The following is a 142,025-nucleotide window of genomic DNA, read 5'->3' as shown; positions in this document are numbered from 1 at the left end:
TAGCAGCTTTTGGCTTTGGGGATAGCTCAGGGAAGATGTTAATCCAGCTTCTAACTCTGGATTTGTGCTTAGTGCAGTCCTGCACTCAGGATGGCTTTTATCCCTGAGATCTGTGCCTGCTCAGGGGCTTTCGGTTATGATTCAACTTCCCTACCAAGACACTCAGCAGCAGTTCAGGAAGGCTTCACAGGCATTACAGGAGACCTTTATTGAGTTAAATACTCTGTATTTGATTATCTCATGAAACCCTATGTTGCTGGATGACAGGGAAGAGAGGAGATGTGCATAGGAGTCACTTTTGCCTTCAATTCTGAGCATCAGATATCCCAGCGGTCTCATAACTACACACAGTCCTGTGCTTCTGCCTTCCTTAGCTATCATTAGAAAGTAGCTGCCATCCTGTGCTGAGTTTAGAAACCTGAGGAAAGCAGATAAACACAAAGGGCTGCAGTGAGATGACTTCACCTGTGAGTTTTCCTCCTCACATTGTCTTCTTTCCATGCACCCAGAGATCCACGCAGGCTGCAACTGTAGCTGGTTTGCAGGCCAGTGGAAAGCCGTCCTTAAGTGCACAGCCAGAAGATAAAAGTTGTGTTGCTACTTGGATACCTGAAGTGTGAAGTACTCTCCAGTTAAAATGAGAAAAGGTTCCTCTTCTATGGAGCAGAGGGCAAACTGGGCTGTCTCTATCATTTGTGCAGACTAAGAAATAAGGACAGAGGGAAATGGGATCGTGGTTTCTGTCATGAAACCCTGGTCTAGCAACACTAAGATAAGAACCTGTAAATAAGTATTTTTCTCCTTGATGCAACAAAGATCTGAGCCATCTGAAATAAAAGTGAGCATCCAAGATGTTCTAATCTCATGTTAGAAATAAATATCTGCCCCTGAACTTCTGTCTGGAATTCAACTAGTTATACAAGGCATAACCTTGCTGATAACTAATATTGTTATAATGACTTAAACAAAGTTACTGATTACTTATCTGAAGTTTACACTGGCTTTCTTTTCATTCTAGTACATTAATAATTAAAGCTGTTCTGAAATAGCTTATTGCAGACTAACTTGTGTACTGTGTGGAGTGGTGTTCACGAAGCAAAATCATCCTTGTGCAGAAGCCAGCATCACACATTTGCCTTGCTCAAATTGTTCTCATCTGAAATAGTTCCCTGGGTAAACAGTTTCTACCTGACACCTTTTCCAGATTTCTCATGGGATCTTTCTTGTATAAGCTCTGTTCTTCATGAGAATATTGTAATATGTAAGGAAAAAAGGTCATGGGATTCCTCCACCCTATTTCTAAACTGTTCCAATGGAAGACCTCATTGGGTATTAAAAAAATAAATCCCTCAAAGTTCTTAGCAGTGGTGTTCAGTCTCTGCCTAAGGGATACAACTGTGCATGTGGAAAATAATACTGTTTTCAGAGCACTTCCAGAGAATTACTGTCCTTCTGGCTGAAGCTTCAGCTGTGTCTGGGAGTCATTTCTCCAGTGCAGTTCCAGCAGCCACTGCAGGCCAGCACGTGTAGGCAGAGGCTGGTGTGTCCCCTGGGCTCCCAAAGCAGGCCCAGGCTGTCACCCCCTGCCTGCAGCCAGGCAGGATGGGCTGCTGGGCATGGAGCTAGCAGGAAGCTGTGCAGAGCTGGCTGTGCAGGTGAAAGGCTGCTTAGTTCCACAGTATTTACACCATGAGGATCCCACGTAAGAATTTTAGTGCCTTTGGCAGGTAAAGCATGGACTTGTCCAGGGCAGCAGAACATGGAATTTACTTTGGAAATTAGAAAAGCACATTGACTGACATGCTCCTTCCTGCTTCCCCTCCATAGTTATTCTTGGTCAGAGCTGCTTGTTAAGGGTTGGGCTGTAACAGCATCTGCCCAGCCTGCTGCAGCCCTCGCAGCACCGGCCAGGGCTCACCCAGAGAGAGCACCCAGCCCACGGCTAGTCCCCTCCTGGAAGGGGCTTTACTCATAGTTCAAATTGCTTTTTTCTCGTTTTTTTTTTCCTTTGCCATTTTTTTCCTTCTTTTGCTCCTTGACAGCTGTTACTTGAGAACATTTGGGAGGAAATTGATACCAGCCTGGGAGAGGTTTAGTTGCAGTCAAGCCCAAGTTCTGTCCTCATGAGGAGACTTCTTCTCTGCACCTTTATTATGGAAGGGGAGGGGATATATCTCAAAGTTGGAAACATTTATGAAAGGAAATTTATTCTGCTCGTCTTGGACTCCTGGTCACCTACGACCCTGAGTAGAGCCCAGTGCAACAGAGCCATCATTCAGAGCCATACTGCAGAGGTGCTTCTGCAGCATAAGCAAGAACAAAGGAGCCAAACTTGTACTTGGGAACAGATCTGGACTTTCCCTTCACTTTGGAGACAGCCAAGTCTGCCAACTCAGGGCTCGAGGCATCAAGTACCATGGTGACACAGAGGCTGGACTGTGCTCAGGCACAGAGGAATGGAGCCAATCAGGAGCTACTCCATGTCATCCTGCTCCCAGTGGAAACATCCATTCTGTGTTGCTGTGGGGCATTAGTAAACAATAACAGTAAACACCTAAAATGCCCTTGGCCTGTCTAATACACCCGGTGCCCAGCCATGGAGCCAATGACCAGACTCATCCCCAGTGCATTCGAGATTTCTATTTTCCTCTTGGCTATTTTGACTCCTTCTGTCTATGGCTCTTGTGTGATTAACAGGCTTTCCTTTTTAATCAAGTTTCTGACCCAGTGATTCTCAATTATTTATTTGTGTCTTTCAGTCTTTCTTTGCTTGATACTTCTGTTCCTGTCAGGAAATTTTGCAACCTGTTGCATCATCCCTTTTGCCTGTTGATTGGCTTTGCTGCCTGCCCCGGTGCGGTGCTCTTGCAATAGCTGGGTAACAAGCAGCGTGCCGGCGTGTGGCAGGACTGGCTCTGCTTCCTGCTCTCTCACCTCCATGTCTGTCTCTCTGTTGACTGTAATACCCAGAGCAGGCAAAGGGACTTACAGACATTAATTACACTTGCCACAGCAATACTTGCCATGCACAGTACGTTTCTAGGCGGCTGTGAACAGCTCTAAACCCTGTTCTGCCAGCCCCAACAAACAGCATGCCAACACCACAAAGGTGCTGCTTCCCTCACTTCCATTTTTTCCTCCATGAGCTGTTTTTATCTAGCCCAGACTGTTGACAGCATGGGAACAGCAGAGCATACTTCAGTCTACAAACCACTTCCACCCATCCTAACAACATCCCGGAGGTGCATTTATTGCCTGTGCTCCTGACTGTACGCTCAGTGGTAATGGCCCTGGCAAAGTGCCTGCCTGTTGTTCCAAGGTTGTATAATAAATATTCCCTGCGTCAGGCGGAGCTGTTAAGCACATGCTTTACAATCACAGCCGCCTGCACCCTGCCTGCTTAATCTGGGCTGAAACAGAGGTGTTGGGAAAGGCTTGCTCTTCGGTTTGGGGTCTCTGATGGGAAGGGCTTAACTGCTGGGGACCAACTTTCAGCAGAGAGAGCAGAAGGGAGCACCCAGTGCTCAGGCTGATCTGCGCTGCTGCATTTAGAGGGGACACGTGTTTATAAACTGGGCAGCTCCCTGGCAGAAAACTCGATGGCTGGTTGCTGTTCTTCACGCCTGTCTGCAGGTGTTTAGGGGTACAGAACTTGCCAGTTCTTCTTTCAACCGACAAGGCATGATGAGCCTGTCTTAACAATGTGTGCATTTAGAACACAGAGGGAAATACTTCCTTCCATTAGGCGCAGTATTTTAATGAAAATACTGTGCAAATGAGTCATTAAGCAGCAGGGTGACACATTCACATTCCATTTCCTTGGAAGGCAGGTTTTAATTCCAGAGGAAGTCCCGTCCCATTGGCTTTGTTCTGCAGTTGTCCTTGGAAAGTGGAAAGGCGATTTATGGTGTTTGGAAACAGTATTTGGGGAAGTCTTCCTGGAAAGTTGGCCTGGGAGTCTGGGCTGAGCTTTGTGGAAGCGCAGATTGCTTGCTTGCTGTTGGTAGCAGTCTCTCTTTTGTATATGTGCAACTATGATAAGTAACACTGAAAATAGACTGAAATATCACATTACTTTCACTGAATCTACCACGCTAGTGTAGCCACCTGACAACCACATAGCAATACAGACACAGAGCAGCAGGCCCTACAGTCTTCCCAGTCCAGGGCCTGCTGGGCTGTGCTCATTCCTTCTGCCACGCCACAGATTTGTAGTTCCCCTGACAAGCCAAGGACATGATCAGAAAATACATCTGCCAGAAACCAGGTTGTTGAAGTAAGAAAGTGCCTGTGTAGTTGCCAGGTATTCCAGGCACTTAAAATGCTAATGGAATGCCTGAAAAATAGAATAATTCGTTATACTTCTTTTATATAGCAGTTAAGCTGGCAGGAGCCAGGAAGGCACGTAGCATTGCCCACACAGAAGGGAACAGGACATGTTCCTGAACCAAGTGGGGTTGGGAGGAATCTCCCATTTTTGACAGATGTGTAACTCCTGTTTATCTTCCTCCTCTAACTCCAGCCTGTGATTTGCCATGGGGCAGGTTTGTGCAAAGCCCAAGGCACGATCACTGCGTGACTGACGTGACTGAGCTGCGCAGGACACTTTACTGATCAGGCTGCGGTGATTCAGCGTCAGGCCTTGCCCATGTGCTGGCTGCAGCCCTGGGGCTGGGCCCTGTTACAGGGGTTACTGCTCATCCCTGCACACAGCTTGTGCTCTGTGGGGAGCTGCAGCCCTGCTCACCCATCACCCACTCGGAACTGGCAATGCTGTTGCACAGTTGATATCTAGCAAGCCACTGGCTATGTGAGGAAAAGAATTCAGGTCTCCTGCCTCTAAGTTGCAAAATCCCTGCCTGCTACATCACGTGCCTGATATAATACTTGATAGGACAAAGGGGCTTCTTACCAAAATGGAGTTCTGGTAGAGCGAGGGAGGGAAGAGGTATGTTCAGTGTGTGGATTTTACAGCCTGCGGCCCCCACAGAATGTCAGTCAGAACTATTTCCTACACTCTGCAGGAGCAGGGCAGCTCTTGCATCACGTGTGCTTCCGACCTTTGCCCATATAAAAGGTTTGAAGATCTTGCTGTAGCACCCCACAGTAAGCTGCACCAAGCCTGATGTACTACTGCAGGCCTGAAAAGCAAACCCATGGAGTCCTGCAGTAGCACATTCCCCACAAAAACGGCTGGATGCAGACAGTGTTGATGAATCAGTCATCAGATGCAGTATCAGGAAACTTTTATACAAGTTTTTAATACAAAAATTCAACAAAAATATATATAATCAGGCATTTTATGCAATGCATACATTCTTTATATCTGCAGGTACAGATAAATAACAGAAGGCAAAACCAAGTATTTTGCTTATCTTTGGCCATTAACCAATAATCACCCCCGAAGAGATATTACAGGGTTAAAGAATAATAAACTGAGTCTGTAAATGTCTCTGTTTACAGACAAAGTATCAGGCAAAAATACAGTAGTTACGATTTTTAGAAATGTAATGAGTATTTCTTTAACACTGCCCAATACTGAAATTTAACCTGGTTTGCTGCCACGGAACTGAAGGCCGCCTTAAGCTGACACACAGGCACCATTCCTGGCTTCACATCAGATATACCCCGACCTTTCCGTAACCCACATCCCCTCCTCATACAAGGCCCTACAAAGCCAAGCTCTCCATGAAGTAAACTAGCAAGAATTCCTCTCTGTGGATCAGGCTCTCGAACCCCAACCAACGTACACACATACAGAGAGCAGTTAGGCTTCCTTAAGTCACTATGTTTTCTAACTCAGTATCCCAGAAGAACAGCTATCCTTCCACTTTACAGCACAGATGCAGCTGACGGCTCTACCAAAGCAATATATATACATGATACACATTAAAAATCACCAAAGCAATTTTTAAAGGTACATCGATAATATGTAGCAGCTTATGTCTATATATGTACATGTTTTCACAGTTCTGTTTTAGAAAACTGAGAACACCAGAATACTTCTACTGTGTTTTCTATAAATAAAAATGTACCTGTCAGGCATTGTGACAAAATAGTATTTAGGTTATCACTTTAAATAGCTCTTGAAAACCTGTAGTTTTAAGCTTAAAGGCTGTAAAGTTTGAGGATTCTTTAAAGTGTTTAGCCAGTTTCAGCAGCTGGGCCACCTGCCAGTTTAAGTTTTCCACTCAAAACTGGTAACAAAGGAACTCCACCACTTTCGATGGGATTGGCAAGTTCTTGACTTGGTTGGTGGGCATCACTCTTCGAATTGCCATGCGACACAGGTGCTGGAGACTGGACACTTGCCTTGGAGTTGCCCAGAAGTACACACTGCCATCCTGTGTCCTGCACAAAACAAAAATACCACACAATTATCCCACCTGAATGATGCACCATCCCCGGAGGTGTTCAAGGCCAGGTTGGATGGGGCCTTGAGCAGCCTGGTCTAGTGAGAGGTGTCTCTGCCCACGGCAGGGTGTTGGAATTTGATCTCTTTAAGTCCCTTACAGCCCTGATGATTCTGTGATTTCAAAAGAGTACAAATTCTCACATACATTGCTAGTCAGGAGGAACACATTCTGGACTTCCTCTTGCTTAGTTCTAGCTGTTCTACACTCATTTACACTAGATTCCAGCTCTTCTTTCAGGCTGTAGCAGCACATCAAGCAGCTGGCTGATTATCTACACAACAGTCCTGAGCAGATCTTCCAACAGCTAGTGACCATATCACCAGGAACAGAAAAACCGCCCTTGATTATCTAATGGTCCTTTTCCAAACCACGTCTGTGGGTCTGTCTTGTTTATTCTCAGAGATAAGAAATTAGTTTATCAGCTTCTTGATTTTACTGTTATTCCAGGCACGTTTAAATAGCACCAGAAATAAAACCAGGTTAGAAGCATCAAGTTGAAGGCACAACTAAGGTTTCTAGAATACTCAGCTGCTGTTTTCAACCTTCTGGTGTTGCCTTAGTATTTAAAGGGGGTGGAGTGGGGGAAAAAGCCATATACTTGCCCTGCAGCTAGAACACTGCCATCCGTAGAAAAAGTACAGCAGAGCCCATTGTTCAGAGGTGCAACTTGGACAGGGTATTCTTCATCAATTCTCCAGAACCTCACCATTCTGAGGGGAGAACAAAGGAGCACATCATCAGTGTACACATGTAATTCTGTCTGATATTTTCTCTGCTGCTGCATGAGAAATTACTCTCAAGAGGAGTTCAGGAAATACTTATCAACATTTTAGTATGCACATAAGGTGTTTCTGATTTGGCCTGAAATGCTCTGATTCCTTCATTCCCGATAGATACCTTGATCTGTAGTTCCTCAGCCATTTTAAGTCTGGCAAGTTAATTAAAAAATCACCTTCAACAGCAAAAAGCAGTACTGTGAACTACAGATTTAGCCAGTCTTTCTCTGAGGCATCATACACACTAGGAAATCCCAACAAGGCTTGTCTTCAAAAAGCTAAGAGCCTTCTGTTGATGGTTTAACACCCTTGCTCTCATCTTTAGAAACCATCTTCATAATCTTAAAACACACTTCTCCGAAATATTACTTGCAGTGTTAGAAGTTGAATACAAGATCAGAGCAAACGTTTTCTTTGGACTCCACAGCTATACCAGACCTGCATTAACAACTCCACTTACATTTCCCACTGTTCACAGCCCCTCTTTTACTGTGTTCAGCTGTTACACACTGCAATTATCCAGACCATCTACTCTGCACACAAGTAATTATTTCTATATTCAGAAAGGACATGAACATACACCAGACAACTCATCTACTTTTACCAAGACCAACAGAAGTGATTTCTCAGGTTAAGAGGAAATAAAAAAGCTGATTTAATATTTAGAAGTTCAAGTCCTGTGGGAAGAATGAAGAGTCTGACATATCTCTCCTCATACTCACTTATCATCCGCAAGGCTCGCGATATGCAGTCCGTCGTGACTGAACGATACTGATTTGACCCATCGGTCGTTCGCACCTCCAGCAAATATTGGAGTAGGAGGGGGAAACAGATGCCTGGAGACAGAGAGACACTTAGCTAACCAAACAGTGTGGAAGGACAAGGGCAGTGTTTCCCTCAGCCATGCCTAGCAAAGCTGAGGAAGGAAAAACCCAGACTGAACACTCAATGATGACGTTAGGAGTGGCGACTGAACTACTGGATCTTTTGGAGTGCCGAACACTTCAGCACTGTTGAAGATGTTTGCTGATATTTTAATGGGTACTTTCTCAGCTGGAAGAGTAATCTCCTCTGCTCTGCCACTTTAGGATTTCCATCAGCCACTGCTCAGACTTTTCCCAAGTCTGGTCAACAGCTAAATAAACGAGCCTTTTAATTTTCAGTAGTCATCTTCACTATTGGACAAGTTTCTAGATTTGACTACTTACCCAAATTCCATGAGAATAACTCCAATATGTGGATCCCAGACATAGACTCGAGTATCGTAAGATGCAGTAGCCAGTAAAGCTCCATCAGGAGAAAACTCACAAGCTACAACATCATTGTGATGTCCTTCAAGTTTCCGTATCATCGAGTACTTATCCATATCCCAGAGAAAAACCTGCAATTAAACAAGCTGATGTTATAGCTCTGCTCAGAGATGCAACAAAGCATTTACTTTTTTTTTAAGTATAGCTGCTAGTCTTATTTAGGATTATATTAAAATCAGGCATTATGAATTACTACAATTAAGAAATAATGCTCAGTGTCATACTCAGATTAAATCAAGTTTTTTAAAAAAATAATTAAAGCAGACATGCAAGTTCTAACTCAAATTTGTTAAATGTTATTAACAAAATAAGCCAAAATATAAGATGAAGGCAACACAATTTAACCACATAGCTTACTGAAATTCATGTATTACAAAACTATTTTATTAAAATATGCAGAAATAAATAGGGTTAAACTCTACAGTCCCCTCTTTTCAGTAACTACCAAAATTTTAAGAAATATACAGACAGAAAATGTAAGGTTAACATATTGTTACTCCAGTGGCATCCCTTTGAGTTTAAGATCACTTGTTTACAATTGGCTTGGATCACCAACGTCAGCCTAGGAAGAGAAACAGATACTGCAAGCAAAAAGAATTTTCACAGCCAAAAGTCATGTCTTTGGCAAAACAACAGGGAACTCTAACCACATTATTAGAAAGAATTTATGCATTTTAAATCAAGTCAACAGTAAAAAAGACATTAATATTACAATTTACCAGGCTAAGTGTATATTGTATTATAAAAATTGATAAAATTTATAGTATTCTTGGATTTTACATGCAGTTTTAAATTACATATAATCAAAATAGAGACTGTGCAGAATTACTTAATAGGAACAATCTATGTACTACAGCATCATTTTACAGAAAATACAAGTCTTTAGCATAAAAAGTTATGTCCCTGAAAGAGCTCAGTAGGGTTCTTGATTTTTCCTTGACTCAGTTTTACTGCACAGATTAAATACTGATATCTTGCATAAATTTATGCTTGCCCAAAGCAAACACAGCCTCAGTGCCTCACACACTTCCTAATACTGATCCATTTTACAATCAGTTATTAATGCATTGACTGATTTCTCTAAGGAGACCCCAACATTCCATAAAACTGGAAGCTAAGTTTTAGGAGTCAGTGTGTTTCACTGCTGTGAAAATTATTAAAAAAAATATATAAATAAAAGAAAGAAAGAAAGCAGAAAGTGGACATCAACCAGCACCTGCGTACGTACAGTACACCCTGCAGTCGAATGCAAGGTTACTTCGTCCTATGGTAAAGTTCGCCCCCAGCCTGGTAGCCAGAGATGCCACTCTTTCTGCCCAGCTAACACCATTGTGCTCCTGTGTGAGTGGTGCCAGCTTAACCTCAATCACACCAATATTGCTGCCACCACCTGGGACAGGGAAAGCAAGAAGCTTATGGAAAACACACAGCCTCAAGATAATCAATGTATACATCCACATCTGCTCTATTTAAAGAAAAAACAAAACCCAGTCCTTGACTATTCTCTAACAAATCTGCACTGACAATTTAAAGTTTAAAATGCATTTAAGAGCTATCCATACAAAGTGGTATCCAACGCCTGCACTGTGCTTTTAGTCAGCATTGCTAGGCTTCACAGAACTGCCTACAGAGCCCCTGCAACTGCACTGAACATCCCTTGCTGTTTTATCCTAATTCCTCAGTGCCAAGAAAAGCAGCTGATGGCATACGTGCTTTACCTGCACTGCTTTCAGTTCTCTAGTAGGGCATTAGAGTGCAGATGAAAACAAAACGAGTATGCTGTTCTTCTTTCTAGATCTTTTAGACAAGTGCCATTTGCATTGGAAAACATGTAGAGACATTTTTGTTCAGCAGAGATACCATGACTGGCTCAGACTTTGAAAAGTCCTTTTCAGTGAGCAGAAAATAGAAAGGATAAAAATCAGTAACAAAATAGTTTTATGCATTAACTTAAGCATCTTTTAACGCTGGAAGCTTTAGTCTTCTTTGGTTTTAGACTACGAAGATGTGCAGAACTATTTCTCAAAGAACATTTACAGTTTCTTCAACTAAAAGCAGTGCAAGTTCAGTCCATAAATCAATGTCTCAATGCACCATTTGCTAGTTTCATTTCATGCACTTGTACATCATCATAAAGCATTATAAGTTCATGACACCGAGCACAAGCTTAATGTTACTGAGATTTACAGTGATTATGCACACAATTCATAGAATGAACGAACAAGAAACTCTGACACATACTGCTTTACTAGCTCCAACAGAACAGAGCAGAGCAGAGTCTGGAGAGAACGCACAGCCATACACCCAGTTGGGATGTCCTCTCAACACTTTCATCATATTTCCTAAAAAGACAATAAAAGACAAATGTTCCTGTGAGAATTGATTAAACATTACAAACTCAAATCAAAAAGCTTTTCCAAAGTAGTTCTTCCTCTATAAAATGTGACTCTGTTTTCTAGCATCTTGCACAGTCACTCTACATCAAACTCCTGTCATCCAACCTCTAAATTCCACGTCCCTGTTCAAACAAGTTAAAAGTGGTCATGAAGTCATCTAACCCAGCTTGTGCCTTTAGGGAACGCACAGATAAGGAGTTTCAAGAAAACACACACAGTGCCTAGGGAACAAAACTAATTCTTCAAGAAATGCTGACATAACCGAGCTCACAGCAGTAAAAGAGGAAGGTGTGTGCCTATTTCTCCCCCACATAGAACAGGTAAAAAACATACCATCATCTTTCAGGTCCCACACTCTCAGTGTTTTGTCTCTGGATGCAGACACTAGAATCAGGCTGCCATCTGGGGCAAAGGTTAAATCTCTAACAACTTCAGTATGGTCCATCAGGTTAAGGAGGAGTTTTCCTGTTACATGAAAACACAAAATCAAGGACTGGAATTTTATTCACATCAGATGATTTAGGGATACAAACACAGAATGCAACATTACAGCACGTAAAGCCAAAATTTCTTGGTGAAATAAAAATAAGCAGCATGTGTATCCTTTTGGACTCTGCTTTATCAAAAGGCAGTTTCCTGAAAAGCTAGTTAATCTATACCCATAACCCACATGCCTCAGAAATAAGGCAAGGCTGTTTTTTTGATACACATCTCTGTCACTATCTTGTAAATTTAAGGTGAGAACAAGTTATTCTAGTTTCTTTTTTTAAAGCTGAGTTCTTTCCCAATCTAGCAACTGTGCTAGCAGCTAAAGTGAGATTCCCTAATTTCAGATTAATTTTATTTTTGAACAATTATTTACTTTAACAAAAAAATAATTTAATAAAAAGGCTTTCATCAATGTAATCCGTCCCTGTATTCAAGAACAGAGAGCAGCTCCATGTCTTGAAAGTTTCCTTTGTTTGAACTATACTGAAACTTGATCCAGGGGAAGACTTCAGAGTAAGCAACCAATCTACACACAGTGAACCCCTTATTTTGCAGTGACAAGGCTTTGTCTTCCATCACTTAAATCTCAAAGTCTGTTCCTTCCTCTAGCAGTATCTGAACATATCCAGTTGCATTCATGGTTTTTTTTAGAATACTTAATTTGCATTCAAGGTTCAGTTCCAAATTAACATGCTGTAACCATTTAGCTGTGTATTAATGATGTCACCACTGCATAAAGTGACGAGGAAGCACCAACTCCCTCTCCCATACTCTACCTGTATACACATCCCATATCTTGATGCGCCCATTGTTCAAGCCTGTTGCAAGCAGAAGCTGGTCCTGCCCGAATTTGAAACGGTGCCATTCTATATTCACACAGCGGCTCTGCTTCTCTGGCACTGAAGACCCAAAAGCAAGACTCCAGACGATGTCACCACAGTCTATTATATGCTCACAGGGCTTATTTTTCTGACTGCTGTCACTGTTTTGCCTTGCAAGTCTTGTACTGATAGAATTTGCAACATTCTTTGTGCCATGCAACAAACTACAAAACAAAAGTTACAAGAAATTTGCATGAAATATCTTGAAAAAATAAAGAGGACAAGAAGGTCTTTTAGATGTACTGAGACCTGGGAGTTGCACTAACATACATTTTGGAAGCCCCAGTGATGCATTTTCACTTACAAATTACAAAACATTTTAAAAGCATTTACATTTCTAAGACTTTCTGCTAAATGACAAAGAATCACCCTGCAATTCCCCTGCATGTGTTAATACTGGGAAGAGATACTGGGGCCAGCACAGGAACATGAAACCAACTAAACCCACTGCCAGAAAGAGGAAGGAAAAAAAAGGGAGGCGGGATTTGTTGGGAGGGGAAATGTAACCAGCTACAAAGATGCAACCCCTGGTTACTAACTTCATTCAAGCACAACCTGCAAGTGAAAATAAAAGGTGTCTTCTGGAACTAGCTTGCATTCTAATGAGAGTGCTAAGGAAAGAGGTTTGCCTTCAAGTCAATTCCTAAAAGCTAACCCCAAATAGCTTTCCAGATCTGCCCAAGTCTTTAAATTCCCTTTTCACTCTGACTTCCTCTCTGAATCAATTCATAATCGCTCCTCTGTAGCCCTTGTGACGTGGCAAAACAGTTATTTCGCTCGCTGGCCGCAGAGGAAGAGATAAAACAATAGCTGTTACTTTAAAGAATGAGTTTTTTCCCAAAGACATCAAAGCCTAAAATGCCAATACATGTGTTCTAAGGTACTAAACTCCATCTCCTGTTTTGAAATTCTGAGGGTTTTCAGGTGAATCAAAAGCCATACAGTTTTGTCTTACAAGTTATTAAGGCACTGAGACCAGGGGACCAGCTTCACTATGCGATGCCCTTGTGACCAAGCGAAGTACGATCCATCGGGAGCAAACGCAACAGTCCAGTTTTCGCGTCCACACTTCTTGTCAAAAGGAGAAGTTGGGGCTAAGAGTTCTCCTACAGTGCGTGACCGTGCTGAAAACAAAACACAGAGGGAATTCCATTTGAAAAATAAAAAGCCAGCATATCTTAAAAGGCTACAAGGGAACCAGGAGATACGTTAATTACTTTGCTTCTGTTTCATGACATTTGAACCAGATGGGGAAAGAGGGCAAATTGCCACTATTATACCCATGGAAAGACTAAACCCCAGCCACACAGACACCGAGTCAGCTCAGTGTTAAGTGTCCTGGCCATCACCTGAGCGGCATCACACCTCGGTACCAAGCACAGAGCTCAACGAAATTAAAAACGCACCGAAACCAGCTATTAATGTAACGACAGCTTACGTGCTGCCGCTTGCCTCAACACCTGAGTGCTCAGCGCGCAAGGCGCTGCGGGGCCGCCCGGTAGCGCCGCGGCCAGGACGGACCGCGAAGGGAACCGTGCCGCCGACCTGCCGATTCTCGAGATCGCGCCCATCAACGGGAGGCGGCGGCCCCGGCCGGCAGCGGCCCCTGCGGGCAGCGCACGCTCGCTGGGTTACATCCCGCTCCGGGAGGGCCGAGGCGGTTCCCCTCCGCCAGCCGTGCAGTCGGAACAGAGGGAGAGGGGACGACACTCACGTCCTGGACAGCGTGCGGCCCCTACCCTGGCCCCAGCGGCTCCCGCGGCCCCAAGAGGCCGACGCGGAACCAGCTCCGTTCGCGGAGCCGCCGAGCCCGGCCACGGACGGCGCGAACCCCACCCACGCCCCGCAGAAGCCGCCTGGCCCGAGCCGAGCCAGCCCCGCGCCCCCGGCCGCGTCCGCTGCTCACCGATGAGCTTCTCGTTGACACTCGGAGGAAAGCTGGCCATCTACGGGGCCGCCCTTCAGACTGGCTCGGAACCTACAACGGAGCGAAACGAGCACCGCTGACGACAACGGGGACTGAGACAAAATGGCGGCGGCGGCGCGGGGTGTAGCGCGGGGCGGGGCCGCGCCCTCCCTCGCTCCGCCCGCGGGCTGGCGGCGCCGCTCCCCTCGGCCGGTCTCTCCGTGCTGCTCCCCACCGCTGATTTGGGCCCGGCCCTCGGCCGTGCTGGGGTCTCGCCCTGTTCTGCAGCCGTGCGCCCCTCCACTGCGCCGCAGCGCTCTGGCTCCCATAGCCGGCGGCGTGGCCCCGGCGCCTCTGCCCTTGCACCCGCGCTGGCCTCCGGGTTCCCCGACCCCACGGAGCTTGGCCCCGTCCGCCCCGCACCGCGCAGCCTTAGCAGCCGAGAGGCGGTCAAAGGCTGTGCTGTGAGGTACCCTCAGAGACATGGTTCGAACACAGCCCTGTCCTGGTGTGGCAGGGACACGGCCCGAGGCAAAGCGGCAGCAGGGTCCGGGCTGCGGTGCTGTCCTGTCGGGGCCTGTGGTTACAGCCCGTTTTCGCCACACCCTTCAATCCCATCTCAGACAAAAGATGGGCTGCATTTCACTGTACAAAGGGACTAAATCTCTACTAATGTGGGTGCCTCAGAACATGGGGGTTCGTGGTATAGAGGAGGACCACAGTGCGTCCCCCAATATTGCATCCAAAAGGCTTTTTACAGCCGCTGCTGCAGGGATGGGGCTGTGGCGATAAACTCTCGGATGGGATACGAAATGTTCTGGTGTTGCTTAAGTGTCGACCAGCAGCAGTTAGAATTCCTGCGGCTGGGAGTTAGATAGAACTTGTCTCCATTATCTTTTAAGCCAAGTTGTGACATTCTCAACGTCTGCTTGACCATGGGGCTACAAGGCAACACGTCAACAAACAAATATGCGGAAGCGTATGGGAGTGGGTTGTGGAATGTGCATCAGACCGTGATGTGTGAGCTTGATTCTGTCTTCCCTGTCCAGGGGCTGGAGAACTCTTGGGAGTTTCTTAGCCTTTGGTGTGTCTTTCTAAACCTGCACAGTTAACACATCCATATCCAGCAAGATCTGGTTTATAATGAAGTTGTAGAATTACTGGTAAAATTAATGGAGTTGTCCATAAAGGACTTGGAGAAAAAGACCCTGAGGCCACCTCATTGCCTGTGTGATTTGTATTACTGTCTGTGCATTCTCTCATCTCTTCCCCTTCATCTTCCTCTTTATCTTTTTGCTAAATTTGCTCTGCCCCCTTCTAAGACTTGGTGACTCTTCCTCACTCTTTCTTTGTGAATTCTTTGGAATTCAGAAAAGCATGCTGCAGGATAATTAACTGCAGATAATAACTCTAATTTCATTCTGAAGTAGTGGCCGGGCAGGTAGATACACTGAAATAGCTGTATTATCTCTACCAACATCCAGAAACTCCTTATGTAGGCAGTGCCAACAAAGTGCTTTTAAATCACCCAGTGAGACAGTGTCAAAGAAAGGACCAGGAAGAAGTTTTTAATTTTTTTTGTGGTCCAAACATTAGCATGGATTAGTGCTGGTTTGTATAAACTCTTAGCACATCATAGCACTAATTTGACACAGTACTTTCAGCAGTGTAATCTTGTTCCTGTGCCATCATTCCTCTGCTGCCTGCAGATGGAAAAACCCTATGCAGCTATCCTCACTTAATCCCTCAACAGCTTCTTCTAACAAGGCAGATTTGTAGCCAGTGAATATTGTGAAATGCTGCTTTGGAGTTACTCATAGGCTGTGAATGTTTGAACCAGGCCATCTCTTAGCTGAGACCACTCCCGAGGGTCTGAGCCTCACATACAGCCAGGGTGAGTGTGGGTTCTGCTAATGGGGGGCTGTTAGAGTGGGGAGAGTTACGCAGCTTTGTAGGAGTGTCACCACATTGCTGGGTTTCTTGCTAGTTGGGGTTGGGTTTTTTTAAGAAGCCAAGTGTTTGGCAATTTATCATTTCTCTAAGTCTCTGTATTTCTGTAAGTACTGTGCCAGTAATCGGTGTTTCTTCCTTGGTGTGCTTTCTGCTCATGAATACCATCGTTTTGATGACCAGAAGAGATGACTGGCTCATTTAGTCTGGTCTTTGTATAATGGAAGAATATAATTGAATCTATCTTAACAAACACTCAACAGGGAAGATTCCCACAGTCACACTGTTCAGCCTTTTCTTACACCAGAGTCCAAATGCTGATCTTGGATCTTCCCAGTCCACGTTTTTTGTTACAAAGGCAAATTGTGATGTGTAAGTTCCCAGGTTTTTGTAAGCTTACTAGGAATTGTTTGGTGTCACAGGCTGTCCTGGAGATGTGACTAGCATCTTCTCTTTTCAACCCTGGCTGGAAAGGCTGTTGTCTCATGTCCAAAGCCACAGTAGAAGAGGTAGAAAGCTGAATTCTGTCTGCAAGTTACCTACTCTGCCATTCTGGTTGGTGTAACCTATGTCTCTCAAACTCAATCAAAACTTGAGTGGATGAAGAATCCACACTTTCCTTTCTTGGTGCTCTTGTCATATTTATCTTCCTTGTAAGTGCACCAAACGGGATGATTTTTCAGATGGCTTTCCTGTGCTTCACTGATGAGGCATCGCTGTGGAATCAAGGGTGGCACCGGCTGCATGCCCCACGCAGTCACATGCTGCAGTGGCCTGCAAGGCTGCGCAAGTGACTCACGGCTGATTTATGTGTTTTCCACTGTCTTCCTTTAGGGATGCAGCTGCGAAACCTGCACAGTGCTGTTCAGCTGGGGAGCTAATAAACCTGGTGGCATCTTGCTCCATCAAGACTTTACACACTGCAATAAGCTTTCACATGTGAAAGGACTTTTGTAGTTTGCCTGTCTTGAAAGTACTTTCCAAGATCCAGGTTACAGAACTTTTCTCCTGGCTGCTGGAGCACCAGGAATCTGCTTATTTAACGTTGTTGTATTCTGACATGGCGAATCTAGTTATACCCATTCCATGTGTTTTTCCTTCCGTAATGACCTTCACGACTTAAGTCATTAGACTGAATTTAGTGGGTGTCCCAAGTAAGAGACTGTGCTGCTTTTACAGAAATCGATTTGGTTGCTGTTTTCTTGTTGCATCCCTTTGTAACACTGTGATATGAGCCTAGGTGTTTGCCTCCTGTGTTTCCTGTTGTCTTGCTACTTGTGAGACCCACAGCAGTGTGCTTGCTGTGCTTCACTTCCATCCCATGGCTTCCTGATGGTCTCCTGCCGCTGAGACGCTGTTCTGGTTTATGGGTCCCTGCACAGATCAGCAGTAAATTTCGATGGCAGTTTCTGTCCAAGTTCTGCTTATTGGGCTGTTCCCCATTCCGCTTGCACAGGACACCCCAACAAGGTTGGTTCTTCTGCTCAGGGAGCATCGAGGCTCTCAGTTTCTGCTCATTGGCATTGTACAGACAGACCTCTGGGAGTTCCATCGGCACAGTAAGTGTAAAATACGTAGCAAAGTACTAGAACCCTGCAAGTCGAGCCAAGCTTTGTCAGGTTCTGCCCTCCCTCTTCACAGCTGCCAGTCTGTAAAGCAATCCTGACAGAGGAGAGGTAAGGAACAGTGAAGGCCAGTCACACAAAGACCAGGGTACCTGATTGGTGCAACAGTGCATGCATCTTGGTGGTTTGGCTATCATTAAAAATTATGCTATTTATAGTTTACACTGTTAATAATTCACAAGTTCCTGTTTGTTTTGAGTAGCCTCTGTGGGACGGAGAAAGTTCAGCATGAGTCTGAGGAGGCAAAAGAGAAAGGTGAAAGGAAAAAGCTGAATGGGAGAAAGAGAGAGGTATTTTCCAAAGCACTGAGTTACATGCTCAGTACTTATTGAATTACTATGGGAATTGAGCTTAAAAATTCCTCTAGGCCAGACTAGCGGGTCAACAGACTTTCCAAGCAGTGATCAAATAGCACTAAGGCTCAGCAGAAGGAGAAGGTGGTCCAAGCGACAGCCCTACAAGTCACAGGGTTAAAATCTTGATCTGCAAACACCTCAGCCCTGTAGGAAGTTGTTAGGAGTGTGTACTTGTGCTCTCTCCAAACCTTGTGCACTAGACTCTGCAATTTCACACACTTGTACGTATTTTTGTAGAACTCTAAGCAGTCTTTGCCCCTCTCAATCTCTCTCTGCCCCCTTGCTGCAGCGTGTTGCTTGCTGTGAAAGGCTGCTGGACTGGCACAGTTAGGGCGTTACTTTGTTTCGTGTATGCAGTGTTATTTGTCTAGAAGGCCGACTTCAGCTGCTTAGCATGGGACTTCTGGCCCTGAAGAGTCTGGAATCTGAACCACCAAAGGCCAACAGTGGTTGGGAAGGGAAGCAGGGAGATGAGGCCACTTTCTCAGGGTCACCGTGGTGCAGGCAGGACCATGAGCTTCTCATTTCCCACAGGCACCTCACGAACGAGATGAACATGCTTTCCTTGTGATTCTGGGCTGTCACTTCTCTGTCCCCTTCTGCCCCACTGCTCTGTAGCTTATTCACCATGACTTATCAAAATTAGAATTAGTTTTCTGTAGATGGTCAGAAATGGATGCATGTCTAAGGAGTTAATCTGTAGAAGTCTCCTAATGCTGAGGAACAGTTGCACAGATGGAATATCAGAGATACACTACAGATATTTTTTTCTCTGCATTCTTTTGGTCTCTTTGGGATTTTATACTTTTTGGACCACAACTTTGGTATAATAAATATAGCAGATGGCTTAGTGTGTGGTGAGTTCAGAGCTTCTGTGATCAGTGCTGCCCTGGAATTAGGGAGACAGAGGTTTGGGTTTATTCCTCCTAGGATCAAAGCCATTCCTTTGTAAGTTAGCCCTGAGTATTGGACCATGCAAGGGAGCTGCTTTCAGAAACATCTGTGCCAAAGTTACAGGAGCTGTTATCACAAATGGCTGAAGGTCCTGCTGAGAGTTCTGAACTTGAATTCTTGAATTGTCCTCAACAAGGACAGTACAAAAAGGTCCCTGCACCAGAGAAAACAAGTCAACCTTGATTGAGTTCACCGAATCCTAATAATATATGGCAGTTATGGACCTCTGCCACACACGGCCAAGGTCCACATACATGGACCTCTGCCACACAGCTATTTCACGTCTTTAGAAACTCTTTTCATGTGTTCATTTTCAGCCTGTGTTTCCTCTGAACTGGGCTGCTGATCCCTTCAGCGTGTTCGAGGGTGTACAGGCTCCTTGCAGGAGGAGCACAGGGCTGGCAGGCGCAGGCACTCGGCCTGCAGTGTTCCCCTGGGATTTGAGGTTCTTTTCCACTGTGCAGAGAAAAATGTTACTGAGCTGTCTGTGTTCCTTTGGCTTCAGTTCCCTCACTCTGCTCTGTAATTACATCTGATTATTTGCAGTGTCTCGTTATAACCAGGGTTAAAATGTTCCAATTGGTTCATTAAAACCAGAGAGGACAGAGGGCTTTGTGGCCAAAGCACGGGAGGTAGGATCAGAAGCTCTGGCTTCTCTTCCTAACTTTGGTACCTGCTTCCTAGGCAAATGTTTATAAGTTGTTAAGCTCAGACTTAAACCAAACCTAAATACAAGCAGCTCAGTTCAGGAAAGGTAACAAAGTGCTCTGAGAGATGCCAGGTCTCACGAGAACTGCAAAATATTGCAGCTGAATACTGAATTGTTTTGTGGATTGGTTTATTTTCTGCCCTGTAGATTTAGAAGCCTTCTACATCCAAGTAAAATGTACCATGAGGGAATAGTATAAGTTGAGGCAGAGATGTTAAACAATGCAGATCAGGCCTGGTGACATACTGGCATCAGTGCAGGGTGAGGACGGGGATAGAGCCCTGCAGCAATCACTGTGTGCCATCTGACCGAGTGCAGAGATGCTCCTTGACACAGATTCCTGCCAGTGCTTGGCAGGGGCTGAGCCAAGGTCTCATCCTGGCTTTCTTCCTGTCGAAAGCACAAAAAAGAAATTCAGAGCTTCAGCGCAGGCCTGTTCTCTCTGCAGTCTCCTCCCTGCTCAAGGCAGCACAGGCAGGCGGCCCTGGAGCCGTTGGCAATGGTGCCTCCTGGCCCCCTTGCCTGTGCCAGCACAGCTGCAGGCTCTGGGCAGCCGTGGCCCAGCTCTTCTTTGGCTGTTGAGAGTGATACTTCCGTCCCCTCCATTTTTTGTTGGTTTTGCAAACTTGTGGCCTTTCTTTCCCTGAGATGCCAAATTCCGAATTTTCTGGTCTACAAGTCGTCCTGTCTGCCAGATTTAAAATTATCTTTCTTGGACTGCTTGTTCCTCTGTATTGCTTTTTGTTCCCTGCTCCAGATAAGTACAGCACAGTTAAATATTCCAGCCGGAGCCTGCTGGGGAGGAGAAGCTGGGGCAGAGGCCCCAGGCGGGCGAGGCAAGGCGACGAGGGGCAGAGCGGGTCTCTGCAGCCCTCACTTGTGCTCAGGGCCTGCTCTGAGGCAGGGATGTTCTCCTCCTGGCTCCTCAGCAGCAGCACCATCCCAAAGGGAAACACCCGGGAGTACTTGGCATGTTCCAGCTAGAAGAGCTGTACGTCCCAGTGGGTAACAAAGCAGAGTTCTGCCTTCACAAGTGCTAAGGGGACGTGTGCTCTCTCCTGCCTGGTGTGATCATCCATTACCCAAAAAGGGCTGAGACTGGAAAGCTGATGTGAGACCAGAGGAATGTCAAAGTAGTCAGATAGCAAGTCAGAATAAGGTCTATATCCTGGCTGACTCGAGTGTAACCAGCAACAAGCAGCAGGGAATATTCCGAATTACCCCAGACCCTCACACTTCTGTCTTAAATACGAAATAGCCACCTTTTTTTTTCTTTTAAAATACCTGATCAAAGGCAGAAACATACAGTGATTTATACTAACCTAAGATGTAGCTGTCAGTAAGAAACTGCTAACCATGTTTACAATAGGAAGACTATTTTTTGCTTGTTATGAAATCTGTGTGTTGGCATTGGACTGGCAGGGTTAAGCAAGCAGAGGGAAAATCAATGTATGCTGGGTATTGTTGTTAGTTTCAATAAATAGTAAGTTCAATTTATAGAAAGGCAAGTTGAGTTTAAAAGGAAAAATGAAAGGGACAGACTGCCTACATTCTGTAAAGCAGGGTGGTACATCAGTAAGAACAGAAAAAGCAGCATGTTGGGGAATTACAGCGTTGTGCCTGGCAGCTTCTGCCTGGAGACAGAGGAGGCTGCATTCCTGCTGCTGCCGAGTTGGGAAAGAGCAGGCTGGTTACAGATAAGGAGTGTTTGCTTACAGATCAGAAATGGGCCCGAGATGGTGTGGAGCCGAGCTTGAAGATATTTGGGTGGCTGGTGTCCAGGCCTGTCACTACAGGGAATATAGGCAGAGGGCTACAGGAAAGGTGGAGAATCTGAGAGGAATGGAGGTTTGTTGGAGCTGGAGTTGGACAAGATCATTTCATAAGATCTCCTCTTGTCCCCATTTTTGATGAGCTGTAAAACGTTGGAAATAAGGTACAAGGGTGAGGGGAGAAAACAGGGGCTCTGTGACTTGCAGTGCAGCCTTTCGTGGTGCACTGTGTGTGCCCCCTGTGCTCAGGGGAAGAGTGGCTGCGCTCCCTGAGCCCGACAGCTTGGAGGGAAGGACTTGCTCTCTGCTAATGCAATTGCAGGTTATTTGTGAGGTTCCTTCCGCAGCTCACTTCCTGAAGGCCTGGCACAGAAACACGTCCTGTAATTTGAGCACTGAAGAGTGGCTGGATGTAAGGACGTGCTCCATTGTTCCAGCAGCCTCTGCAGCACAGAGAGTAAAGCTGAGTGTTACCGTTAGTACTGAAAATACACAACTGGGATATAAGAAGTATCTTGTGCAGGCAGTGTGTACACAGGTATGGCTTCAGGTTTAACCAGGGTTTTCTGCTCTTTATTATTGTCTCCTGAAAGAGACCAGTGAGATTTCTGGTTACACAGTCATTGTGTCTCTCTCAGAGTCGCAGATTGTACAGAAAATTTATCATAAATAAGCCCCGTCAGGAGCAGGAGGTTCCCCACTAAAACAAAGATGGATTTTAGGGGGAGAATAACTTAAGCTTTTTGTCACACTTCATCCTGATGACCACGAACGGGGGAGTAAGATGTACGTGCTCAGACCTACAGCTGGATTGATCAGCTGCAGAACAGAGGTAATTGTGGCTGAACATTTTGTCTCACAGCAGCCACATGCTGCCTCTTGGGCTCTGTGAATGGTCTGGTCACTGGGGTTTTGAATGGGAAAAGGCTGCTGTTAAATAAAGATGCAGGAAAGGGACAGCATTCTCACAAGACCTAAAATTTAAGCCTATATCCAGACACAGACAGGAAGTACACATCCTACTTCAGTGACACACTGTACATTAAAAATATGTATGGTAGAACTTGGGCTATAAATTCTGCTTTCCACTTGGACATCCTGTGCTATGATGGTAATAACTCTGTATTCCACAAACAGAGTGTTATTACATTGAAGATTTATGCTCACGGTGGCTTTGACTGCTGGTTATTATTAGCACTGTTTAATAGATGGAAACACAAATTTGGGCTGAAGATCAGGGATTCACCAAAGTGTGTATGGAATAGTCTACAGAAGAACTAAAACTCCTTCAGAGCCACAGTCTAGTACTTCAGCCCAGGGACTATCCTTTTATCTCCACCAAGGCCAATGGCTGGAGCTCCACACCCGGGTGCTGAATTAGATGGGTCCTGGATGCTCTCAGTGCATCTCCTTAGCTGGTGCTTCCCTTCAGGGCAGAATCCATGAGCAGGACATGCTGCTGTAGCAAAAAGCACTTGTGAAAAGGCAGCAAACATCAGTCATGGTCCTGCCAAAAAGCTCTGGTTGGGCAGCTGTAAGCATGAGCGCTGCCTGCTGTTGGCCAGGGTAATGCAGATGGAAGAGGATTGGGCATGTTCTGGGAGGTGGCCTGTCTGGGCATCCACATCATCTCCCCAGGTCTCCCCTTTTGAGCAGAGACCTCTCTGTCTACTGCACGGGCCTGTTCTGTGTGACAGGCCCAGTGTCACTCGAGAAATGGCTCAGCATCAGCTGCTGGAGTGCCGAGTAGCAGGGAGGGCAGGCGGCCACATGCTGCTGCCCCACTGGAGGCAGAAACTAGGGCTTCAGAGGAGCCCTTGGTCATCCTGCAGCATCATGTGCTGGTGCCTCATCCTGTGCCACAGAACAGGGATGGCAGCACGTTAGGGGGCTGATAGTGGTCGTAGGAGTGCACAAAGCAGTGTTGGCAGAGACTGCGGCACTGCGAGGGGGGACTGTAATGATACACAGTGCCTTCCAGTGCTATCATAGTACATAACAAATGGGGAAGCTCACTTTTTGTTGCTAGTGTGTCCAAATTAGAAGTTACTAATTGGTGTTTTGCCCCACTTATGCTGCTGAACTCCAAGCTCATGTTTTTCTCGACACAGCTCTGCCCTTCACTGAGGATGTGGTGAAGAGTTTTCTAGGGCACCGATCTGGGCGGCCAGAGCCCGACAAGGGACTGATGTGTGGTCAGACCAGCTTCCCCCTGCCCTCCTGACTTTTGCCTGTCTCATCTTTGAAGGTCACAAGGAAGGGGTTTATTTTTAATCTGTGTTTGCACAGTACCTCATGGGGAGGGGTCTGGGTTTCGGTGGGAGCCCTTACACGCTCCTGCAGTGCAAGCAGCACATTGTGCTGTGAAGGGCCGCGTTACCCAACGTCAGTGTGAGGGTGATAACGCTGCCACGTAGAGGCTGGGCAGATTACTCGTGCTCCATTTGTGGCCGTGCAGCTTCTAATCTTTAAACTGCAGTTAGAATCTCTTCCATGCTGGTGTGATAAAGCCTTCTGTCTCACAAGACAGCTCAGTCTGTACTCTCTTGGTCTGTATTTGAAGGTTGTACTACCATCTCTGTGTCAAGAAGGGCTGTAATTTTTTCTTTTTTAAATCTGAGATCAACGTGCCAGTGAAAGTTCGATAAAGATCCAGCTGCACAGCTGTGGAAGTGCACAGGGCTGCATAACAGTTTTGCTTTTCAGGACAGAAATAGACTTTTAGAGCAGTGTAACTATTTCTGTATATGGATGGAAAAGATTAATTGACCAGTTCTGCCAGTCTAACACAGCAGAATATTTTAAGTGCAGTTCCATTACAGGATTAAGTTTGGGGGAGCTCATGTGCTTCACAGGTATAACTTCATCATTTACTTTCCTTTCTTATGAGCTAGGAAGTAGTCTTCCCTCCTGCCTCCTCTCTCTCAGAGCTGGCTTTTCCAGTCATACCACATAGTCTCTGAAGAGCTTGGCACTTCCCTGCCCTTGCAGCTTGTTCCTGTTTCTCAACCCCTGCTGCAGCCGCAAGGCAGAGGAGGTGCCTTTTCGTTCCACTGCTCCTTTTGAGTCACACGATGATATTTAGGAAATCCATGGACCTGCAGGTTAAACAAATGCAAAATGGGTTAAGGAGTGGGCAGACCTTTCAATGGGTCAGTTTGGGTTTAGGGCAACAAGAGCTGCTAGTGCCCAGCAGTTTGAGTCTCCGTTGTCATTGCCCACGTGACCAGGTAATTCAGATCATAAAAAAAAAGAAAGACTGGATCTCTGGTTGGATACCAGGTGAGAGTTCCCAGGGAGGTGCCTGGTGTTCTCAAGAGGGCCATGGCTCGGGTCCTTCTCAGTGCCACCTGTGCTCTTGCCTTGAGGATTACAAACAATGAGGTGCCCACTGGTGTCAGGAATAAGAAACACCTGGCAACATGTCCAGCAGATCCTCCTGACTATCCTTCTGTACAAAAGAAAAGATGGTAAAAGGGATGCCATAGGCCTCTGCAACACTTCCTAGAGTTTGTCAGACTTTACTATGAGGTAGTAGGCAGGCAGTTAATTATTACTTTAAACTGAGGTCTTGACATCAGTGCCAGCTGGGTCACAGGATCTGCTGTTGATAAAAGCATTGCACAGAACCACATACAGCAGTGCTTCCGAGACAGGAGTAAAAGTGGAACCCCTGGTTGCATAGCAAGTGTCTGTAAATTCAGCAGATCTCTCTCCCAGGGAAAGGATGACTCTCAAGTCTCACTCATTTCAATGGGGTTCAAATTTACCTTCCACGGTTTCCCCTTAGGGATTTTCAAACAGCAGCACTGCGCTATTTTCTGTCCCAGGTAGCTTCATTCTCAATTTTCAGCTCCATTTAGCAGCAGCTCTAAGACACTGCTGCTGAGGGCTCTGTGCTGTTCAGCACTATCTGGAAGCCCAGCAAAGCAGCTTGTATTGGATCCACAGGGCAGTGCCATGCACCATCCATTCAAACAACTCCATGTGTAGGTCAAATGAGCTTTTTTAAAATTTTATTTTAGAAAAGCTCGTGTGGGCTTAAGCAGCAGCTGAAATTAAATAGGGCAGCACAAGCTAATAGCATGACTCATGGGAAGGAAACAGCAGCAGTTGGTAAAAACTGTGCGGTAACAAAGAGTCTTTATATTCATAAATTCATACAGGCTAACATGGGACTTACACATCAGTTGTTTAAGCAGCAGAAAGCTAAATTCCAGTCTCGAGATCCTCCCAGTTCTTAAAGACTTTCCTTTCATCAACACTTTTTTTTTCCTCTTCAGTCCCACCTTACTTAGGGAGAGCGGGGAGGTGAATGGGCTGTGCTGAAAGGAAGGGAAAATAACAGGATAGATACACCAGCTGGGGATTTACACAGACCTTTGCTAAGCCATTGACTCAGACCCAAGGAATAAATTGTATGGTCCTGATACCAGATATTTTGTCATTACTGGACTGAGCAGGAATGTAGCATGAATGCTACTGTGTCAGCACAGCTTAGGCCTTGGATGCTGCAGGAAAAGACGTATTTTATTGATATGCAGATGTCACTGAATCCAAATCCTGGTTCTGAGACTAGGTGATTGTAATCTAAAATTAGATAAAGTCAGATTTATAATCTGAGAAATAATTGCACTGAAGTTAATGGAAATTACACAGGACTTTACATAGTGTCAGGGGGAAAAAAATCAGGTATTGTGCAAGTTGAGACTGGTTTTAATTTCACAGTTCACCTGAGTGATGGGCACTCATCTGTAACGTGTTGGGTAGGTTGGTTTGGCTGCGAGGAGCCTTTGAAACAGCTGATTGTGAGGCACTGGAAAGCTTTATGAAGATGTCCTGAGGGGCACTCACCAACGACAGGAGAGCCATGAACAGCAAAGGCAAAAGGCTCCTGGGGAAAAGCCAACAAAATGCCAAGAAAATGGGAGATGTACCATTTAGTGTTTCCTAATGAATCTGAAATTCACAGGCTGGAACACCAAGACTGCTTTCCCTAAGGAGCACCTGGGGTAAGCAGGTAAAAGGTCCCAAGCCATTGACACAGTAACCACAAAGATAACGGGTATCCTTGCTCATCACGCACAGATGATGGATGCTGTAGCCACCCAAAGCTGTGGCTAGAGGCAGCTGACCCACGCTGCAGGAGCACATGGCAATATAGGTACAGATTGAGATTAAAACATCAAAACCTTATGTGGAATGTTCACAGCTGGCTGCAGGTCTTAACACATTTTTGTCTCTCCTGGTCACATCCCAGTGACACTCCAGACCCTCAGCTACAACTCCTGCCCCCTCTGTGGGACCACACAGAAAAGAAGCCAGAAAGCACCAGTGAGTGCTGGAGTCATGAGGTCTATCTGGTCTCCTGTGAAATATTTCCTCTTTTTGACCCCTGTTCATGAGTAAGGAAACAGAAAGCCCTGTAAACAAGTAAGGAAACAGAATTTCAGGGAGAGGAAGTGATACTCTTGAATTATCCTCTGGGGCAATGTCACAGTGTAGGCTGAGCCGATTAGTCAATCAGAACAATGGAAATACTGCTTTATAATGTTCAAGTAACTTCACCTCTGCAAGTGACTGTAGCATCTGGGAAGGGCATTGCCTGCTGGGAGAAGAAAAAAGGACATACACAGAGTGGTCTCAAACACATACACCAGGAGTGGCTGTGATCAAGCACACCTCAGCCAGGGCTGGGCAAAGAGCTTGTTCAGAGCTCTGAGGCGCAGGGGCAGATGCTGCCTTAGTACCTCTGTGTCCATTCCCGGTGGCATAAAACATTCTGTTCCATTGAGTTCCTTTAGAATAGCTGAGCTCTTAGAGAGACTGGTAATGGGCTATTTCTTTGTATCAGATCAAGTGTCAGGGATTAAACTCATGTTTTGCATCCAAATGAGATTTCTACTGGAACAGAAATATTTGCATTTAGAAATTAATTGTGTGAAACAGTGTGTTGCAATTTTAATTGTCCTTTGCTGGCTGGATAGAAGTTCCAGTGTGAATATTTTGTAGAGAATCTCTCATTTCCCTAAAGTATAATCCATCATTCTGTGATTATTATTAATCTGGTCAGATAATTTGTTCGCACTGCTCATATTTAACAGATCCCACTGCAGTCAGGGAGGAATTGGGAAGCAGAAAAGACGAAGAAAATCCATGGCTTAATCCTGCAGAAAAGGTTTCTTCGCATTTGAGGTCTATCCAGCACATGTCAGGTAAGTCAATGAGATGCATGTCATGGAGACAATCCACAGACACCGCGCATTTATGGAGCAAGAGGAAGCACGGAACATCCTCCTCTCCTCTGGTTAGTTCCAACCTGGGGGATTTTAGTGGCCTCTAATGCCCTCTAACGGAGAGAGCTGCTGGAGCCGATGGAGCTGCTGGAGCCGATGGAGCTTAAGGAGCCGGTGGAGCTGATGGAGCCCTGTCCTTATTGGGCCATGCAAAAGGGCTGAAGCAATTGAGGTTCTCAGCCGAGGAGGCTGTGGTGCTGCCAGCTGGGCTGCACGGCTTTACCCGGCACCGCTCTGCTCAGCACAGCCCTCACCAGCACAGCCCTCACCAGCACAGCTCTCACCGGCACAGCTCTCACCGGCAGAGCCCTCACCCGCACAGCTCTCACCAGCAGAGCCCTCACCCGCACAGCTCTCACCAGCACAGCCCTCACCAGCACAGCCCTCACCAGTACAGCCCTCACCGACATGGCTCTGACTGGCATGGCTGTGGCTGGCATGGCTCTGACTGGCATGGCTCTGACTGGCATGGCTGTGGCTGACATGGCTCTGACCACACGGCCATCACCAGCATGACTCTCACCGGCCCAGCTCTGCCCAGCACAGCTCTGCCCAGTTCTGCCTCACAGAATGAACCCCACATTGAAGGGGTTTGTAGCTTAGAGGTATGAAGTCACCTCCTACCAAAAACTTGGCAGATCCTTTCCTTCCTTCCTGCTTTCCCTAAGTTTGTTTGTTTTGCTTCACTTAAGAACAGCAAGGAAATATTTTTGATGCTGATCCCAGATATGGCACATTTCCTCCAGAATTATATCCTGCTTGGGGTATAACGTATCAAAGTGTCAGAGATACCAAACTTGGGCCTTACAGTGAGTGATGCCTCCATAAGTGTGGGCAGCTTTCTGGACCAAAGCTTAAAGAGATGCTGGGTAAAAGGCATCCGTCACTCAGCGTATTTGAGCCACTGCTGGAGGTTTGACAAATGCTGGTGAAAATGAGAACGTGGGATGGGAGGAACAAAGAGAAAAAAATGGAATTTGAGACAGAGACTTCAGGGAGCAGGAAGAAAAAAGATAGGTTAGCAAAGAAATATTTTCAGTCGAAAACACAAAGTAGAGAAAAGCAAAATGGGAGGGGGGGGAATATCTGTTTTCTCTGCCAAGAAGTCAAGAGAAGTGTCACCTCCAAGAGCTAGTTCAGGTGTAATAAAAGAGACCCAGATCTCCTGAGCAGATTGTGGGTGATATCTAGAATTAACTGAACCTGAAGGGCAACACGCATCAGAAAGGAAGGAAATGCTTTAGGGCTTCTAGCTCTAAAGGGAAGTTTGTTGGGAGCTGTGTTGTTAACTTATGCTGCCTGACACCACAACACCTTTCCGTTGGAGTAAAGGCAAAGATAGTGAGTTGACAATGAGTGTGGACTTCACTACAGACTGGCCAGGTCATGTTCTCTGTGTGCCTTGACCTTCTCATCTGGTTCCCCATCCTCTTACTCAGGCAAAAAGGAGAAGTGCAAGGAAACCTCCAGGGAAATGATTCAAGTGGCATTTTGTGGCTTGACTAGAAACATTGGTCTCTGGAAATGTCATGTTCTCACCTAGAAAATTTTCCAACTCTTACTTCTAGTGGCTTGGCAGGTTTTAGTAGGTCTAAGCCTACGCTGAGAGGGAATAGGGGATGTAGCAGGGACTTTCCTCTTATGTGTGACTCCCACCATTAGTGCCACTTCTGATGGCCACTGTGGGAAATTTCTAGTGAGGAAAAACCTTTGGCCTTCACACTAAAGCCTGACAAAGACTTTGTGGATGCTTTACACTGCAATTTCTTATTGTAGTTTGCATATAAACTTAGGGAAAGGTGTTAACACACTCTTGCTAGTGTCATAAAAAAATCCAGCAAAATAGCCAAGAGATTGTCAAGAGTTGCTAAAGAAATGGTACCACAGCTCAGAGGTTACCTGGAACTGTGGAACTTGGAGTAATTTATCTTCACATGGTATCTAGCTACCAGTTATAAACCACCACGTGCCTGCCTGCTGGAGGACAGAATTGTGGGTTGGCTAACAAATCGGGTCAAGCATAAAAGTGAATAGGAGAGATACTGGGATTTTTTTCTAGGACATCAGATCACTTCTAGGATAGTGGGTCTCAGGGCACTTAACCTAGGAAGTTAAACCTAGGAAGGAGAAGAAACAATGCAGAGGAAAGAACAATCTTGACCAAATACTGGCTGGAATTTTCCAAAGAGTTTGGGAGAATCACTATGAGAATTTCCAACGTTGCCGTTCAACCTCTGAAGTTTCACCTCCTGTAAAATCTGGGAATAGTACAGCAAGTCATGTTTGCTTTTAGGGAACAGATTTGCCTTGGGAAAAGCTCTATGAGAAACAGGAAGAAGCAGTGTTTGTTTTATTTAGTAGATTTTGAAGGGAAGAAACAGCCTGTCTTCTTCTACCTAAGTCAAGAGTTCCCAAGACGCTTCCCCCTCAGCTAATCTTATCACCCCTGATTTCTTTCTGGCATTTCAAGATGTGTTTTTCATAACCATATCAGTAAGCTGAAGCCCTTTCCTGCCCCCTACATGAATTATTATTGTTTAGATTTTGGCGGAATGTAGAGATCCCTCTGAAGATTGCGGCTGTATGGCCTTAAGTGGATGTTATTCCTGCCTGATTGCTATGGGATACGTGGAGGTCAAACAGATAAACAGTTGAAAAAGGTGATTTGATTTGATGAATTCATGGAGGAAGGGTGCAGCAGGAGTGGTTCGGCCTCCAGCAGTGCCAGAGCTGCCGGGAATGTGAAAGGTATGCCAGGGGAGGGAGCGCTCTGCTCGCACTGCTGTGCTGCAGGGAAAAATGGGTGACTGTTGGGAGGTGTGTTCTCTTCCCTGCCACCAGCAACATGAGCCAACTTCAGCCCGGCCAGTGAGGAAGGTGAGGATGAGATAAAGTTGGCTGACTTTGCCCGCACGTGGAGGAGGCAGGGTTCCTGCAGTCCCTCCCTGTGGCAGGTGCTGTCAAGGACGAGCAGCCATCCTACATCTGTAGCCTGAGTAAGGCCAGTCCACCAGTTTTAGATCAGTTTTAAGGCTGATGTTTCAAACAGGGAGAGCCCTTCCAGGCAGAGCTGAGCTGGCCATGGTGGTGTCATTTCCAGCTGTTTGCTGCTGCTCCTCTGCCAAATACTCCTACTTCTCTTTTTTTTTAATAACCCCCCAACCCCGTGACGCCAAAGGAGGAGTTAGTGAATATGAGACCCAACCCTCGGGGGGGTTAATTGTAAGTTACTCAACAGGTCTAGGTAAAATCTTTGGTCCATCGAATCCACGGGGCGTTTGGTGTCCGTTTCTGCTTATACTCTCAGTGACAGAGCTGTTGCTGTCAGACTGAACAGTTTCTGGGCATGGAGTGACCCAGCGCTGTGATGTCAGGTGTTCGCCCTGCCCCTGGGCACCCTGTGCACCTGCATGCCAAAGGAAACTCGTAGGAGCTGGAAGTTTTGGAGAGCAGACCCTCACCTCTCCATATTCCAGAGTTTAAAGGAACCACTTACTTGTCCATGGGGAGAGCTGGGGGAAATAACAAATGCTTTAAAATGATGTGGTGATGCAAAGCGTTTGTTTGCTGAGGCAGTTATTGGCTGAGCCCTTCCTTGCACTCCAAAATACAAATATGATTAGAAAAGGTTCCAGGCACCAGCTTCATTTGCCATCCAACTCCACTAACGTTTTGGTTATGAAGCAACTGCCACATATACCATGCAGGTTTAGAGAGGAGTATATATAACCCATACATTAGAAGTCTTTTCTAGAACGTAAGACAGCATTTGGTTTTAAAAATCTTCTTGAAACACACTAATGCTGACCACTAGAATGCACTCTGATGCAAAGGGATCAATAGCCTTTACACTGCTGTGCACAGCAAATGAATAATACAAAAGCCAGGGCACTTAACAGCCCGGTGTCAGCCTTCACATTTGGATAAATCAGAATGCTTTCTGCATTTCCTGAGAGATAGCACCACAATTTGTACAGACAGAAACTTGCTATTTATTCTTCAGCCAATTAATTGTTTTTTTCTTAAATAGAACATTTGCAATCGATTTTTATGTTTTTATAAAACATCTGCCTCTTCAGATATTTGCTATGAACTAAGCCCCTGATTTTATTGCTAGAACGCTTTGGGATTGTTCATACTGTAAATCTGTACTGTAGGAATTTCTTATTTACAGGGAAGGAGCCCTCAGAACGAATACATCCCAGCTGCTGCTGGTAAGAATTAACATGTGCTCTGATAGCAGCACGAGTCCCCATCAAACCAGGGCCCTGCTGGGGGGAGCAACAGAAAGTCTGTGTTCTCCTCCAATCTTTCACCACGTGCTTGGATTTTCAATCCTCCGTGCAAATGGTTTTACCTCAGGTTGCATCTCTGTTGTCACAACTTTACCGTGGCTCTTGCACGGAAGGACATTATTTTGAGCTGTCTACGCAGAAGGAAAACAAATTAACATTCCCCAGAAGGAAACTGGAAGGGGATGTTTGTTTCCCTTGGTATCCCTGTATCCTACTTTTCTGAGTCACAAAGAGTAAACGCTTGGCTGGGTACTCTGAAAATAGGCTGGGGAAGAGGTTTTCTGTGCTGCATCGTGTATTTTTAGTAGTTGCTGGAGTTCTGCAGGGAAGCCTCGAGATGTAACAGAATCCGTTAAATGGAAATAAACTGATTCATTGAAAAGGTAAAACGCGGCTCCACAGCCAGCCTGAGCCTGGCATCCACACATAGAGTCTCAAGCACCGTGGCTTTGGACTGGCCGCTGTGGTTGGAGTCAAGGACTGGCCCGCCCGTCTGCCGAGGGAAGGGGCCAGTCAGGGCTGGAAACCCTCGGACCAGCCGGGCCGGACCGAGACCGGCAGAACTAGGATGGGATGAGGCGGGCCGGGCCTGCATGGGATAGGACCGGGCCGGGCCGGGCCGGGCCCAGCTGAACCGGGATGAGATGAGTCGGGCCGAGCCGTACCAGCGGGTACACCGAACACCCCCGCGTAGCCTGACCTGGGGCTTCGCCCCGCTCCGCGTCCCGCCCCGCCCCCGGCGGACGGCGCATGCGCCACGGCCCCTCCCACCTCCCGCTCGGCCCCCCTTCTGCGCAGGCGCGTCTCCTCCCCGCGGCCGCGCAGGCGCCGCCCGCCGCCGCTTGTGTCTCGGCGCTCCCCCTGGCGCGGCGCTGCTGCTCGGGCGGGCGGGGGCGGCCTGTGCTCCCGCTTCCGGTGTGGTGTCATGGCGGGCCCTGGGCGCTGATGGCCGCGGGGAGCTGAGGGCCCCGGAGCGCGTCAGGGATACGGAGACCCTCCCCTCGCCCGGCGCTTCTCCCGCCGCCCTCCCCGCGGGGATCCGCCCCCCTCCCCGGCCGGGCAGGCGGGGGGGGGACATGGCGGCCCACAAGCCGGTGGAGTGGGTGCAGGCCGTGGTGAACCGCTTCGATGAGCAGGTAGCGGGGGCGGCGGTGAGGAGGGGCGGCGGTGTAGCCGCCCCCGCCGCGCTGGGCCGGGGCCGGTGGGCGAGCAGGGGCGGCGCAGGGAGGGCCGGGGCGGGCCGCCGCTGTAGCCGAGGGGCCTCTGAGGGTCGGGGGCAGGAGGTGCGGGCCCACCGCGGACGGGGAGGGGACGAGCGGCGGGGGAGGCAGCCCCGTTCCCCGGGGCGGAGGCGGCGGGTGGGACCGCTGCCTCCTGCCTTCCTTCCCCGCCCCTGGCTTGCTGGCTGTGCCGGGGGGTGCTAAGGGAGCGGGACTCCCCAGCGCCTGGCTCGGCGGCGGGGGCCCGGTCGGCCCCGGCGGGGGGCGGCGGCTCGCTGCGCCCATTGTGCTGGGCAGGGTGGCAGGGTGGGGCCGGGTGCTGCCTGCCGCTCCGCGATCCCCTCCAGCCGGCCCGGTGCTGCCCACCTATTGCTGTGGGGAAGGGGGATCCCGGTCTCGGTGGCAGAGCGGCCTCCCCTGAGCAACCTGCGTGGGGTACAGAGGCGTACCGAGCTGTACGGGGAGTGGGGGGTGAGGTGCCTGGTTCCGCTCTGCTTCTGCTCCCCATCTCTTCCAAAAGTGTGCTTGCTTTGCCTAGGCAGTCCTGTGAAGTGCACGGCTTTGCTTTGCAGCGTCGGGTTTGTCAGGAAGGAGGTGAAGCCTCGTGAATCAGTTAAAGGAGGACTGCCTGGAGCCATTCAGGCAATTCTACCTTGTTGCCCATAGCGTCAGAGCTGTGAGATTTCATCCACATCCCTGGGCTATAACGGTATCCCACAGCCCGTGGTTTTCTCGCCAGCATTGTGGGAGTGATGGATATGTGCTTCTCTTTACAATTTTAAAGTCGAGGCTGGTAGTTTGGGGAAGGATTTTCTGAATGGAAGGAAGAGGGATTTGTTGGCCTTAGACTTTGTATGTCTCTGATCCACATACAGAAACTGCTTACTGGGATTAGGTGGCCTGACTTTCTCAGTGGGGCTAAGCTCAGTGCTTAGACTCTGTGTTTTTACTCCCAGGATGCTTTCCTGATGTGTAAGTGTGAGCTCAGTTTGGGCTCAGTGATGGGTTCCTGTGTGCTCTGTCTCATTTTGCTCTTGTGTGAGTGCAGCCTTTGTGTCACACAAGATGCAGCTCTGTGAAGCCCTGTTCAGTGTGACATCTATCAGAAGTGTTCAGCTGGTAACATCACCAGAAGCATCCACCTCTGTTCCAACTGGAGAGGGAGTTCTGTTCACCTGCCCTATAACCCCGTGCCCCTCTCCGTGGTGCTTGGCCCTTACCAGCTTGCAGAAAGCCTGGGATCTGGTTGAATAAAAATAAGCTGCTCTTTTCTACATTTCTATTAATGCTGCTGCAAATGAAGTTTATTTTAAAAAGGAAAATATCAAACCTTGTATTTTGACATTAAAATGATGCAGATTTTTCCAAGACGTATTAGGCATATTTGCATAGTTAACTTATTCATCCCCCCTTATCTTGAGTCAGAGATCATTTTTTCCATAAACTTAAAAAGTATGGTACTGATTATGCTCCCAATAATGCAACAAAATGTTTCTTCGTGTACTGGTGTTAGAAGGCCCTAGGCTTTGTCGTTTGCTTTGTTATGTATATTGTGGAATTGGGCTTGCCAACATCTGTTAGGAGTTAAGAGCTTCAGCTTTTTAAGCTGAATTATTTTTCTATATGTTTTATGGGATAATTAGTGATAGGTGTATGGGAGGAATCCGCTCCTGGTAGGAAAAAAGCTGTTCTGGCTTTTGGGATGCTAAAATATTGTCATTACAGGGATAATGTGAATCAAATAGGGTGTTGATGGTTACAGTGTAGCTTGTGTGGTAGGTGCTGTTTACAAAATTTTGTTTAGTTTATACAGAATTTTGGTTGGTTTATTGGATATTTTGGTTTAACCAGTGCAACAGCTTTCTAATATTGTGTCATCAAGTGAACGCAGCAGTGAAGCAGGACGAGACTCTGACTTTCTTTGTGAGAAGTCTTCGCTCTCCTTTATGAATTTCAACTTGGGGCTGTCAATATTGTTTGCTTTTCCTACATCGTTACCTCTGCCTCACCTGCTCTGACAGTGACCTGCCCGGTGGGCAGGTGACTGCGCTTAGCGGAACACCCACATGCCGGGTCATTGTGCCACCGTCTCTCCTGCCAGGGGCATTGCCCATCGGTGGTGGGACGTGCTGCTTGTAGCTCCGTACGTCTGTGTCCTTACTGGGTAATCAGGTGGCTGCTGAGTTACTACTTGTGAGGTTCCAGGCTGCTCATTTGAGCATCAAGTTCATCCTTCACAAAAATACACGGGGTGCACGCACGGTGTTTTAGTGGTGGTGATGCATTTCGGAGTGTTTGCGTACTCTGCCTTTCTAAATGCAGGACCCTTGATTCAGCACTGATTCAGCCACTGCCTCTGGTACCATCCACATGGTTGAATAAGGAAAGGGAGCTTGTGTTTGTTGTGACTTGAGGTTTGTTTGGGGATTGTTTTTACTTTTTTTTTTTTTAATTTTCCTGTGGAGGAGGATGCAACATTTGTCAAGGTCTCTTCCATCCTTTACAAAGGAGGAAAATGGAACCATCTTCCACTGAAATTTGTAGATGCAGACAGGCTTTTCATTCATTTGCCGAGTGCTTGAACTCATTTTAAGACAGATGAAACAACAAGCTGAGCGAATACTGATCTGTATTGAGGACAAGAAGAATCAGTGCAAACCACTCTGCTCTTGCCTACTCTTGTTTATTGTTATAAATGCTGCTTTAACCAAAATCTGCTTTTGCATGTACGGTTCCCTGGGCCTGGAATGACTGGCGAGCCTGGTTTTATAAATGAACCGATGGCTGGCTCACGGAATAGGTTTTTTGAGCAGGCTGCCAGTCGTGCCCAGCTGCGCTCCCCTCCGAGACTCCAACTGCTGCAGTGCACTCTTCTGTGAGCTCCCCTTGCAGGCTGCGCGGAGCTTTCGGCTGGTGCAGAAAGAAGCTATTGATGATGGCACACGTGAGGCCTGATCTCGTTGTGCTTGTTCAGCACACGCGATATCCCTGGACTCATGGTGTATGTAGGGCTGGTTGGTAGATTTTTTCAAAACTTTGAGTGCTCAGGACAGAATCAGGCTGCTGTAGGACAGAGAGGCTGGGTTATATTTCAGTGGAATCCTCTGTGGTTCCAGACATAATCAGGTCTTTGTGAAATAAAATTATCTTTTTTTTTCCCTATTAAAATGCTCACAATTTTATGTACTGTGTTTTTATAGTGTCTTAAAATGTATTACCAGTTGAAATTGTGGGATGAATGGTACAGCAGTGAAGTAGTTTTGAGCACGGGCAGAGAAGCCTTCCTTCCCAGGCCATTTAAATCTCACACTGTTTGTAAACTGTCAGATGCAATAGAAGGTATTAATCCTGTATAAACTTGCGGTGACTTAAGTGACTATGATCCGCTTTAACAAAACCCCTTTATTATGTGGATTATGGTTAGGCTCCCCATTTGTTGTTTGCAAGGTTTGATTGCTTTGGGAAACCTTTTGTAATAACAGAGAGCCAGTAGGACTGTCCCATCCTTACTTTTGTTAAAAGTCATTAAATTAAAGCAAACATTCCCTCCTGTTGGTGCTCTCTGCAGCATTTGACATCTGTACGGAGTCAGAGACCTGCAGAGCACTGCCGGCAGTGCCAGCTCGCTGTTTCTCCTTGTTGCTTTTCATCTCTGCTCCTTAGGAAATCGCTGGTAGTAATAAGACATGTGTTAAAGTGTTTCTCTTGGTGCTCCCCAAGTGATGCGGTGCCTGCTACAAGGTAGCACTGCTCGGTGCCCAAGGTGGAACTTTTTCTGCAGTTCCTCTGTCTGGAATAGATTTCCACTGGAGGGAAGAACCCAGACAGACGATAACACAGCTCTTAGGCACAAAGTGTGCTCCTTCATCTCTCTAACATAAACCTGAGGCAGTTTTGATCTTATTTTTCTAAAACGTGTGCGTAATGTATTTCAGAATGATGTGCTGTACTGCTCACAGACAGATAATGGACCAGGCTGTGTGCAACAGGCATTACCTGAGCCTGTGAATGAGCTCCTGAGTAGCATTGAGGTGGTTTGAGGAGCCTCCCTCCCTTAACACAGCAGTTTGTGTTACAGTATGGCTAAATACCCCCCTGTGGGCAGTACTGACTTGTAGTTACCCTTTGGAAAGTGGGTTTTTTTTGAGCAACCTATGTAAACTATTTTCCAGGGTTCTCTGTTCTTCTGAAGACTCACTTGTGAGGTTCTTTTATGAAGTAGTGCCCCTTCAGAAGGGGATGCAGCACGTGTTTGTCGTTGGGAGGAAGACGCCTCATGGTTTCCAGAGGAATTTGTACCTGTTTCTGACAGTGCTGATGGTGAGGGTGGAGCAGTGCCGTATGTCTTCTGTCTTGCCCCAGCCCATCTGGGTCTTGCAGCCTACTGAAGAACTTCCAAGGAATTATTTGGATGGGAATGCTAGGCAGATGTGTGTGTGCTGGTAAGGATAGTGCTGGGCATTTTTTCTAGATGTCACATTTGTTACTTTTTCCTGAGTCTGAGTCATGGGCATAAGCCCCTGATGCATTCTGTCCTCTTGAGCAGCTTGCTGAGATCCAGTTCTGGACAAGCAGAGAGTTTCCTTCCCCAAGGTGGGTCCCTGGGATAGCCCCACTTTCCCCTCTGAAGGTGCTGTGGACCTCGACGCTTGTCTTGAGTTTGCAGAGGCAGTGAGCGGGTGCTGCTGTCACCACCATGGCGGGTCGAACCTTGGCAGTGCCAAATTGTGGGTACTGGTGCATGGTGGGGCAGCAGGAGGTTGGTCAGCATGGTGATGTCAACAGCTGTCACCCTGAATCTGGTGGCAGACTGGGCTTAGTTTTCAGACTGGGAATTCTGGTGTTCTGCAAAGTTGTGTCTTGCACAAAGAAGTTGAATTAGTGACTTTGAAGTGATAAAGCACTTGTTCCTGATTTGACTAAAGATCTCGTCAAACATGCACACTGACTTTTTCCCCCCTCTGCAATGATCAAGTACTTCTTAAAATTTTATTTAGATGGGTAAAGTTGTGGTCTTGCAGGTCTGAAGAGACTGAAAGGCCTTTCTCACCGGGAGAGGGTAGGTGGGAGTGGGAGGTGGAGGGAAGTCCTTTGGCAGCTTGGCGGATCTCCTGCCTGTCGCTTCATCTTAGAGACTGGCTTCCCTAGTTTCAGCAATAGCTGATGTACAGGAGGACTTGTGTCCCGAATTCGGGATGCATGGGGTCTTGTACTGTGTTATTGAAACCGTCAGCCTCAGCTACTTAATGGCTTCTCCTTGTCCTTTGCAGCAATGTTCTTTTTTTAATGGATCTTAAGAGATTTAAAATGTCATAGTTGGAAAGATTCCACATTACATCTACCTATTTTGTCTTTGTCCACTGCATAAAATAAGGCAGATTGCAGACCAGAGTGCCTCTGTTCCCTGTCCCCAGGAGCTTATTTGACACCTTGATGGGACATAGTCTGAGCAGACCAGAGCGAGGGTCCCCAGCGGCATCCCTCAGTGTGGGTGGCACGGTTAGAAGGTGGTTGCCTGTTGCTGGATGAGTAGTGGGCTATCCCTTTGTCCATAGTTTGGAGCTCCAGTTAAATATAACCTTTGTTCTTTAATTTCCATTTCTAATTGACATAAAAGCTATATGAGAAACCATTTGCATCAGGTTTTTTTTAAAGTAAAATTAAAGATAAAATAAAATTTCAAGTATTTTCTTTTTTTTTTTTTCTCTTTTTCTCTGATAATGTTTAAATTGATGGACATTTGTATAGCAGTTCGTTTCTTTTTGGTCACTCAGCACCGGCGCTGCCTTCTGCTGAGGACACAAAATGTTCCAGCATGTCAGAAGGCACAAAGGAAATAGATGAGAAATGGAAAAAAAAAAACCCCAAAAGCCAAACCCAAAACAACAGTGCTAATATTTCCTTTTTATATACTTTCCTATTTTAAATGGTAGTATAAAAAGCAGTTTTACTTCTAGATGACCTTGTTGTAGTGGCTGTTGTGGCAGGAAGCTCCAGAAGTGTGTAATGCGATGTTTCTGTACCGTGGAAGCATGCAGAACAGGATCTGTGACACAGTTTCTTTGAGAGGCACTTCTGAAGTGTTTTATCACTCAGTGGTATTGAGCTTTTTCTGCTGTTGTCAGCACGGAGACTTGAAAATTTAAATAAAAAGTATTACTAATGGTGAAATTTTGAACTAAATGTATCTATCTTCCACTAATGACTTCCGAAAATGTATTGTAAAAATAACATCCAACAATGAAAACAAAGCTTGAGTCATAAATGCCATTTGTTCTGCTTTTCCCAGTTTTAAATCAGCACAGAGAAACGCATCGCCCAGTTTCAGAGCGTTACAATCTGCACGTCTGAAGTGGGAATGACCTCGGGTGCCCGATGGAGCTTGTTGCTGTAGGAGGTTGGCAGGGAAGAAGCATTACACCTGCTTACGAAGGGGCAGAGCCGATGGTGGCTCTTGGTGAGGTGCCTTGGAGGCAGCACTTGGTGCAGGAGATCCCATGCTGCTGTCCAAATCGAGCGCAAGGTCCTCCGAAGATCTTGTTGGGCCTTTGGTGTGATCAAGCACAGCAGTTCAGTTGTTTTGTTTACTTAGGAGGCAACCACCCTTGGGAGAACCCAGGCAGTTTCCACTGAAGTCCTCCTCAATGGTCCCAAAAGAGCTGATACTTAAACCCCAAACCGATATGGTTGATATGGAAAGGAAATGGCATAAGTAGTGTTTTAAAGAGGTCACCTTCCCTGCAAATGGAAGGTGTCAGTGTTAGCCAGCCGGCATTCAACCTGCTGAGGAAAAGAAGTTCCAGGTTTGGGGTCCTTGAATTCCTTCATCCCATATTTTAAAGATGTGCCTTTGACCTTTATCCAGGAAGACAGTGATGTGCGAGCTTGGCAGCGGTGACCAAGCCTGCTGACAGACGGCAGCTTCACCGGCTGACAGTGCCCTCACCAAATCTGCAGAGGTCCCAACCTGGAGCGTTGCTTTTTGCAGCTGTAAAGCAACCCTAATTCGTTGGAATTCTTCTTTTAACCTCTCTTAAGTTGTTATTTTTTGAGAGATGCCCTTTCTGATGCAAAGTACCATGTTGTGACATTTACTGTGAGCTGTCAGTGTCTTTCAGAATACTCGTTTATTGAAATTTCAGCCAAAATTAGTTAAAATTTGTAGTAGCAATTAAAATTTCTATCAATTTGTAGCTCATGCTTTAAAATACAAATGGCACGTGTGAATTATAATACGAGGTGATAATACGGATTAATTTTTTGTTCCCACATTTTGTTGCTTTTTAAGAATATGAATCATAGAATCATAGGGGTTGGAAGGGACCTCGAGAGATGATCGGGTCCAACCCCCTGCCACAGCAGCTCCCCAGCTCATGTTGCACAGGGCGGCGTCCAGACGGGGCTGGAATATCTCCAGTGAAGGAGACTCCACACCCCGTGGGCAGCCTGTCCCAGGGCTCCCTCACCCTCACTGGGGAAAAGTTCTTCCCCATGTTGGTGTGGAACTTCCTGTGCTCCAACTTGCAGTCATTGCCCCTTGTCCTGTCTCCACAGAGCACTGAAAAGGGGCTGGCCGATTCCTCCTGCATCCCATACTTAAGACAACATTAATAAGGTCCCCCCTTAGTCTTCTTTTCTCTAGGCTGAACAGTGCCAGCTCACTCAGCCTTTCCTCAGAGGGGAGATGCTCCAGGCCCTTAATCATCTTTGTAGCCCTTCTCTGGACTCTCTCCAGGAGATCCTTGTCTTTTTTATACCAGGGAGCCCAGAACTATCCTGAGTAAAGTGCATTTTCCTGATGAATCGGTTCCCACACTTTCCTGTGGTGTCTTGTAAGGGGCTGGCTGCGGCGGGGAGCGTGCAGGACAGTGGGTGCGAGCTCGGGAAGTGACTCGTTTGTGACCCTTGAAGAATTTGGGTATGGAGTGAAACAAAGTGCCCAGTGTTCACACGGCCGGAACAGCATCTCAGTTTTGTGTAGTCACTCTGAATCTTATCTTCTCTGGGAAACTGGCCTTTCCAGGCTAGTTTTTACCACTGGATGTTGGGCAGGGGTTGGCATCGTGGGCTCAGGGGTTGGTTGGCTCAATTGTGCTTGAAGCCTGTTTGAGGCTGAACTTCATCACCTGGGTGGCAGTGGTGCAGCCAGGACCAAGCAAGGCGTGTGGAGGCTGCCAGTGGTGGCTCCTTGGGGACTTGGTTGCACCTCTTGGCCAGTTCTGTCCTACCAAGGAGTAGAGGATGTGCGTGGAGCCACTATTACCACCCTCCAGTTCACCTGCTTTGTGAGCTGCTGGGGCTTTTCCTTCCTCTCGGGTTTCAAGATGCATTTTTTCCCTGCAGGTAGTAGCCTTTCAAAGACTTGTGGTATTTAACAAGCCAATTTTTGAAATAAAGAAACTTTTCTTCTCAGAATTCTGTCATACTCAGAATTTTCTGCTCCTTTTGATTGCTTTGACATTTGATTTGTAGAAAATTTATCACAAAATAGAGGTTTAGTTTCAATCCAGATAAAGGAACAGCTGAACTTCAGTTTTTTGTTTCATAGATAACTAATAGAAAGATAATTGTAGAGAAAATGAAATAATGTGTTTGTAGTTGCCTCTTGTAGAATGTTTTTCAAAGCTGTTTCTGGTGTCTTAAAATTCTTAACCCATCTTTAAAGATGTGAATTCCAATGAAACCAGCTTACAGTGCATATCTCTCTCTTTGCAGCTTCCAATAAAGGCAAGCCAGCAGAATACCCACACCAAAGTCAGCACAGAGCACAACAAGGAATGTCTCATCAACATTTCCAAGTACAAGTTTTCCCTGGTCATCAGTGGTCTCACTAATATCTTAAAAAATGTTAATAACATGGTAAGTTTTCTAAACCTGGATTGTTGAGTTAGTTTTCAGGATGGTGGTTACTTCTTCCTCTCACACAGTCTGCAGTCTCTGGAAATCCAGCCCAGTTGTTGCTCCCCTTTTACCCTTTATTTTAGTTTTCATCTTCCTGTGCTAAAGTTCAGCAGCAGCACTGGGCTGTGTACGTGTAACAGGGTAACTGAGGCTGGAGAATCTAAAGGGAGGTGGTGATGATCATTATGGGTCCCTTCCAACTTGGAATATTCTGTGATTCCATGATTGGGGGGAATTATCCATTAGTTATAGGAATGGTCTGTACCAGGGAAAGTGCTGCTAGCCAAGGAGAGGGTACGTAGCTGTACCTGTGTTGGCTGTCCAAGCAGTGTTTAGATACCAGCGGAACATGCTGCTTGTTGGGACGTGAGGGGGGATATTTTCCATTGCATGGAAAGGTGCTTCACTTACTAGGGAAGCAATGCTAGCAAAGCCTTTAGAGGAGGAATGCCACAGAGCAGAGGAGCTGCTGAGTAGCAGCACTAGGAGGGTTGGATTTTTTCCCTCCTTGCATCCTGCTAGAGCATGACTTGCCAAGAATCATTTTGGGAAAGGAAGAGAGGGAAAAAGAGGGGAAAAGGGTTTCAAGCTTAGGCTATTTGAAATTCCCAGACAGTTTGGATGCTTTAGTATTTCTGTGTAGATATACACTAGATACATAATTTAACAAGTAGGTGAATTTCAGTCAGAACCTCGTAAGAAAAATCCTTGAAAACAGTTTTGTTTAACACTGCCATGATAGACTCATACCTTTGAAGGGATCCCTTCCTGGTCAGTAAGAAAAAGGAATGAAAAACGTGTGGGAGTGATAGGCATCCCTTCCCTTTATTGTTTGGTACGGACTGCAGCCTCTTGTTAGACCATTTAATGTTGATATTGAGGGCAGCAGAGTGGTGTGAAAGGATGAGACTGAAGGTGATTTTTCTACAGTTTCCCAAAGAGAAGTTGTTAGAGCCAGGTGTCTTAGTAGATGGTTTCCTTCTACATACTGGTTTTCTCTCCTGCCTCCAAGGGAACCATAAAATGTTTTCTGAAATCCATCAAAATATTTGGCTCATCAGCACCACTAAAACTGGCATTTAAAATAGGTCCCAGTGGAACCAAAGAGAAATGTGGATGTCTGTAGTGTGGACTCTAGAAAAACAACCACCACCACCATGTTGGGTAAATGGAAAGTTCAGGATCCTTTATGAGAGAGGTGTGGTTTGAATTACTTTTAATTTTTTTAATTAAATGAAAGGTCTGGTTTTGGATTTGTCATGAAAAAAGTTTAGTTCCTGGAGTTTTGAAGCTGTGGAATTTGTGATCATGTGGAATCTCCACAAACAGGTAACAGAACTGGCCATGAAGGAGTATGGCGATGTGCAAGATGATTGTCTGATGAGGAAACTGCAGATTTTGAGAGGAAAGACCTCTCATGATATAGACCTCTGTGACACAGATTTTGAGAGGAAAGACCTGGGTAAAATGTCATTTAGAGTCAACATTTGTTTTGCACTGAGGACCAAGACCTAACATTTTTTAGTGTTTGATGGACTGAGCTACTGTATGAATCAGCAGTGTTTCTGAAGGATTTTTACAGCTGAAACAAACCAGACCAATAGACTGTTATAACAGTCCTGATTTAGAAAGAAGCAGGTTTTCACCCTGCTGAAACTTAGCTGAGCCAACCTCTCCTGTGGCTTAAAGAATAACTTCTTTGGGTGACTTCTGTGCATGTTCCCTATGTAGGCAGTAGTACTGATGCATTTTTGGCTAAATCTCTTCTGCTTTATTTTGCTGTCTTAATATTGCTGGAGCCAGTTACTGTTGCTGGCAGTAGAATGGGGTGGTAGGTTAAACACCCAATGGAATGCTGCCTTCGGCCTGTGCCTGGAGTGTGGCATCTTTTTGGAGGGTCTTATGTTTCTTCCTGTGGTCCGTGCTGAATTTTGCAACACTCTGCTAAGCTTGTCGATATGGATTTGTCCTAACATCAGTTCTATTAAGATGTTGGCAATGAAATACATAATTGGAAGAGAGTCAGCAGTAATTGATACCAAAATAGTTTCTGAAAAGGTACAACCTTCATTTCTGAATAAATTATAGGCTGGAGGAAGGTAAGGGGCTGCATTGTACCTCCTGTCCCACTTTGCGGTAACTGTTCCTTATTAGATCTGGCACTGCAGACTGGACAAAGAGAGTTCTTCAACGATAAGGTTTTAATTCCTATTTTAATCTAATTTTTGCTGACTTTATTTCTAAACTCAAAACCAGTGCAGTGAAAGAGCTGTAGCTCATGGTGCCACTTTGCTACAGTAATGCATTACGAGTCAGATTTCGGTGTTTCAGATGAATCTGTATTCTTTCTACTTCTAGAGAATATTTGGAGAAACTGCTGAAAAGAATTTGTATCTATCTCAGCTGATTATCTTGGATACACTGGAAAAATGTCTGGCAGGGGTGAGTAGGCTTGCATAAGCAATTGCTAAGTAGGAGAATACAAGTCAGATGCTTGTGTATCTGTTATTACTGGTACTAAAGGTAAAACTCATCTGATTGAGAGCAAAGTAGGATTAATGCCAATTAAAAGATACTAAAATGTCCTATAAAGGCAAGGAGTTGATGTAATTGATAAATTAAGGATTTATGGGGTGTGTTTTTCTTGCCTAAAACAAGTGATCTCTTTTCAGCTAAATAGATTCAAGTAAACTTTTGAAGTTGCCCTTCCCACTACTCAAGTAATTTGTGGGTTTATAAATAGTTATTTTCTTTTAAGAATTTGTTAACGAGAATTGCAAACAGTTGTACTGGGACGTGTGAACTGGAGGAAGGGAAGGTACAATCCCAGTGAAGAATGAGATGTGGTTATGAAGCTTCGCTGTGTTTTTCTGTGCTTTGAATGCTTGTGGCATATTCTGCTCAGTATTGTTTGAGTAGAGGCATGAAAACATTTTCATCCCACAGTTAAACAGAAGTAGTATTGGGATAGTAACTCATGTGAAAGGTGGCAGGTAAAACTGAAACACTTGTGCTGGGTTATGCGACTAAATTTTCCGCATACGGTTGATTTTTCTTTCAATTTCTTAAGACTTCCATTCGTTGAAATAATTTTTCATGTGCTTGTATATACAGCAGAAACTGTGCTATCGCTGGTCTAAAGATGACTTTTGCAGGTGTTTCCTAGATTACATTAGTTAACCATGTCCACATTTCCACTGGGAGCCCAGTCCTGAGGTTTCCAGTCAGAGCCGTGCTGCAAGGCAGTTTGCTGTTACCTTTGGGACGTGAGTGGTTGTACAACTGACACTGCTGAGCGCTGTAATTGCAAAGCCAAACTTCTCTGTGAGCAAAATTTGCAATGGTTTATTCCTTTAACAAGAAAGGAATTTTTTTTTTAAAGCTGTATTCCTGGATGAATGTCATGAAATCATCTAAAGCTCTTTGCTGTTCCCCTGCAACAGTTTTTGAAGGGTCTTTCTTTATAAGGTAATGACCTTATTACAGTTAGATTTGTCCAGCAGCATATCTTATACTCCAGTACTAAAACAGTCTGAATAACTGTGGCTTCTTCTAAATTCACGAAAGATCCAGGAAATACATTTTCCAGAATAGTTTTCAGCTTTTGCAGCTGAGGAAAATACCTCTTCTTGGCACTTTTTGTGTCTTTGATGCAGTGAGTCAAAAAACCCCTCTTTTAACTCTTGAAATTAATTCTTTAAAAATACTTCTTATATGCATATTGCCTGAAATGTTAGTGGCTTTTTTCTGCTAGATGGTGAAACTTGAACAGCCTAAAATTGCACATCTTGCATTGTCAATTCAAGTGAGAATGTTTCGAGCCTGTATATGTTTAACAAGAGTGAGCCAAAGCTCTATACAAAGAGCGTTGTGTTCTGTGATATCTTCAGATGTATTTCTTGCTCGCGGTTCTTGCTCAATGTTTCATCAAGTTCTCATGGCAACAGGACTCAGGTCAACTAAGTGGGAGTCTCTGAAACTTCCCAATTCCCTATGGTAAATTCATTGGTAGAATTTTAGAAAGCTTTAATGCTGACCCTTCTGTTCAAACTTGCTCTTAGTAGAGCAAAGTTTCGCTTTGAATTCTTTTGTAAATAGTTTCCTTATGTCTCACACTGTGCAAACTGGCAAAAATCACATTTTTCTTTGCAGGAAAGCTAAGCTGGTTTTTACTCATATAGAGTGATCCTGGGCAAGAACAAGGGAGAAGCACCTCCTTTCTGTTCATTAGATTTTTTATGTGAAGTACTTGCTGGTTAGAATACTGTCCCAAAGAGAAGTAAGGGTGGGTCTTTGCCCTTTGAGCTTCCGTTCAAAGCCGGGATAGTTACAGCTCTGCTGCTGATGCTTCACACCGATCAGCAGGGTGCATTCATCAGAACAGAAATGTGCTTTACTTCAGACACTAGTTCTGTATTTTGCATGATCCCTGATGGTGTTGATCAGCTTGGTGCTCTCTGTATGTTGGTGTCTTAACCGAAAACGTGCGATGGTTTGGTTGGTGCGGGTTGCTGTTCAGATGGAGAGCAGCCTTTTCTGGGTAGGCCACTTACCCTGTGGCCAGCAGCAGCCTGCAGACAGAACTAGAAGTTTAGGCTCACATTCTGTGCCTGCTAGTGGCAGATGCTCCCTTTTTTTTCCCCCCCCTCCAAACCTACAAAGTAGAATTTAATGAAATACTGAACGTTTATTTTTAGCAACCAAAGGATACCATGCGACTAGACGAGACGATGCTGGTAAAACAGTTGCTGCCAGAAATCTGCCACTTCATCCACACGTACCGTGAAGGGAACCAGCATGCAGCTGAACTACGAAATTCTGCCTCTGGGGTGCTTTTTTCTCTCAGCTGCAATAACTTCAATGCTGTGTTCAGCCGCATTTCCACCAGGTAGGTGTTCTTCAGTAGCCTGACTTGGGAGATCTGCTACATACTGGTGTCTAGAACATCTGTCACGAATCAAAGTCTTTCTAATTTCAGAAAAGTTAACTATTTAACAAGAGAGTTCTTAAGTGAAACTCCCTTTCCCTTTCAAAAACCTACTCAAGTTTAAGGTCACAAAATGAACCTGTTTCACATCCATTCAGGTTACTGCCAGCATATTTTTCAAGCTGCATTTGTTGCTTTTTTAATCTGTTTTCATAAGTACAAATGAAAAGCTGCTATAGAGTGAAAATAATGATCACTCAAAAGAGTAATTTGAATAAGTTCTTGTGGGTGCAAAGTGTTTTGGAAAAAAGGGATGCTGAAAATAATGGGTTGGTTCCATTTACTTGTGAATTTAGATGCAAAATTTCTGATTGTCTGCAGCCCTGTTGGAACCCCAGGGCTGTTTTCCTTCCTGATTTTTCCTGCTGTAAGGCTTTTATGTTAAACCTGCCTTATGCCTGAAGGGGACAGAACAGCTGGACTGTTTGTTAGTTGTTGGAGAAGACCCGTTTGTCTTCTGACAAACTGCTGAGTTTCACAGCACATTTACTGCAAAAATAACTGTATTTTCTGATAGTCTGAGTGAGGAGAGACAGGCCCACGGTTTCCATCTATTCTTTGCTCCTTTTGCCCTGTTCCAGATCCTTCTCATGCCTCAGCACTTGCCAGTCCACCAGAGTTGTATATCATGCTTGTTATTACTGAAACACTTCAAGCAACTTTCAAAAAACATTTAAGTAGCTTAGTTCTTACCACACATCATTAGAGATAACTTCGTCCTCGATCGTTAGAAGTGGAGCTCAGACAGCCTTACATGGTTGCACAGCAGCAAGCGTACCCATTTTACTGAAACAAAGGTTTATGTATTCCTCCTAATGTAAAAGCAGTCCCATTCCAACTTTTTGGAAAAGTATGTTTTAGAAATCAGTCTAAAGTTATTTAATAATACGACATTTAAAGTATTTTAAAGCTTTTATGGAGCCTTTAATAACTTGTGATTCAAGAACATAGGCTTGGCAGCTAGCATGGAGGATGTGGTTTTACTCAATAGGTTGATGATGTTTTGTTGCTTATGGAAATGGAAACAATTTCTCTTGCTGCTTTTATAGGGAGTATTTTTCAGATGATTTTTTTTTTTACAGACTTTGAATCTGGTCCATGGATTTATATTTATTTGTATGTCTGTAGCATGCTTCAGCAGTCAAGTGCTAGAGCCCTTCTCATGAGCTGTTTGAGCTGGAGCATGGTGCTGTTTCCCTAACCTGTTTTTCACTTCGAGATGGCTTGTCCATAAACAGTTAAATATTTGACCGATTGTTGCTGATCTCCACAGGGGTCAGCTTGCCGACAGTTAGCATTGCTGATCTTTTGACCTGTGCTTCCTGTTTAAGCATATTTCTAGGCCTTGTTCAGCAGCTGGGGGATTTTTGGCACGAAAAGCACAGCAGTGGGGACCTTCCCATTCCCAGCGAGGGCCGTTAAGTTTCCCTGGCGTTGAAGAAATGAAGAACTGCTTTTGTGTGTAGTACTAGAAATCACATTCCATGTCTAAAGCACATCTGTAGCTTTGGAACGAGATAGGGCAATCTTTAGTTTGTGAGAACACATGATTTAGTTATTAGTGGCTTAGTATCTGGTGAGATGTTTAGTAAACCTGATACAAAAGTGTGAAAAGATGCTGGTGTGCTTAAACTTCATCCTTCGTGAAGGTGCCACGATTCCATTCGGGTAACATCCAGATGAAAAGATGCCAACATTGCTGCCTCAGTGTGGTAGATACGAAAGGATTTGGGCAGTTTTCGGGCATGAACGGACTGCTGCCAGATGGTATCTTGTAAGACTGACCGCTGATTGTTTCTAGATCCATTTTCAGTGTGAGGATGGATTAAGCCTATAATATTATTACTCCGAATCATGCAAGATCCATTTTTCATTTCTAAAACTGCAAAGCTTTATCTGAGGATCATATTATACAAAGAGACCATATAAGATTCCCTTGCTATTCAAATGAGTTCATACCTGTCCCACATAATCTACTTGAGAAGTTAGTTTACTTTGTCTATTTTTAGATTACAGGAACTGACTGTTTGTTCAGAAGATAATGCTGATGTTCACGATATTGAACTTCTACAGTACATCAGTGTGGATTGTTCAAAACTAAAACGACTCTTGCAAGGTATGGTTTGAGCCTGTGTCTTGAAATACCTTTATCTGAAGATGGCTAGGTAGAGATGGCACAAGTGTACTGGTACCTATCTCTCTACTGCTGTGTTTTACTCCAAATCATGTATTTAAAAACACCAATGGTTTAGAAACCGCTTTGCACTTCAGAAATCTTTTATATTCTGTGTTGGTTTGTTTTACAGAGACTGTATTCAAGTTTAAAGCCCTTAAGAAAGTAGCCCAGTTAGCTGTTATCAACAGTCTTGAAAAGGTAAGTATTTTATCTTTTGATTCACTGCTTATTTGCAGACTTTCTCTGATACTGGAATGGTTGCAGTTCAGTAATTTATTATAAAATTGAAGTTGGTGCATCCCTTCAGCACATCTGTGTTCTGCAAGAAATGTCAGGTCATTAGAAAAAAAGAGTAAAATCTCTCTTCATTTAAATACTTAATTCAGAAGAAAATATTTTTAAGCTCTGGAATGTAACAGTGTTTTGCATTATCTGCAGGCATTTTGGAACTGGGTGGAAAACTATCCTGATGAATTCACAAAGCTCTATCAAACACCACAGACTGATATGGCTGGTAAGGCATAACGAATGATCCAGTGTTCCAGAGTTGTTTCTCAGAGATCCCCAGATTCACTTGCATTTTGTGCCCTCTTTGCTTCTTGTGTAGCCTGCAAGTAAAAAACAAGTTTCTGTCAATCTTTCTCAGGGCAGCCAAAGATACATCATCGTGCTCTCTTCTCTCTCCTGACTTGCTTTTTAAAGAAATTAATTTTGTGGCTTGGAAAACAAAGAAATAAATCCCACAAAGTGGAAACTCTTTAAATATATATTTTTCATCTTGATACAGAAAAAATCCCTTTGGGAATGTCACCTGTGTTTGTCTCTAATCAAAAAAGAGGCAGGTTTAATCTGTCACACAAACCATGTCGTTAGCTGGGCTGAGACCGTTATCCCCGGTAGCCTACCAGCCATGTGCAGGACAGAACTTTATTCTGTGTAGATGGAGCTATCCCTCTGCTTTTTTTAGATCTGTTCTTTATTTTTTCATAATTAAAGTCGGTAATGAGCTTGGGGTTATGTTTTATGCAGATTGTGCAGAGAAGTTGTTTGATTTAGTGGATGGCTTTGCTGAAAGCACAAAACGTAAAGCAGCAGTTTGGCCACTGCAGATCATACTCCTGGTCCTGTGTCCAGAGATAATCCAAGATATCGCAAAGGATGTGGTAGAGGAAACTAAAATGAACAAGGTAAGAGAAGTATTTGAATTCTGGTTCTGATTGCTAGAGGATGTTTGGTTTTTCATGTTCAGTGTTTGAGGGCTATTTTATTTTCTTTCCTGCCCACAAAGCACTTCACAATTCCATATGTATGTTTCTGCGCCCTTTTCAAGTTCTCACCTAACATATGTTCTTCCACTGCCAGTAATTCATACAGATAGTATGTCCTGATTCAGAACTTTTACATCTCCTTGGAGATGTGAATCCCAGCATTGTGATTTCCTTTGCCTTCCTCCAGTAGCAACAGCCTTGCTTCCAGCTGGTTTGTGTTGCGTTGTGCTGGGGTGCTGCAGTGCATGCGCTGTGTCCCCCACAGTACCTGTAGCTGATGTTGAATTTGATGTGGCTGCAAATGTTACAGTTGAGAGTAAATGATCCCCTGTCTTTGTGCCATCCTGACTGTCCCAGATCATTCAGAATAACATCTTCAGTAAACGGAATGTTTCTCCCAAATGCCACATCAAGTTGTTTTTGCAATCCCAGTATCTGTGATTTCAGATCAGAAGCTGCAATATTGTTTGGCTTTAGTATTTAAAGATCTACAAAACCTGACCACAGGTTACTGGTTATAACTGTTCCCGGTTTGAATTCTGCAGAAGCTGTTCCTGGACAATCTCAGGAAAGCGCTCGCAGGCCACAGTGGGAGCAGACAGCTGACTGAAAGTGCTGCTATTGCTTGTGTTAAACTCTGCAAAGCATCTACCTACATCAACTGGGAAGATAATTCTGTCATTTTCCTGCTAGTTCAGTCCATGGTGGTAGATCTGAAGGTAAAAATAAATATCTCAATGTTTCCCAATTGCAGTGAAGAAATTTGAATTCTAAAACACTGAATTAAACTTCCAATTTCTCCTTAATTGAATACATTTCTTCAGTGTATTGTTTGTATTGAAAGCAAACAAGAATAATCTTTTTATCTGATGTATATATTTATGTGTGTTTTTTTAAATACATAGAATTTGCTGTTTAATCCAAGCAAACCTTTTTCAAGAGGCAATCAAAACGCAGATGTAGACCTGATGATTGACTGCTTAGTATCCTGCTTCCGCATAAACCCTCACAATAACCAACACTTTAAGGTGAGAATGCTGCTTACTGGTAAGTCATTCTCCATGTACTATTGATGACCTCACGTTCATAAAAGATGAGCTGACAGCAGCTGGAAGCTCATAAATATGTCCAACTGTATAAATATCCCTTAGTGATAAATCCCCACGTGTTTTTATAACTCTTCTCTTAGCTGATTACTCTTCCTCTTGTTTAGATTTGACAGCTTTGTCGATTTAATAAAACAGCTCCAGCATGTTAGTCAGTGTGGTAAGAAAGAGGGCAAAGGCAGAGATGTTCCTAAGTGGCTTTGATGTGTTTTTATTGTAGATCTGCTTGGCACAGAACTCCCCATCAACGTTTCATTACGTACTGGTAAATTCGCTCCACCGAATAATCACAAATGTAAGTTCTGAAAGTGTTTAATCGGCCCAGCAATCTGTGGCTGCTGTTCGGATCGATAGCTGCTATTAAATCCAATTTGAATAGTAGACCAACCTTGTTGCCTGTATCCATGCAGCAAGAGTTGCTTGCTGATAAGGGTAGTGTAAAACTGTAGTAAATGACAAATCCCAAAAATATTTTGAAAGTTCGTGCAGTTGTGAATTTTTTTAATTGTATTTTAAGTTGCTAAAATACAACTTTAACTGTCAGAAATACTTTCCTGAGAATCAGTGTTGAGCAATCAGCTCAACTTATTTAACTTTATTACTTAATTTACACAATATTTTCATTTGAATGAAAACTCTGGGGTTTTTTTTTAATTATTAGATACTTTGAGAAATAGGGGAGAAAATGCCCATGTAGATGTGTCAGTGTGTCTGTGGTGGAGTAACACAGCTTTTCAGATATTATTGAGTGCTTAAAATACCAATTTTCAATTTTTAGTGTATCACAATCTTTCTTTTGTAGCATTACTGCTAGCATTCAGTAAGCTGTGGCTTCCTGCATTTCTGGTTTAAGAGTTTGTGCTTGTCCAGAAAGAAGGCTAATGCATTGAGCAGCCAGTTGGAAGGATTGCTTCTGTTAGAGCTTAGTTAAACATCACAGGTTTTATGATGAGAATGCAAAATGAGCATAGGGGTAATACCTTTACACATCAGTATTTTACACAGTTAGTTACACACAGCTTTGGTGACTTTGAGGCCTGAAATAACTCACAGTTTCGCTTGTATCTTACCCATTTCCCATTTGAGCTGTTCCTGTGTTTCCATTCCAGTCTGCACTGGACTGGTGGCCCAAGATCGATGCTGTGTACTGCCATTCCGTGGAGCTGCGCAGCATGTTCAGCGAGACGCTTCACAAAGCCATCCAGGGCTGCGGGGCGCACCCGGCTATTCGCATGACTCCGGTAAGGCTTCGGAAGAACCCCTTAAAACACAAACCTGTTGTTTTTCCTGCCTCTTCACTTCATTCCAGCTTTTTCATTCATTAACTTTAGACTGGAAACTAGAGGGGGGCGGGGAGAACATTGCAGTTCAAAAAGCAACAGAGAGCCATACATGCTCTGTAAACTTTGCAGGTTTTGGTGTGTTGACTGTTTCTAGGCAGTTAGCAATGTATGTTTCTTGGCTTTCATGCTGCTTGTAAACTGGCAACATAGCAGTATTTCTTCTGTAACTGTCCTCCGTGGCTAACTGTTCATTTTAAGCTTTCTTGCTGTGTGAATAGCTAGGTAGTATGTCCGTTCTTGTTTAACCTGAAAACAAAAAGCATTCTGCATGTGAAGATAACTTCTTAAAGCTGCAATGCTTTTACCATGATTGGCATGAGAATCTCTTCTCTTCATTTGTCTCGCTTGCTTTCTGTTGAGCAAGTTGACTGTTTGGTCTTGGTGACAGCAACAAAGTAAAAGCTTTTTCAAGCATTATGAAATAAAGTCAGTCTTCTTGGTTGTCTTGGAAAAAGTCATGAGTAAATTCAGCTTTGTAGTGAATCCAAATTCTTTTAGTGAGTTCGCATGCAGCTGCATCACCTGAACTTCCCATTGAGGACTTCCGACGCGCCAAGGGGAGTCGGTTGGTTGGTTTAGCAGAAGGCCTAAAATGATACGTGACCATGTTCCTATTGGGCTTACTCAAATGAATGCAAATGATCAAAATACCTTTGGTTGAAAGCTACAACGTGTTTAACTTGCTTTTTACATGTATCTATTCATCTGTTGAGAAAACAGCAGGGGCGTTGTAACGGCAACTCTGACATTGATTGGTGGTGCTTTGTCTTCTGCTTCTTATTTTCCGTTCTTATTGGCTGCTGTCGCTCACATGGTCAGACGCCAACCAGTCACTGTTTTGCATGGCAGTGGGCCTCTGTTGCTGTAAGTATGACCCGTTGTAACTACCGCAGAAAAGCCTTCCCTTACTCGGCCTTTTCTGTGCATAGTTACCACTGCAGTCACGTCACCTGGGGTGCCAGCGGTAGCCTGTCTCCCTGGAGGAAGCAGCTCTCAGCTTGGCGAGCCCCGGGCATCGCCTCTCTCTGCCAGTCAAGCTAGAAGGAAAGGCTTTTTGTTGGTTCTGTTCTTTTCTTTCTGCCCCTGACTTTTCTATCACGAGGCTGTTCCAGACTCCCCTGTGCTGGTGGTTAGAGTGGTTTTTGAATTTCCAGCCTAAACTTATTTATATCTAACTTATCCCTCCCCATTTATCCTTGTTCCAGTATTGTCTGTTAGCTTCAAACTGGTCTTTATCCCCCTGATGTATTTGCAGAGAGCAGCCACGTCCCCATCTTCATAGCCTTCAGTCTTGATTGTGTGAAATAAATAAATAGCTGTGCAGAAGTACATCAACTGGTTTTGCCATGTGCCTTCCCTCCCAATTCCCTAAATTCAGCAGACTAAGGCTCAGCACAGCAATAGTTACTCCATCTCTGTGGTGTCAGTTTGCAGATCAGATGCTTTTCCATGTAGTGAATATTATTCTGTGTATTTTCACACTATCTGGTGAAATAGTATGAGATTCTAAATTTGACAAGAATTTAATTATCCCATGTCATATCTCACCTTGAGTTGCCCTGAGGATGATTTCAAGCTATTTTTTTTTTGTTTAAAACATGTAAATTTAGTGAAAAATGAAAAATAAGTTTGTTATTGTTTGAGATCTTTGCAAATAACAACATAGACAAAACCATTTAAAACCTGAGTATAGTCTTGTGTACTGTCTTGCATTCAATAGCCACAGTGGCAGTTTTTCCATCCGAGTCACTGTTTCTTAACTATTTTGGTAGCTGGGAGCAGAAAGTCTGGCTTAATCCTTGCTGATGGAAGATCAGAATTTATGAATATATAAATTCTCTAAACTTACTGGAGAGAGATGAAAATACTTTGTCTTGGATGTACTGGGGACTAGTTAATGCCAGTTCACATGTCTTTGGAGATATGGGTTTCGAAGTGTGGTTGTGTATAAAGATACACACACACACACAATATTTTTCACAAACTTTAGTATGTGCCCCAGTTATTTTTGTAGATATGAGGAAGCTAGAGTTGTTCACCATACAGGAGGGCGATCGCTTTGGAGGGTCATGTACACTGTAGGATGGAAGCATAAACTCAGTCTTTGAGATTCTTACCACCAGTTGCATCCATACTACACGTATTTCACTTGTGTGTGACTTTGTTCAGTGATACCCAGTAGTGGTAGGACACAGTACAGCTCACACTGGAGCCAAAGTAGAATGTGAACTCCCAGTATACACCCTAAAATGCCCTCCTTGTCCATCTGGAAGGTGACTGGTGCAGAAGCAGTTTACTGATTTTTCTCAGATGAAGATAGATTAATGTTTGTATTTTCTTTAGGCAATGCTCTGTACCTTGTGCAGACAGAAAGGTGCATTTTTCAGGGGCTGTATGGATGAAAATGCCATCACCTGGACTGTGATTATGGCAGAAAATAGACTGGTTTGCCTTTGGAAAAAAAAATCCCTGCACTCTCATGTATCCAAGATTACTTGGAAACATTTATTTTTTATTTCTTAGAGTAGAGAAAATATCTCTAAGCTCTTATTAGTCCTTTTATCCATTTTCTTTTGCCACAGTTTGTCTTATGTAAAAACGTTTTCTTATGTCCACATGCAGCTCACTAAATCAATTCCTAAGTAAACTTTAAAGATGTAATAAAGTGATAGCACTGCATATGTAAAAGGGTTTTTTTGAGAAGGCACATGACTATATTTGAGTGAATTTAATATGAACGTTCATGAATTATAGATGGTAAAAGCAATACAATTCATAAGATGTTTAATTGCAACTACTGTGTAGACTACCCTACTGACAATGACTGTGACTTTTCCTTCCATCAGAGTCTTACGTTTAAAGAGAAAATGACAAGCCTTAAATTTAAAGAAAAACCTACTGATCTGGAAACCAGAAGCTACAAGTTCTTACTGTTATCTTTGGTAAAACTGATCCATGCTGATCCCAAGCTTTTGCTGTGTGTAAGTATATCGTGCTATCCATTCATAGTAAGGTGAACTTTTGAAGCTACTAGATGAAGAAAAATAAAAACCATAAACCCGGCCCATAGGAGACTTCCCTGCTTGTTCTTTTCTCTGGTCATAATGATTCTGTTCTTTCAAAGGCAAAAGGCAAAGCCAAAAAGAAACTGCAAGAAGTTTTACAGACCCAGAGCAGCATGATGAAAGCATAAAGCTCTCTAACTCTGGAGGGGGCGTAGCGGGGAAGGAGAGGGGAATAGAAGAAAACTAAAATAAGGCAAGGGAAATTAGTCATCATTTCAATGAGTAGGAAGGCAGATGCACCCCTAGATCTTCCATTTTCTCAGGTCTGTTCATTGTTTAATTGAAAAATATTTCAGTCCTGTCAAAGATACAATGTGCAAGGGGTATTGTAGTGTGAAAAGAAATGAGGTGCTCTATTAATAAAGATCCAGCAATCCCCTTAGTGTCCCTACAGAAGCACTGCTGTAGCGGTCAGTAACATGGGCAGTCATTGCAGAGTTTAACCACTTAAACTTGGTTTACTTTCTGCTGTTTAGAATCCAAGGAAGCAAGGGCCTGAGACACAAGGTAGCACGGCTGAATTAATTACAGGCCTCGTACAACTTGTTCCACAATCCAGCATGCCGGACATAGCACAAGAAGCCATGGAGGTAAGGGGTCAGTGTTCCCTGTGCCAGGTGATCAGACACAAGCAAAGCAAGGCTTTTGTAGAAGCGCTGAGTATTGATTAGCCATGAAGTTCTCTGTCTCAGAGTTTGGTTTTGATTTTTTTCTAAATGCCTCCTGCACTGAAAGCTTTACGGGAGAGGCCTGTGAGGAAATTTAAAAAGCAGTTCATACAGCCCTGCGCCTCTCCATGTGGTTTGTTCATCCCTGGTGGTGATCAGATAGGGGTTGGAGGTTCCTCTGTTCCACCTGGCAGAGAGCACTGTTAAGCTTGTCCTTTCTCTTGGGGATTTCTCAGTGGCTGTAAGAAACCTGCCTGGTGTGGTGGCTGGTCTGGTACCCGCTGTGAATTGGAGGAGGCTCTGTGTGTGTGTGGGAGGGGTGGGTTGGACACCTAACAGCTACTGAAACCTTCTTCCTGACAGCTTTGAAGAAGCTGACAACTTGCCAAAGTTACTTTTTTATATCTGTTGTTGGCTTTAAAGCAGTGTAATTACTGTGGGATTTTAAAGCAATGTCATTACTGTGGGCTTGCACCTGTTTCTCTGCGGATGTACTTTTTACCTTTCTGCCTTTAAGTGAAACGACCTTGTTTTGAATTAGGCCTTGCTAGTTCTTCACCAGTTAGACAGCATTGACTTGTGGAATCCTGATGCGCCCATAGAAACATTCTGGGAAATCAGGTATGTAAGTTAACTTCTGTAATTGGAGAACTGTCTGGTTTGATTTGTCTTCTCTCTTGAAATAGGTGTGGATATTTTGGGAAACCTGTGCAACATTGGCATGAATCTGCTGTCAAAATTCTTATGTGTGTTCATGAAAACATTTTATCTTCTTTATACTAAATGAGTTTAACAAACATTTTTCTGACTTTATTAATGATCCTCTTCAGCCTGATGTTAAGATGTGGAAATGATTGTTTGAAAAGTTAGAGACTTTTCCAGCTTATTCCACTGTTTACTTTCTGTTTAATTTCTGGTTTATGTTTTGGTGCTGAGGGAGGGTAATGCTAAGCAATTCTAGACACATGGATTTGCTGATTTGACTCTGAAGCCCTCACCTAGAGAAGGGAGTACTTTGCCCTGCCCTGAGATTGCCATTTCTCTTTCCTGTATATTTAAAGAACTTCTAGTCATTAAAGTCATCTTGCTTTTTATAACTTCACAGCAGCTGTTGCAGTTGATTTCTTGGAGAATATTAAGGGAAATGAAGTTCCAAAAACCTCTGAATTATAGAAGACACTAGACAAAAAATAGGAACCTGTAAACTCGGATTTCTAAGAATTTCTTGAGCTAAGCAATTTTAAAAAGAACGATTTGGTGATCTAATCTGAATTGGTACAGATATTTGTTTCAGGAGAGAGGCAACAACAGTCTAGGAGGAACACTCTCAGCTGCATCAACAGATTGCCTGCATGGCTACTCAGCGTGGCTCGAGGGGCTTGTTCTGGGATAGGCTTGGGGCTGAGCCCTACCAGTAGCTGAAACTCATTACTGTAATTGCACACAGGAGAAGTGAGTCTGTGGTCTGTTCAGGCTGGGGGAAAACCCATTAAAATTGACACTAATTTGGACCCTTTGGCAGTTTTAACAGCGAGTGTGAGGCCTGAATGGATATGAAGAAGGAACATCCGTAGATGTGTTCCTTCCAGAGCAGAGTTGAGACACGTTGTCAGAGCAGTGTAGGTAAACTTCTACTGCCACTGTCTGTGCTGTATCTGTTCTGTGGATCAAGGGAGGACTTCAGACCCTCAGCCCCAGCATCTGGACTGCTGACTAGTGCCCAAATCACTTAACTTCCTCTAGGGAGCTACAGAGGCCAGCTGGGTGGTGGGAAGGGTCAGAGGAGACCTTGTCCTTTAAAGTACACACCCATCTTGTGTTACACATTATAAAGGATGATACCAGTGTAGGATATTTGTGATAATTGCATATTTCTATGTAAAATAAACGATATCTTCAAAAGTTTTGTTACTAGATTATAAAGCTAATGCTGAATTTCATTTTGCTGCAGTTCACAAATGCTTTTTTGTATCTGCAAGAAGCTAACGAGTCACCAGATGCTCAGCAGTACAGAAATCCTCAAGTGGCTGCGAGAGATTCTCATCTGTAGGAATAAATTTCTTCTAAAAAACAAAGTAAGTGAATGCTAACATCTCTCTGTTAGGATCATTAAAATGAATTGCCCTCTGTTTTGCCACTCCATTTACCAGGTTATTTTTATGATGGAGAGAGATTTGATAGCTACACACATACTTATGTTTTCTGATTTCCTCTCTCTGGTGCTTTGTGAGGCATCCTTGATTAGAATTGTTAACCAAAGTTTAGGTTTAGGATTTGTTTTTCTTATTTTAGCTACACCGGTTGTTTTCCTTGCCTGGAAAATGTGTGTTTCACAGAAACCTGGGGCCTGATAGCTATTTGCCTAATGCAAACGAAAATAGTCTGCAAGGTGAGAAAAAGGGAAAGTAAGTTGTGATAAAATACACTTCTTCATGGATGAAGTAAAGATTCTTCTTGGATCTCGTTTTCATGCGAGTCCTAGAATTCTGACTTGCTGCTTTCCGATAACCTCACAAGACTTTCAAAGCCAGACACACATTGCAATGCTCTACTTGGTAGAATTCAAACCAGACTTGCTGTATTACTTTTTGAAATAAATATCTACTATAAAAAATAAAGGGCTTCTGCTTTTTATGTCTGACCTGAAAGTAGCTGAGCTAATATGAGAAGGATCCTGTCTTATGTGTAGTATATAGCAAGCTTAAACACTGCTTTTTATCTTTAAATGACTCTTCAGCTTCAATAGATCTGTAACTGATGGACACTACTTCTTGTCTGTAATGATGCTGAGTAGTAGGTTTTTTCCTTTGGTAGTTTTATACATTTTTGTAAAATCTAATTCCACATGTTGCAGCTGAAAACCATTGGCATTCTGGCTTTCCATGAATTCAGGGAGACATTTACATTTGGCCTTTAAGTGGAAATTACTGTCCTTCAGATAGAAAGTGTGCTTAACGTCATTGTTCTCCTACCAGTTAAAGAGTAGTTTAAAAATCTGCTTCCACGTAGTGCTTGGATGTTCATTAATTACAGGATCAGAGAATGTTAATAGTTGTCATTGGAGCTCTGCTTCACGATCTCAGTTCCTGCTTTTCTAATCAAATGTAAAACATACAGAATAAAACCTACAGTACTTGTGAGCTTGGCCTTTTTAGACTAAAACATAATTATAATTTAGATGTAATTATGCTTGTAAGTATTCTGTGGAATAAGCCTGAGAAGCCTATAGGGCTTTTGGGAGGCTCTTAGGAAGGGAGGAAAAGGCATCATCTCATGCTTACCTCAAGGTGATGGGTTTGGAGATAACCATCCAGATACCTTCAAGGGAAATAGCATTCAGAGATACCGTTAGCGTAGGTAACTCTATGAAGCCCTGAGGGCACCAGTGTGAACAGTGCTGTGTAAATGCTGAACGGCTTTTTTTGCCTTCCTGACATCTGCCCTTTTGATCCTTTTAAAAAAAATAAGTCGATTTATTATTTTTGTTCACCCCTTTGTAGCAATCAGATAGGAGTTCCTGCCACCTCCTCTTCCTCTACGATGCCTCTGGAGGTGGAACAAGTCAGATCTCTCTTGACCACGAGGAGATGATACGCTGTACTCCAGGAGCTACCCTCAGGAAAGGGAAAGGGAATTCTTCCATGGTAAGAAATATATAATAATAATTCTTTTTAAAACTTGTGTGCAAGTAGAAATGAATTTACTTTGAGAGTAATTAAAAAAAATTGATTATTTCTGAGGAGAAGACATCTGTATTCCACGTTATCCTGTGTATCTAATATACTGGTTAATAATGGTGTTTCAGTCACACCCTTTTCAAGGTAAAATGTTGGTGAATATTTTTTTCTTAGGACTGCACCTAGCATCCCTAGACACAAGGCTGCTGTTAATAAATCTGAGTTCTCACTTTGTAACGTATCTCATGCAGTTTAAACGTACCATGAAGGATTATAAAATCAAGCATTTCAGTAAGGTATGCCCTTTGACAGACAAGTTTCTCAAGCCTAGTTTTAATTCTAGCTGAAGGGGAAAAATGAAGAGGATATTTATTATAAGTCAAAACTTTAATTTTGTTTTTTAATAGAAACTTCCCTGGTGTCAGTAAGATTTTCCTACGTACGTGGTTATCCTTAGGAGAGGAGCAGGTTCTTAGGCACTGTGATTGTGCAGCAGCATATGAGCTCTGATCTTGTTTAGGATTACTTGTTCCTGCTGGAATAAAAGTGGGTTTAAAAACCAATGTGGCTAAGACTAAATGTTAATGAAATTGCTGTATTCCCAAGTGAATTTGGAATTCTCTGTTTCCCAAGGAAAGTACAGCAGGATGCAGTGGAACACCAATTTGTCGCCAAGCCCAGACAAAATTGGAAGTTGCCTTATACATGTTTTTGTGGAGCCCGGACATTGAGGCAGTCCTTGTGGCAATGTCCTGCTTCCGCCACCTCTGTGAGGAGGCAGACATCAGGTGTGGAGTGGATGAAGTCTCCGTGCATAATTTTTTGCCAAACTACAACACTTTCATGGAGTTTGCATCTGTTAGCAATATGATGTCAACAGGTAAGAGCAATCAGTCTGTAAAATAACTTTCTACCTGTAGAATATGACTGTGATTAAGCTCTTTAAACAGATTGAGATTATTGATTTGATTGGTATTCCTGCTTTCACTGAAATATCTTAATAATTGGAACTCCTAGGAAGAACAGAGAATTTGGGTGATTGAGTTGATGAGGATTCTAAAGCGTAACAAGAACACCTTTCTGAATACCTTAAGGGGATATGTTTCTCAGTTACTTTTATAATTGCTTTCAAAGATCTCATGTTTGAGATGGGTTTTAAAAAAAATTGGTTAAATGTTCTGTGCCCCTTTGTAGGGAGAGCAGCTCTTCAGAAAAGAGTGATGGCATTACTAAGACGCATTGAACATCCAACTGCAGGCAACACAGAGGTAAGCTTGCTTCTGAACTTACTTACTCTTTCCATGCCTGTTTTTTTTTGAAAACAGAAAATACTGTTGGTACAAGTAGTTTTGAAGTTAAATCTTGCTATATCTTATTTTAGGCCTGGGAGGATACACATGCAAAATGGGAACAAGCTACAAAACTAATCCTTAACTATCCCAAGACCAAAATGGAAGATGGGCAGGTGACTACGACTTTTTCCATAGGTTCAACCCTTAAAAAGTTCAGAATAACTGTTAAAGCTTATTTATTTAATGCATTTTAATCTAGAAAATTAGTTCTATAGGAAAACCTAAACTCCATGAAAGTGTTCCAGAAAAATAGTGGTAATAGCTGTCCTCTGTGCTTAGTAAGAGACCAAGTGATTTGGCATAAATTGCTGTAAGGAAGATGGAAGCTGAAATATTAAAAAAAGTGAAAAATCTGGAATCCTACTAAAGAAATGATGAAATCCCTTTCAGTGCAAGTTTTTAAGCGAACCCCTGGCTGTCATGATTTTAATGTGTCTTATCCTGGTACAGAGCAGGGAATTGACAGGGCAGCCCCTGTCAGTCCTTAGCCTGGCTTTCTCAGCTTCTCACAGCAGTGCCCCTGTGAACTGTGCAGGAGAGTCTGCAAAAAGTCGTGAGAGTGGAATTGTGAGTGGCAGGATGTGTTCTAGGAGACTTTCCAATTCTGATGTCTCTCTGTTAGTCGTGTTTAGTTGAAGAGGTTTCACCTTCAGCTCTTCTTTTTCAGGTCGCTGAAAGTCTTCATAAAACCATTGTTAAGAGACGAATGTCACACGTGAGTGGGGGAGGCTCCATAGACCTGTCTGACACCGATTCCCTTCAGGAGTGGATCAACATGACCGGGTTCCTGTGTGCCCTGGGAGGAGTGTGCCTGCAGCATCGTAGCAATGCAGGGTTAGCGACCTACAGCCCACCCATGGGCCCTGTCAATGAGCGTAAGGGCTCCATGATATCCATGGTGTCCACTGAGGGGAACACAGAGACTCCTGTGAGCAAATTCATCGACCGATTATTGACTCTGATGGTCTGTAACCATGAGAAGGTGGGACTTCAGATACGGACTAATATTAAAGATCTGGTGGGTTTGGAGTTGAGTCCAGCACTTTATCCGATGCTGTTTAACAAACTGAAGAATACCATCAGCAAGTTTTTTGATTCTCAAGGACAGGTAATGTGTCAATCTAGTCCTTCGCTTTTGTGTCTTAATAAAAAGCACCAGTCTTGTCTTTCACATTGGTAATTGAATTTGATACCTGTTTACAAAAGATCTGCAAGCATTGTGATTGTATTTGACAGCATGCATTAATGATTACTGTATTTGTGATTCCAGGCTATGTTTAACATCGAGTAGTTGAAAACATTCTTGAATTCTTAGTGAACTTGAGTACAGAATCTGTGTGAATGTTCTCAGAATCGTTGTGGCTGGTAGTATTGACTTATTTAATCTTGACATATACTGGAATTCATTTGGCTAAGTGATAACTAGAAAAACTCCTGTCCATTAGATTTTGGGAATACTGCAGTGTATTAGATACTCTTTTTTCCTCTTGCATGTAAAGAACTAAGACTGTCAGTTTTCTTCCTGTAGGTTTTGTTGACTGACACCAACACACAATTTGTAGAGCAAACAATTGCTATAATGAAGAATTTGCTTGACAATCATACAGAGGGGAGCTCAGAGCATCTTGGACAAGCCAGTATTGAGACGATGATGCTAAATCTGGTTAGGTAAGAAATCCAGTTGATGTTCCTATCCAAAGTAATGTGTTTAAGAAGTGAGGTGGATCCTTCCAGTTTGTATCTTTTCTGCTTGCATCCATGGAGAAGCAGCAGTTCATTTACTGCCCTTCCTCCTTTATGGTCCTGTCAGCTTCAGTAATGGTGCAGATCATTTATGCTTTGCATAGAGCACGCTGATGGAGGGTGACTTCTTTTTTTAGGAAGTAACCATTCCATAGCTCGGCTCTGTTCTTGTAGGCATCCCTGGTGTCTTGTCTGTACCATGGTATTACTGGTTAAAAGCCAGCTGAAGGGCAAATTTCTCTTCAGTTTTATATTAAGTGAAAACTTGGGCCAGAAGAGGTTTGGTGCTAGTCTTCAGCCGATAGAAGGGCTGGCTTACTTGGAAAAAACAGACAAAGGCAGCCCCAACACTGGCCAACGCAAGTCTGTGGGGTCAGACGGCGTGTGGGTTCCAGTCTGGAGCTGAAAACATCTGTCCCCTGCATGGGCTTGGCCATGTGAAGTAGCATGAAGTACTTAATGCCTCTTTCTGCTTTCTCTTCAGGTATGTGCGTGTGCTAGGGAATCTGGTACATGCAATTCAGATAAAAACTAAGCTGTGCCAGTTAGTAGAAGTGATGATGGAGAGGAGAGATGACCTTTCATTTTGCCAAGAAATGAAATTTAGGTAACTATTGCACTGTATAACTCCTAGGGTGGCCTAATGTTGAAAAACATGATGTTATTTGGTTACATTCTTTTAAAAAATAAACCCAAACCCACACCAATATTCCTGGGATAGTACTCCTGTCTGGGATAGTACTCAGAATAATTTAGAGCCTGGTGCTGCATTAAAATTGTATTTGGATTGTGGGGAGAGCAAATACGTGTAAAAAAGTTGTGTGTGGTACAGTCTGAGGTACTATGTGGTGCAATGAGAAAATCAGTTCATCTGCAGCGTGTGGTGGTTTAAATCATTCCTACCCTGAATTTGCAAGGGTTAGGAATGCCAATGGTAGTGAGTGTGTGTGTCTGAGGGAACCAAAACCCCCAAAGCTAAAGCATTGTATCTACTCATAATAGGAACAAAATGGTGGAGTATCTGACAGACTGGGTCATGGGGACATCGAATCAAGCAACCGACGAGGATGTGAAATGCTTGACAAGGTAAGGAGGAATACCCTGAGCTGTTCCTAAAGGTGCTGACAGTGTTCCAGGTGACGTTTGATACCTGCAGATGAGCTGGCTCATGTGGACTTCCTTTAGCAGTAGTAATCTTAAGGGGAAAAAACCCAAACAACACCACCACAACCCCAACAAAACCGGAAACTGAAGTTTTGGTGAGCAACAGCAGAATTCTGTTCAATGTGTAGTGTGTAACTGATCTGGCTCTGGGGGGGCAGTGTTGTTCAGGTTGGTTTGGTTTGGCTTTTTTTTAAAAAGACTCAAACTCAGTCTATTTAAATAGCTTTCCTGGCTGAGCATGAGCATTGAACGTTTTATTTGAATCGTGTCATGGGATACCAGGTTGGAAGGGACCTCATTTGACAGAGCTGTATCTCCCTGTGGTATGTTCTGAAGAACATAATCCCCAAACATTGAAGTGCTGAATTCACATGAAACTCTTGTGGGGTTTTAGTGACATGTTTGGTTTGTAGTTGTTCCTATTAGATGTATTGCTGGAACCTGGACCACACACACAATAGTGATTTTGCAGAGGGTCAGAACTTCATTAGAATGACTTTCTTTAACAAAATAGATTCTCTTCAACTGCCATTAGATGATAAGAAAAGGGTCTTGGTACCGATGGGCAAACTGTCAAGGGGAAGAGGATACTAATTCTGCTGAACTGACTCACAGCTGCTTAAAATTTCATTTTTCAGAGATTTGGACCAAGCAAGTATGGAAGCTGTGGTCTCTCTCCTTGCTGGGCTTCCCCTACAGCCAGAGGAAGGAGATGGTGTTGAGCTGATGGAAGCAAAATCTCAATTATTTCTTAAGTAAATAGTGACTTTTAACTGTTTTTCTATATGCTGAGTCTAAGTAGGGAGAGGGACCGTATAACTTTTATTACAAACTCTGTTTTTTCTTCTAGCAGAAGTAATTTTATATTCAAACAGCAGTTACCTTTTATATATCCCACTTAACAAATCTATGCCTCCTAGTGTTATGGAAACATTTCCATTTAGAAAAAACTTACAGATTTTGGGTTTGTTTCTGCCAATCCCACTTGAGGGATTGACTTGCTTTGTATCATATTTTAATCCATGAAACTCAAAATCTCTTTCAAGATACCTGTTTGTAAAGGAACACCTGTGAAGTTCACTTGCTTGGTTTGAGACACGTTTTCAGACAACCTTCTGGTTGTTACAACACACTGGGAGGATTGGATAGTACTACAAGAAACATTTCTTGGGGCAGTTAATGAGTGTTCTTGGGAGGCTCGTTGCTGTTAGTGTATGCAGATCTTTTCAGGTGGCTGCTCTTGCAGAATCTGTCTTACTCAAGCCTTTTTTCTTTAGGTATTTCACACTGTTCATGAACCTTCTAAATGACTGTAGTGAAGTGGAAGATGAAAACGCACAGACAGGCGGCAGGAAGCGCGGGATGTCTCGCAGACTGGCTTCCCTCCGGCACTGCACCGTCCTGGCCATGTCCAACCTACTCAACGCCAACGTGGACAGCGGTCTGATGCACTCAATAGGTAAAGTAGTTAGAGATAACTGTGCATAAATGAATACATAATGAAGACATTGGTATTGAATTTATTTTTACATCTTCCTTAGTAGTTCTGGGTTTTTTTAATCAGGCTTGGGCTATCATAAAGACCTCCAAACAAGAGCTACGTTTATGGAAGTCCTCACCAAAATTCTGCAGCAGGGAACAGAATTTGATACGTTAGCAGAAACAGTGCTAGCAGATCGGTTTGAGAGATTGGTGGAGTTGGTTACAATGATGGGTGATCAGGGGGAGCTTCCTATTGCTATGGCTTTAGCCAATGTGGTGCCTTGTTCTCAGTGGGTAAGTTGATTCATGCATTTTATTTCCTACATTTTTGAAAATATTAAGACTTGAAATAAGGATTAGAGCAAATGTGAAGGGTGTAATGACAGTCTGCCAAAGGGAGATTAGCCCCACTGTGCATGGCAGGTAGCCTTTCCTAGTACATGCTTGAGAAGTGTCCTGAGTCTCCTTGTCAGAGATCTTGATTATTGCTGCGTGTTTGTAGTAGAGTTTTAGTTAATATCTAGGGATAATTTTACATATCATTATTGTAATAAATGTATCTGTTGGGGCTGGTTGCTTGTTAGAGTGGTGTGCTGTAATGCAGATGAACAGAACGGTATTTGCTCCCCTAGATTTTAGCAAGATGAATTGGGCATTGTTATACAGCAGAGTAACTGCTTATTCTGTTGGGAATGGGTATGACTGGATAGCACGAGGCAGTGTTTGAGACAAGTAATAGTGTAGGAAAGATGTATAGAGAGGTTGTGTATGCTTAGTTAGGTATTTACATGCAAGACTAGCAAAGTTAAAGCTTTAGTACAAGCTGCTTGGTGGTGGTTTTTTGTAATTATTCTTTTTTGTGTGCTTGCTTTGGCTCACTGCTAGTCAGATTAACATTTCATTGCTTCTTTCAAGGATGAGCTAGCTCGTGTCCTGGTCACACTCTTTGATTCCCGACACTTGCTCTACCAGCTACTCTGGAATATGTTTTCAAAGGAAGTTGAACTAGCAGATTCCATGCAGACGCTCTTCCGAGGAAACAGCTTAGCCAGTAAAATAATGACTTTCTGTTTTAAGGTATATTATCTAATCTTTCTCTCTGCTACAGATCAATAACAGGAAAAGTTTGGTAATATAAAACTACAAAAACATCAGTCTGTGGTGTTAAATGTCTGAGCAATTGGATTAGATGAAAATAGTACAGAGTTGCCTAAGGTAGTCTCAGCTCCCCCATCTGTTAAGTTCAGGGAGATTTGCTTCTAATGTTTTAATATTTGATGAAATAATTCTTGTAGATCCCTTCTACTCAGGTCCAACTAAAAATACAAGTCCTCCTGGACCTAACCTTTTGCCAAGATGTCATGACTCAACCAGTTAGGCTTGAGCTTGCAGTCTTGAAAGTTTCCACAGCAATAGATGTTTCAGCTTCCCTACTCTGTGCATTCCTCATTGTAAAGAAGAAAACTGGTCACAGGAACAAAAAATTTGCAAGATATGTGGGTTTCCACACAGGATATTAGTTTCTCAAAACACAAACAGCGCAACCTGTGGAAAAGTTGGAGCTAACTTAAAAGTCCTTTCCTAAAGAATCTTCGGTCATAGTAGGGCTCTTCAAAGTTCTGACTAGTTTGGTTACATCAGTGCTTTGGTGACTAGTACCAGCTTGAAGGCTGTTCCTCATGGTTGGTTTGTAAAGGACAGTTTAAAAAATGGGGAGACAGGTTCTAAGGTCTTGTTTCCACTTCCATTTCAGTGTAAGAAGTTGAGTAGTACTATAGAAACAGAGGTGGGGTGTTGAGTCACTGTGTGGCAAGGCAGAGTCCCATCTGGTTATTGTGCTTATTGAAGTGACCTATAGTTTTCCCAGAATTGGAAATTAATAAAAATACTTGTAGAAATTTGATCACAGATATGTTTCAGGAGTGAGACAAATACAGAAACACCAACCTTACAGAAATCTGGCATATGCCAAAGCAAATCAAATGTTTTCAGGCTAACACTTCAAGAATTTTGGCATGTTCCTGTGAATTGCACTGTTAATCTGGCCACCTGTTCTGATTTTCTTTCTACACAGGTATATGGTGCTACATATTTGCAGAAGCTTTTGGAACCTTTATTAAGGACTGTGATCACATCCCCTGAATGGCAGCATGTTAGCTTTGAGGTGGATCCCACAAGGTTTGAGATTCAAGGAGGGGGGGCAAATGTATTGCTTTGGAAACATGATTCCCAGTCACTATAAATATAATGGGATTTCTTTTTCCTTATTGCGAATAATTTTTCTCATACTTTCATACTTTTGCACTCCTCACTTTACCAGACACATTAATTGTATCTGCAATCCTTATACGCAGGAGAATTGTACAGAGCTGTCCAACACAGCAAGATGAGTTTTGCTGCATGTCCTCTAAGCCCTGAGAGAGTAAGGAAGGTAGAGAGCTCTTGCAGGACCTCTTCTCCTGCTTTGCTGCTTCGTACTTTTATGTAGGCCACTAATGTGGGGATTTCCAGGAGTACCAGAAAGCATCTGCTTTAGGTCATTGAATTAATTACAGAAGCGAGATGGAATGCGTGCATGTTGTGTGTAACTTTTGCTTTGATTTCTCTTATATCCCTTTGAGACTTGGGTATGGTAGCAGTTCTATTGCTTTGAAGTATCTCTAACTCTTGGAAGGACTTTATTTGTCTTTTAAATAGCTTACTGTTGTGGCTTAACCCCAGCCGTCAGCTAAGCACCACGCAGCCGCTCGCTCACTCCCCTGGTGGGATGGGGGACAGAATCAGGAGGGTAAAAGTGAGAACTCCTGGGTTGAGGTAAAGACAATTCCCTAGGTAAAGCAAAGGCTGCGCACAAGCACAGTGAACCAAGGAGTTCATTCCCACTTCCCATCAGCAGGCAGGCAGGTGTTCAGCCATCCCCAGGAAAACAGGGCGCCACTTGGGAAGACATATACTGTCACCCCCAATGTCCCTTTCTTCCCTCAGCTTTAAATGCTGAGCACGGTGGGATGGGATGTCCCTTTGGTCTTTGGGGTCAGGTCTCTCAGCCACGGCCCCTCCAATTTGCTGTGCACCCCCAGCATGTGTAAGCACTGCTCAGTAGAACAGATTCCTGGGTTATCAACACTGTTTTCAGTGCAAATCCAAAACACGGCCCCATGCCAGCTATCATGAAGAAAATGAGCTATATCCCAGCCAAAAGCAGCATGCTTCCCAAAAGACAGGCCTTCCTGTTGGTAGCTCAGCTCTCAAATATCTGTCTGCCTCAAAAATTCCTTTCAGAGAAACCATCATCAAACTGATAATGCAATTACCAGTTGGAATTCTGTATGCATGTCTCTTGTCTGGAATGGCGTGAGAGAACCCCGCTTACAGCTGTCTGTCTGTTACTGCATCTTAAATGACCTTATATTTGTAACTTACGTGGTTTATAATCTGATTGGAAACTTCTGTGCAAAAGATTGTGACTGTTTCCCCAGGATTTATATTTACCTGGGAAATGAGGTTACTGCCAAACACTGAGCACAGCTGGTATGCTGTATGTGACTGCTGGTCATACATGTGTGGGTCTGTTTCAGGCTGGAGCCTACAGAAAGCCTTGAGGAGAACCAGCGGAGTCTCTTGCAAATGACAGAAAAGTTTTTTCATGCAATCATTAATTCTTCCTCGGAGTTCCCACCGCAGCTTCGCAGTGTGTGCCATTGTCTGTACCAGGTATGCCTGCAGCGCTCACCCGCCCCTCACCTTCGGGGGTTCTTTCTGTTACTCTGGCAGTTTGGAGCTTGGGCCAGTGGATGCACAGTGGGCATTTCTTAGACTGTTTCCAGTCGCTTGGTAAATAACAGTAAGGTCACACCTAGGCACTCCGATCTAATAAGGCAGCAATAATCTCTGCTTTAGCATCTCTGTGGGAGAATAAAGATTAATGAGGGAGGTGATGCTAGTCCTTGAGTTATCGGTTTATCGTATGGGTCTTGTCTAGGGAAGGCAGCAAAAGTCTCTGTGTGGGGAAATCACTGCACAGGTTGTGAAACTCAGTATAGAATATGGAAACAGTGCCCTTTTTTACTTTTTTATATGGGATCAATTAAGTAAGAAATAAAGCCAGTTAATTCTGTGAAAGCTCTTATGGATCACGTCTTTGATAAACATTATCTTTGTGAATAAAATAGCTGCTTGTGCAGTGACTGACTGGGTACTTGCTCTCTGCATAAAAACAAGGTAAGCTCCTTCAGAGCAGTCCTTGGAAATAGATTTTTCCAAAAATCATCTATGAAATGTATTATTCAGGTCAGTGCTCCAGGAATGTTATTGAGTTGTTGAATGCCAGTGGGCATAATCTTACACTTCTGCCTTTGATGGAGAAGCAGGTTAAAAAGGGTGTAAGATGCTCGTGAGAAGAACCGATGTGGCACTCAGTGGGACTGCAGTTAGTTAAACATCCAGAGTCTTAGAAAGTGCAGGTCAGAGCTTAATGTAATGGAAACAAATCAACATATAGAGTACTGTTGGCTGCATTTATTACGATCCTTTGTGGTTATGTGTGCTTCCATAAAGAAGGTGTTTGTAGGTGAGGTGAAGACGCTGTCATTCTGGCATCGTTCTGATTATGCTCAGGATCATGTCTCATATTCATGATGTGAAACCAGGAGCCTCGAGGTTACTGTGGACAGCTGTAAGGAAAGCCATTAACTCGTACCGGGAAGGAGGTCCAGTGCCATGTAACTTGAGAAATAACATTAGCCTTCTCACGGGGATGCTGCAGATGCTCTGTACTGTTGAGGCTGATAGATTCTTGTGTTTGAGGACTAGAATGTCAACAGGAATATGTTTTGGTCTATGAAATAAAGTTATCTTCCAGCTGCTCTGAGCATCGCGCTCTGATGGAGATCTGCTGCCTGCAGAGGTATGTTGCAGTATGCAAAGTGCTGCTGTCCGTGGGTCAAGCAGCTGACCCAAAGCTTTGCAAACACAGAGTGTTTAGTAATTCAGCAGGTAAATGGGAGAAAGAGGAGCTGAAAGAGGCAGATGGAAGTGTTTATAGAGTTCCTTTCATGATGCAAATTACAAAGACTGACTTCTGTTTGTGGCTAAAACTTCAGTGCTGTCACAAAGCTTGGACAGTTACTGAGCTGGGACCACACTCTTCTTGCTGTGCCTGGTACCATTTATAACTGATGCTTAAAGAGAAGAAACTTTCCTGAGGGCTGCACTGTCCTCCATAGAGTAAGTTGTTCCGTAGTGGTGCCCTCCTGGCCCCTTCCCGTTCAAGTTCCTGCACTCCCTGGCCTCCATCCCAAGCTCTGCTCTGTCCCCTTTCTGCCGCTCTGTAGGAGCTCAGCAGCAGTTTGCTGAGCCCAGTAGGCTCTTGCTCTATGTTTCTGCTGGAGTTAGCTGCTGCTAAAATGCCAGTGGGGAATACTCCTGTAGCCCTCAGGGCTCGTAGGAAATACAGTTTCCAGTCCTGTTGGAGGTCTGTTGGAAGAGCTGTGCATGGTAGAGTATTTGAGCTGTGGTCTCGAAGGGGGCTGGACAAGCTGGTTTTAGCCTTTCAACCATGGAGTCTGCACCTCTGGTCTGAAGTAAAGCCAGGAGAACACATTCTCTGAGCTGTGCAGACAAATTATGAACACTACAAATTTGCACACAAAGTCTACTCATAGTCTTACAGTGAGTAAATGCAACTGGGAGATGAGAAACAGTGAACTGTACATCGTGGCTGCTGTGGATTGTGGGCTGTTAGTGTGAGCCCTTGGAGTGAATTCAGTGTGCAATGGTGTGCTTTCTGCTATAGCAACGTGTTTCTCTTTCTGACAGTGGTTGTGCTCAGGTGGGAGGGGGTGGTTTGGGGTTTTTGGTTTGGTTTTTTAAATAGGGAGAGGGGGTGGCAAGTTGGTTTCCTGTGAGTTTGAATGGCCACGGTGTTGAGATTGGCTGGGAGTAAGTCTGAGTGCTACTGAAAATGTCATGTTCAGCCTTGCCTGTTGCTTCTCTTGACGTTGTGTTGTCCCGCATCTTTTCCCACAGCTGCTTTTGTATGCTTGCTGGGATGGGTCACATTTATTTCCATTCCAGTGATGTGTTACTAGGAATTATTTCAGTGCAAACCATTTTTAATTCCTACCTGAAATGGAGCTGCTAAAACACGCTGACCGGAGGGCACTGCCAGAGATCCTTCTGGGGAAGGGATCAAGTCTGGTGGCTTTAGTCTGACTTTACTGTTTGTTTGTAGTAAGGGGGATTTGTTCCTGAAGGAGATGATTTACTGGCAGATACACAAGTGGTGTTAACTGATACTCAGCTTCAATGTTTACTACTTTAACTGTCTGTAGTTACACCTACATTTGCGTACAAATGCTTGTTTGTCACAGTTTTCTAATCCATCATATACTTTCAAGTTCCAGAGTATTTTGAAGAGTCTGGCCTTTTTCTGAAAGAAAGTACAAATAAAATTTGATTTTTTGAGAAATATTAATCCATTTTTATCACGAGAACCAAATAGCTGATTGTTATAAGGTAACTGATTTTTATAAGGTGAATGTGTTTCATCCCAAGCAATAGTGTAATAGTAAATGAGAGCTATTTTTGCAGTGTCTTTTTATGCTTAGGTTTTTAAAGTTTTAAAGATCAGTGTGCAAATGAGTAACTCATGAGGTGTTTTCATTTGGAAACATCATATGATGAGTGGCTGCACCAGATTCACCCTTGCTCGTTTTCAGGTAATGTATATTCAGGGCTCTTATGTGGTCACCACCAAGCCTGATCAGAGTAACCCAAAACAGTTTGTGCTGCTTGTTTCATAGGAAACACACGAAGAGATGTGATCTTTCTTAGTAGGGAGATGGAAATTCTACTTGTGAGAAATGACACACAGTCAGAAATTTGGTAGAGGCGCCGTTGGTTAAACATTAACAGCCCTGCACAGATGGAGCTGTGTCAGTGTAGCCCCGTTAGTCAGTGAGAGCTACTCTGCTGCTTTGGGTTTGTGGTTTGGCTTTTTTTAAAAATCTCTTTTGTCTTTTTACTCTGTCACATTCTTAAGTTGTAGAAATTATCACCCAAACTGGAACGGGAAGAGGTGATAAAGATTATTTGAACTGTTGGTGCACGCTTGTGGTCAGACTGCAGGTACTGCTTGGCCTCTGTCTGCGCAGCTCTGGGTGCTGCTTCCAGAGATAGGGCGTCTCAGTGACGCTGATTTACCCTAGAGCTGATATGAAGGATGTGGGAATGAGCTCCCAGACCAAGCTGTACCCTCCGTAGAGGGGAGCGGTGCACAAGGCTGACCTGTACTCAAGCTCTGCTCAGGTCCTGTTGGGAAATGCAGGAGAGTGGGATGCTTCATGGTTGGTCCCTTTTGCTTTCCAGTGAAATGCAGAAATAATCATGTCAGATATCTTGATTTGGAAATCTGTAATAAATTAATGTAGACCCGCTGGTTGTTTTCTTCCTCTTTGCACAGTGGTTTTTGGCAGTGTTTAGCTATTAAAGTAGTAATAACGGTGATGATTCACAGATCTGACTAAATTGAAGGACACACAGAGAAACATTGGGAAGATATAAAACTCTAAATTTATTTTAAAAGCAATATATATTTCAAAGGTATAACACACTACTATTTTTCCTGTGAAAATTATTTGGGGATGGTGAAATACATTTGAAAGTGGAATATACCATTTAATGCCCAATATTGTATATCATGAGCACACTGATGTGGTTTGACTTATCTAGCCAGAAATAGTAGAAATGATTGAAACGCAACATTTGCTTGTTTTGTATTTACTGCTTTGTAAATAAGATGTAATAAAATTGTGGAATAAAAACTCCATCATCAGTCTTTAGTTTATATATTTCATTTTCTGTTGGTTATGTTTGTTACATTTTACTGTGTAATTTATGTACAAGTCAACATTGGTTTTTTGTTGCTGTATGTAGTTGGTGCTGTGACTTGTTTGTGCTCATCTCTGTTCTGTAGGCTACTTGCCACTCTCTACTGAATAAAGCTACCGTAAAAGAAAAAAAGGAAAACAAAAAATCAGTAAGTTTGGAGACCTTTTTATTAGCCATTTCTTTCAAAGCACAACAAAAATCTTTTGCTGTTTGTTCCAAACATCTTCACTTCAGTCTATTTGACCTCACTGTAAAATCATTCTACTAATTCTGGCACAAAATAGCTTTCATTTCAATTAACACTGGAATTAAGTTATATTTAAAATATTCTCTGTGTGCCTATTTGAGTAAACAAAAGACATTTTTAACATTACTGCTTAGTATTTAATATTCTGATTCTTCTACCCTTGCCACCATCTTCAAATTAAGAAAAACGTGGAAGATAAGTCTTGTCTTCGGTTTGGGGGAAAACCTGAGTCTGTTCAGTTGTTTTAACACTCTGGCAGATAACTTGGCTTCACCTTGCATCCTGGGAGAAGAGAAATGATAGATGTATGGGTTACTTCAAAGAAAAGGTTTATATGACTCGTTCCTGATACATTTTCTTTTGTTTGCTTTGTGACTAACCAATAAAATTTAACACCTGTATTTATTTAGTATGAAAAGCAGAATTCCTATTTTAAGTAACTCTCTGTTAAAGCTTTTGATATGTGGATTGTGATAGTGATGTCATTAAAAACTGAGGCTTACCCTTTTCTTTGACAGTGACCTCAAAATACAAAGTACAAATAAAAGAGGCAGAGTGGAAACTTAAACTTACTAAATACTCCTTTATTTTTTGCTCTAACTGAGCAAAATGGTAATTGTTCATTAAATGGAAAATCTGTGTGCAAACTAGTATTTTACAAGAAAATCTTATCAGTAATTGCATCACCAAACACAGTTGCTACTGAACCACAGTGATTCTTGATAAATTACGTATGTACTAATGGCTTCACCTGTCTTAAGCAGCATGATTTAAGATTGCACTAGTTAAGATTTGAAGTATCTTGGTAGAATGGGGTTTCTTTGGTTTGAATTTATTTTAATCAATGTCATTTAAAATACGAAGCTTGCTAGTTTTATTCTGTGAAAAGGTAGAATCTGAGTTGTTGATTACCCATTGTTACTCATATGAGCATATACATACAGACATTGACTCCATAGAACCATGTGTAGCATATCTTTAGAACTTTTATTTTTGTCAGGGAGCTTTAACTTTTCAAAGTCAAATGAAAGACAGTGGGTTCTTCAGATACCTTCTTAGTAACACATAGTTGATTTCCGAAAAAGAAAGATTTCCTTTTTCTTACAACATTTTCTGAAAAATACTTTTCTCTGGATAGCAGAGAGTAGTATTTTACATCTGTAGTTCTTCACTCCATGTTATTTGGGACAGTGTATGTAGAGGCAGAGAAGTACAGTGGCTACTGGGCTCTGCTTCATTCTGTCTTTTGTCCTCTGGCAAATCTGAGATGTGATGATCCTGAAGAGTACTTCTACCAATATCTCCTTCCCACAAATGTAAAGTTACTCCTGAACAGCTCTGAGAGGCTCTTGTACTCAGTACTGATACTATAAATATACAAGTAAGAGACCCACTGATTTAAAAAAAAATTACCTGTGCTTGGTGGGAAGGCTGTGGTACCCCTCAGCGAGAATGTATGGGTTTTGTCTGCCTTACTGGCAGCAGCAGGTCCTGGAGTGAAGTGGTCAGTAACTCTGAAATGCACCTTCTTTTCTCTGTCCAGTAGCTATTGTAACAATCTCACCCTAATTTGTACAAGTTACAGCTAGCTAGTGTCTGGTAGCCCCTTCAGTCCCAGATGTCCTTTGGTGCAAGACCTGTCCTACTCACATGTGCTGAGCTTGATGGGTATGGAGGGGATGCATAGAGTTGGATGACCATGCAAGGCTTTTCCCAGCTTGCTTTCCCAGTAATGCAAGAATGTTCTTTATAATTCTCGACTTCATAGGTTGTTAGTCAGCGGTTCCCTCAGAACAGCATCGGAGCAGTGGGAAGCGCCATGTTCCTTCGGTTCATCAACCCTGCGATCGTCTCCCCGTACGAGGCAGGGATTCTAGACAAAAAGCCTCCACCAAGAATTGAAAGGGGATTGAAACTGATGTCAAAGGTGAATCAGTCAGTAATTTTATTTGACCATCTTCTGTGTTCTATCTGATGTACTTCTGCTCTCTGCTACCTAAACTCTCATACTAGTCCAGCTCACAGGTTTATGTAGGAGCCATTGTGTTTAAAGTGTGGTTTCGTATGATGTTTGTACCTCATAATGTTAATGTTACAGCTCACAGCAGCATACGTATGGGAAACAGTCTGTATGGAAAAACCCCTTTGCCAGAATTATCTAAGATAGCAGAGTGTCTTCTGGCTCTTCTCTTGAACTTCTAACTTTATTTGAAAACAAATGAAGAAACCTGTGCTGCCTTGAGCACAGTGAGGACAGCAACAGGCAGAGATTCCGTCTAGCACTAAAGAAGTGATGATTTTCTTTTTCCCCCATTCAGTATAATTTACTGTAAAATTAAAAGTGGAGGCAAGAAGATTTAACGATGGCATACAAATTCTGTGGCCTGTGCATATGACCCGTTTAAATGTTGAAGTAGGTGTTCTTTAAGTAGGCATATGCTGTTGCTTTTCCAGAAGAAGTAGTTAACATTTAATAAACGATGGGTTTGAAAGATAATATATTCTCCTGGTATAAAGCTGAATAAAGTTCTTAAATAAGTGTGTGAAAGTATGTGATGAAATGTAGTTTGAAGGTGAACACGGTTTGAATTAGCTGTCTGTTGGCCTTTTCTGGTGCGCACGTTGAAGTGAGTGCTTCTGAGAGGGAGGTTAGGCTGACTGCCATTACAGTTAATACGTTAAACCTTTTTGTGTCTTTACCATCTTTTTATTATTTAGATACTTCAGAGTATTGCCAACCACGTCCTCTTTACAAAAGAAGAACATATGCGGCCTTTTAATGACTTTGTGAAGAGCAATTTTGATGCAGCACGAAGGTAGGCCCTTCGGAAACACACAGTCTGTCAGTGTACAGAGTAAGCAGGGAATGTTCTTACAGCCTCTGGATTTACACTGAGTCTGCTTGGCAGATTCCCTTAGGCACTGATGGTTGTTACTGGTCCTGACCCCTAGGTTCTTCCTTGATATTGCGTCTGATTGCCCAGCTAGCGACACTGTCAATCACAGCCTGTCTTTCATCAGCGATGGCAATGTCCTTGCACTGCACCGGTTGCTGTGGAACAATCAGGAGAAGATTGGCCAGTACCTTTCCAGCAACAGGTAAGGCTGCAGAAACCGTGAAGAAGGGAGATGCTGATAGGAATGAGTATTTGGAAATACTTTATTATTCTTGTTACTGAGAAGAATATCATAGCCAGAAAAATCTTAAATTTGGAATCTTTGGTCTTACTGACAAGCCCTTACTGGGAATGTGCCTAACATCATCTTTGCCTATTTTACTGCCAACCTTTTCTGCCAGTGTATAGGTGTCTTCTATAACAGTTGTTATATAACTATCAAATCTTTTCCTTACTTCTGTGCCAAACTCTTTTTTAAATTTTGTTTTAATTTAAATGAATTCATCCAGCTTAAGGTAAGGAAGAGTAGTGGGCAAAAAAAATGGAAATTGCTGAGCAAAGAAGGACCTTTAAGTACTGTCCTGTTTCCAGGGACCACAAGGCTGTTGGAAGACGACCTTTTGACAAGATGGCTACTCTTCTTGCCTATCTGGGTCCTCCTGAGCACAAACCCGTGGCAGACACCCATTGGTCCAGTTTAAATCTCACTAGTTCCAAATTTGAAGAATTTATGACAAGGTAATGAGGTTATTGTGGAGGGGGATGGGGGGGTGTGGGTTCTGGACTTCATGTAAGGAAGTCCAAGTAGCTGTTATGACTCCTGCTTTCATTTTGAAAGGGAGCTGAAAAAGCTGGGTCTACATAATCCTTTTAGGTTTCTGAGTAGAATTTAATTTCAAAAATTGAATTGAGAACCGGAGATGGCAGTAACATTTGTGATTTACCAAAGGTTTGGAATTTTGTGAACTTAATGCTTTTGGTTGCAAATAAAGAAGTTTGGTGGGTTTGGGGTTTGGGGTTTTTTTTTTTTTTTTAGGGGTGTGGTGGTGTTTGTTTTATTTTGGGCCTGGGGAGGTTGTTTGCTGCTTGGGTTTTTTGAAAGACAGTTGTGAAAAGTTGGTGTTGGTATTTTGCTCTTTAGGCATCAGGTCCATGAAAAAGATGAGTTCAAAGCACTGAAAACATTAAATATTTTCTACCAAGCTGGGACATCAAAAGCTGGAAATCCTGTTTTCTACTACATTGCTCGGCGGTAAGGAAACTTCCACATTCCCTGTCTGAAATAAACTGTAAAATCAAAGCTATCAAGTGTGTGTAGGAAAGGTGCACCAAGTTCAGTTCAAACAAGGATCTGAAAAGACCTTATTTGACGAAGTTTGGTGACAGTGGTTTTAACTGAGCTGTTTCCTCAATCAGAAATGTCACATATTTCCACCAGAGAGTACATGAGTATTTGTGTAAAAAATTTAAATCCATATTACTCATTTTTCATTGTCTCAAGTAGACTGTGGCACGTTAACCCTTTATCAGTGATTTTACTATTTTTGTTTTCTGACATATGAGTAACAAGCTAAAACATGGGATGAAACTTCTCAGTGTGTTCCACGTGTCCCACTTCAGAGAGTAATACAAGTGTTTAGAAGTTTTGTACATTGTCAAGACCATGATGTTGTTTAAGTGTCACCATTATGTTCTCAGTGACAGTGGTACCATGGTTTTGGAAGATTGAGGTCTGTGGAAATACCACTAAAGTAATAACAAAAGCTGATGTTGACATGTGAACCTTTTCAGAAGACACTGTGCTTCCAGTGAGGCAAAAGTTTGAAAGTTTTAAGGCTTCCTTATTCTGGAAGGTAGTGATTTGTAATGAGCAGCACGTGCTGCAGTATGGAAGAATTTGCAAAAAATATCCCAAGATTAATATTAATCAGTTAGTGGTCAAATAATTCAAAATTCTCTCTCTTTAAAAAAAATAAATAAATGAAATAACACTGGTTTTATTGAAATTAGTGTTTTCAGTCACAAAGCTGCAGCTAGAGTAAGAGTATAACTGAAACTTGCTGTTTCAATCTAGTTATTAAGTAACCGCACTATGAAATCCATGGAGGACAGGATGTTCAAGCCAGTTTCCATAGTGATTACGCTGAGTACTGAGTCATTCTTAACCTTTTCAAGAAAAGGAACATCCCTGCACTCACAATGAAGTGCAATCAAAGACAGAGCTATAAAGATCAGATGAGAGCTGCTCTACCTTCTGTCCGTGCTTTGTCCGTGGAGCCTTTGCTTTTGGAAGTGGTGTTGCTGGTGACGTGTTGTCTGGCAGCAGTGGGAGCGCTGGTTTTGGCACCATCGGGGTGTGTGGTGCCACCGCTGAGGTGTGTGAACCTCTCGCCAGCACTGGTCATGGTGGTGGAGAGAGTCCTGATGTCAGCGTGGCACTTGTGGATGCTGGCACATCCTGCGTGGGTCTTCATGGGCAGATTGTTACTGATGCATCTTGTGCCAGTGGGGCTCTTGGCTTTGCTTCTGCTGCTCTTGCCAGTACGCATTTTGCTGGTGGTAGCTGAGTTCGTGCTGGTGGAGCTGTTTGTGGCACTGGGGCTGGTAGAGTTCATGCAGTTGCTTTGGCCCTTCCTGGTGCTTCTGTTGCTGGTGGGTCATTTGTTTGTGATGCTGGTGGGGTGCGTGCTCTGCTGTGCTTCTGTGGCATGGGTAGGAATGGTTGAGGTTCTTGGGGAGCCCTTGCCTGAGCTGCTTGTTGAGGTGAGGCTGGAAGGAGAACTTCTGGGGGTGGTGCCAGTGCTGCTGTCCGTGGTGTGCCCTTGCTGATAGTGCGCTGGTACTCGTGGTGCAGCTGTGGCAGTTCTGGTCATGATGCTGTTTCCAGCAAAAGTTATTGTCATAGTCTGAGGAGATGTCATCAGTGGTGAACCTTGTGCAATTTCTGTTCATGTAAGGATGGGAAAACAAGCAGAGGAAACCACTTCTTCAGCAGTGTCTTCTGTTTGTGGTCACCAATTTAAATAGTGCGTGTTTGCAAACAATGCATCTTCAGATTTACATATTTTAAATCATACCCAAGAGGCATGTAGGATTTCTTTCAATTAATTAGAATTTTAGGTGCTTGATTTTAGTAATTTTCATAGCTTGTAATTGTTTTCAGTAGTGCTCTTTACTCTGGAGATAGAACTATGAGCTTAGTTGCTTAGACAGGCTGTGCTCGGTTATACCGCGTGACTTCGGCAGAAACCTGCAAAATTTCAAGTTTTCAAGCAAGGAACAATTTGAATGATTGGAAAATGCTATTGTTTTACCACTGGACAATCAACCTACCTTATTCCAAATTCAGGTTGGAAGCTAGAATAGTGAGCGAGCTTTGAAGGACCTTTCCAAACGCTGCCTCTCATTTGGTAGCTGAATTTTGCTACTTTAATTTGGTTTCCTAGCCAGGATGCAATTAGAGATCCAACAAATGAATGTATCTGTTCACATTTCTTTTATTATGTTTTTGATTTTTCAGAACAACAACCAAACAAAACTTCTGTTCATTATCAGTGTGGAAGGTAAAATAAATTTCCAAACTCTTTTTTCCTCCTGGAATTTGTTCAGGTGTGCCACAGGGGCTTTTCATGCTTTTAAAAAGCCAACACAAAACACTTCCTTTCAAGCTGGCAATGTAGGGAAGAAATGCTTCCCTTCCCTTGAGGTTGGTGCTGTGAAAGTTCTCGAATGCTTCTTTTTCTGCTAGCTCTTAGGAAGCCTTTGTGTAAGGCAGGCCCAAGGCAGAAGGAGAAAAGGAAGCGAAGTGGTACCATTGGGACAAGTTATGAGAATGAAGTGCCTATGGTTTTTGGCATAACCTCTTTATGAATCTGTCAGCTCGTGCTCCTCACAGTAACACTAAACCACACACAGTCTCATGACATAGAATTTGGTAAGAAAACGAAGTTTATCTGAGCTTTTTTCTAATAATTTATAGCTCTGAGCCAGAACCTACTTGAGAGAACATTTATCTAAGCCCCTAGCTCTCCCTTCCTCTGGCTTGGCAAATCACCTCCTTTAACTTGACCTTGTGGCTCTTTGGATGGAGTGGAAGAAATCCAGATGAGTAGTACCACTTACCTCTGTCCTTATTTTCTGTCTTCAAAAGCCGTGCCACACATCCCTGTCCTCTCTAGGGTCCTTGAGTCACTGTTGAGCTTTTTGTGTTGGCTGAAGTGGCCTTTACAGAATCTCAGCTGAGACTTCAGCTTGCAGTGTGAACGGCTGTATGGAGGTTGTCGCGCATGTATCTCGTGTTCTGTGATGACATGATGGGGAGAGGGATGGCTTCTGGAAGTTTTTCCTTTTGGAACACTAGTGGTCATTGTTGAAACAAACTGCAAATCACTTGTTTCCAGTGAAACACGTACCTGTGTATCTGGCACTGGCTGTTCAGTGCTGTCTTCTGCTTCTCAGAGAACACTGAACTGCATGTGACTTGTCGAGGTGTTACTGGGATAGCTGAATGCTCGCCGTAACTCTGTACTAGGACCAGATTGGTTAAATCTTAAATCTGAGCATTGCATTTAGGCTCAGCAGTAGAAACAGCATTAGTGATCCCTTAAAGATTCAGAGGGGATCCAAAGGTGACAGTAAAGTGAGTGTCTGCAGTACCGAATCTGGAATTAGTTTGCCTGGCTTCTGTTTGCTTAGAGGGTCATTTTTTCCTAGAGGTGCCTGACACTAAATCTGCACACAAAGGTTCAGAAGGGCCCATTTTTAAATCCTGTGTTGTGTAGGGGACTAATTCTTTGTGAATGTTAAAATGACACATCCCTGGGTTATAAGTTTTGCTGAAGTTGATTTCTGTATAGGCTGAAAGAGGATCTGTACTCTCAGGGTGTTAAAAGGCATGTTGATTGTTTGGGACAATGTAACTTTCTGCAGGTGAATGTCAGTGGGTTTTCAAAGGATTTATAATGTATTATGTCCAGACCCCTTCTGAACTAGTTGTACTGCTGTCATGAGGAAAGACTGATTGTGAAAACTCAGGAATAAAACTGGATGTCTGGAAAATCATTTTTTCTCGCAGTTGTTGTGTTCGTTCACTGTTGGAATGGAGCAAGCTGGAAAAGTTGTCAGACTTGCAAATGGGAAGGACCAGCTGGAGACATTGGATCTGCCCACTCCCACCTGCACTTCCCTTCCTCAGTTCCAGCACAGTAATTTCAGAAACTGTTTTTCAGAGGTTCGTGCCAGTATATGTCACCAGACAAGATATCGTCTCTTTAGGATAAAACAAAAAAGTAGAATACATTCTTTGAGGAATAATTGAATTCTGTGAGACACATCATCCTTTTTGAAGGTAGTGTTTGGTGGTGGTGTTCACATCTTTCATGAAATATGTCTGTAAGGATGCTTGCAGGAGCAGTAGTTTGCACTTAGGAATGAGTTCAGGTGGAAGCAACCTCAACAAATTATGTTGTCAAAAGCTACGAAGTCCATCAGTATTTTGAGGCCTTTATTCTGTTTATATATAAATCTGTCACACACAAACGTGACCTGGGGGTTCTTTGGTGCTTATTTCTGTACTTGAAACCTGAACACTTTACCATGAGCTTGTCCAACGTGTAGTGATATCTGAAGTGTCCTGTTAGAACATGTGTGAGTAGAAGGAAAGTAGAAGTGTTGGTGTGTGTTCTTTGGAGAGGTATTATTAATATGTAACAGCTGTCCCTTCAGCACTGCGTGGTTTGCATCTCAAAGGAAGATGAAGAAATCACTCCTAAACCATAGTGATCTGGTAGAGGTCAGGTACATGTCCCTGCCTGGCCTAAAGTGGTAGTAAGGAGCAGATTTCTGCACCCCTTATCCAGGTGCAGGATACCTGATGAATGTATTGTTGTACTTGGATATAAGCCTTCCTGCCAGGTGAAATATTGCTTGCCTTCACCTCCCCTCATATCGTTTGCTTTCTCTTTGGTAGCTATGTAGTTCTTCAGTTTTTCCCTGCGGGCTGCCTTTCCAAACCTGGCAGGTGGGGCTTGGCTCTGGAGGGATGCTCTGGCATCTTTTCTAGTGATGTGGCTGTGTGCTGTTTATCTGAGGTGTTTGTCTTGTTGTTCTGAGCCAGATGCTGTTTTTTAGGGCATGAAATGTGGGAAGACTCTTAGAATGGAGCTGCCGGGATATTTGAGGGCTTAAGTGGGGTGGGGTGGGGGTGGGGTGTTTGGTTGGGGTTTTGGGTTTGGGTTGGGTTTCTTTGGTAGTTGGAGATCTTGTTGCTAGGGCATTGTTGAGTCATTTTAGTGGTGTATCTGGATCAGTTTACATCCTTCTTGTGCTGTGAAATTTAATTCCATCTGTCACTTTTCTTCACATTCTGTTTCCTGGGCAACAACCTGACTTCTGAAGCCAGTGCTCTTCTGTTTTTAATCCCTATGCTGTTGCTAAAATGATCAATGCTTTAATAAATATTGATCCTGAAGCACTGCCATTGAGTTGTAAAGCTGATCCCAAACTAATGAACAGGAATACAAACCTCTGAGTTACTGCTTCAGATGGCAGCTATCCCTAAGTCATGTTAGCCTTGCAGGGGCAAGCATGCTGCTGCTGCTGGAAGGTGTGCTGGACCTTTTTGAGGGTGTTTTGAATATTCTCCTGAAATGCTAAATAGTTACTTTGGAATTTCTCTGAGAATAGGTTATTTTACACTGATGGTGGACGGAGTGACTAGCGTGTTTAAAGCAACACAGACCGACGCTGCCGCGTTCACGGCCGTGCCCATCAGTTTTATTTCAGTTTGACTGCACAGTTGCCAAGCAACAAGTGCAGGACTCCCACGTTTGCCTGCCTGCTCCTGCTCCCTTATCTACTCATTTGTATTCCAGAAAAATACAAGAAACCCAAATTTCAGTCCGCTTGACTGAAAGCGGTCTGGCTGAGAAGCCCTCTTGCCTGCACCTTCACAGGCAGGGTTTGGGCAGAGCATCGCCCTGCAACCCCTGGGAGGGCTAAAACCTGTGTGTGTATCCCAGCTTCCTGGTCCTGTACGTGGATCTAGGAAACCCCACAACTGGAGTTCTGCTTCCAGGCTTCTGTTGGCATGGTTAAGATGTTGAAGCCTCGGTGGCCAGTCATTCAGCGCAGACACTTGCAATTTGTCCAAAACAACTTTGGGAAAATGGTATTTTTATAGCATTGCAGTTCACTGAATAGTCTTGACATGGGTGAAACGTTCTCAGAGCATTTAAAGTCGATTCCATGTAGAGTTTTTGCATGCACTAGAATCGGGCATCCTGTGTCAAACGGTCCAGCAAAGACAGTGTATGTAACGCAACTTCCTGAAGTCAAGGTGGTTTACTAATAGCACCTTGTGCTGTGATTTCCGTCCTACCTTGTGAGCTAAGCTGCTTTGAACTGTGTGGGATGCAGCCACACAAATGAGCTAGTTCTAGGAAATACCTACTTCTGAACATAAGTAGGTTGATACTGTTGTACAGCCAGTCAGTACTCAGCAAATACACTGACTGATCCTTGATAATGGAGTTTATCAGTTGGAGTCAGATTGTTTAACCTGAGGAAAATACCTGGAACTTGTGCCAAGGGGGCAAGTTGTTTGGTCTGCTGGCAGCCACGTCATGTAACGAGGCAGTTCTGGAGGTACCAGTGCATGTTGCTTACCATCTGGCTTGTCTAAACTTGGACTTGCATAGCTAGCTTTTGTCTACCTAAAATGCATATGAAATGTCTTTGGTTTGAGGTTCTGTAGAGTTTTCTGTCCTATTAGCTGTAGAGAGTGTTTTGGAAAAGGGAGAAGCAGCTCCCTTTTCTAGTGGAGAAGGATATGCCTTGGGTGTTCACAAGTTCGAAGGGTGGGAAGGGGAAGGGTTGGCCCTCTGTTACTGTACCTCATCAGATTATTAGTAACCAATGTTAGGGATATATCAGTATGAAAAAAATATCGTTTGATTTAACCATAAGTTTCCCCCATAGAGCTAAATGTCTGCTTGAAGTAGGTTTTTATAACAGTGTTATCTATTCAGTGCTACCACTCTGCTTATCAGAAAAGAAGCAGTGTCACGAGTTCAATACAAACATAACTTTATTTTTACTGAAATGCCAATGAAATAACTGTACAAATTCATTGTGTAACATTTACTGTTAGAAATTAAAACACGTTTCTGGTTATAGAAATACTGTTCACAATTGGAAAGTTGTGATTTCTCTGATACCAGTGGTTGTAAATGATCTACAGCCCTCACTGACACCTAGGAGAAATAGGTAGAGGGCTGCAGGCTCAATAGTGAGGTTTTCTGGGTTTTGCAGCACCTTCATGCTACAATAACTGGAAATTAAATGGCCTGAAATGAATGGAAAACATTGTATAGAGGTTTGTAATATTAAGTGAATAATACTTCTTCAATTAACTTGTTCTTCAGTTTTCATTTCATGCTGTTTGCGAAACTTCATCTGTAGTATATCGAGTACCTTTGCCACATAATTGAAATTATTTTCCTAGAGTGGACAGAACCATGCGTGCAACTATTTCTACTCGCTGGTGGTGCAGGTAGCAAGGAGGATAGCATTCATGCTCACCCTTACAAAGCAAGGATTTGGGCATGTTCAATGCCATGGACTGCATTTTTTTGTTTTTGAGTCGCAAGATTCAAGGATTGTTTCAATGGCAGCTTGTCAACTCATTGCATAATTGATTTGTTACGTAACTTGCATTAGAAATTGGCTGATATTTCACTTTACTGATCAAAAATAGTAGCTTAATACGTTCTGGCTGATGCACGATACTGTTTTAAGCATCTTTGGATGTCACTTGAAATAAGGAGTTCAGTTTAATTCGTCTAGGTTACTCCTTGTTGGAGAGTGCCATGGCATTGAACACCTTGTGTTTTCCTCTACTTTTTTTTTTTTTTTAAATGAGGAGAGTGAGAAATAACTTGCCTGCAGTCTCTTAAGACAGAGTAAAAAGGGATACCAGCCCCTGCCACTCGTCCCATGCTGAAGCTGGCCATGTTGCCTTCTCAGTTTACACCCTCTTAGCAGACATCATGGCATTGTCATATTTAATTCCTATATTCAGAACTGTTGCTCTTCATAGTTAAAATATTCTAATACATATGAAGCAAACATAGATATACATGCTAGCGATTTTTCTCAGGAATAACTTCTGATTAGTGAAACAGCTAGATTTAGTTCCTTTATTTTTCCCCTTCCTTTTGCACGTTGTCATAACTTACAAAGAATCTGTGCTGCTATATTACAAGAATTGCTCACTGGCAAATCAAGCAAGACAATGCAGATATGATACAGGCCTTCTGTTTTTTTCCAGTTGTTTAATGACAAAATCATACATAAAATCAGTACTTAAAATTCTGATGTTTTATTCTGTGCAAGTAAAATTAAAAATTTAAATACAAAATAAGCACATTTTTAAAAATGAAATCATAGGTTAGTTTTACTCGATTAAGACATATTAAAATAAGTAGCAGCTTAGTATCAAGACATTAGTGTGCACTTCTTTAATTAAAGAACTGTTACTTTCTTTAGATCAGAGTCAGGACTCCAAATTTCTTGTGTATTTGACCTGGATGTCTTAACTGCAGCTATGTATCACGGGAATAAACTCAATGATTTTCACAAGATGCCAGCCCTTAGCCCAGAAACATTGCCACTGCAGGCAGCATCACACCATAAACCAAATACAGCTCCAAGGGGCTTGCTTTGGAGCGCACGTGAGTGTCCAGAGTACTTGTAGTGGGTTCCTCTTTCCTTAAGGTAGCGGTTGTGCTTTGAGGCATTCTGGAGTAGTTTGTTGGCATTCCACTGGTGATACTTAGAGTCAGAGGAGTGGTGGATGATCCCGCTGAACCAGACAGGCTTGAGTTCACCCCGGGTGGATCCTGGATGTAGATGGAGTGTGTAGCTGCTGCTTCTTGAGAACTAACCTTCCTGGTTGTCAGATCTTCTGGGTAGAGGAGTAGGGGTCGGTCCGTGCTCGTGTACAGTACGGTGTGGCTTAAGGTGCCCAGGGTGGTCATGTCCTTGGCTTTAAATTGCTTGTGCATTTTGGTCGGCTCTGTTGCCAGTGGGGATGTAGCCTTGTCTGCTGCCTTCATGCCTTTACTCATGAGGCTGGAGTCTGTGGCCGTGGGAGCGTCTGGACTTGGTGTGGCATTCATCCAGAGCACGGATTGATTGGCACAGGGAGCCCCGAGAACACTGGCGCCTGTTCCCTGCACCCATTTCAGCAAATAAGGGATATTCTGTTTGTCGCCGCAGGACCACGGGTTGTTATATAGTGTTACTACTTGGAGCTGAAAGAGCTGGTCAAAAGCTTTGTCAGGAATGTAAGTGAACTTGTTGTTGTGCAGGTAGAGACTTGTAAGGTGTTGCAGTCTCAGCAGTGTTCCTGGAAGTATCTGGGACAAGAAGTTGTTGGATAGATCCACTGTCTCTATGTTGTAGGGCATGTTGGTTGGAACTGTCCAGAGTTTGTTGCTACTGAGATTGAGAAACTTGAGGCTGCTCAGGGTGTTGTTGATCAGAACAGCTCTTTCCACCATATTCCTGGAAACATCGAGCACTTTAAGATTCCACTGGTAAGCTGTATCGAGTTTCTGAAGAACTTTAATATTGTTGTTTATGGCATATAATTCCCATAAGGACTTGGGCAGATGAGCAGGAATGTTCTTGAGCCAATTATTTGAAATATCAAGGGTCCTCAAATTGGTGAATCTTGTTAACTGATGATCAAGATCTACGAACTGGTTAAAGGACAGATTTAAATATGTAATGTTGTCTTGAAGTCCATCTGGCAGTACAGTTAAGTTTCTGCCTGAACAGTCCACGTTCCTGTCATTTCCTGAGCATGTACAGTTAGAAGGACAGATACCCAAAATAGTGGGAACAAAAACCAGAAGGACCAGCAGACAGGTAGATGTATTCGGTATCTGGTATTCCATTGTTGCCTGAAAATAAATATACCAAAATGACACCCTTTAAATCCATGTAATATATTTTTTATCTTTATAAGGGTTGTCTTTGCAATGGCTACTTGCAGGAGAAATTAAGTAAAAATATCAATAAAGCCCTTTGTGGCACAGTCCTTTTTAGAATTGTTCAAGAGAGACTTTACAAAGCATCCCTTCATAGACTGTCATGTTGTCTGGCAGAATGAGACTTGTTTTTTCATCTCCCTTTCCCCCTCATGCTCAAATGGGGGCTTTCTTCCGAAAATGCAAGTCTCTTCCAAATGTTATACAATGTCTGCTTCTTGTTTTTAGTGATTTCAAGCCTATATTATGTTTGGAATAATGTGTTCTTTGATACCAGATGAAAAAATGGCTGTCAACTGGATCTGCTTTACAAATCTCTGCAGTAATGTAGCAGTCCCCCCCATACATGCATGCTATTTGCTTAAGTAGAAATGGTTACAATCCTTCTGAAATTGTTACGAATTTAGTTTGAAACCCCAATTCCACCTTCATGCTAACATGCACGTCGTTATTTTTCCTCATTACAGCATTAGTTACTTTCTCAAAGCTGGTAACACATGTTTGAAAGCTGAATTAATGTTAGGAAGAAATCTCTGACACTGCAGCAAATTTCTGGTGCAAGCATCTGTCATCAACTAATATTTTCGTTCTCGTTTCTGCCTCGAGCTTTCCAGGAGGTTTTTGTGCTGAAAAATGAAAAACACAAACTTACCGTGGTGTCTCCTGCAGTATCAGCACGTCATTTCGGTGAAAGATGGGAGCTTAGAGGTCGCCTTGTTCTAGAGAGTAGCTACAGTTGCTGTCTGTGGGTTGTGCTTGCCTCTTCAGCTGCATCGTATTGCTGCTAGCCGGGCTCTGCAACCACCTGATCTGCACTACATGGGAGGACTGCAGAGCTGTCGCTGGTGCTGACTCAAATTTATCGCAAGCGAGCGTATTCAGTGCAATAGTTGGGGTTTGCCATTCCCATCAGTTAACTTCTCCCTGGCTGTATTTTATGCTGAGTTAATGCATCCACATAACAGGGTAGGTTGCCTACAGAGACCGTGCCGAACGCAGTGCCGGCAGGCTGCCTGAGCTGTAGCTGGGATTCCATTTAAAGGCTCCTGTTCAAAAAGTCACATTAACTTGTGTCTGGGTTTTTTTTTTTTACCTTCGATTACCCTCTCCTTCTGCAGTAAAGGTTAATATTAATTTAGGCTTCCTATCTTGAGCTTTTTTTAAGCTAAGCTGCCAGAATCTTTACCTAATTTTACAGGGATAGCCTGATCTAAGGAGTAGACTGAACGTTTTACTGCCAGGTAGAACGCAGCTCAGCTTGTAGGATTTTACAGATTTCTGTAGGAAGTATTTACCTGAATTTCTCCAAACAATGTGGCAGGAGCAGATGTAGTTTATAATGCTGTTAATTTTGGTGTAATCTAACAAGCCTTAAAAAAAATACTCTTTCTTTAATTGGAGTGCTTTTCTTCAGAGCTTCACAAATAGTAAGGATAAACTGTAAATATCTTTCCCTGTGTCAGTTGTATGCACAGCAGCCTAGAATTGTGTCTGCATAATTTAAGACTTTAAGTTTTAGTGGTAACCTCAAGATTTTGAGGTTTATTGTTATAATATGTGCAAACATATGTTCTGTGCAGCGTCCACAACTGTATTCCCTCCCCAGGCAAACTCCAAGCTACAAACTTTCTGCCACTTTGCAGAGAGGTTGGGGAAGGCTGCTGCCTTCTTCCTGTGAACCCCAACCCTCCTTCTTCCCACTGAAAAGCATAGCTCTGGGTGGGATGATGAACCTTGCTTATACTCAGGGCCCAGAAAGGAACATGTCAAATGCACAGAGACTTTGAGTTAAAAGGAGCCTGGCATCCAGGCAGCATTACATTAATTTTTAAAGTCGATATTGATATTTACATTAATAAGTGCATTCTGAAAATACGGCTCTAGAGGAATTACTGAATGCACACAACTAATTGTGGAGATCATTTGCCTGGGTGTTCTGCAAGCGGTTTCTGTTTTATCCATAGAAAGCCAAAGTATCTAGGTAAAATAAAGCCTTTTGGTACCTGTCTTTCAAGTGTTTGGAGGCCTTTCAGCTTTTCAGTGACCCCTGCATTAACCATTTGCTCTGCCCTTTGCTTTACCAGCCAGCAGCGAGCCGCACCTGGAGCCTTTACACCAGGAGACTTTTCAGCAGTGCTGGCTCTAAAGGAAATCCCAGTGCTCTTGGTGAAGAGCCAGGGATGGCTGTTGAGGGGGGATTGTTCAAGTACCTGCATCCTGTTGTTGCCAAGTCGTTACCCAGCCCTATGCAGCCCCTCTATGAAAGGCCACACATGAGGATGGTGTTTCGCTTTGAGTTCGAAGCTTCGTATCTAAGGCAATACTTGGTTCTGCTTTAAGTGACCAGAACACATTGGAATTACAAAGCTTTATTAAAATTAATTTGAATTCATTGCATTTGCTTACACAGCCTGGTAGAACAAACAATTTCTAGAAGCTCAGAGTACTTCAGAAGCTGGACTGACTGTGAAAGCTCCCAGTCCATGTGTACGTTGCCCAGGTATGCTGTGTATCCTGACACCAGGGTATGCGCGCTGTGTCTCCGGGAGCTGGAATCACTAGCTATGGATAAATGGTGGGCACAATCTGTGGTGTGTTCTGAAATGATTTACTTCAGGCACAAGCAGGTTGCTCTTTCGTAAAAGCTGAAGTTTAGGAACGCTGGGGAAGTGCCCGTGCTGTGGAGCACTGTTCCTGCCTGTGTCAACTTCTCCTTTTTTCTTTAGTTATTTTAAGAGTACTTCATTTAAGAAAAACGTGAAGTGTGCTGGAAATAGACACTGGCAGTTTAGAAAGGGTGTTGGGGCTGTGGCAGGTGGGGCAGTTGGTCATGAACCTCTAGACTAAGTGCTTCAGGTGGTGGGGGCAAGGGTTCTTCTGCTCCTAAGGGCAGGTCCTGGCCCTTCCCAAGCTCTAAACTGTGGTCCTCGGCTGGTTCACTGAGCCAGTCAGGCGGAGGTGGCAGGTCTGGGGATGTTGGGGACGGAGGACAGCTTGCTGCTGCTGAGGTGGGAGCAGGACAGGCAGCTTTGTCAGGAAGGGAAGTGCTGGCTGCAGAGCCGTCGTCTGCTGGTGGAGGCAGTTGGCTCCTTGTGGTACTGGTGCAGTTGTGTGGTTCCTCTGACGCAGCGGGGTTGTTCTGGGAGGTGGTGTCGTGCTGCAATTTCCAAGGCAACATAAATAAAACTGAGGAACGTTTGGGAGCCTGGTCACAGTCTATAAAGGCATCTGGTGTGTCTCCGTCTGAAAATGGAGAACGACCTGCCCAGTTTGAGTCGACTAGAGCTGGCCTCTTGCAGCATTTCCACAGAATAATTACAACAATAGCGATTATCATGCTTATCAAAATGATGCCAATCATCAGTGACGCTATCCAGCTTCCATCGTTTGGTTCTGTGTACTCTGTGGAGAATGGGGATGGTGTAACAGCCTGGGCCTTTCCAGATACGTGCAAACCGAGTCCAGCTGCTTGCAGTTGGCGTATAGGAGCTTTGTTTTCTTCTGGACTCCTGGCACTGATGTACATGTTCCTGTTATTCATGGGAATGTCTTGGGCTATTGCTGTAGAAAGTGATCTCCAGATTTCTCCACAGAAGAGAAGCAGTATTACTTGCTTGCTGGCCATTTCCCTGCAGCCTCGTTAAATGGGTCCCCTCGAGCCAGACACCCCAACGTGAGGCCTGCCTTTGTCCTGTAGTTAAGCTGACACCAGACAACTTTGTGTTAACACTTCAGAACTTCAGGTCTGTATCCAGTCGTGTAGTCGGCAGGTTTTCTACACGCAGACAGATTCTCAGCATTATTGATCGTTCTGATTAGGGTGATGTTGAAGAGATCCTGCGTTGGCTTCTTTTGTCTTATCAAAAAAAGGCGTCAGCGGAGAGGGCCTAAGAGTTTCAAAATAACAAGAAGATAACGGCATTTCAGAAGAGCAATATTTGTCAATCAAATGGTTGTAGATGCAAATGTTACATCGGTTATGTTAAGTGGTTGTAGACCTGGCACAAGCTGTGGGAACGCTCGGAGCAGCGATGACAAACAGGATTGTTATGAGCAAGGAAAGTTGCTGGATATGAGCCGAGCCCAAAGTAAAAGGCTCTACCATTCCCTTAAAGTTTTACTTTCTGTTCTTGCCTCTCTTCAGCAGTTAAGGGTAGAGCACTAATAAATCTGAAAATGTTCCCACACACCAGTGCTGTTGTGGGACGGCATTCTGATGTGAAATGTTTCAGAAATGAAGTCCTGCCTGCGGAGCACTCTGTAATGGGGGCTGTGTTTGTGCTCAGTCATGACACAGATTCTCTTTTCCTCTGTACTGTTTAAAGTTCGATCTCTCAGTATCTCTGCATGAAACAAATCATAAAATACATCCACTACGTAGCAGTTGTATCTGGAGTTACTTTTATGCAATTAGAGGTAATTTATTTGTTACTGTAATGCCAGCCATGCAAAGCCCTTCCTAGGAAATCTATATGTGTAAATCTTTGTGGGTTCACAGATACACAGTATGCAACAGTGAACACTGAGTAGTAAATGAAGGCTTATTAAAAACATTATGATCTAAACTCATAAAGTAAAAATTATTTGGTTGAATTTTCTCCTACTCCCCTCTTCAAAGTGTATCAAGTAACCCTTAGATGTAGAGGGCATGACAGTTGGTAGTAACAGCATTGAACAGCATGGGTTAAACCCTACTGCTTTGATAACCCAGACACAAGACGAGCTCTGAATGCACCCTGAAGTCAGGGCATATGCAGCGTGGTTCCGTTTCAGACCAAACAATACAATCACTAAGCCTTTCTGTCTCAAAGTTGATTCTTACCTGCAAGTTTATCTTCTGTCAAGCATCATCCTGCTGTTTGTGGGACACCGTAGAGACACAGACCGTGTGCTTGAAGCCAGGCAGCTTAAAATGGCTCGTTTCATGTTGCAGGAGGTTTCTGCAGCTGAAGAGGAAGTGTACCAACACTTGCTGCAGGAAGTGTCCCGTGGGTAGATTACTAAGATCTTTTGGTGGAGTTGCCAGCTTTGCAAACAGACTACTCAGCTCTGTTGTTTTTTTGTAAAACTTACATGTTTCAACATTTGTGGCTTCTGTCTGGTCTGTGCATGTTGTGTGGAATGCCTGTTTGCCTGTCTTTGTTGGAGATGGACACAGATTATTTCTGTGGAGTCAATCTGAGTTTGGACTGGATTTAAATCTTGCTGATTTAATGTCGGGGTTGGTTTGGCATGCTGTCCTGAATTTTAGTGGGAAAGCAGCCTTGGGTTCATTGCAGTGAGCTGTTGAAGGCTTTATTATCACAAGATGCTGGCATGTTTATGCCACTGCCTTTGGTAGTTGCATGAGAAGGCAGGTAACTACCGATTCCACCCGTCCCCAGCCCCCTGCTCTGCATGTTACTTTTCTGTCTGGGCAACTCTGGTACCTGCTGCCATCATCAGTGTGGAGCTCTGTTCTCTGAGCAGCTGCTTTGTACCGTTCAGTGCAACCAAAACTGGTTCCCTTTGTCTCCTGGAGCAGTTTTGCCTAGAAAGGCTGCCTGGCAAGGAGGGACCCACACAGAAATGTCATCGTGGCATTTTGCAAGCATTTTCTGCTAGTGTCAAATAGCTACTGCCAGATCCTTCTGCAGCTTCTTCATCTCCTCCTGCTTTTCCTGTTGTGCCTCTCCTCTGACTGCACTAGTTCTCTTTTTAGACTCTCCCTGCCCCTGCAGCAAACACAAATCCTGATCCCGTAATCACAATTAGCCCTCAGTTTCTCATCTAAGCCCTTCATCTCATCCCCTCCACCTGTCTTTTGCCACAGTTCCCACCTCACTGACAGTTCTTTTTTCCTTCCACCAATATGGTTGTGATTCCTCTTTTGCCTGCTTTATTCATGATGTTGCAGTTTTCCCCTTTAACCTGCAGCTTCCAGCATTCCAACACACAGCTTCACTCTCCTGCGTCGTCCTGTTACCTTCCTAGCTGTGAGCAGTTCTACACTGGGTTGGATTCCCACATTTCCTGTCTCAGGTTCCTTTCTTAGTCCTTGCCCATATGTGGCTTTGTGCTTGTGGTCACCTTGGGGAGGAGTCAGTAACTGCAGCACAGCATCCCTGGCCCTGTAGCTGGTTGTTACCAGCATGAGATGTTCTCAGCTCATCGCCTTGAAAGCACCAGGCTATCACCACCGATCTGTCTCAGTTCATCTTTATTCTTCTGGCCTTTCTCCTTGTGCTTTAGAAACACCTGATGTAATCCCCTGTCCTCCATTCTACTTGGGTGTGTGTCGTGCCTCCTCCCTTTGAGCTCTCAGACCCGAATATGGGGTTTACAGAAGATTCGTCAGTGTTTTCCCTGCATGTAGGTTCTTTCTTTTCCATACCCAAAGAACAACTTTTCTAATGACTCCCAGTTCTGGGCCAAGCCTGCAAGCACCTTCTGACTTTATCTGCCTTTCTACACAGCCCACCCTTGACACAGGCACTCGTTGTTTTTCTGAGGTGTTGCTTTCATGATGCTGTCATCTTGCTGCTCTGTTGCTTCTTCACTTGCCCTTTCAGGTGGGCTTATGGGTGGTGTACTGGAAGGTGAGCTGGTGATCTGGTTTCTTTCAAGCTCGTATAACCATCTTGTGTGCTACAGATGTTTATTACAGATGCACAGGATGTTTAGAGCTTTGTCACTGTGCAGTTTTAGCACCTCTAACTATGGTGCAACCAATCTGTAAGCCTAGAAGCAGCCAGTGAAAAGCTGCTCACCCCCTTAACATCCAAGCTCTGCTGTAGTGAGAGCAGCCACAGGCATCTCCCCAGAGGTACAGGAGAATGAGGTCCTCGAAAATAAAGGAACTAAAATTGTGATGGTTTTGGAGAAACTCTTGGTGTGTTCTAATTTGCTGCGTTAGGACAAAGTAGAGTGTGTTTTCATAGCACTAGAAATCCCACCAGTCATCAGAGAAGGAAGATCTTTACTGACCTCACCAAAGGTTAGAGGAATGTCCTATCACACAAGGAGTTGGAATACTTTGTATTATTTTGTCTTGTAGAAACAGTATCACACTAAGTTATTTTTAAACTGATGTTGCTAGTTTATTGAAGATAAATTGAAACAGTTCTCATATTCTAACCTATAACACAAACTTCATAAGTTCATACACAGGGTTAAAACACAATAAATAGGATTCAGATCTCAACCTGGTTCAAAAGCAATTAAACTGATTTAAGAAGTTCTTGATGGAAAATGCTGAAAAGGCATTTTGAGGGGGACTGGTTCCTGATTCAGTAATCTCATCAAAGCTGTCACCGAGTTATGACTTTCTTGAAAAAGCAACTTGGTGTCTGTGTAGCACTTGGTGTCTGTGTAGCACTGTATGGTGTGGTGTAGACTTAGAGTAGCAGTCTGTCCTTTTTCCCCATAATGATCTTTGAGGAAGGGCAGACTTCTCTCCTTTTGTTTTGTCCCCTTCAGCTCCTATCAGCATGATTTTTGGTCAAAGGAGTAAAACTGGTCGTGGCGCTGCTCACAGAGCTGTTCAACACAACCATATTTCCTTCTAGATCTGTAAGTTCCTACAGCATTCCCACTATCAGAAAAAGAAAAGCCCTGAGATCTGAACGTAGTTTCCTGTGTTAAAATTCACATTGTTACTTGAAAGCTGAGTTTTAGAAGTCAGTAACATAAGGCAAAAGAAGAGTTTTTACCGGAGTATGAATTAAATCTCGACTACGAAGTTGGTTACAATAGGTTTGTGTGGCTTCTGGTCTTTGTCATCTTGTTCATTATCTGTTTCTTTCGTGAGTTTCTCTGTGGTTTCATCTTTGGTTTTCCTTTGGATTGCAGCATCTCTCCCCGATACCAAGTCTTGCATGCTCAAGTCCATTCCTGTTGTGTCCTTAGACATCCTCTGCCATGTTCCTGCTGCAGTTGGCCACAAGCTGTTAGTTGCCAGAAGATCACCGTTGCTCCTGGGCCTACGTTTCCCTTGCTTAGCTTTTTTGAGATAGGACATTTTGTTTGCCAGTATGACCGTCGACAGAAATAAGAAGGTGCAGATAAGCACAAGTACTGCTATTATAACGAAGCAAATTAGTATAAGAGACTTGCTGTCTTCACAAGTTTCTTTTGCCATTGTACCCCTGGGTTTGCCATTATTCTTGGGTCCTCCCATGGCTGACACAGCACTTCTGGCAGGGGAAGATGTTGAATTTGGGGCCTTTGAAGGTAAGGACTGCAGGGGAGTCGTCTGCATTTTGAAAATCTTTGGCTTGCTGCTGGAATTGTACCTCAGAGGAGAATTGGGATTGGCTGTTGTTGGATTCTGTCTGCTACTTGGATTTGGGCTGATGGGATTCCAGGTTTCATTCACAGCCCTTGGATAATTGGTATGGTTTGCATTCATTTGCAGAAACCAAGAAAAGATGATCAGGACAGGGAAGGCCAAGTGTGGTTTGCTATGTGTCTTTGTCTTCATCATCCTATTGAGTCACCTGCAGAAGCACAAATTGGGGTGTTAGTTCAGCAAATGCTGGTTCTTAGAAGTTTGAATCCAACTTCTCAGGGAACAGCAGGCAGCAGCCTTTTGATGAAGAGCCTTTAATTTGACCTCAGTTTTAGTGGATGTCGGATGAAGAGGTTTGTGTACTCAGAATTCTGAAAGAATAGGTTGTCTTGAACATGTCACATTTGAGGAGAAGGTGTGAAGACTGAAAAAGAACGTGGGGCAGAGAGGACGGGAAGTGTTTCCTGCCGCCTGCTCGGTGAGGGGCTCTGTGGTAGTTCCTCCTCACAAAGCTGGCCATATTACAACTCTGAGCTCATACTTCTGCTTTTGCACAGTGAAAGTAGAGTTTACACAGGGGATTTTTTTTCACAACACTTTACACATGTAAAGTTTACAAATGATTGCTGCTTTCCTGTATCCCCGGGATGTGGGAAACGTAACCGTACTTGTAAAGACAGTCAGGTGAAACACTTGAGTCCCAAATGCTCCTGGAAGCAACAGCAGTAACTTAATTTCACTGTTGCTGTTTCTTAGCACACTCTGGAGCATTTAATAAATTTTTTCTTCTATATTGTTGGCAGGCTTCTTATCACAAATGCACCTCTCACAAGTTTCTCTCACAAACACGCTGCAGATTGTGACATTTTCTTTAAAAAGCCTGTGATAATTATGCCAATGGAATCACCATGAAACAGAATTAGTATGTTCTGTTTCACATTTGTGGTGTAGTCAAATTTGTGCCTGTCTGGAGACAGGAAACTGATCTTTGTCTTAGTCTGACACTAAGATGAGAACCACAGAGTGAGGTGACAAATCAGATGAGACTGAATCCCGTTTGCAAGTGTAAGACATGTTCAGACCTTAGGGTGTCTTATCCCATCCCACATCCCTTACACCTGTTTCCCTATTAAAAAGATGTACCTAAGAACATAAGGTTTCATTAGAATGTTGCAGACTACGTGTGGTTCAACTTTAAATGTGATAGAGAATGACCAACTGTAACAGTGCTATTTCTGTGAATACCTTGGTTCTAGGAGCTCTTACGTGAGGGGTAACAAAGCATGTCTGCTCTTGGCAAGATCAGGCAGGTTTGAAGTATTACGGTGCTCACTTGTAGCACGGTCAGAAGTTAGTGTGCCTCCCAAAGCTCCAAATACATCCACTCCCAGAAGCTGGAGGGGTGAGCTCACCTCACTTTCAGAACCCTCCACATTGCTGGAGTCCACCAGGAACACCAGAGAAGTGATGTGCCTGGTGTGCAACCAGGGCACATGCTGTGGGTATCCCTCCTTACATGGAGAGGCAGCAGCCAGCGCGAGCAAGGTACCTTGTGCTTTGCAGTGCAGCCCTAACAAAAATAGCTTCTGCTCCAGAATCCCTGTTAGGTTTGAACTAGAAACAGTCTCAGTAATCAACTACTGCTCAGGTTGAATTATCATCCTCATGTGGTACAGGGTGCCTGGAGGATGCCTCGGAGCACACTTTTAAAAGGCAAAACAGTAAAACCAGCAAAGGTTTTTTTTTTTCCCCTTTTGTAAAACCAAGACATTTCACACAAAGCTGCTGCGTGCCGTACAGAGCCGGGATGCGTTTGCCGGAACAGATACGCTCCAATATTCAGTGTTACTGCCTGAGGGTTGCAAATCTCTGCCTACTCTCTCCAAGAGTACAGTAGGTCCAGTGTCAGTTATAGCATTCTGGACCAGATGTGCTTTCCTTAAAAATAAACAGACTGATGTTGTTAAGGGCTTCACTTAAAGTCTTGAGAGCAAAGGAGCTGATCATTAAAAAAGAGCTGCTTTTTTCTTTTTAGTGCCACCCTTTGTGCCTAGGAGGTCTTCCATCAGTAGGCAGCAAGATCTGCAGGGCACAGGAACAACAGAGCTAAGTAGCGACTGTCACAAATTCTTTGGAGTCTGATTATGAATGATCTTTAACATCCCTAAAAATACAGTTATATCGGCTTCCTTCCCTCAGCTGGAGAATAAGAGTTTTACAGATTATTGCTATTTTTGAGTTACTTGAACTTCTTTAAAACTACTTCTAGGTAGGATTTTCTACAAAGAAACTCTGAAGTGGAAATTAAAATAGGAGAAAGAAAATGTGTACTCACCTTGCCAAGATGTAGTCAGAAGAAATTTGATGTTTCAGATATTTAGTCTTTGAACAATAAAAATGTCTTTGTGCGTATATATCTGCTCTTAGGATGCAAACGACCATTAATGTAAAGCAGGTTGGTTTAGACAATGCCAGTGTTTAAACAAATCTGTAACTGAAGTCATATGTCGTTTAAGGAGAGAACTAGAACCACAGAGATGACACGCTTCCTTTGTGTAACAACTATACCATGACACGTTAGGGGGAAAACACCAACTCGCCCAAATTAGCTCTGAAAACAACAGGAAGTTACACGGGGGGGAAAGAGTTGGTTTGGCGGACAAATATTCTACATGCAAGAAATTTCTCTCCTCAGTTATCCTACTACCCCTCACCTTAGCAAGAGCAGCGTCCGCGTACACTGCGACTGTGTGCTTACAGTGTTTATTGGCTCTCTCTGTAGCCTGTTGCTTTGGTGAAGGAGCTGAGTTGCTGGCTCGAAACAGCAGCAGCTATTGGAATGTGCATTAGGTGTTCGTACCCTGCGGCTGGGTTGGGTTTTAGTAAGTTGTTCCTAGTCAGATTTTGTCTGCTGTGCTAACTGTGGAGGGTTGGTTGTGGCAGGATACTGTCCAGCCATACAAAGCTTAGAGAATCGTTAAATGAGGACAGGAGGTTCTTTAACTTAATATTTGCCTACTGTCTGAATGGTTTTCTGGAAGGAGTTATTTTGTAGATGAGTGCTCTGCTCTCCTTGGAGGACTGGCCATTCTTCAAAGCACTCCAAGCATTAGTCTGTGCTGCAGTGTGTAGCAAACGAAATGAGTTTGAGATCTTTTGAAAATGTTGGGGTGTGGATGCTTAATTAGTCTTAAGACTTTGGAAATAAATCTGGTTTTCCACATACAAAAATAGATACACCTTGAGTCTCTAAGGAGATTAAAGTTTAGAGATAGACACTTTATTTTAAGGAAATTCTGAGCTCTTTTCAGGCAATCCAGTCCTGATCCAGCTGATGCACTGTTGCTCTCCAGCATGGATCTTATTTTGCCTTGTAGTTGAATAAACCTCCTGTCTGGCTGGAGGTGCCTTGGCTGCGGTAGGTTGTGTGGCACTTGAGAATGGAGTTGAGTTAAATCCCAAGCCAAGCTTTGTTCTACTGGGCACTAAGTGTGGTTGGAGTGCGTGCCTGAGGGATGAGTAACAGCCACCTTTCGGCTGTTGCTGCCGGTCCAGTGTCATTGCTTCAGAGTGATGGTGTCTGGTTTAGTGTAGTAGTAGTAGGTATAGTGTGCCACTTAAATGCTTGTAAGCAGATCCGAAATGCAAACCCAACAACCTCTGTCTTGTTTTCTTACAGATTCAAGACCGGTCAGATCAACGGCGATTTGTTGATATACCACGTCCTGCTAACTCTGAAGCCATACTATGCAAAGCCATATGAAATTGTGGTGGACCTCACACACGCTGGCCCCAGTAACCGCTTTAAAACAGACTTTCTTTCTAAATGGTTTGTAGTTTTTCCAGGCTTTGCTTATGAAAATGTCTCAGCAGTTTTTATTTATAACTGTAACTCTTGGGTCAGAGAATACACCAAATACCATGAAAGGCTCTTGACGGGTTTGAAAGGAAGCAAAAGGCTTATTTTCATAGACTCTCCGGGGAAGCTGGCAGAGCACATCGAGCATGACCAGCAGAAACTCCCAGCAGCTACCTTGGCTTTGGAGGAGGACTTGAAAGTGTTTCACAATGCTCTCAAACTGGCTCATAAAGACACCAAAGTTTCTATTAAAGTAAGTCCTTTTAATGCTCCTCCAAGTGAATTGTCACATTTTTTTATAAGGATTTGAGTGTGATTTTGCTGTCTCTTAATCCTGTCCTGTCTCGGGAAGAAATCACAGATTACTAGTACTTCTCTTTAGGAAATATACCATTTCATATGTTTATCTTGTATAAAATTAGGAGAATGAGCCTTTTGTATCTCTGTTTATTAACAGTAGGTGCTGAACCATTTTTCTGTTCTCTTCCTAAGGTTGGGTCGACGGCTGTGCAGGTGACGTCAGCAGAACGAACCAGAGTCCTGGGACAAACTGTGTTTTTAAATGACATATACTATGCCTCTGAAATTGAGGAGATATGTCTTGTTGATGAGAACCAGTTTACCTTAACCATTGCCAACCAAGGCACCCCGCTCACCTTCATGCACCAGGAGTGTGAAGCCATCGTTAGGTCCATCATTCATATACGGACGCGGTGGGAGCTGTCACAACCAGACTCCATCCCACAGCATACTAAAATTCGTCCTAAGGATGTCCCTGGAACACTACTGAACATCGCGCTGCTCAACCTGGGAAGCTCAGACCCCAGCTTGCGGTACAGATCTTTTAAATTAATAGCAACTTGGATCAAAAGCATAAATTCTTTCCAAGGTTTTCTTAGTGTGGGCAAGTCTGTCTTGAAGAAAACCATTTTTCTTCCACCACAACTCCATAAAAAGTACTTTTTAATATAAAGAAAGGGGGTTCTGTAGGTGAAGAAAGGCATATGTGCTGTCAGAGTAACGGAAGGCATATGGAAAACTTAATTTCTCTTGATAAGGAGACATAGGTATGCTTTGCAGTGTATGTTTATTAGGTATGTGTGATTTTCATGGTGCTGAACTTGTGGTTTAACAGGGAGCTGTACCTCTGGAGCAGGTGCTTGGTGCTTGTCAGAGGGCAGCCTGTGCCGGGTGGCTGGCTTGGGGGCAGCCCCTCTCCCTGCCACTCCCATACACCTGGAAATCCTGTGCAAATCCCTTGCATTTCCTGGAAGTGAAGCCCTTTCTGAGAAGTCCAGGACAGAGTCCTGCAAGCATAGTCTCTCACCTCACCCAGAATTGCTAATGCAAGTGAGAGAGTCCTTTCATTTCTCCGAGGCAGGTGATGTCTCTGAATCTTACCTGGTGCAAGGAAAAAGCTCAGGATTTGAGTGAACTCTCTCCTATAGCAGTATTGATTTGGTTTTTACAATGTCAGCACTGCTACTGTGATGCCTTGGTGTAATGTGTGTTTTTTAAACTGTACAAGAAAACTCTTACAAGTCACGTTGCTTGCTTTGTTACAGGTCTGCTGCCTATAACCTCCTATGTGCCTTAACCTGTACCTTTAATTTAAAGATTGAGGGCCAGTTACTGGAAACTTCAGGTCTGTGTATTCCTGCCAACAACACGCTATTTATTGTATCTATTAGTAAGACTCTTGCAGCTAACGAACCTCACCTTACCTTAGAGTTCTTGGAGGAGTGTATTTCTGGATTTAGCAAATCTAGTAAGTAACACTAGTATTCCTTAATGCTAACCATGAATTTGAAAAGATTTAGGTTGGTAGCTGTCTAGCTTAGGCAATTAAGCCGCCTCATGTTACTAAGTCAGAGTAACTTTAAATTGCAAATGCTCCTGCCAGACTTTTTAGCTGTTTTCAAGATTATCCGTTTATATCTGTTTCTTAATGATCAGGTTGTGTAATGCTGTAAAGCTGGGCAGTTTCACAAGCAGGAACAGCATCTCTTGCAGCAAACCCATGGCTCCTCACAGCTGGATGCGTCCTTTCTGTCTCATAAAGTAGATTTTTTTCTTTTTAAAGCAACTGCCTTTTAATGTTAAAAGAAGTTTTACTTGACATCTCCTGCCATTAGAGGATTAAGCTCATTCAGAGAGATCACAACACAAACCATTTGTTTCTTACTATGGACAGTTTTGTCTGGCCAGCGCTTGGCATAGATCTGTCAGGCTGGTACTAACTCACCAGACGCAGAGACTGATACATAACAAAGCCAGAATTTGGGGTCCATGATAGTGACGGTTTGTACTCTGGAGTGTACATCCACTCAGGAGTTACAGGTTCTCCAGCCACCCCAGGATTCATCTCTCCAGATTGATTCTCTTTCTCAATTGTAAATCTGGTTCTGTCGCACCGCTCCTGTCATGCTTTCCTCCCGAGCATAATGCAGCTCTGACTGCACTGCTGGAAGCTTTAAGAATACGTTGTCTGGATTAAAACCAAATTACCTTAAGTAGTCCTGCCTAATACTGAAAGTACACATCTTTATGTCACGTCGCTTAAGATATTAAACTGTCAATGTCTCCTTGCCAGGTTCCTACAGATGTCCCTGGGGGGGTTAGAGTATGTCTCTTCTTGAGCCTGGTCTGGGCACCCAGTGTTACTTGCTCAGCTCTGCTAGCAATTATTCTAGACAATAAAACTGAATAGTGTTTGCAAATAATGACGTGCTTGAAAACGGAGACCAGTGCTGATTCTGTGTTACAAGGTGAATTTTCATTTCAGGTATCGAACTGAAACATCTTTGTCTGGAGTATATGACTCCCTGGCTGTCCAACCTGGTCCGATTCTGTAAACACAATGATGATGCGAAGCGCCAGCGCGTCACTGCTATTCTCGATAAGCTTATAACAATGACCATCAATGAAAAACAGATGTATCCTTCCATTCAAGCTAAGATATGGGGAAGTCTTGGACAGGTACAAATTCTGCTTCATTTATTGCAATTTGTGTGTAAGCAGATTATAGAGCTTTTAACCACCTAAATATTAATGCAGAAACGTTAAATGGAGCTTGGCAGGACCAAAGTATATTGGCTGTACCAGGAGTAGCGTGCAAATTCTTGTGAAGTTTTCTGTCTCTGAAATACTGCATTAACTCATTCATGAACTCTGGCTTTTACAAACATGTCACTGGTCCCCGCTGAGAACTGAAGATTAGAAGTCTTTGGTATTAGAAGCAGCTGTGGCCCTTGGTGGTAATTATTTCATTGAACCCCCTGGATGCCCAGGCTCTGGATGGAAGGAACACTACAGCATTCAGTGGCGTATTCAGCACGTGGTGCTGCAAGAACTCTTCCTTTTCTCTTTGCACTTCTGAAATGAGGCATTTTAATTACAATTAATAGAATATCACTCCTCCTGTTCATCATTAGCTTAACACTTTTTAAATCCTGGCCTTGTCCTCCCTGCAAACCAAAGGAAGGAAATACATAAATAAAGTTGACATCATCTGTGGTGTATAAGGAGGTGTAGACAGATGAGACAGGCGTTACATGCTGTGGCCAGGCTTGCTCACAGGCTTTTCATCAGCTTCCTCATTGCCATACTATGTTTATTTTTTAACTGCCATCCCACCCAATGCAGCATCACAAGGCTGCTGCTGGAGCAGAGCTGGCACACAGATGCACAGGAGCATTTCATGGCTTGGTTCACTTGGAGGGTGGGGGAAGTATTTTGAAAGCTTAGATCCCCCTGTGAGCAACGTCACTGTTACATCCAGCACGAGAGTCTGTTAGTGGGGAAGAGATTTTAATTCCTCAGCAGTGGGTGGCAGTTCTGTTGCTGACTCGGTTGACCCAGGATTTCAACTGTATGAGGAGAGCTGAATTTGAACCAGTGTGAGATAGTGTTACCCTTACCCCTGCGTCGCAGTTAGTCCTCTGCGCATGTGGGCTGACCTGGCTCTTACCTCCATCTGTTAAGTGTGGTTTAAATTTTGTTGCATGTGAGAAGAAACTTGTGTGACTTGTAGCTGTATTCACCCATAGCTAGTGCTCTAAGCAAAACCTTTGACAGCCTATATCTTGCCTATTTCTTGGAAATACATGTTCTCCATCTCCAAATCCAAGCATTTCTTCACTGGGTTCAGCATTTTATGAATAGTTACACTTCAAAATGGGAAACAAAAAGAATACAAACTAAATTTCTGTTTCTGCACACTTCTCAAGCACTTTGATCTGGAGTAAAACATGATGGAATTAATCTTTATGGTTTTATCATTTGCATTAGGCCTTTTTCCCCAAGGATAAGGAATCACTAAAGCCAACACTACAGTTTTTAGTAGTTGTGCATCTTCAGCAAAAAAAAATAAAAATCACTTATTGGAAAGGTGTGTTACATGGAAAAATAAAATCAGTCTCACTGATAAAAATGAATTCTTTCTCTCTGTCAGATAACGGATCTCTTGGATGTAGTGCTGGACAGTTTCATCAAAACTAGTGCCACAGGGGGCTTGGGATCCATAAAAGCCGAGGTTATGGCAGACACAGCTGTAGCGCTCGCCTCTGGAAACGTCAAATTGGTTTCAAGCAAAGTGAGTTCCCTCTTTGACTTTGTTTCCTTTTATATGGTAATATTATATAATAACACCACTCCGAGATGCTTTCTGGTAACTCAGCCCAGGCAGTAGTGCAAGACCCATGATAAAATAGGTCCTGAGCCACAGTATAATTCCTGTGTGAAGTTGTAACGGTTTTTACTGAAGGTTTGAGCTCTGCTCTTCATTGGAGTGAAACAAAATGGTTGTTGTCTTCTCAGGTCATTGGAAGGATGTGTAAAATAATTGACAAGACATGTCTGTCTCCTACTCCTACGCTGGAACAGCACCTGATGTGGGATGATATTGCTATTCTAGCACGTTACATGCTGATGCTCTCCTTCAACAACTCTCTGGATGTGGCAGCACATCTCCCCTACCTCTTTCATGTCGTTACTTTGCTGGTGGCCACTGGTCCCCTTTCCCTTAGAGCTTCCACGCACGGTCTCGTCATCAACATCATTCATTCTCTTTGCACTTGCTCACAGCTTCACTTCAGTGGTAAGTTCCTTTCGGATTTTCAGTCAAGCCTGAGTGCTCTTTAGTTTAAGAAATATTTGAGGCATCTTTCCCTCTTTTAAACTATTTTGAGAGCTTGAAAACACCATGTTGTATTTCAGCTTGCATGCAAGGCCGAATGAGGGTATGATCTACAGCAAATGAGTATGGAACTACAAAACGACTGTCTGGGTTAGAGCAGGTGCATAATGGAGTTTGTTTGGGTACTGGGTGTTAGAAAAAGAGAAGAAAGTCCCAGTGAGTTCCTGTAACGTGGAGAAAGGAGAAAATACAGCCGAGTTAAAACTGGCGGGTGTGCATCTTCTGAGTGGTTGCATAATGTAGTAACAAAAATATCAATTACATAAGGGAATTGTGAAACTATACTGTTAGAACAGGTACTTTGCATACTGCTGTATTTTCACAGTCCTAAAATAATTGGTATCAGCAAATGTGTAGCTGTCGCTTCTTGCCACAGAAGTACAGTATAAACACAGGCTGGATTTGATATGGAAAAAAAAAGTTTATGTAATACTGTCTCTTTTTTAAGTATTTAGAAGCTTATTTTTATCTATATATATCTGCAGAGTGAGTGTGTGAATACAGATACTTATATGTAGGTATAAAGAAAAGCTTTGCTTTGATGCAGAGAGCAAGGCAAGGCTTCCTGTTTCACCGAGGAATTTGAAGTACACTAAAAGGCAAGTTCAGAATTGTAAAAATATCAGTGCTAGTAGCAGGGCCGTTGTTTTCTTCTGGTTTGAGTGGCTTTCTTCATTTCAGTGCCAGAGCCAAACCCAGAACTGGGTTGTAGTGTGAGCTCAGAGTACTGTTGGCATGTCAAAGCAGGAACGTTCCAGGTTTCCATTTTCTGATCAGGGTTGAGGAAAAGTCTCGCAGAACCACATCTTCAAACAAGTTTCTCTCTACCTGTTTTTAGAATGCATCTTCCTGATGGCTGGTTTCAGAGTCTGTGCAGCAGACCGCAGCTCTCGTGGCGTGCTCAGGGAGAAGTAGCAAAGAAAGCTGTGTTGGAATGTGCAGAGTGACATGTGGGATGATTATCTACTCATGTGTTCATGGGAGGGTGAGCTTAAGAGTGTTGAAAATATGGATTGGATTTCAGTAGTTTAATATGTAAAAATTTTTCAACAGAGGAGACCAAGCAAGTTTTAAGGCTGAGCTTGACTGAGTTCTCCCTGCCCAAGTTTTATTTGCTGTTTGGAATCAGCAAAGTGAAGTCAGCTGCAGTCATAGCATTCCGGTCCAGCTACCGCGACAGGTCGTTTTCACCTGGGTCCTATGAAAGGGAGACCTTCGCCCTGACTTCCTTGGAAACTGTTACTGAAGCTCTGTTGGAGATCATGGAGGTATGTGGTTCAAACCAAACCAAACTCTCCCTAAGGGAAAAGGGTACTGTTTGTGCTTTCTGCCAGCAAGCGGTGTGGTGAGATGTGCCTCCTGTGATAGTCACTCAAGAGCTGACTTGGAAGAACTAAACCAACTGTACATTCTGAGTTTTAGAAATACTTTTTTTTTTTTTTTAATGTTACATGATTCAAACAATATCATTCTTTTTAGGCTTGTATGAGGGATATTCCAACGTGCAAGTGGCTGGACCAGTGGACTGAACTAGCTCAAAAGTATGTAGTACATCTCAAAATGTAATCCCTGCCTGTGTCCTACATTTAGAATGCCCAGCTTTTCCTCAAACAGCCTCTGGGTTGTATATTGGTTTAATATAACATACTCTTTTCCTCCATAGGTTTGCATTCCAGTATAACCCATCCCTGCAGCCAAGAGCCCTTGTTGTCTTTGGCTGTATAAGTAAACGTGTGTCCCACGGACAAATAAAACAAATAATCCGGATTCTTAGCAAGGTAATAGACCCAATGTACCTGAAAGCGATTTGGTGGCAGGAAGTTTGATTGGCATTGTGATTTCTAGTGTACCAGTAGTTTCCAACATTGAGTTTAAAATTTGAGACTCTGAGATTGATATAGAAGTCAGACCTTAACTAAGTGAGAAATTTCCTCTTAAGGCATTTAGCTGCATGCACATGATTCACAGCTTCCTCCCTTTTAAAGGAAGTTAATAATCTGATGTGTGTAAAAGCAACGAAGAGCAGGACATTCATATAACAAATCTCTGCAACAGACTGCCTAGCTTTTCATGACATTCCATGTTGTCTGAAGAAGGCTGCTTTCCTCAGCAAGTAAGCAGTCTGTTAAATGCTTCCTTTAAGAATTAAATTAAAGTTTTATGGACATAAACTTTAATTGAGCAGCATCTGAATTGTAAAAGAGTGATTCTCTAGTTCTTGCACCCAATCCCGCACCCTTACCTTGTTAATACACATTGTGCAGTTGCTTTCAGCCATATGTGTATCTCTGCTGTGTTTGTAAATGTCCTTGAGAACTGGCTTAAAGTGAGCTCCAGCTTTGTAAACTAACTCAGAGCAAAAATTATTGTTTAGAGCTTTGAACTTCTTTTTACAAAGCAAAATCTAACTATGGTTGTATTTTTAATTACTCTTCTTTTCTCTGAAAAGGGGCTTGAGAGCTGTTTAAAAGGGCCTGATAATTACAATAGCCAAGTCCTGATAGAAGCTACGGTAATAGCACTCACCAAGCTGCAGCCTCTTCTCAATAAGGTAAACAAATGGAGTTTGAGAGTAAACAGAGAACCTATTTTGTGAATAACCTTTACAATAACGGGTAGAAGCTCAAAAATGCAAGTGCTGTGGTGTCTGAAGTTCACGCTTCACTGCTGTGACTCATGCTGGAAAGTACACATGGGAAATACGTCAGACGCTGGGCGTGGGACCTGCGTGATGGGCTCCGAAATGCTCTGGAAGGTCCTTCTGCTTTGTCAGACTGTGCCACAGCAGTGTGGGCAAAAGCCTGACTGAATGCTTTCCAGAAGGTGTTCAGTCTTGGCTTTCACACATTTAATGGCTAATCCGTGCTTTTCAGACGGCAGCTTGTGGTAGAGGTTCGCCTCACATGCTTGGGTATGAAGTTAGTTACTTAGGAGTTCGTTATGTGATCAGCGTGCCAAGGAGCGTGCTGTCAGTGAAGAGCCTCGTGGATTTTTACTGTTCATAAATAAAAGTTGTTCCTCAAAGAATCTCCTTTAGAGACCCAGGATTGGTAGAATGTTGGTTCTCTCAGTTCTCTTTCTGACTGGGAGCAGAAATCACCCATCCTGTTACACGTGCAGAATCACAATCCATTCTTAGTGTGCGCTGTCGAGTCGGTAATGGGAGACACACGTTCCTGTTCAGCCTGGTGCAGGGCAGGACGCATCCAGCACTGTTCCCAGTGAGGAAAGGGGCACGTGCCTCATGGGGGGAAAGGCCTGAAATGAATTTACTTTCCACTCCACACTGGTGCAGGGCATTAAGACTATGGGTTCATACAAAGGGCTGTTCTGTTGGGATGGACGTGGATGAGGGCAGAGCCTGTGGCTGGAAGGATGGTGACACAGATGCCAACCCGGTGTCTGTCCGAGGTGTCCTTCACTCGTGTATCTCTCTTTCCTTCCAGGACTCCCCAATGCACAAGGCTCTCTTTTGGGTAGCCATGGCAGTCCTGCAGTTGGATGAAGTAAACTTGTACTCAGCAGGTACAGCACTACTGGAGCAGAATCTGCATACCTTGGATAGCCTCCGAGTGTTCAACGATAAGGTGAGCAAGCCCTCATAAATTCCTCTTGTATGGCTTTCGGACAAATCCTGGAGCTGTGATGAGTAACTTTCGATGAGGTACTCCTGTGTGTTCTTTTTTCTGGGTCAGAGCCCAGAAGAGGTGTTTATGGAGATCAGGAGGCCACTCGAATGGCACTGCAAGCAGATGGATCATTTTGTGGGGCTAAATTTCAACTCTAACTTTAACTTTGCACTCGTGGGACACCTCCTGAAAGGTAAGAATACGTACCACTCTTCACTTGAAACAAACACTCTCAGTTCAGAAATGAGAGCAATTCCGAGGGTAACAGGGAGAAAAATGGGTGGTGGATTTTAAGTAACTTGGATTACCAAGTAGGCACAAAATTAAATGTTCTTTGACTACAGGCCTGTGCCAGGTTTCTTGTGTGCAGGTCCTGTGAAGGTCTTTGATGACGATACCTGTCACAGGGTGTGTGGCTTCATTTGCCACAGCTCTTGCCTGCTTCCTCCAGGAAAGCTGTCTTCCTTGGTGTTTACCCATGTTTAGGTTCACTTCTTTTAGAAGGCTTTTGTGAGATGGTAATGTACGTACAGACGTTGGAAATGCTGTGATTTTGGGGGAGGGACGGAAGGCGTTAGTCTCGAGTGTGCAGTTTCTCTTAGCGTTGTGCCTCCTCACCCTTGATATGAAGCTTCCTGAGAACGTGCTGAAAAACATTTCTAAATATTTTCAAGTTATTAACACTACATAAATACACATTTGAAATTGTACACAATATTTGGTTTCTTAACCTCATCCCTTAGGGTACAGGCATCCTTCTCCTACCACTGTAGCAAGAACCGTGAGGATTTTACATACACTACTAGCTCTGGTTAACAAGCACAGGAACTGTGACAAGTTTGAGGTGAACACCCAGAGCGTGGCTTACCTAGCAGGTAAAATTAAACAAACTAATCTTCTTTTCAATCTGTGCTAACTGAAAAGGAATGGGTTCTTGTGGGAATTCTTACTGGTTTAGGTTGATAAAAGTAATCAGCGTAGAGGAAACTTGTAACTGGAGGTGGAGGAGTGTCTGGACTAGGCTGGGGTACAGCCTTAAAGCTCCCTGTGCCTGAAGGCATGCTGGCATGGGACCTGCTGTGTGACCTTGGAAATACTTCAGGGAGGCTGAAGGTTTCCTGGGTTAAGTGTGTGTCTTGGAGCATTCCAGTTTCTAGTGGTCTGGAAACACAAACTGTGGCCGTGCCAGGGCAGATGTTTGAATTCTCTGTTTGGATGGGGAATATAATTCTTTTGAACTGATCTGCTTTTAATCTGTGCCTTTCAGCAAGGTGTAGTTACATCTCAGTGGTCGTCTTTATGCCAAGTGAAAAAGTAATTGATGGAATTACATTCTTCAGTGCAATCCTACTGTGGGAAACTGATGTTGGCTCTCTTTGAATTCTAGCTTTGCTGACAGTATCTGAGGAAGTTCGGAGTCGCTGCAGTCTAAAACATAGGAAGTCTCTCTTGTTGACAGACGTTTCGATGGAAAATGTTCCTATGGATACATATCCCATACATCACAGTGACACTAGGTATAGGTTGGTTGTCTCACTTTTAGATAAAGTATCCAAATTTCAGTGTCTCTTTACATTATCTAAAGGTAACCTGTGGTACACTTAAAACTGAAATGCACGCTCGTAAAGCGAAGTTCCTGTTCTGTTACTGGTTCCAGACCAATAACCCACTTAAACTGTGGTACTGTGATCAAGAGTCAGAAAAATGTGGGTGTCGAACTCCTGTAGATTTAATTTTGAGATCTGTAAAGCCATTTCAGGGCTTAACTCCTGCAGAGCTGCTTAAACTCTTTGTGAACCTCCTTCTACAAGACCTAATTTCGCCTCCGTATTCCTGATATTTTAGAAGGAAGTTTTGGTTCTTTGTACTAAGTGATCACTTGGTCTGTGTCATTGGAAGATCTTGACACCTTATGGGCTGTCTATAAGCAATCTCAGAGATGAGCTGAGGAAATGATGTGGAGAGGCGATTCTCACCATAGGGAGCATTGCTGTGTCCCTCTTCAGCATCCAGCATGGAGTAGCTGATTATTACATATCCTTCATCTTGCCTCATAGGCTGATTTGCTTGTGTTCTTTTCCTTGTTTTATTTTTATCTAGTGATCATTACATTCCTATCAGATTGTTAGTTATCAGGCAAGTTCTGCAAGCAGAGTAATTATTTCTTAATATGTATTTTCGGGAGATGAACCCGTTAGGAAAGGTGGGTTTAATAAAGGATGGTTTGGCCAGTTGAAAACTTTATGCCTAAATGTGCGCAGTTTTTAAGGTTTTCTTAATTTAATTTCTCTGCACTTTCAGGACACTAAAGGAAAATCAACCATGGTCATCACCAAAGGGGTCAGACAGACACCTGGCTGCCAGTTACCCGACAGTGGGACAGATAAGCCCTCGAACACGAAAATCCATGAGTTTGGATATGGGGCAGCCTTCCCAAGCGAACACTAAAAAGCTTCTAGGTTATTAAGATAACTAATTTACTAATTTGTCTACAGAATGCCTCGGGAATTGTTACTGGAGAAAAATGATACTTGTATTTATTCTGACTTCAGGTGCTTATTCGGGGCGCAGAGGAGTACGTGCAGTTTCTGTCAAACAGATTAGAGAACACTGTACAGTTACAGGGGACTAATTCAGTTCTTTTGAGCACAAAAGGGGAAGCAAGAGTGACGTGTGTGGTGAAGCAGAAAAAAAAAGAGGAAAAAAAATAAGGGGGGGGATATTCCAGACCCTGAGGAGTCATAGTGCCAGTTCTCTGCCACCAGCCCTCTTTCAGCAAAATCGAGCAGCTGGATACCTCAGCGTATCGAATGCTGTATCTTCTGCTAGAAGAGATGGTCCCCAAAACATTGAGATGTTTTGGAAGCAATCTGACTTCTGTTCATGGCTTCTCAGTGCATCGTCTTTACAAGCAAAGTCTTAATACCAGAGCAGTGAGCTGAGTTGTTTTGCTTACCTTGTGTTACCCTTTTGCGTTACACGGTGTGTATGGAAGGAGAGGGGGGGCATTTCTTTCATGACGATCCTGTTACGGCTTCCTTTTCAGTAATCACATTTTGGCATGTTGATTCGATGTGATGTGTTGACCAGGAACCCATAGCATGCCCACAGCTCACATACTGGAATAGATTGCATGCTTTCCTCATGTACTGTGAAGCATTTTGGAAACTGTGATGGAGAGCGGCATGGTGTGATCGTACTTTCTCTGCCATCCCTGAAAATGATGATGATGATGATGTCCCCAGATTCCTGTCAGTACGGTGTAGATAGGAGAGTAGTTTGGCCAGAAAATCAGAAATAGTTAGAATATGGATTTAGGTTTAATGTTTTTAATTGCCTGATAAATTGTTTTTAGGTACAAGGAAAAGTTTTGACCATTTGATATCGGACACAAAGGCTCCTAAAAGGCAAGACATGGAATCTGGAATCACAACGCCTCCCAAAATGAGGAGAGTAGCCGAAAATGATTATGAAATGGGTGAGAAACAGGACTACCATTTTCAGAATAATACTAATTATAAATGCTTTGTATATACATACAAAGGATTCTTTCTAAATTCAATGTTTATTTGCCTAGGTGACTACATGGTAAGAGAGAAATACCTTTCTTAGCAGTGGCTTCTGGACAGTACAGTCTTCCACATCACTGGCAACTGAAGTTTGAATTGGAGTTGCTCAGTTTGCAGATGCAGAATAAGGGGCAGCTGTGAAGTACAGCATACAGGAGTGCAATACATAAATAAAATTTGGCTTGTTTTAAGTTAATAAGCCCTAGCTGCAAATTTCTGCAGGAGATGGAGCACGACCTAATGCCTAGAATGCCTCTCTTCATCTTCCCCCCCATCTGCTTCCTGTGCCCCCACCCCCAATTGCAATGCAAGACCAGGGTTCTTCTGGTGTATCTGATGTCAGCCTGCTGCCTGACCCTGAGCACGGTACTTACCACCCCTGGGCCTGTATTTCACTGCACAGGAAATTGGGGTTAGTGTTTGCCATCTGATGATACATCCCATGTAGTGGTCCAGCGCTGCCAGTATTACAGCATAGCTGTTGCTTTGCCACTCTTATGAAAAGGCTGGTGACCTCTGAAGTCTGCGTACGACTGAATGTGCTGTGTGAGAGCCAGTTCTGCTTTGATCTGGGTTCATTTTGCTTTGGATGAGTTGCTCTTTTTTATCTGGCAGAAACCCAGCGAATATCACCACAGCAACACCCACACCTCCGGAAAGTTTCTGTTTCTGAGTCAAATGTCCTCCTAGATGAAGAAGTTCTGACTGACCCAAAAATCCAAGCCCTGCTGCTTACAGTTCTTGTAAGCTTTCTTTCTGTGTATTGTCTGTTCATTTCTGATGTTCTTTTATCTTCCAAAGCAGCATATGAGCAGCGTTTCTAAACTTACACAGATCAGAATCACTTCTTTAGGAGTGGCTTTTAGAAACTCATTTAAATGGTCTGTGAGAGCAAATAGGAATTCTCGTTATTCTCTGTTGTTTTGTGGAACATGTCCAACAGTTGTCCCTTTTTCCTGTCCCTTTTTTATCACAAACTAATTTTACATAATTAAAGGATATTAATTTGTGAGTCTAAAAAGTTGAGAGGTGAAAACTGCTGGATAATGCAGTTTAAAAATTACTAACTGGTGCAGTATGATAGTGCTTCCTTCAGATGAACCAACACAGTTACCACTCCTGATAGCATTCAGAAAGACTCAGTCACCACTTTTATTAAAAACTTGGAGGGGTTTTTGGCCAAAATAGGCCAAATAGAAGCTATTACTGGCTGGTTGTACCCACATACCCATGAAACGACTCGATTCCATGTCCAGAGAGAATGTAGATTCACCTTGTGCAATGCTGCTTTCTGCTACTTGGAAATCTTAAAACCTTAAGCTACAACGACAGAAGCCTGTAATGGCTCAAATTAAATCAGAAGCGTGCTAATTGAATCCTTTGCCTTATGACAGGCAACGCTAGTGAAGTACACTACTGATGAGTTTGACCAGCGGATTCTGTATGAGTACTTAGCAGAAGCCAGTGTTGTCTTCCCAAAGGTCTTTCCTGTTGTGTAAGTATCTGAAACATTGTTTGTGATGCCTCAGTACCTGGCCCTTTGGGCCAGGGCGGCAAGTGTGAGGAACTCATTTTTGGGGTGGTACCTGCGGGCTGGCCAGGGCTTGCTGAGGCAAAAGAATTGTCTGTGTTCAACAACTGTGATGCTCGTGCTAAAACAGGCACCGCGAGGTACCACGAGTACAGATGGCCCTCAGAAGCACCCGTCAGTGTTGCAGGCAGTTTGGCAGAGCGTGGGAGCTCGGTGCTGTTGCTAGGGAGCCTCTGCAGCCACCAGCTCCTCTAAACGCTTTGCTGCCATTGCTCTGGTCCAGTGACTGGCAGGGCTTGGTCGCTTTATTGATGCTGCAGAGATGTGAATCGCTTCTCAGCAAGTCAATAATATCTACTGCCTCTGAAGGGCTGATTTGACCCCAGTCAGACCAGGTTTTGCAGTTGGTACCCCAGGTGCATATCAAAACTGGTTTAGAGCATTGTTCAGGGTACTCTGTGGGTGGATTTCTTAAGGTGTCTGCTAAAAGTAGTGTTCAATGGAGTCAGGGTATGTAAGGGAAGCCCAAACTGTCAGAAATTTGATGAGCAGACTTTTCGAACCCACCGGAGCATGAATTAAAAGTAACAGTAAAGTAATGTCAAAGTACAGGCGAGTTCTGGGAGCTACTGATACAGCAGCTGTAAGTGGCCTTTGTAGTAAAACACCCATGGTTGAGATCTGCAGGGGAGCTGAGTGTGGCAGTGCTCCCACCGCTTTGAAAAGCTGCTCTCAAATTCCAGCTCTGACGTCTACACACATCCAGGGAATGATTTTTTTTGGTTGAAAGTAACTAAAATACTTGCAATTTCAAGTGCTAGGTGGGTGCTTTGGTGGGTGGGGGTGTTAGTACAGTTTTATGAAGGCATCACACATTGTTGGAGCCCTCCCCAAACACACAGGAATTGTGTTCTACTGCTGGAGTCACCAGGGTTTGATAATCCCACCTTAACTGCTCTTTGCTGAAGCCATGTGGGAACTGCAGATGTATTTTATTTAATGAACAAAAAATAAGCTGCTTCTCTTTTCTTCAGGCATAATTTATTGGATTCCAAGATCAATACCCTGCTATCCCTGTGCCAGGATCCAAATTTGTTGAATCCGATTCATGGGATTGTTCAGAGTGTTGTTTACCATGAAGAGTCTCCACCCCAGTACCAAACTTCTTATCTACAGAGTAAATATTATTCCTTTTTTTTTTTAATTCCTGCTGTATTTTAAGTTAGATTCACCACTGAAAATGTTTCAGAACTGCAGCCCAAATAAAATAGTAAGAGTTGAGAGAAACATCAGTGTTGACATAAACTTAACACAAGATATGTGTTCACATGCTAAGTCTGCCCTTTCTAATGCCAACAAGAACAACTTGTATTGTGGTTCTGAGATTTCGAGGGGTTTTCAACTTACATCTTCCATATACAAATGAAAATGCCTTAATTTTGTTACACATGGTCTGGGCAAAACTTAGTGCTGCATCTCCAAGTGAAACCATTTCATCTCCATCCCTGAGGAGCCCAGGTGATGTGCTGTGTGCACTGTCTGGTGGCCTGTCAGCAAGAAGGGTTCTGTGGTAACAGTATCCCATTTGTTGTTGCAGGTTTTGGGTTCAATGGGTTATGGAGGTTTGCTGGCCCATTTTCTAAGGTAAGAGCCCCACGCTGTGTGTAACCTGAGGAGTGTTTTGCCTTTGTTTCCTTTATGGAGCATGTCAGTGCTCCAGGAAAGGTGCAGATAAAGGACAAGATCTAGAATTTCTACGTGCAAGAACCAATTTCTCTCTCTCTTCCCCTTTTCACCCACAGCAAACACAGATCCCAGACTACGCCGAGCTCATAGTGAAGTTCCTGGATGCCTTGATTGACACATATTTGCCTGGAATTGATGAGGAAACCAGTGAAGAGTCTCTCCTGACACCCACGTCTCCGTACCCTCCGGCGGTGCAGAGCCAGCTCAGCATCACTGCGAACCTCAACCTGTCCAACTCCATGACGTCACTTGCGACCTCCCAGCACTCCCCAGGTCAGTGGCTGCGGCGGCTCCGTGTCCGTTGCGGGGAGACACCGAGTCCCCTGGCTGTGCAGACGAACGTGCAGCCTCGCCATCCCTGCATGTGTCTGCATCACCCATCATTGCATTCCTGAGTCAGAGGAGTACGAAGCTGTTTACTAAGCTCTGACACTGGTATTTCGGATGTTGGGCTTTGTCCAGCACAGCAGCTCCCAAGTCATTACACGTGAAGGAAATAGTGTGAAGTGCATCAGAACAGCAGCTGCATCTTAATACAGAGCGTGCGCAGCAGTGGAGCCCTGGAAGTCATTAAATACATAATCATGATATTTTGGAAGGAGCATAATGCCTGTCTGGGCACTCCAGGGATGCTCCTATTAGGAAAAATAATCCATAATGGTACTGTAGAAGAGTGTATCTGGGTTGGCTCGGTTTCTGTATGATTTAAGGCCGTTGCTCATCTAGGCAGAACTGTCTGGAGGTCTCCCTTGAAGAACAAAAAGTGTTTGCGTAGATAACTCTGGGGACAGTGCAGACTTGTAGTGCCAGAAACACACTGCTGCTGAAGTGAAGCTGTGGAGAAAAAAGCAGTCATCAAAGGCAGTGAATGGATAGACCACCAAATTCCTTTTGTCTTGGGGAGGAGTGAGTTGCAGGGAAATGCAGAGGTGCTAGAGGAAATGAAATATAGGAAGAAAATGAAATTCATGTAGAAGAAACCTGTGTGGAGACTCTTCCTGAAGCGATTCTGGATTAGTCTCTCATTTACTGAGGAAATTCTTCACTCTTACAGGCAATTACTTAAATGCCAGCTGTATGTTACAACTGTGTAATGCAGCCGCTGTATTAGAGTTGCGCAAGTCACCCTCTATAAACATCTCTGTATCAGGCTGCAGGGACAGATAACTGAGGTAGTGGGAAAGTGGTTCAGTAGACACTTTGTTATTTAATATAATGTCTATTCCCTCTTCCGTTGGTAGCTGAGAGAAGGGAATTAATTATCAGCTCCTCAGAAATTTCTTCCAAGTGTTCTGCAGACAGGTGGTGAGGAGCCCGTCTCCTGAGGTGGAGCTGGAACTGCTGAACTTTCTCAGGACTCCAGTGAGTCTGGACTGGTGTGTTTGTGACACTGTGCAGGTTGCTCAGTAAATTTTAGAAGATTGGCACAAGGCCAGGAGGTCCCTGATGGCTCCGGTGTCCTGTGACCGGGCTGGCAGCACCTTTATGAAAGAATCAGCCTCTGCCTGTGCTTCCAGGCAGCACGAAACAGCCTGAAGTGATAGGTGCTTTCTGAACACCCTGTGCCCAGTGTTCAGTCATCTGAGGGTTATTTTCCCATCATCTCTTCCCATTTATTAGCATCATGCTTCATTCTGGCAGTTGGAATATGAGGACTTGGGGCTGGGCTGGGGGTCTGCAGCGCCCTCAGACTAGACCAGGCTACAGCACGGAGCTTCTCATGGCCTTTGTTACACTGCCCCACTTCAACTGGTGTACAGTTTCACTAGATTAAAGTGGTATGTCAGCCAGTGTGGCTTTGCATAGAGCATGCTTTGCTGCTCAAGCTGTTTAATCATATTAAAAATGTAATTAGTCTTGTGGCACTTCCTGCAGCTGCATACGTGAGGGTTGTGTTCTCGTAGCCGTGCCTGGAGGGGTGTGACAGCGTGGGCAGCGCTGGGCTCCGTCACACACTAAGGACAGGAGTGGGTAGTGAGCAGGGCAGCACCTAATGCACCAGCCCAGACAAAAATCAGTGGTGAAAGAAGTACAGGATATGAAGGAGAGCCACAGGATTCAGCAAGGCAACTGTGGGAGGAGGAAGGGATGCGGATCTGTCACCCACCTCCTACAGATTGAGAGCTGCTGACAGGAGCATCGGCAGTGCTGAGCTACTGCCTCACACAGAGTTAGAGAAACAGCTTCAGCCAAGTGGGTTTATTGTTATGGTTACAAATACATTATTCCCTTGCATCTGGAGATCACTGTTTATAAATGTTTATAAATCTGCCATCATCTCTTCTTCTTGCCCTTCCCTTTGTTGTGAATATTATTCCCTTATGTCTTGTCTTTTCATCCCATGTCTGAAGGTTCTCTGCCTTGCTCTAAATCAGCAGCTTTCATGCAGCTTCCTCATTAAGGTGCATGATGTACTGCTTTGGTCTGCTTCAGGGTTGGGCTTGTGGCATGAGAAGTGGTGTACAGACCTGTTTGACACTGGAATGGCTTCAGCTAAGTGCTAAGCTGTTGCTTTTCTTGTGTGATGCTAATGGTGCCTGATGATAGACCAAAGTCTTGGTCACATCCTTAAGATAAATTCAATAATAGAGTAGTGGCTGCTCTGTACATGAAATGACTCTGCTGCAGGGGTTAGGCTACAATGAAGAACTTTCCTGTGAGCCTTTTAGATTCAGCACATCAGCCTTAACTTCAGTTACACGCTGCTGGAAAACAGGCACGAGTTCTTTGGGCTCAGGAACTTGGGTACTCAGCACCGTTTGGTTTGTGCTGCTGTACAGAGGAACAAGAAGAAACTGCAGAGAGGTTTTTAGCTCACGCCTGTGGGTTGCTTCCTATTCTGTCGTAGGCTGCAGGGTTTGTACCCTCACACCAGCACAGGGAGGCAGGATGAGGCAGCCTGCAGCCAGCTCCTGGCTGGAGTTGCAGAGCTGTCCCTGCGCGGGTGTGAAAGGCGAAGTGATGTGGCAGCTACACCAGATTACTGCTACAGGAATGATTAACTCATAGGAGCATCAGCACAGGGGTAATAATTGAGCAGAAGCGTGTCTGCATTAAACACAAGTCTCAGGGTTTGGATCTTCAGCTGCCGACTGTGTCTGAAGCTGTCTGAGGAGCAACTCATAGCCCAGGGCTCTCTTGCGCTGTCGCTGTGTCAGCACAGAGTTTACACTAAAGCAGCTCAGTTTTAAGGTTGATGTGAATCTTTTTGCAAAGCATTAAGAGTTCGATTGTCCTGCAGAGAACGTCAGAGCCTCTCAGAGAAGGTTGTGCCCCTGGGTGTAAAGCTGTCTGGTCTCACCTGGTGCTCCATAAGCTACCTCCTGCCTTTGGTGGGGCTGGACAGTCGCACTTCTAAGGATTTCCTGCTCGGGGTGTTTCCTGTTAACACCCTGCTGAGAAAATGGGCTATTGACTTGCCTTGTTAAGAGTTAATTGCTGATTTTTTAAATTTTTCATTCTTACTCTCAATTTGCCTGGGTTTAAATTGTTATAATTGGTCCCTGCACGTTGACACTCAACTCTTTGGATGAATACCTGCACCAGCTCTGTTTCTGCTGTATACAAAATAAACCAGTGAAGCCTTTTCTTCCTCCTGGCAGTGAGGCAGAGTCCTCCAGACGTTGGTTTGTACGTCATGTATTTTGTGACTGATCTTTATTTGTGAGCCACCATTCCATATCAGGGGATTTCAGGTGCTTGATTAGCAAGAGTCAGCCTCTGCTGTCACAGCAGAATCCTGCAGGTTCAGAAATGAACCTTCTGCACTCTGTGCTCCCCTGTTCAGCAGCAGTAGATTTTTGGCCGGAAGAAGCCTGTGGAGGTGGCAGCCTGTCAGTTCTTCTTCCTGGAGAATGCAGAAGCCAGAGGAGACTCAAGTCAAACTTTGATTTGCTCAGTCTTCCCAGAACTCTCGTCAGGAAGGGCTTTGTGGCCTGGAGGAATTTTGTGTTTCCAGTGGTGCAGAGAGTAGTGCTGATGCTTCATGGACGGAGGGTGGCCCTTTATGGCTGCTGTTGCCCATATTGAAATGTTCTCAGTGCTGGTGAGGTGAGCTCGGTGAGGGGTTCACCCATCTCTGTTCTGCCGCTGTAGCACAGAGCAGAACAGATGGGCTGAAGGGGTTTGTCTTTCATTGCTGGAGGCAGATTAATAACACTGAATTCAATCAGGGGCTTCAAGGGATGGGGGGAAGGAAGACAATGGTAACAAACCATATTGCAGCTGCTGTGTGTGGGCAAGTGTGTACATCTGTGTGAGCGGCCATCCGCTCCAGCTGTGAGGTGCTGGGGCTGCACACTGGGCTGTCCGGGGGGCACGGCAAGCGATGGCCTTTGGGTGAGTGATGGCCTTTGGGTGAGCAATGACCTTTGCACCACGGGGATTGGTTTGCTCATCTCCTCGCTCCATGGAGCTCTGGCTCAGATCTCCCACCTCTGCCCTTGGTCTCCCAGCTGCCACTGTCCTGCCCCGAGCCGGGAGGGGACGGGTGAGTGCCCTGGGAGCGTTGAGCTGCTGACGGCTTAGCCAGCATGCAACCCCTCAGCCTGAGGCCTGCAAGCTGCAGAGCTGGCGGCAGGGCCACTGGTTTGAGCAGCCGGGCACAGTCCCGGGGTCTCTGCTCCCCAGGCTCCCCCTAGACTCCCGGTCCCCTGTCCTGGGCTCCCTGACCCACCCCTGCCCTGGCGGGTGTCCCCTGGTGGGGCCAGTGGAGCCGCCCGTAGCGCTGCCGCCACTGCCGCTTTGACCCGCTGCTCTCTGTCCCCAGGGATCGACAAGGAGAACGTGGAGCTCTCGCCCACGGCCGGACACGCCAACAGCGGGAGGATGCGCCACGGCTCCGCCAGCCAAGTGCAAAAGCAGCGAAGTGCTGGCAGCTTCAAACGTCACAGCATCAAAAAGATCGTGTGACTCTTTCGCCGGGGGTTTTGCGGGGTTTTGGTTCTTTTGGGGTTTGTTTTGGTTTGGGTTTTTTTGGAAACTGACTGACACGTGCGGGCCCCTCGCAAAGGGCCCTCCCGCCGGTTGTGATGCTGCACTTAATCTCTCAAGTTCCCATCCTGCCAGCCGTGTTGCCAGATGATCAACTCTTGAAACATTTGCCTGACTTCTAATGCCTTCACTTCTCCTCTCCCGGTTTTGGTTTAAGCCAGTGTTTCAGACCCACTCGTGTAGATCCTGACGGACTTTGTAGCCGGAGGAGGCGTGGAGCTCTCCAGCACTCGGGACGTTCCTTGTCCAGACAAAGCCATTTCCCTCAGCGCTCTGCCCTGCTGCTGTTCCCGCCGCCTTTGTTTCTTCTCTACAGGAAAGCGTTAGTCCTTAATCCTGTTTGCACACTTCAAGGTAGTGGCTTTATGAGCCCCGGGGAAGTTACTACAATCCTGGTTTTAATTCAAACCTGTAAGATTTTTAGCTGTGGACTTTTTTTTACCATACTGAAAAGAAACTTATGAGAGCTGCAGTTCAAGGGGCTTAACCAGAAGTGGTGGGTTAGATTAAATTTCTAGTAATTAGCAATAAATTTGAGAGGACAAGGAGGCTGCATGAGTCTCTACCATTCCCCAGACCATAGCTTCACGTGCTTGGACTGCATTTGGACCAGACTGGACAAACTGGCTTTTTTCCAAAGCTTTTTTTTTTGCCTTTTTTTCTCTCTTTTTTTTTTTTTTTTTTATTTTGCTGTACTTTAACTGCACTACAAAAGGTTGTATAGTGGAAAGAAAATCCTCGAGAACTGACCTTTACGCTGTCATTGTAGCAGTGTTGAAGATTTACCGCTTCTTTCCTCCATTTAGCATATCCCCAGTTTCGCCCTCCCCACCAGTCTGCACCTTGGAGAGATTCCTGGCAGGAAAACCACGGGGCACGGAGGGGAAAAGCTAAAAAACTTCCAGCTCTGGGAGGTGGCGTTTGGCAAAGCTGCTTTTGTGCTGCCCGAGCAGTGACACAAAACCCGTAACGTTTGCTTAAGGTACATGAATTTAAAAATAACTGACACTGTGTCCCGTCCCGGTGACGCTGGAGCCTGCGCGCTGCAGCTCCCGGCGTCGGGGCGGACGTTTGCCGTCAATCCCGTCCTGCAGGACTTTCAAGGGGGGTTTAGTTGGCGGGGGCTCGTCCTTGGAGTCACGCAAAACCAAACCCGCTGCCACTGGGACAGACTCGTGGGCTCCAGTCGTGTGTCGCCACTGGACGACAGGGAAGGTGCTGCTGTGGCGATGAGGTGCGAGGGGGCTGGAGACGCGCGGAGCATTTGGCCGGGGAGATGAGCAGAAAGTCCGGGCAAGGCGCCGGCCGGCCGGGCGCTCACCTGCGGCTCCGGGTCTCTCCTGAGGAGCAGCTGATCTTCCCAGGTTCAGATCCCCATTGTTTGTTAGAAACTAACCATCTGTAAGTGGCTTTAAAGGACAAAAGTATATCCACTATATAAAATAAACTACTCTAGTGCAATTTTGTTAGTGGCTTTCAGTAAATCAAACTCCACAGCTAAATTATTAGAGAATGGTACAATTAAGTGTTCCGGTTTTATTGATATAGCACATAATTCACATGTATCCACACAGTAACAATGTAACATTTATGTAAATAAAAATACCTTTATTGTATTGATTCATAAAATAACAACTTAATTTCTTTAATTTGTTTACAGTCCTGGAAAAACTATGAACACAAACTTAATATGCAAATAGCTTGCCAAACCAAGAGGAAAACTGAGAATGAGCCGTCTCGAAATAGATGAGTTGGGAAATACAAAGGCTTGTGCAATTAACTGATTTGTTTTATTCTTGGTCGTGTCGGAGCTGCGGTGGAAATGTGGTTACTGAGCCCATACTGAGCGATGACAGGGACGGTGGAGCCAGAGCGGAGCGTAGGAATAGAGCTGTGACTCGTGCCACGTCCTGGCTGCGCTGCCTGTAAACTTGGGGCTCGCACCCTGAAAAACAGTCTCATCTCACGCATCAGGATGCCAGGGGCAGCGCTGCCAGTTCCCACTTCGCTAATGTAAGTCAAGGTAATTCTGGCCTTTCCTGTTCTGTGAAGATGAATTGTTGAAGCCTGAAGGTTGGTAGGTAGGAGGAAAAAAGAATCTCTGTAATTTGCTGGTAGAAAGAGCGAGCTTTCGGTGTTTCTCCTACGAGCAGATGTTCTTCAAGCAGCAGTAGTAATTCCAGGTGAATTACTGGGTGCATTTGAGAGCGACTCTCCCAATATTTTGCATTGCCTGAGTTAGAATTAGTGCATCCTTTGAATACACTGGACAGTGATTACAGTTCCCTTTCCTGGGAGAACCAGAGCTACCCCAGGCACTCGGTCCCAGCTTGAAAACACCTGGTGTCTTCATGAAATCAGACAGCAGAATTCCATTTGTTCTACTTCTGGCACGAGGGGCCGTGATTGAGTGTTTTCACTGCCTGGGTCAGCGAGAGGCCTAGATCGGCCTTAGCAGGGGGTGTCAGGCATGTCAGGCGGCGGGGGCCGAGTCTGGGGTGACGAGTCGATGGCCAAGGCTTCTTTTGGGGCCACAAGCTCCCTGATCCACAGGAGAGCTCTCTCCCAGGGCTGGTAGTTGGGAGGCTTAGGTGGAGGGGAAGACACGGCCTTTCTTTAACGATCAAATTTGTATTAGTGATTAGTTGTTCAGTGCCTTACTGTCCCGTTGGTCACAGCCTGCTCCCTGTAACGGCCATTGCTGTTATTTTGCCTTCCTGTTTACTTTCTCCTTTATTTGTTCCCCCGTTTGGAACACACTCCAGCTGCCCCGTGTCGTTCCTCGGAGCACGGCTCCGTCCCCAGTCCAGCCTGTGTCCGTTCCCTCCTCATCCCGTTACTCCGTTTCTGCTCGTAGCGATGGGCAGGTGGGTGGCTCCTGGGCACGGTGTGGCCTTGAAACCTGGTCTGAGGAGCGGGAGGCAGCGGCTGTGCGGGCAGCCCGCAGACCACGGGGCAGCTGCTGGTGTGGCTGCTCCGGCCTCGGCGTCTGCGTACTCGGAGATGGAAACTCGGATTCGGAAAAACCCGGTTGTAACATGCAGACCACAAACCTACATCACAGGGACTGTGTGTCTGACGCCCTGTTCTAGAACACGTTCCCCATTGCACACTAACTACAGCTCAGTACTGTAACGATGATTAACATTTCGTTTGTGTTTGTATTTTCCCTGACTTGACGATAACTCAGTAGTATCTGAATAGCGCATAACCTGTTAATCCTGCCAATGTTCCTGCTTCCATGTGCATGAGGTTTCCGAGAACAGGAAACCTTTCCAGTGAGTATTGTGGCCCGAGCACCCGGGAGCGTTCCAGTGCTCTATTCCTAACTGGGTTGTAGGTTTTAGGGCTTTTCTCTGTTTCGTTCTGAGGTTAATTTTTTTCGGATGTTAACGAAGCACGTCTAATTGTTATGCAACAAACCACAGAGAGTCACTTTCAGTGTTGGTCCCACAGTTTTTTTTAATGCAGTATATTCACCTGTAAATAGTTTTTGTGTAAAATTTGACAGAAAAGTATATTTACTACACTGTAAATACATGTGACAATATATTGTATTATTTTGCTTTTTTTGTAAAGCAGTTAGTTGCTGTATATGTATAACATACAGATTTGATTATTCTAGTGTTAGTAACTGTTAACTACTACTACTCCTTCCTGCTGTCGCGTTACATCATTTAAAAAAATGCTGTGTACTATAAACTTACACTGTGTATGATATCTTACTATTTCCATCTGGGCCTCAGCTTTGAAAATGTCTCCTTGATCCCCAATCCCGTTCACGTACACAGCGAGTACTGACGCAGACGCGGCTGGTGGCTGTGGGTGGAATGGTACAAGCTGGTTTCGGATAATCGCTGTCACCTCATCCCCTCCCCATGTATGTACTTGCCCTCTTTCTTTCTTTTTTCTTTCTTTTTTTTTTGAAGTAAAATGTAAATTCAGCCTGCTTCCAGTTGTTTGAAGGTCATTCGTTTGTGCTGCATCTGAAAGTGTTGGTGTTTCTCATGACAGCAAGAGTGGGACGAGCCCTTTGGACCTGACCTGGGGCCGCGTGCGGCAGGCGCTGGATCCAGCCCTGACAACCCCAAAAACTTTCCCTGGGGAAAGTTAAGAGTTGACTTGAAACCCGGCACTTCTGAGTTGTCTCTCCAGAACTGTGCTTCTCTCTGTGTGTGCTATGTAACGGCACAACTGCCTGCCTGTGAGTGAGGGCAGAGTAAAGCCTCCTGTCCTGAAACTCCTGTCACTTCAACAAGATTATCATAACTGAATAGTAAATCAGAAGATTTCTTTTTAAAATGTAAATTTAATATTTTAATAAAACAGCTGCTTGGTCTTTAAAGAACATTTCAGTATAATTTGTCAGTTTGAGCTTTTCTAGCTTAGAAGCTGGAAGTTTTCAACTGTCAGGCAACTTTTATGATAAAGTATTTTTCTTTTAGAGGGATCTGTTACTTCCCCATTTAAAACCTGTAAGAACCTACACTCTGGCTTTGTGCAGCATAAAAGTATGCAAACACATTAGAGCCTGAGTGCATCAGTGATTTCTGAGACATCTCATTGTTCCCGCATTCTAAACACACCCCTAGGCCTGCCGTGGGTGGGAAGGAAGGACGGACAGACAGGGGTACAGACAGGGTGCCTCGGTGCAGTGCTCCTGTTGCCTGCAGGGTCTGCCCAAACAGAAGAGCGGCCGTTTCTGAGTCATTACCCAAGGGATCGTTAATCCCAATCAGAAATAGCGGCACCAACCAGAGCGGGAGCCGCACAGGAGCAGCTCCCTGAAGGACACAGACTAACTCACTGCTAAAAAAGAAGTCTGCTATTTGTAGGTGTGAATCCTTGTGTCTCGGGACTCTGGTGTCCTCCGTGGCCTGCTGCTCGGTTTAACAAGCTTTCAGATGACAGTAAATCCCAGGGTTGTGTGGACGGAGTGTAGAGAAACATCTGTGATGAGACCTGCTGAAACAAGTACAGGTTTGTTCTTCAAAGCAGTCATGAAAGACAAAGATGACTGCATCTTTAGGGATATTCTAATGCTAGTGCTGTGAACAGCGATGAGTAACTAACTACATTCAAGAAAACCCCAGTGAACTATTAAATTATAGTTTAGTCTTTTCCCCACAGTACAGTCTCCTTCAGAAGAACTAGAAAGGTCTGTTTGTGCTGCTTCTACCCAATTAGTGTGCTCTGAGAGCGAGCTCTGCCCAGGAGATCTGGGTGCTTGGTAGAACACGTTAGGGAACTGAAGAATTTGGTTGTCCAGACCCTCAAGGCCTCTGAAGACAGGGAAGTGAAAAGGCCAGGGCCAGAAGAGGTGGAGCTCTTACTCCCCAGCTCTTACTCCACTGCTGTCCCTCCTGCCAGGCCTCCCCATGTTTAACACCTGTTCTCATGCAGTTCCTAAAAGGAGGACAAACTACTGCTGCTCCCTCCAAGAGCTGCAGCACCTTACCCCTTCTTTTCTCATTCTCAGGAATCCTTTTAATTTGTATGGTGCCAATTTTTCCTTCTGGGACTGTTTGTTTGCTTTTTAAATCATCACAAAATTTGAACTGGAATGCTAGAAAGCTGCTGCCCACTCATGAAAAATTCAGAGACATGAACTGTTTCTGTAGGAAGAACATGCCTTGTCAGATGTGGCAGAAGCTAATTGTTCTGTTAGCAGTGCCTGGTTTTTCTGAGATCAGTATAATTTTATTATTACTCAATAGAATATATTTTTCTTTTCACTACAGAAAAGTGGGTGGACTTTGCTATAAGAGCTCAGCAAAGCTCCACACAGAGAGCAAGATACCGCTTTTGTCCTGAGAGCTTGAAATGTTTCTGGTCACCACATGTGTCTTACAGGGGCTGTCCTTGTGACCTTGGACAATCTCTTTACATCTTATGATCAGGCATCATAAACGCCTGAATTGCCTAACTGTAACAGTAAGGGTGACTGTCAGTTGGTGGAACTCTTAACAGACAAACTTCTGAGGTCTTCAGATTAAAGGCATGAAAAGGGCAAAGTCTTTAGCATTGTTGTGTTTTTCCCACTTCATGTGTGGTGCACTTTGTAGTCTTTAAGCAGGTATAAGTAATTTCTGACTGCTCTAAAGAAAAAGACTGAGACAAATCAGAAACTGTTCTGAGAAAAAATACTTACACAAACCAATAATTCAGGAAGGACAGCCCTGCTCAAACACAAGCCCAAGATTCTTTGTTTTTTAAGTTACTCATTTACACTCTCTAACGTGTTAACCACTGGCCCCACACGTGGAAATAAACAACTGAGCTGGTTTAATGCCAGCCAGCCAGTCTGATTACTTTGGCCAATAAAACCACCTTGGTGTCCTGCTGTTGGGGTGTTTACAACACAAGGTTTCCTGCATCATTACATAGCGTAGAGCATGGTGTTTACAGCCAGGAAAACTCAAGGGGATGGAAAAGGCTCTATGGAATGAAAGACCTGGCTACTGGAAAAGGAAGGAGGCAAATTTTGGAGTAATCCATTACTTCCAGATGAAAAGGAGCTGCGACTGATACTTTTCTACGCTACTGCTGCCACCACTGGTCACCACCAGGAAACGCGCTGGTTTATAGTCCCTTCTTGCTCTGCTGTTCCCTGCTACCACCTATTGCCCCACTGCATGCCTGCGTGAGCCATCTTTCCCTGGCCTTTTTCTCCCTTCTGCCTCCGTGTTTCCAAAAGATAATCAAGCAGCCTAAACTGTTCCATTCCGAAATCCAGAGCCACCTCTGTTCTCACAAACACAGGTCTAGCGACAAGCCTCTCCCTTGCACTCCACACTGAAACAAATCCTGGACAAGTGCAGGTACAGCAGCGTCCCAGGGCCGTGGCAGTGCCCAGATGCAGCAGGGGCCCTCTGGTTTGCTGCAGAAACAAATACAGTTCCAGCACACAGGAAAAAAAAAAAGCTGACTCCTGTGACTCTGTTGCCTTTCCATGTAACTGTGCTGGATCATCTGGAGAATACCCCACTCCCACAGCACTCTGTCCACACAGGGCCAGGGCAGAGCCCAAATTCCTGCCCCCGAGGTGCTGCAGTAGTACTAACACAGAAATTAACAACGATTCCCCCAAAAAGGTCAGCACAAAACTTCTCACAAGGCACGGCTGCTTCTCAGAGTGCTCTGGCCACGACTCCGTATCCTTTTCCTCTTTCACACTGGTCTACTGTGCAAACTGCCCAGCACCTTGAGTAACTCCTCTATTTCCCAGCCTCTGCCAAGTGCCCAGCACTGTCCTGAAAGCTACTGCTGAGCCTGGGCACCAGAGCACTCCAGAGCAGCAACAAGCCGTGCTTTACTGCTGTGTGTCCCCCCACAAAGCCTCAGAGACTCCTTGGGACTCAGAAATCATTTCCACACCGTGTTTTTGTTAAGGATGAAGAAAGCTCTAAGGGGAAATGTTGTATGTATTTAACGATAGAATGAAACCAGACATGGCTGTTAATTGCAGCTTCGCACTGCTGCGGCTAAGCTGTAACCCTGCCGGAACACTTGGCTCCCATTTCTCACCCTGGTTCAGCCTTGGCAGGCAGCTGCTCTGCTGGAGCTCCGAGCTCATACGTTCGCTTCGTAAGGCTTCGTCACCAGCTAAGCATGTCAGCGTTTGCCCGAAACTTGGTATAAAGCACGGCTGCACCGCTGTTCGGCTGTTCGAACAGCAGGGTGCGAGCTCGCCGAGCCTGGCTGCCTTAGAAGACAACCTAGAGCTTTGGCTGCGAGGCGGAGACCAGCCCGATGGTCCCAGTAGAGACCGGGGCTGAGCAGTCGGAGCTGGTGAGGGGGCGCAGACGCAGCCTTTAAGAACAGCGAGAGGACAGAGGCCCAGGAGCCGTTCCCTGCCTCTGAGGAGGTGACTCAGGTGCCCCAGGACCGGCCGAAGCGACAGCCGCAGAAGCTCCCGCCGGAAAGAGGCGGCCGCTCCCCGCCTTGCAGGAGCCTCGGGGCAAAGCACCGCGACTAGACGGGGCCGGGAAACGCCACATTACAGCCGCTTCCGGGCTGCCGGCTGAGGCGCGGCACCGGACAGCTCCCCGCCCGGGGATGGGGAACACCGCGGGAGCCGGCCCGGCCGCGGCCGCACGGGCCTCGGCGGCGCCTCCGCGCCCCGCTCGCCTCAGGCGGAACAGGACCACTCTGTGCCGAGCCCTCGCGTATCCCGAAGGCGGCAGGCGCGGGGAAGGAGCGGTGGCGGCTGCCCAAGCGCCCTCCTGGAGCCGCCATAAAAGGAACGCCCGCTCCGCTCCGGCGGCTGAGCCTCTTGCCTCAGGTACGGGCCGCAGTGCGCATGCGCGGCGCCGGGGCACGGGGCTCTCACGGGACGCGGCGCGCTCGCGAGAGGGGCGGGGCGTGCGTGGGGCGGAGCGGCGGGAGCCGCGGCAGGTCCCGGCCCGGCCGGGCTGCACGTGGGCTCGGCTCGGCCGCGGGAGGCGGCGAGCGGGACCGGTATCAGGACCTGCTTCGGGCGCCGGTGTGGGGAGGGCGGCGCCGCCGCGCCGGACCATCCGTAAGTACTGTTGCGGGCCGCTGCCTGTCTCGCCGAGGGGCCCGCTGTCCCGGGCTGTCAGCCGGCCCGCTCTCCTCAGCGCGGCGGCTCCGGCGAGGCCGCCGCTACCGGCCCAGTGCCGCGGGGCGGGGGGTGCCGGCCGCGCCGTTCTCCCCCGCGGCTGCCGCCGGTGAGTCCGTGGCGGGAGCGGTCCCGCATGGGCCGGCTGCTCCCAAGGTCAGCGCTTGGACCCTGTCGCAGCCGTGGGACGCTCGTCCCGCCGTCCTGGCCCGGGCGCCCGCTGCAGGGCCGCCCGTGGGCGCGGCGGTGCGCCCGCCGGCATCGCCGCTTGGGACCGGGGCGCGACGCCGGGGCCGTGCGGGCCCGCCGGTGGGGCCGGCGGCGGGCTGGGAAGGGCCTGTCCGGGAGCTGGAGTCGCGTCGCCCCCGCGCTTCCAGCCCTTGGCGTGTGTCCGGCCTCTCGCTGAGCAGCGAAGCGGCTGCACGGGGCGGCGGGAGCTGGGGTCAGGCGGGAGCTGCCCCCGCCGTGGCGGCCTGGAGGGGAAGGCGAGAGGTGACACGAGCGCGGCAGGTTCGGTAGCGAAGGCTGAGGATGCTCTGCCTCGCCTCTCGTACATCTGGCGTGGCAAGGCTGGCTTGTGCTATGGTAATAGCCGATACAAACTGTTATTAGCAGACTCTCATACATCGCGGTGACTTCTGCTCCTGTGCCAGCCCGGGATACGCTCAGGAGCAAAGGGAGTGAATTAGGTAGCTGCTGAGGAAGCTGTGTTTGCTTTGTAGCCTCTCTTGGAATAATCCTTGTTTTACTTAATTTTTTTTTCCTCTCTTCTCTTGCTTTTCTCTCTCCTTGGAGCAAATAGGATCTGAGTAACTCACCTTCCTGAGCTGGGCAACTTGATCTCTGTCTGAGCTCTTTATTGCAAGCCAGTAAGTTACACCATGAAGGAAGGCAAGCAAAATGAGTGGGCATCACAGTATGGGTGTCCTTATTGTGAACATTACCTGTGATAGTGGGGAATGGCAGCAGGAGCCACGTTCAATCGCAGCCTGTGTTACAGAACTATAAGGGGCTGTGCTGTGGAAGCAGTTGTGACTCTCTGTGTTTTCAAGGGTGATGTGCTGCCTCGGTCAGGCTGGCAGTTAGTTGTGCTGCTGAGCCTTATCAGAGCTTCTGTGGACTTTGTCTCGGGTGAAAGGAAAGGGCTCGTTGCTGGGGAAAGTAGTAGCAGGAGATGGTAGCTTTACTTTTCTCCTGCTGGCTTTGTGCCTGTGAATGATCTACTGAGCTTCAGCCCTTCAGTGAAGGAAGAGCGCATGGCACGCTGGAGTACAGCACGGCTGCCCATGAGGGAGGTATGTCTTTCCTTGGTACACGTGGACCAGTGCTGTCAGTGACTGAGATGAGCTTGCTCCAGTGCCAGGGAGTCACTGTGTGACCCGCTTCAAGTCACTTAACCTCTTTGTTCTTTAAGGAGCATCCTGTGTGAAGGGTGGAACACTGTACAGGCACTGCTGACCTGCTGTACCTGCTATCTGGTGATCTCAGTGGACCTGTGATTCTGAAAAATGGTAGTTAAGCTTTGCTACACACATTATCTTGATGGCACAGTTCATTTCTTGATTAACAAGTTTCCTTGCATGTGTTACCTAGTGTGCTGAAGGAAATGACAGCCTTTTACTAAGGCAAAAGCAGCGAGAAGCCTGATAGAATCCATCTCCTTACTGCACTGTGTGCTGTACTGGTGCCCTGGGCTGACAGTCCCCCACCTGCTCTTTTGGTGTTTCATTCGGCTCTTGAAGGACTTTAGGAAGCTCTTGTGGGACTCCAGTGCTGGGGGATTTAGGCAGGTGAATCTCACCTGGCTGTAACAATATCTTGTGTAATTGGGCTATGGGCTGTTTGCTCTCAGACACTGAACAACTGCCATTGTTAGGTGTGGAGGGTCTGTGTGGGCAGTGCTGCAGGAACTCTGTTACGTGTTCTGGTAGCTGCATCTTAATTACATGTACTCTCCTTATCACCAAGTTTTGATAGCTGTCCTAGGAACCAGATTGCTTCTTAAAGATCTCTGGAGATGCTTTGAGATACTGAGTCATCAGCTGCCTAGGAAGTCTTGGCTTTAACCTTGACATTCTGCAGTGTGTGAAACTAGACAGCAGGAATTCCCCTCCCCTGAGATGAAGGGACCCTCCAGGTCCGATCCAGCTTGGTGCAGAGGTTCCCAGTTCCTGCAGATTCTTGGGAGTTAACTTTGACAGGAGTTTGTTTGAGGGTGGCAGCCAAAGCTGTCCAGAGCCAGAAGCAGTTGTTTTGCTGTGTGAAGATTCCTGTGTTTGTTTTGAAAACGCTGCAGGCTGACTTTAGGGTTATTTGAGAGCAAGTACACTTTCCTAGTAGTAGAATCATCCGAAGAGAATAATACTTTGAAAACACCATCTCCCTGTTTCTGCTGCTGTCATCTTTCACTGATGTGAAAAGAATTCTGTGCTATTTCTGGTGTCCAGGGAGACTGTAGTAAGATCAGGGCTGGCATCCCAGGTGCTCTTGGCAAGGTCTAGGAGTAATAAAATTAATTAAACCGTGAATTACTTGTAATTGTTTGTTTCCGATCTAATGACCAGCCTTCTTCTACCTCTGATTTCTGAGAGCAATGCTTAAAGCAGATGGCTAGTTAAACTTCATGGAGTGACGATTAACTTTGGGCAGCTGCTCTCTGGTCCTGGAAGAAGCTGCTCTATTCAGCAGGTGTTTGGTGTTTCTTGGAAACGGGGGCTGTTGAGTTTGCTTCTCATGGGGGCTGCTGAAGGTGGTAAGTTTGCACCGCACCCGGTGCCTTCAGCTCTTCTCCTGTGTGGTTTTATCCTCCTCTGTGTGGGTTCTGTTTCATTTTGTGTCTTGTACCCTGGCTGGAAGTGAACTCTGACTTCATGGGACGTGCATGTTGCTGTCAGTAGAGGTGGATGCTGCAGGGAAGGTGGTGTAAAATGAAATCCTGCTGTAGCCTGGGGAGGCCCAGACTGCCTTTGACCTCTGCGGCCACCTGGCAGGGAGGAGCAGAAACGTAGCATGTGGCGCCGCTGGCTTTGGCTCTGTGTATAAATAGCAGCAGACCCTGGCAAAAGCTCATGATCCACATGTCCCTCCTGCATTGGGGGCACCAGCTTCGTGTAGGGATACATCTGTGAGTTGGAATTGCAAAGTCTCAGCAGCAGGGCTGGAGTATGTATCCCCATAAACCTGAGGGCTACGACTCTGCAGTCTCCCTGTCCTTAGAGGAGCCTCTTGAGTTATGCACTGGGACTTGTATTCCATTCCTTGTTAAAATGCAGGGTTAGGGAGAATTTTTTTTAGTGTTCAGGAAAGAAATTTGCACATCACTTCCCTGAAAGATTCCAAGTTGAATGGAGTATAGTGTTCTGTTAGCCTGGTAGAGCGGCTGGGCACCAGCTCTCAAGTTGGAGTGCTTAATTTCTATTCCTTGTGTTTCCCCAAACTCAGTGTGACTGTAGGAAGGTCACTCAGTCTGCAGTTTGGCTTTGCTTTACAAAGGATAAAGGGCTGTGGTGGTTGGGAAGCCTTCCTGTGCAGAACAGCCCCTCCATCCTTCAGGCAGGGGCTTGTAGGCGCTGCCATGATGCACATCAAAGCAAAGTGTGTCTGTCCCATCAGGTCTGAGTATGTTGTGTCACTTCTTGTGACAAGTTGGTCAGTGCCTAGAAGTTACCTTCCTGCTTGTTGGGTCTCAGGGAAACTTCTGCTGTTCCTTAGTGCAGCTGAACAGGGTGCCTGTTTCACAAACCTCTGACAGCCTTCCTCTCAGCACGCTTCTCTGGCATATTCTCAGCCAGACAAGCTCCTCTGGGCCCAAGGCTTTCTGTGGGGCTTTTGTTTTTCTTTCCTATGGAACAACACTGCTCTTTGCTTTCCTGTTTAAGTCTAGCCCAGCTTTTGTTTTGAGAAGCAGCTTATCAAGGTCTCCTTGCTGTACACAGTGAAGCCCAGCGTGGGTCTCAGTGCTGTCCTTCAGGTACACACTGGGTCTTACAGTGTTAACAGCATGTGGTGATGTAAATCTCATCGTTCTGTCTCCTTGAAAATTCAAGTCTCTCTTTGTTTTTGTCGTGTGTGCAGGGTATATTGAAGGTATATAGCCTTTGATTAGTTTGATCTCTGCTCCTGGGTGTTGTGCATGCTGGTTTTGTGGAAGTTGATACAGATGCCAGGCGTTAGATACACCTGGTTGCTTTTTCATTAGCTGCATCTGTAGTGGGCACTACGCTGTGTTGCCCGTAGCAAGGGCTGCGTTAGTGTCAGAGGTAAATGCAAAATGTTAAGTATTGAATTTCACCTTTTCCTGAAGTTCTGGGAAATAATTTGTCCTATTATCAAACCTAGGTTTGAAAATCCTGGAAGTTGATAAATCTGGATTTCAGGAACGCTTTTGTGCTGTGTTGGTAGATTATAAAGGTGGTAAGAGCTGGTTTGTGTGCACTGTGGAGGACTGGCTCTCCTTGGTCTTCGAAGGATGCTTTTATAAGAGTTGAATCTGGACTGGTAGGTGTGTCGAGGTAGCTGTTCAGAAACAATTCCAGCAACTCATGTCCTCGGCTCTTGGCTCTGGAAGTGGTGTTCATTCCCCAGCCAGGGATACAGAAAGGTTGTGTGGCTTCTGGTGTATGTACTGAGCCCCTTTGGCTGGCATGATTAAACAGGATGTTTGGTCTGCTTCTGCTTCTGGAGTGGACTACAAAACTGGCAAGAAAACCCCCAAAACAACCCCCCACCAATTTTTGAGGAGCAGCCAAGAAAGATAAAGCTGGTACGGGGGGGGGGGGGAGTGGTGGTGGTACAGAAGCAGTTCCCAGAGCTTGCTGCTCTATCTGTGAGAGCTTTCTGGCAAAGCAGGGAAAAATTGATCTCGGCTTCCTCTGCAGTAAAGGGTTCACAGGGAGACGCTATCTTGGTTGAGGAAACTATAAATAATGAAACGACTGGAGCAGGAAGGCAATAAGATATAAAGTGCAGTAAGGAGCTTGATAATCTGATCAGGTTAATGTTAATTGCAAAGTTTGAACCACTCTCTGGAGCGGCCTTCCACCCGTCCCTCTGCTGTGGACGCTGTGTCTTGATAGGAAAGACAAAGAAGCTGCAGATTAGATACTCCAGTGCCAAATGCCAGGTCAGCTCCTGAAGAGAGCAGACCCTAAGGGGAGGTCAGGTCTTTCTGTGTCTGTTTCTGTATGGTAATTTATTGTATTTTAATTTCTGTGGTAGGTTCCTAGGCGTTGTCAACTCCTTATGCCTCCAGTAAGGCAGGCCATGTGCTACTGGTTATTTTTAGCATGGAAAATTTTAAGAGCCCACGTGGTCCCATTTAGTTTTAAGTGTGCCAGCCTTGTCCAGTTCTCTTTCACCCAGAGAGTATTTATTTCCCGAGCGCTGTATTGCTAACTATAGGGTTTGTTGGGAGGCATCCTGGCCTTGCTCTTCCAGCTACGTGTCCAATTTAGCTGCCGGCTCTGTGATCCTTTAGGGCGGTCCTTAATTCCAGCCTTGATTTCCACTGCTTTTGGAGTCTGGAAGCTCTCCAGTGCTGGCACAGGAGGAGAGTGGGGCTGGCAGGGATCTGTCCCTGTGGAGCACAGGGTCTCCTTTACCTGGGAGATGTCCTTGTCTCTTCTTGCAGAGACTCGAATCAGCTTGTCCCCAGAACAGACCTTCTTGAGAGCCCTGACAGTCTGGAGCGAGCACTTGCTGAGCTCCCTTCTCGGACCTTGAGATGAATTCTCTGGCTTCTCCCTGAACCTCGTGCTGCGAACATTTCTAGCCTTATAAGGCTCTGCATGCTGGAGGGCTGTCTGTCCTGGTGAGAGAAACGAGGTGGCTTAAAACTGCTCTGAGACCCTAATGCGAACAAGTAGAATCATTTGACTGTCCTTAGCTTTGTTTTTTTGATGGTAGGTGAGTGTGCAAGTTCGTTCTTGTCCTTATCTCCCTGATCTTTGTCAGGAGTTTTCCATAAATCAAGTCTGGATCCAGATTTAGAGAGCTGAGTGTCCCCTACTCCCCTCCTTGGTGTCATAATCCCATCCTGACCTACTGTGCGGATTATTTATCAAGCTGGAAAAGTCTCCTGTGCTAGCTGCAGCTCTGCAGCCATGCCTTGATTTGAGGTGTGACATTTAGAGCAGATTCCTGCCGTGCCAGAAGGAAGTGGAAGTGGCCGATGGTGTGGGGGGAGTGTGGACAGTGTGTGAGCTCCGCACTAGATCAGCTCTATTTTTGGTGCGGGACTGACTGCGTGGAGCCCTGCGTGGCGGGGAGCAGCACTGGGGCATCCTGTGCTTCACACTGGTTCTGCCGTTTGCATTGGCCTAGAGCCCCAGGAGCTGCTGCACTTCCCCCCCCCCCCCCTCCAGCTGCTCCAGCCTGGAGAGGGCAAGGGATGTGGGGCCAGGCTCCCTCCAGCTTGGCAGAGTTTAAGGCAATGGGATTTGACAAGCTGCCATTTTCTGTTCTGCTGCTGGCAGGAAGATCCCAGGCTTTCTTCCTGCCGTGTGTTGAAATGATCCCATTGCCCTGCAGTCGGGAGCTGGCTGTCACACTGGCACTGGGGAGAGGGTTTTGTCACTCTGCAGCGTGTCGGGAAAGGAATGTGGGCTTTAGCAGAGGAAATGGAAGAGAAGCCCTTGCTGCATCTTGCAACCATTTTGTTGGGCAGGTTAAAAATCGGGGATTGTGTAAAAAGTGACATTGGGATCAGCATATCAAATTTAGGCCACTGACATCTTCCGATCACCCTTACATAAGGCGATGTTGTTTGGTGCAGACTGTCCCCGAGCCAGCTTTAGGATGTCTGCTGGCATCTTGTGCAGAGCCACTGCCTTTTACCCATCTGGAGGTAGTGGAAAGATGCAGAATTCCTTTTTAACATGATTATTGATAGCATAATAATGCAGTTTGTGAAAACTAGTCAAACCCATGAAATTAAACAAGCTTTTCAAGGAGCACTCAGCTAATCCAGCAGTCCCTGCTGATCTAAGTATCACAGGAGAGTGAAGATCTTTATCTTGAATTATATTAATGTTTAAAATGACTGTCTCAACTGTTTTGACGGTCAGGCTTTGGGACATGCCTCTGTGGGGCATCCTGCTACTGTCTTCCTGTGCTGCAGAGCTGTGTGGGACTATTGTTCTTACAGTTGGGGCAACTTAATAGGGAACGGGATAATAATAGAGCTGTCTGTTTAATCGGGAGAAGGCTTGCTGGGAACGGGCTGCTGTGAGCTACTTTAATGTGAGTTTGTGGTACGCCAATGAGACAGCTTGTAGGGTGGCTCTGCATTAATTACAACAACTTCAGCGGATGGCAGATGAGCACTTGCAGTGGCTCACAATGCACCATTGTGCTGTACAGCATCAGTGCAAACCTTTTGTCTTAGGAACACACAGGCTTTACCCTTTCTGTTCACCAAGTTCCAAAAGCCAAACATCCACGTTACTGCACCGTTTTGCTTGTTTGTTTGCTGCTTGGGTGTTTGTTTTTTAAATTCCAAGTTAACCCAAAGCTTGTCCTGGGCACCAAGCCCTGCTACCTGGCTGTGTGAAGCCAGCTGGAAGAAACTTGCATTTAGAGATCAGATACAAACATCCAGTAAAGACAAATCCAAGTTCCCTGTGTAGAGCAACATAAATACCTCATTTGTGTTATGCTGGATGCTACTGGGTTTCTTAAAACTGCATCTTGCCTTTGGGACTGAGCAAGAAGCTGCCTGGTGCCAGGTTTTGCCATTCATTTATTTCCTTGCCTCAGTGGCTAGGATGCTGCAGCAAATGCTACGGAAGCAAAGCTGGTGTCCCAGCTGGCTTAGATAAAGTTGTGTTTGCTCCTCTGGGATGGGAGGGTGCGGAATCAAGTGAACATTATCTGAGGCTTGGGTGCTGGGTTTGAGCCTGAGGGAGGCATGTTTTTGTCTCTCAGCTAGAGCGTAATCAGCTGCTCCTGAAAGTTGAGGCCCGAAGGAGAGTTGGAAGCTCTGGTCAGAGCACTTGCTCTGATAACAAAAGCTTTTTTCCAGTTGAGACAGACTAAGCACAGTCGGCAAACGGACTTCTTATGTCGAGGAATTATTGTGCTTCTAAAGAGGAACTAGATGAACTTTCATAGAATCATAGGGGTTGGAAGGGACCTCGAGAGATCATCGGGTCCAACCCCCCTGCCAAAGCAGGCAACTTTCCAGTGCACAGTTCCCAGTTCTAGGACTTCACTATCTCCTGTAAATAACCCTTATTTTTGTTGCTCATCGGCAGAAGTCTCAAAGGCTGTTTAGAGAAAAGCCTGTCCTGTGTGTGCATCATGAGACGTGGTGTTTTGGTTTAATGTCTGCTCAGGGAGAACATAAACTGTGCGTGCTTTGGAGCAAGACTCTTTTGGGGATGCGGGTAACTGTTAAGCTTTGTGTTCCAACTGTGGGCTTTCCTTAAGGAAAAGGAAAAGCATCGCAGCCCTGCCCTGTGTAGCCCAGGTCAGCCTTGTACAAGGAGGAACATGACCAAGGCAAGAGTCTTGGCAGTGTCCAGGCAGGGAGGGGCTTGTGCTCTTTCTAGAGCAAGAGACAGCTTTCATCTCTCAAAAGTTAGAGGAGCAGCAGCGGTTGAAGTAGTAAACACACTTTGGAGCTGGGTTCCTAAGTAGCAGTGTCTCCAGCCAACCAACTGATGCTGAGCAAACACCCTGTAGAGTACCAGAACAGCACCAATGTTTTCTGCTCACATCCCCAGGGCTTTCCAGTTTTCCTTCATTCTGCCCCGGTGAAATTGTTTGAAGTATAAAGGTGAAGTAAGGTGAAATCCAGAAGTCTGATGGTGCAAAATGTCCAGCTATCCCCAGCCTTAGGTGAGGATCTTGTTGTGTGCTCTCTGGTAGGGACATGAATTTAAGGAGCGGCTGGAAAACGACCCCATTGGTGCTCATAGAAACACCTTCAGGCATTTATGAAACTTCAGCCTTTGTGTTACTCTCCTGGTGATGATTGTAACGTGTTTTCTTGTTTCTCTTCCCAGCTTTAATTGCTGAGGCTGTGTAAAATGGCTGTGAGCTTCCACAGAGTCATCCTGTGTGTCATACCTGGCGTGCTGGCACTTCTTGGCTGCTGGTGGGTTTACTCCCATAGGAAAAAGTATACCAGCTCTAGTCACAAAGAACAAACAGCCACTGAAAAGCAGCAGGAAGAAGCGCCAGCAGCAAGCGTTGAGGCGGGAGAGGAAGTCTCTGAGGAAGAGCAATGCCTAGCAGATGAAACCTCGACCTCCCTGCTGTCAGCAGGGTCAACGACACCCTCTCTTCTGTGTCACACTCAGGAGAGGTTAGATCTCTCCCAGGACCTTTCAGACCTGTCGGTAATAACACCGCAGCCCAGCACACTTGAAGACAACAGTGAGCACCTAGAAACAATAGGATATCAAGCTGAAAGCTGTGGCCCTGCTTGCATTTCTCTCCCTCTGACCTTGGATTATCACGGCAGTGCTGCAGTGGGCCTTGTACACGATTTGGGCTCTAGTGCCAACCAAGATCAGCAGCCATCAGTGTCAGTGACACTGACACGAGAGTCTCTGGGAATCTCAGAGGAGATCAGCAATGCAGAGCAGCCAGAAGATTCCTCACTTAAGGCCCCTGAGGAAAGCCGGGTGCCAGAAATTGTGCCATCAAATACTGGCTGTGTGACAGCCCTTTCCTTGGGAACGGAGAAGGAAGCCAATATCCTACAAGCCTTTCTCAATAACGAACTTGTATCGAGCCACAAGGATTCTGCAGCGAGCGTGTCACTGGATTGTTTGGACTATGCCTGTTTGGAGCAGTCTGTGGACAAAGAGATGTCCGAGTCACCTGCCAGTGGTGTACTTGTGCATCATGGGGAGAGTGCACAGCCAAAAGGAAATGAACTGGAAAGAGAGCAGATTGAAAGAGTGAGTCTGGACAAGGAAGAAGTGGAGAAAATTGAGCAAGTAGCCATACAGGTTGTTTCCAATGTCATTTTGGCAGCAACTGAGGAAGTGCTGTCTGGTTCTGCAAGCGATATGCCCACTCAGATCTGCCAGGCTGCTGCTGGACGACTTGAGACACCTCTGGAGATGGTGAGCCTTGTTTCCTCTGGTCAGACGGTCGCAGAGGAAGCTCCAGAAACAGATGAGAATGTTGCTGTGAAGAGTGATGCTGTGGTAGTGACATCCCTGCAGACAGAGGAGCAGGAGCAGTGTGTGACAGCTTCCAGCTGTTTAATACGGGGCTCTTTATCCAGCCCCGGTCAGGGAGATGTGAAAAATGGTCAGGTTAAGAACCATGTGTGCTGTGAGTCCCAAGGAGTTGAGCGGACTTCTGTGGAAAACTATGGAGGGCCACTGGAGAAGTCATCTTTGGTTATGGGGGACTCTGGGTGCTGTGCACGTGCATCTGAAGGTGGGATGAGTGCAAAGGACCCGTTGCAGAAGGCAATGTGGTCTGTTGCATCAGGCCAGCAGTTGGACTCGCTGAGGGTATCTGCAAGCCAAGACGTGCCTGCCGAGCAGAGCTCAGCACCAAGGAAAAAGCCTCCCCCTCTGGCCCTACCTGAAGCCAGCAACAGGCCGCACTTTAATGGGGTGCAGGAAGAGGATGCTCTGGCCTTGCATTGTGATGGTAGCAGGGCAGCAGGGATGGATGAAGGTCACTCAGGAGGTAAGGGATTTCAAAATACTCCTACAGATACATGGGGACTGAGTGTTTTATGTGCTGTACCCCTTCTGCTTCAGAACATGTCCAGAACAATCCTCTCCATGTTTAACTTCCTTAGTAGAGGAATATTTAGCCCTTGTACAGGTGGGTATGTGTTTGCTTTCAGAATTCCCATTGCTGTTGGATCTGGTGTAGGAGGGGTGATCTTCAGGGTTTGCTGCAAAGGGGTGAATAGGCTGGTCCACTTTCAGCATGGAGTTTGCTGTCTAAACCTAAGTGCTTGAGTAGCCTGGTGAAATGGGCCGTGCCTGGGTGCTGAACACCTTGCTGGTTTGAGACCTGCTTATTCTGCTTCCATTGAGACAGCCTTCAGTAAGCATGGGGTTCTTCTCTCTTTTTGGGCTGCTGCTGAATGGAAGCTGGATGGCAGCAGGTTTCTGAGGTGCTGCTGGGTGAGGCAGGGGTGTGCTCTGGGGAGCTGGGGTTGAGTCATTTGGTTGTAGACCAAGTGTCCTGAACCCTGCAAGTTCTGCATGACAAGCTTGCGTGGCCCCCCCACGTGCTGAACTCCCTGTGGAAAGCCCTGTTGAAGTCATGGGGAACTGCAAAGTCCCTCTCTGCAGCAGCTCTGTTAGCATGGCTCTCCTCACACTGGTAGCTTTGACTTTGTGTCTTGGCTTGACTTCTGTGCAACATGGTTCTGTTTGGAAGGAGTCCTGCTGAACTCAGGCCTCTGCTTCATTCCTAGAGGTGTCCAGCTTTTTCTTCAGGTCTAAAAGGAAACTTTTGGTAGGTTACATGCAGCAGGACTTTCCCCTTTCTGAAATACTGGAGAACCTGGTACAGGAGCCTCCTGGCTGAGCACATAGGAGAAGCTCTCTGTGAAATACTGCGTTTTCCTGGCCTGGTGTCTGGTAGCTGGCTCAGGTGGTCTGTCTGAATGCTGACACATGTACATGTCTTGTAGATTTGGATGTCAAAACCAGGGATTTTGTGGACAGTGGCTGTGCCATGCGGAAGATGGTGACTTGCCAGAAGTCAAAGCCTGAAAAAATCTCCACCGAGCCAGACTTCGTTATCTGGGAAATAGAGGTCCCAAAGGTAAGCAGCCGCTAGCCTGCTCAACACATCCTGCCCTGTGCTCTGTAGCCATCTTCTGGTTCTTCCAGACTGGTACTGGCTCAGTGCCATCCCAGGGAGATAAACAGCAAATAATGAGGATTTAAGCATTTCATGTAGCGTTAGACACAACAAGGGTGAAGAGCCAGTCCGGGGCTGCACCCAGGTAACGCTGGCTGTCTGGCTCGTTATTCCCTGTTATCTTCCATCCCAGTCTGTTAGTCCAACACTTTGAAAGCATTCAGAAGGCTTTGAGGGTACACAGTTAGGAAGTGCTGGTGATGAGCTGGTTGGGTTTTTTCTTTCCACTATGTAGGAGGGTTTTGTTTTGACTGCCTGCCTCAAGCCTTCCTCACAGACTGAGTGCTCAGCTAGTCCGTGGGGCCGCTGTGTCTCAGTCTTTACAGCGAGCTTTCTTTTGGGTTGAGACAGAGGTTGTCTGCTTTTAGGCCTTTGTTCCTGCCACCTTTGTACGTAGCTAATGTTACGTTTTATAGGATTATCCATGC

The 142,025-nt window shown here is 44.7% G+C and overlaps 5 protein-coding genes across 6 annotated transcripts in view; 2 read left to right on the top strand and 3 right to left on the bottom strand.

The window, feature by feature from the left end:
* Positions 1-5,236: 5,236 nt before the first annotated feature.
* Positions 5,237-14,268, bottom strand: WSB1 (WD repeat and SOCS box containing 1). Its single transcript, XM_084273032.1, has 9 exons — positions 14,175-14,268; positions 13,224-13,392; positions 12,164-12,432; positions 11,232-11,363; positions 10,744-10,844; positions 8,401-8,573; positions 7,915-8,028; positions 7,019-7,126; positions 5,237-6,351 (listed from the first exon to the last, which is right to left on the bottom strand). Exons 1-9 carry the CDS (start codon positions 14,212-14,214, stop codon positions 6,192-6,194), a joined length of 1,266 nt encoding a protein of 421 aa, XP_084129158.1. The 5' UTR covers positions 14,215-14,268; the 3' UTR covers positions 5,237-6,191.
* An 18,939-nt stretch (positions 14,269-33,207) lies between these two features.
* On the top strand, positions 33,208-121,082 carry NF1 (neurofibromin 1; the record flags this gene model as incomplete). 2 transcript variants are annotated; one of them, XM_084272851.1, is made up of 58 exons in its annotated part: positions 33,208-33,267; positions 42,067-42,210; positions 44,611-44,694; positions 46,950-47,140; positions 49,249-49,355; positions 49,546-49,613; positions 49,854-49,929; positions 50,445-50,602; positions 51,229-51,402; positions 51,589-51,711; positions 52,010-52,084; positions 52,899-53,030; positions 55,979-56,113; positions 56,674-56,787; positions 57,407-57,486; positions 58,817-58,940; positions 60,366-60,509; positions 61,176-61,422; positions 61,737-61,810; positions 61,924-62,007; positions 62,562-63,002; positions 63,423-63,562; positions 64,122-64,244; positions 64,640-64,723; positions 65,440-65,556; positions 66,079-66,260; positions 66,366-66,577; positions 67,199-67,360; positions 68,358-68,461; positions 69,862-69,997; positions 74,259-74,321; positions 76,189-76,347; positions 77,139-77,236; positions 77,373-77,519; positions 77,909-78,055; positions 78,459-78,569; positions 100,320-100,752; positions 100,992-101,332; positions 102,065-102,267; positions 103,285-103,478; positions 104,953-105,093; positions 105,318-105,597; positions 106,750-106,964; positions 107,176-107,237; positions 107,360-107,474; positions 108,146-108,247; positions 109,143-109,283; positions 109,392-109,518; positions 110,069-110,200; positions 110,713-110,848; positions 111,627-111,784; positions 112,681-112,803; positions 113,510-113,637; positions 114,289-114,389; positions 115,460-115,602; positions 116,023-116,069; positions 116,228-116,444; positions 120,940-121,082. In XM_084272851.1, the coding sequence occupies 58 exons, from the start codon at positions 33,208-33,210 to the stop codon at positions 121,080-121,082; spliced, it is 8,502 nt and encodes a 2,833-aa protein (XP_084128977.1). The 2 variants fall into 2 exon arrangements, with proteins under 2 accessions (XP_084128977.1, XP_084128978.1); XM_084272852.1 differs by lacking the exon at positions 74,259-74,321.
* OMG (oligodendrocyte myelin glycoprotein) lies at positions 86,968-88,278 on the bottom strand (the record flags this gene model as incomplete). Its single annotated transcript, XM_084273158.1, has 1 exon — positions 86,968-88,278. One exon carries the CDS (start codon positions 88,276-88,278, stop codon positions 86,968-86,970), a length of 1,311 nt encoding a protein of 436 aa, XP_084129284.1.
* On the bottom strand, positions 96,074-96,832 carry EVI2A (ecotropic viral integration site 2A; the record flags this gene model as incomplete). The annotated part of the gene is made up of 1 exon (XM_084273271.1): positions 96,074-96,832. One exon carries the CDS (start codon positions 96,830-96,832, stop codon positions 96,074-96,076), a length of 759 nt encoding a protein of 252 aa, XP_084129397.1.
* An 8,475-nt stretch (positions 121,083-129,557) lies between the features above and the next one.
* AKAP1 (A-kinase anchoring protein 1) overlaps positions 129,558-142,025 on the top strand; it is a 17,848-nt gene continuing 5,380 nt past the window's right edge. The window contains exons 1-3 of the mRNA XM_084272807.1: positions 129,558-129,684; positions 138,750-140,400; positions 141,365-141,498. Coding sequence (XP_084128933.1) covers positions 138,774-140,400; positions 141,365-141,498 — 1,761 coding nt within the window. The 5' untranslated portion in view covers positions 129,558-129,684; positions 138,750-138,773. The remainder of the gene's footprint in view (positions 129,685-138,749; positions 140,401-141,364; positions 141,499-142,025) is intronic.

The sequence above is a fragment of the Gallinula chloropus genome (assembly GCF_964237585.1).
Source record: "Gallinula chloropus genome assembly, chromosome: 19".
Lineage (NCBI taxonomy): Eukaryota > Metazoa > Chordata > Aves > Gruiformes > Rallidae > Gallinula > Gallinula chloropus.
This window is presented reverse-complemented; position numbering and strand designations above follow the sequence as displayed.

What these genes read in the sequence shown, in the direction of transcription:
- WSB1 (XM_084273032.1), bottom strand. Translation starts at nt 14,214, where the DNA reads ATGGCCAGCTTTCCTCCGAGTGTCAACGAGAAGCTCATCG. An exon ending in CTGTTGGAGCTAGTAAAGCA is followed by an intron (nt 8,574 to 10,743) that starts GTATGTGTCAGA and finishes GTTTAATTGCAG; the next exon opens with GTTTTTCTCTGGGATATGGA. An exon ending in GTTATTCTCATGGAATTTGG is followed by an intron (nt 8,029 to 8,400) that starts GTAAGTAGTCAA and finishes CTCTGTCTCCAG; the next exon opens with GCATCTGTTTCCCCCTCCTA.